Source organism: Dendrobates tinctorius, unplaced genomic scaffold (genome assembly GCF_039654945.1).
Source record: "Dendrobates tinctorius isolate UK_male_01 unplaced genomic scaffold, ASM3965494v1 ptg000156l, whole genome shotgun sequence".
NCBI classification, from domain to species: domain Eukaryota; kingdom Metazoa; phylum Chordata; class Amphibia; order Anura; family Dendrobatidae; genus Dendrobates; species Dendrobates tinctorius.
Genome location: NW_027361823.1, coordinates 5,073,494 through 5,217,672, shown reverse-complemented (window position 1 = coordinate 5,217,672; position 144,179 = coordinate 5,073,494). Strand labels below are relative to the sequence as shown.

General features: G+C 45.9%; 2 protein-coding genes across 2 annotated transcripts; both read left to right on the top strand.

Annotated features, from left to right (window-relative positions):
* The first annotated feature begins 31,607 nt into the window (after positions 1-31,607).
* Positions 31,608-98,138, top strand: VPS26A (VPS26 retromer complex component A). The gene is made up of 9 exons (XM_073548170.1): positions 31,608-31,780; positions 44,458-44,607; positions 45,904-45,979; positions 58,096-58,252; positions 58,412-58,576; positions 68,617-68,723; positions 77,885-77,953; positions 95,259-95,401; positions 97,556-98,138. The coding sequence occupies exons 1-9, from the start codon at positions 31,778-31,780 to the stop codon at positions 97,664-97,666; spliced, it is 981 nt and encodes a 326-aa protein (XP_073404271.1). The 5' UTR covers positions 31,608-31,777; the 3' UTR covers positions 97,667-98,138.
* Positions 98,139-111,251: 13,113 nt separating this feature from the next.
* Positions 111,252-143,572, top strand: SUPV3L1 (Suv3 like RNA helicase). The gene is made up of 15 exons (XM_073548169.1): positions 111,252-111,825; positions 113,702-113,779; positions 121,755-121,862; positions 122,713-122,827; positions 122,993-123,161; positions 123,317-123,428; positions 123,511-123,588; positions 123,727-123,818; positions 124,922-125,102; positions 132,789-132,882; positions 135,135-135,354; positions 140,032-140,112; positions 140,306-140,482; positions 140,952-141,100; positions 143,094-143,572. Exons 1-15 carry the CDS (start codon positions 111,567-111,569, stop codon positions 143,497-143,499), a joined length of 2,319 nt encoding a protein of 772 aa, XP_073404270.1. The 5' UTR covers positions 111,252-111,566; the 3' UTR covers positions 143,500-143,572.
* Positions 143,573-144,179: the final 607 nt, after the last annotated feature.

The following is a 144,179-nucleotide window of genomic DNA, read 5'->3' as shown; positions in this document are numbered from 1 at the left end:
CATTTCCATTATGCAGAATTATTGCAAAGTTTATCTTGCACAAATGTGAAAAATTATATATTACACAGTGCTGATATAGAATACTATGTGATTTTTTTTGCCTTAAAGGGAATCTTTGAGGATAGTAATAATGTATGGTGAGGCCTACTGATTCCAACTATGCCTCACTTGTTTAGTTGCAGTCTGATTCTCTGCTCAGCTTCAAAGTAGAAGTCCTGCCTTTGAGATACAGTGGTCTGCCATGTTCATAAGCAGAGTGGTAACCTTGTCCACCACCATGATTTGCAGGTATCCAGCCATTGTCAATCACAGCCAGACGACAAGGTTGCCACATCAGACCAGCAGCAATAGATGTCAATTTCAGTGTAGAATTTTCTGCTATAAATTAGCTGCAGATTGTCTGCTGCAACTACTTAGTGCATGTGAATGGACATTAAGGATTCATTAACATGTCTCCTAACCTCTGTGGCTTGTCCATGACTGTGGATCTACAGCTATTCTGGTGTAGATAATTCTACACCAAAATCTCTATTTAGCTCTATGGATTTAGGTGCAGGTTTTAGTGCAGGATTTTAGCCCCTTGCCTGAATGGCTGGAATCTTCTTTGCATATTGGCAGCATACATTCACATGCAGGGACATAAGTAGCTTGACCCTGGCCCCATAGCAAAGTTTTGAAGGGGCCTGGGCCTCCTTTCCTCCGTGATGCCCTGCCCCTTTAGCCACACCCCCTGCCAACAGCCTGAAATGAAGTTCTAATGCTGAATTAGTGCTGGGAAGAGGGTACACCATGCTCCGGTAGGTGCCTGTCACCTACCGGAGCATGGAAGGGGGTTAATTAATATTCACCACCTGCTGCCACACGCTGTGTTCCTCTGCTTTGATACAGGACCTGGAATAATCTATGCAATCATGTGATCGCTCACATCTCAGGATCTGCATCAAAGCAGAGTGAGGAACGCAGCGCAGCAGCAGGCGGTATCAATTTATCCTTGCCATGCTCCAGTAGGTGACAGGCACCTACCAGAGCATGGTAGATCCAGGGGGCTCGCTGTTCATGGGCGCATTACACCCCTTAGCGGCAGGCCCCCTGACTGCCCGGGGGCAGTGGTGTCCCCTGCCTATATGGTAGGTAAGCCACTGCTGCACTGCATGTCATTTTTTTTAACTGTGCATTTTTTCATCAGCATGTGGATGGGATTTAGACATTTAGGCCGGGGTCACACTGGCGAGGAATACGAGTGCGTGAGAGGCGCAAAAAGCACGCATTAGACACGGACCAATGATTCTCTATGGGGTCACTCGCACCAGGCGTATATTTCTCATCCGTATCCTACGCTCCGTGCCAATCGCAGCATGCTGCGATTGTCAGCGTACTACGCCCGTAGCACGCCAATGCAAATCTATGGGTGCGCAAAAAATACGGATTACACACTGAACACACGTGTGACCTGCGAGCAATACGCAGGTCTTTTGGCTGGTGAACAGGAAATGGGCCAATCCATCATCAGGAAGCGTAGACATGCAAATGAGCTCAAAAAGCGCTCCAGACATCCAGGAAGTACGCCTCCACGGAGTACAGCAGCAGCATGGCGTCCACATACACTCACTGGCCACTTTATTAGGTACACCTGTCCAACTGTGTGTTAAGACTTAATTTCTAATCAGCCAATCACATGGCGGCAACTCAGTGCATTTAGGCATGTAGACATGGTCAAGACAATCTCCTGCAGTTCAAACCGAGCATCAGTATGGGGAAGAAAGGTGATTTGAGTGCCTTTGAACGTGGCATGATTGTTGGTGCCAGAAGGGCTGGTCTGAGAATTTCAGAAACTGCTGATCTACTGGGATTTTCACGCACAACCATCTCTAGGGTTTACAGAGAATGGTCCGAAAAAGAAAAAAATCCAGTGAGCGGCAGTTCTGTGGCCGGAAATGCCATGTTGATGCCAGAGGTCAGAGGAGAATGGGCAGACTGGTTCGAGCTGATAGAAAGGCAACAGTGACTCAAATTGCCACCCGTTACAACCAAGGTAGGCAGAAGAGCATCTCTGAACGCACAGTGCATCGAACTTTGAGGCAGATGGGCTACAGCAGCAGAAGACCACACTGGGTACCACTCCTCTCAGCTAAGAACAGGAAACTGAGGCTACAATTTGCACAAGCTCATCGAAAATGGACAGTAGAAGATTGGAAAAACGTTGCCTGGTCTGATGAGTCTCGATTTCTGCTGCGACATTCGGATGGTAGGGTCAGAATTTGGCATAAACAACATGAAAGCATGGATCCATCCTGCCTTGTATCAACGGTTCAGGCTGGTGGTGGTGGTGTCATGGTGTGGGGAATTTTTTCTGGGCACTCTTTGGGCCCCTTGGTACCAATTGAGCATCGTTGCAACGCCACAGCCTACCTGAGTATTGTTGCTGACCATGTCCATCCCTTTATGACCACAATGTACCCAACATCTGATGGCTACTTTCAGCAGGATAATGCGCCATGTCATAAAGCTCGAATCATCTCAGATTGGTTTCTTGAACATGACAATGAGTTTACTGTACTCAAATGGCCTCCTCAGTCACCAGATCTCAATCCAATAGAGCATCTTTGGGATGTGGTGGAACGGGAGATTCGCATCAGGGATGTGCAGCCGACAAATCTGCGCCAACTGTGTGATGCCATCATGTCAATATGGTCCAAAATCTCTGAGGAATGCTTCCAGCACCTTGTTGAATCTCTGCCACGAAGAATTGAGGCAGTTCTGAAGGCAAAAGGGGGTCCAACCCCTTACTAGCATGGTGTACCTAATAAAGTGGCCAGTGAGTGTATATTAATGTAGAGATGCTAATTGTGCTGGTGCAGGAGTGTCCAGAAATATGGGACCCACGCGACACAAACTATGCGAACCGCACAAGAAAGGAGGCGTCATGGAGGCGCATCTGTCGCCAGATGTACCATGACTTTGGTGACAGACCACGTGATGAGCAGCAGAAAATTCGTAAGTGCAACCATAAAAATATAATTAACGTTAGCGCGCTTTATAAAATGAATCTACAATCAGCCCCCCCCCTTCCTGTGCATGTACTTATATTAGCCTCATGAGGCCATTACATTAGGATGTGACACGTGGCTTCACACAGCCATAATTAGGGGTTAGGCCACAAGCTCCTCATCCTCCTAGCCACTAAAATTAGTTTCAGGGGAGCTAATGAGACCCTGGGTATCGGCCCAATTACATATGCCACCATGGGTAGAAAGCACACCCCATAAGGCCCAATGCCTAGACTACTGTTTGAAAATGTGACCTCTCAAATATGTGATTTTGACAATCTTTCCTGTCACATTGCAGTGGAAGATGTGATGAAACGGTGGAGAAGCATCCGGGACCAGTACCGCCGTGAACGCCAGCAGCGGTCCAGGAGTGGGGATGCTGGCCATGTCAAGCGCAAATACATCTACTATGACCGGCTGAACTTCCTCGCCCCAATTCTGGCTCTGAGACCGTAAGTACATACCTCACACCACATGACACAAAAACATTACACAAATACTTTACAGGGACAAAAATATTGATGTATTTTTGCCTCTGTTCTATTTCATAACAGAACTCAATCCAACCTTACGGATCGAGGAACGGCCTCAGAGGCAGAGCCCATTATAGATCCTGTAGGGGATGAGGTGGCTGGCCCATCTTCTCCCCCTACAAGAAGGATGGCTGAAGAGGAGGCATCACAAGACCACACAATGGCTGCCCGACACAACACACCACCAGGACGGTCTGCTGCTGCAAACTCACCCATCCTGGAAGAGCCGGGCAACTTGAGCAGCAGTCCAACTGCCCAGATCAGGCCCTCCCCACAGGCTGCTCTTGCATCACGGCGAATAAGAAGAAGGCGCCAGGTCGCCATTCAAGAGAGCCGGACCCATGTGGACACTGGGGTGCTGAATTACTTGTCCAGAGTCACTACAGATGATGGTGAGGAGGCCTATGCACGTAGCCTCACCCTTTATCTCCGTGCCCTTACCCGTGAGGTCAGGCTCCGTATTAGGGGGTGTATTCAGATCCTGCTTGATGCAAGCACCCCCCCCCCCCAATACCCCATATGAGGTGTTTGAATTTCTGGAGAGGTGGCAGCTCTCACCAAGAAATTTAATGCGCATGAGACCATCCACACAGATGCTTGCTCAAGCAGGGTCTGAACAGCCCCTAATACGTGGGCCAACACCTCAACCCCTTCCTCCCCCTACCCATCCTTCTATTCCGCAGCCCCAAATGTCTTCCTCAAGCCAACCCCACCAATATGGCCACTTGTACCCACCCAGTGTTGGAGGCTGGTCCCAACCTGGTTGGGGACGATCTGGCTATCTTGGTGGGTATGAGCCACGGGCCTACCAGAGCCAACAAGAAGCCCCTCACCATCATCATTATTACTCTGGGCAGTATCACCAACAGGCCCAGGAGGCTGGACAACAACAGCATCATGGGCAACAGTATGGCCCCACACAGGGCGATGTTGGCCACAATGTCCAGCAGCACCCACAGGCTGTTCCTCCCTGTTCCCCTTCCCCTACATATGAGGATTTATGACTCAAAAATTTGGAGATGTCCAGTGACATGTAACTGGTGCTTCTAATCTAGACAAAAAAACAGGTGTTCTCCTTCACCAACATTTAGAACATAATTTAACACTCACATTTTTAAACAATGTTTTCCAAACATGAAACAATCCATCATAACAGGCAACGCTACCTCACGCCTTTCACACAGATATTACATGTGTGTATAAAAGAGAATATTTAAATGCGCTGTACTGTTACCTGAAAAGATGAAAATACACTAATCACTTGCTAATGCATAGGAAAGGCGTGCTTGCCTTTAGTTAAGTAGTCAACTTTGTTATTAGCATTCTCTATTAAACCAATTTGAGGCGACCAGCATTCACAATATCACGCTCTCTCAATGTCTTAACAAGTGAATTTTGTATTTTCATCCTTTCCAGTATAGCATGCTTAAATATTGTCTGTTCTACAGACAGGTAATATCTGTGTGAAAGATGTGAGGTAGCCTTGCCTGTCATGGTGGAATCTTTCTATGATTGGAAAACATTATGAGGAAATGTGAGTGTTATCTTATTCACTTTATTTAGGTGATGGAGCTCACCCTTTGTTGCCTAATCAAGGTTAATGTAGGCATGCAGCAATGTTGTTATTGCATAATGTTTGGTGCATTTTTTTTCGGTAATGTTAATGTTACACCAAGAAGGCCCAAAGGGTCATTTTGGCCATTGCCAAATTTGTGTTCTGGCAAAATTATGTTTGCCTTTAAGCAAAACAAAAAAAAAAAAGGCAAAACTAAAAATTTGTCTACTCTAGTTAACGTCTCTGTGTGATTTCTCACTATCCATCACAACATACTTACAGACACCAACCAATGCAAAGAAACACTCATAGAATCATAAAAAGGCTTGAGTAATATATATTTAGACACATTTTGAAAAAAACAAATTATAACATAGACACAGCATTCTCTTGCCAAGACGTTGCCCCCTCAGGTGAGATAAAGTAATTCGTGAATATATCACGCACTTTGAGGCCAGAGAGCGGTCTACGTTGAGGGATGATAGGTGGTCTCACCCTGCGCACATTGTCCGGCCTACGCACAACACCATCAGAGGAGGAACAATCATGGATCCTGGTGAAGTTATGCAGAACAACACAGGCTTTCACAACTTCATTCACATTTTGCTCACTCAACTGAATGGCAGACTGGAGTACCCGCCATTTGGCACAAAGAATCCCAAAGGAACACTCCACCAGTCGCCTAGCACGTGATAGGCGCAAGTTAAAAATTCTGCGCCTGTGGTCAAGGTTGCGCCGGGGATATGGCCTCATGACATTACGTGATAACTGAAAGGCCTCATCTGCCACAAGGACATAAGGGACTGATTGTTCGGGGGAGCCTGGTAGCTGGCGTGGTGGTGGTAGATCCAACTGGTTGGTGCGTAGCCGCCGACCCATTATGGAAGTATTGAAGACTCTAGAGTCTCCCGTCCTTCCATAGGCCCCAATGTCAACAATTATAAACTTGTATTGAGGGTCTACCAGAGCCAACAATACAACAGAAAAGTATTGCTTATAATTGAAGAATTGGGAGCCTGAGTTTGGCGGCTTACGCACCCTGATATGTTTGCCATCCAGGGCCCCAATACAATTTGGAAACTGGCAGTCCTCCTCAAAGTCCCTTGAAATCCTTAACCAGTCTTCCATCCTGGGCTCGGGTAGGACCACCTGATGGAGTCTTGTCCAGATTTGTGCACGTGTAGACCTCACTATGCCTGAAATGGTGGACTTTCCAATGAGAAACTCATGTTGGAGGGCGGCATAAGACAGGCCAGTGGACAGGAAGCTGTAGAACAACAGAAATAGTACAGGTTAGAATGGCTAAAGTAAAAAAAAATCAGTTACATGCCGACCAAACTTGGTAGGAAATGAGAGAGAACAACACACACATATTTGGTGGCACAATGACTAAGTGATATGCAGTACATATTACATGTAACATTCTGCTGTGTCAGGTGAAACATATTTTGAGTAAGATGAGGGTATTAAACTTTGTCCAAGAAGGCCAAAAAACATAAATTAACACACACATTATGAACATAGAGAATGTGGTTGTGGAGTACATACCGTATTGTGAGTAGAAGTCGCTCCTCTGCAGATATGGCTTTGCGCATCCTAGTGTCCTGAAAGGTGATCCCAGGGCGCACTGTCTCCAAGAGGCGATCAAATGTGGAAATGCTCATTCGACAGTACTGGTAAAATTTGTCCGGATGCTCCCGCAGAGACGAATAGAGGCGGTGAAAATGCCCTCTTGTGAGTCGTTGCCTCAAAAGGGGATGGACCCACATGCGTCTCCTCCTCCGCGGATCCACTATCACAGGATATGGTTGCCCAAAGCGCCGTGACAAAAGCCAGGTAAAGAGAACCTGCTCGGTTGTACTGAATGTCAGACCCTCTGCCATGCTGCACAAAGAACACCAACACACCTCGTGAAAGCAAGGTGAGAAATGTACAGAATGTAGGCAGCCACCTGTTTCTGAGTGTCTAAATAGGGTGCAGGCTAATGATTTAAATTGTTTGCAGGCCTCAAAACCGTTAAATGTCCATTTTGCAAGGCTGCGAGAAAATCTCGCCATACGGATTGCATACGGATTACATACGGAGACACACATGCGCAAAATACGCGACCTCACCTTGCTTACGGGTGACCTACGGACCACTATTTAGTGGTCATTGATCCGTATTACGCATGTAAAATACTGACCGTATTTTGCGCTGGTTAGTGTGACTCCAGCCTTACGCTGCATCTGACCCTGACCTAATGAACCATGGAGTTAGTATGCCTTTTTTTCACAAATACTTCTTACATGTTTGCTCGTTTTTCCTGATGTAAACTTTTTATTATCATGGAATTTTGCACTTTGTTAGTTTTTACTGCCGTGAATCCTTTCACGACTTTGAAAATGTGACATTTTTGAAGCTTGGAAGCATTTTTAAACAGGAATATATCATTTTCCATTGGGACAATACATGTCGTAGAAAAAACTATTGTTTAGCCCCTTCACAACAGATTTTGCTTCAATTTAACGTTTCTGTTATAAAATCAGAAAATCTGAAGCAAAATGTGAGTTTTTAATGTGAGATATGAACAACAGATGCTTCTGATTAGGAAAATTTATTGTGAATTCATCCCGAAATTCTCTGTCTGCTACTTGTTACTTTTTATTTTGACTCTCATTATTTCCTGTACTAATTCTTTCACTTTTAATTAAGAAGTGGACACAGCCATTGTTAGGGTTGTGGATTGCACTAAATATAAAATATAAGAACGTGCAATCACAACCCGGGGTCCACCGTGCAGAGATGGTAACCTGCTGCTCGGTAATGGTGGAGTACTATCTGAACACAGGCGGGTTAACCACTGACCCAATGTGTACAGGAGCAAACTCTGTGACTTCACAGCCGCTGGAACAGATGCCAGAGCCTGTTAACTTCACAGGACTCGGCAGGAGGAGCGCTATTAAACGGTCACAGGACCCTGCCCCAGAGACAAGGGATAGGGTCCCTCTAGACCATCAGTGCTCGGTGACGCTGCTGCGATGCCAGTAGAAAAGTAATATAAATGTACAAGTAGCGCACAAGTGTGCAAGTCGCCACTCTGGCATGCGCCACTAAGCGGCCAGGGTTGGGCTAACCAGCGCACAACTTGCGCGCGGCGCTGCACTGGCGGGTACTATGACTTGACGCAGTACGGTAGTGCCACATACAGGACGACACTACCAGACGCTAGTGTGTGCTGACACTTAGGAGCATAGCCACCCATTGGCACTGACTCTATCTCTAAACCCTATAACAAGCACAACCAAAGGGAGGGAGTCAAGGAGTCATTCACCAGATACATGCATCCATCATCACACATTCCACTGACAATATGAGTCTATATTAGCGCATGGCCGAGCGGCCATGTGAGTCTTTTATAGTGGCGACCTTCCGGGACCTTCCCGTGGTCCAATCGGAACAGGCACGGGACCTGAGCATGTGACCCCAGAACTCCAATGGGAGGTTGAGCCATGGGAATGCTCAGTGGAGCGAAAAAGGCACTTAGTCCCAGGAGCTGCTCGCCGCTGGCTAGTGCAGGCTGCTATAGCTGAACCAGGGATGGCAGCAGCAACCAACCCGACAGCACTAGCTTGAGCAAGGTGTCGGGAATGACGTCTTTGCTGAGCAGGCTCCTCTGTGGCTGGGACTGAATGGGAGACTGCAGAAGGCAAGGCTTGGGATTCCTCCTGTGCAGAGGGAGAAACCTGATGCCTAACAGCCGTATCTTGATATTTGGAACAAGAGACAATCTCTATCTACTGGCCCAAAATAAAGAGTGGTTTGCTGCTGGCATATTTTTCACTACACCATCCCTGTTTAAGCAACTTTATACAATCCATGTAGTCCACAACGGCCTTGTTGTTCCTGTAGTGTACGCCTTGCTGACAGACAAGAGCCGTTCAACATACCAGAGATGTTAGGCGTCGGATTCCTGCAGCGACATAACAGGAATCCAGAGCCTCACATGCTGCTCTGCAGCAAGCCATTCCTGAGGCTAAGTCCCTCTGCTGCTCCACTGAGCATGCTCATGAGATGATCTCCCATTGGAGGTCAGGAGTCACGTGCTCAGGTCCTTCTCCAGATCTGATTGGTCCATCTCAGAGATCTGGAAGGTCACGGCAGTGCACGGCTATAAAAGGCCCTCATGGCCGCTCGGCCATGCTCTAGTATAGACTTTACTTGCTAGATGTGTGAATGGTGATGGATGGATGATTCTGGTGACAGACTTATTAAGATTCCCCTCCCTCTGATATTATGCATGTGGATAGGGAACTAGAGAAAGAGTCAGCGCCAGTCAGTGGCAAGCCTTAGGCCACTGTGCACACCGCACCTCTACACTAGCGTCCGATTGTGCCACGCCTCACGGCACTATCATATAGTGGCTGTGTTTGCCGCTGCGCTGCAGTCAGCAGCACTTACCGACATCCGCGGTAGCAACGCCGCACGCACGGTAGGTCTAGATGGACACTGACCTCAGCCTTGGGCCCGTGTCCTGTGACTGTATACTGCGCGTGCAATTTAGCTGAGACCTGTGAGTCTAACAGGCTCGGCGTTTGTGTTTATGTTTATGTTACAGCGCCTCTGTGAGCTAACAGAGTCCGCTCAGCGCACATCGGGTGGCGTTTAACCCGTGCGCGTTATACAGCCATATAGCGCGTCTGCCATTACTCAGCAGCAGTGATAACACCTTCTGCACGGTGGACCCCGAGCGGCGAACGCACTTTATTATTTATTTATTTAGTGCATTCCGCCGTTCCTAACAAGAGATTTCTACAAGAGCTGAAGAACATGCAACCTGGACTGCAGCCACCCAACCTGATGTTGGATTTTGAACTAGCTGCAATCCAGGCATTTGAGAGTGAATTCCCCAACCTTGAGAAGACCGGTTGATTCTTCCACCTATATCACAGTCAGTTTGGCGTAAAGTTCAAAATGAAGGACTCAAGGTGCAATATCAAGGTGACCATGAATTTGCTCGTTGGATACACATGATACCTGCCCTTGCCTTTCTACCAACACAGAATGTTGTGCCTTCTTTGAAGAGTTAGTGGAAAATCCCGACTTTCCACAAGAAGCCATACCCATTGCCAACTATTTTGAAGATACCTATATTGGTCGAATGACTCTGTAGGGGGTGGACTGACCTATGGACCTGTCTGATAAAGATGGAAATGTAAAAGAGAAGATGTATACAATGCTTTATTCTGACATGTATGTATATGTGTGGAACAACAGCTAGAATTAGTGGAAGAAGGTGTAGTACCTGGTTTTGGCCACAAGATGAAGACATAGTAGTGAGAAAAGGACTCAACAGCAAGCCTTAGGCCAGGGAAACTGCATAGTCATGGTGGGCAGAGTTACGGGACTGGGAAGGGGATTTCCAGAAGGAGGAGATATAAGGAGGGAGAGTCCCAGGGGCAGGATAGACACCCAGGAGGAAGAGAGAAGCGGGAAGAGCTCAGGAGAGGACGGAGGAAGGAAAAGCTCAGGAAAGATAGAAGAGAAAGAGATGGTTACTCAAAGAGGGGGGTGGCCCTGAGAGGACAGCTGCAGGACAGGACAGCAGTGACTAACGGAGGTCTGGGGTACAGGACGGTTGGACACTGAAGAGTGAGTAAGCGTTACAGCGGGCAGACTCGGTCGGGGGAAGCACTGTGACCGTGGGCCTAACAGCAGCCACAGTGAAGGAACCTAGGGGTCTCCGCCAAACGGAAGCAGAAGGAAGGTGACAGGTACCCAGGCCAGGTAGCAGAAGCTGTTGTGTTTGCTGTGGATGTCAAGAGGACACCCAATAAAGTTTAGACGGATTTCTGCGTCTGTCTCCCGTCTGTTCCGCAGCCGATAGGGACCACCCCCAGTCGGCACACATACTACAACTCTCAGAGGACGTCAGGCACCTTTGTTTCCAGTTCCAGTATTGTGCAAGATTTCAACAATAGAAGTTTAATAGGTTATCTGAGAGGCATCGCCAACAGCTTTGAATTTTAGTTGATGGTCACATATTTAGCTGTAAAATAATTAAAACATTAACACCTACAATTTTTCTTTTCTTTCTTCTTTTTCTCTAACCCTTCCCCCTCATTACCCTTTATGTTTCATATAACAGTTTTAATTTATACAGTTAACCCCTTTCTGACATCTGATGTACTATCCCGTCGATGGGACCGGGCCCCTATGCCCATGGACGGGATAGTACGTCATAGCGATCAGCGGCGCACACGGGGAAAGCGCCGCTGATCACGGCCGGCTGTCAGCTGATTATCACAGCTAACACCCGGCGCTATGTGTCAGGGGAGATCACGGACCGCCCCAGACACGTTAGCCCCTGGCATACTGCAATCAAACACGATCGCAGTGTACCGGGGGTTTAGGGACGCATCGGCAGGGAGGGGGCTTCCCTGAGACCCTGGTAGCAGCGCGATGTGCAGCGCTGCGGGGTCCTCCTTCCCTGCAGGTCCCCGGATGCAATATGGCAGCGGGGACCTTCGGGGGCCTGCAGGGAGGCGGCCTCCTCACTGCCTGCAGAGCGCAGGCATGAGGAAGCCTTCTGTAGCGCCTGTGTCAGATCGCTGATCTGTCACAGCGATCTGTGATGTGTCAGATCAGCGATCTCACACATGACCAGGGCTGTGGAGTCAGTAAGCCAAACCTGCGACTCCGACTCCTCAGTTTCCCTTACACCGACTCCAACTACGACTCCACGACTCCGACTCCCACATATATTGCTTATATTTAAGTGAAAAATTTATTGTCGTACAATGTGAACATCAGACATTTAATCATTTTTATGATACAATAATCAAGATATTTAGATAGACCATAATATATTTATTGAAATACAACTTTAGAACACAAAAAACTGTAATAAATTGTAAATATGTAATACATTATGTAATATCGATTACATATATATGTATATTGTATATATACTGTATATAACACTATGTAATAAACTATATGTGGCAAAAAACAGTTTTCAACAAAAACATACTAAATAACATTTGTGCAGTCTATGAATTTGTTCTAAGAAATAGAATTGCCTCCATCAGATCCTCCTTCATACAGTAGATGACCTCAAATCTGACCTAATAATTTTAAGGCTAGAGAACAACCTCTCTACACTAACTTGGGTTGGAGGCAAAGCCATAACCACATGGGCAACATCTTTAACAATTTCCGGGTATAAAGAAATTGCCTCATGCACAGTCAGTTTTGATGAATGGTTGAATTTTTCTATTTCTTTGACAGCAAGTGAAACATTTTGCTGAAATATGGTCAATCTGCTTGCTATAGGAGTCGGAGTGAAATCTTTTTCCTTGCGGCAATGCTTTGACAAGTATTTGGATGACATGGAGCCGGCAAAGTCAAACTAATCATCTGATGAGGATGAAGATATGGCAGCAGTAGCACTGTCAGGACCCAAGTCCTCTTGCACCTGGCAGTTCTCCTGTAGGCCACTCTTCCTAACTGCTACCTCAGTCAGAGCTTCTTTTCCTTTAGTAAGCTGTTGATCATCCAGCAGTATACGATGACTTGGGTCCACATAAACAGCTGCCAGAAAAATTTTATTTTCCAATAGCTGTGTCTCTCTTCGTTTCATTGAAGCAGAAATGCCATCTGCTATTAAACCTCCTCTTTGGGACAGGCAAAATAGCAAGTTCTTCCACTCCCTTATGAAAATGCCAGGAGTTAAATCCTCAGCTTGTAATTTTTTAGTCACGGTAAATGGGTGATTAAGCAATTCCTTCAATTCAGCCACCTGTGTCCATTGACCTTCATTTAGGGTTACCTGACCTGAGGGTTCGCCATATCTATAAGAAAAGGTTTTAGTTCAAGCAATCGCTCAATCATTAAAAAAGTGCTGCCCCACCGAGTGGCTTGATCAACAATTGCCCCTTTCCCAGCACGTCTCTTCAAGATGGAATCAATTTTAGGGGTTCTGGCGGCAATAACCAATTTCCTCACTTTTCCAATCAGATTTCCAGCATGTCCCTCTAGCAGACTATCTCTTATTGCCAGCTGCAGCGTGTTCACAACTTTCTCACTTTCTCCAGCTCGGGGCCCAGGAATCGGATCCTGTGCAGGGCAGGCACCCCTCCCCCTCCTCTCTCTGGTGAAGACGGCAGAAGACAGGACAGAGGAGGGGAGATTGCCCCCTGCAGTCTGGAGCCGATGCAGGATGGGAGCACTGCAGCATACAAGTGAGTTTTGATAGGTGCATGCCCCTGCTTCTAGGGGGGGCAGCTGCCAGCTGCCATTTTACTGCAAAAAATGGATCCGCAAAAACGCTGTGTGTGAATCATGGCCGTAGCCAGTGAGGGGCAGGGGGGCCCCTCGCTGGCTACGGCCATGATTCACACACAGCGTTTTTGCGGATCCATTTTTTGCAGTAAAATGCAGTGACTCTGGGCATCCCAGCAAAGTCAAGTGGGTTTCAAGATATGACATTCAGACACATTGTTTTGTGAGGATCCGTTTTTGGGCTGAATGAGCATGTCAGTTTGTGTGGCGTTTTTCTAATCTGCTTTTGCTATTGAAAACATTATCTATGAGCTCGAAAACTTTTCAGGTGATGCGGTTTTTTAAAAAGCTGATCTGCTTTTGCAGCTGAAAAACGTATCCTCAAAAAATGCAGCAAAAACGCTGTGTGTGAATGTAGCCTTAGATCAGGAATAGAACAGCCATTTCTAGGACATTTCATAGCTTTCCTAAATTCCTACGAAAAAATATTCAGCACATACTGCATTGAACTACTGTACCCAATTTATTATATATTTTAGGAGTCGGAGTCGGTCCATTTTATACCGACTCCAACTCCACCAATATGAGCACCAACTCTGACTCCACGACTCCGACTCCACAGCCCTGCACATGACAGTGATGTCCCCCCTGGAACAGTGTAATAAAGTTAAAAAAAAGTGTAAAAATAATTTATAAAAAAATTGCCAAATAAATTTAAAAAAAAAAAAGAAAATATTCCCTAATAAATTCATTTTTTGGAAATAAAAAAAAGCAACAATAAAAGTACACATATTTAGTGTCAACGCATCCATAACGACCCGCCCTATAAAACTGTCCCATTAGTTAACCCCATTAGCGAACCCCTTAAAAAATAAAAATAAAAAACAAAGCAAAAAATAATGCTTTATTATCATACCGCCGAACAAAAAGTGCAATAACGCGCGATCAAAAAGACGGATATAAATAACTATGGTACCGTTGAAAACGTCATCTTGTCCCGCAAAAAACGAGCCACCATACAGCATCATCAGCAAAAAAATAAAAAAGTTATAGCTCACAGAATAAAGCTATGCAAAATAATTACTTTTTATATAAAATTGTTTTCATTACATAAAAGCGCCAAAACATAAAAAAATGATGTATCGCTGTAATCATACTGACCCGAAGAATAAAACTGCCTTATCAATTTTACCGCACGCGGAACGGTGTAAAAAATCCCCCCAAAAGAAATTCTTGAAATGATGGTTTTTGTTCATTCTGCGTCCCAAAAATCGGAATAAAAAGCGATCAAAAAATGTCATGTGCCCGAAAATGGTACCAATAAAAATATCAACTCGTCCCGCAGAAAACAAGACCTCACATGACTCAGTGGGACAAAATATGGAAAAATTATAGCTCTCAAAATGTGGTGATGCAAAAACTATTTTTACAATAAAAAGCGTCTTTTAGCGTGCGACAGCCGCCAAACATAAAAACCGCCATAAATAGTAAATCAAACCCCCCGTTATCACCCCCTTAGTTAGGGAAAAATAATAAAATTAAAAAAAGTATTTATTTCCATTTTCCCATTAGGGCTAGGGTTAGGGCTAGGGTTAGGGCTCAGATTAGGGTTAGGGGTGTGTTAGGGTTAGGGTTGGAGTTATAATTGGGGGGTTTCCACTGTTTGGGCACATCAGGTGCTCTCCAAACACAACATGGCTTCTAATCTCAATTCCAGCCAGTTCTGCGTTGAAAAAGTCAAATGGTGCTCTTTCCCTTCCAAGCTCTGCCATGCGCCCAAACAGTGTTTTACCCCCACATATAGGGTATCGGCCTACTCAGGAGAAATTGCAAAACAACTTTTGTGGTCCAATTTCTCCTGTTACCCTTAGGAAAATAAAAAATTGGGGGTAAAAATATCATTTTTGTGGAAAAAAAAGATTTTTTTAATTTCACGCCCGGGCGTTATAAACTTCTGTAAAGCACTTGGGGGTTCACCACACATCTAGATAAGTTCCGTGGGGGGTCTAGTTTCCAAAATGGGGTCACTTGTGAGGAGTTTCAATAGTTTAGGTACATCAGGGGCTCTCCAAACGCACATGACACCCGCAGACCATTCCATCAAAGTCTGCATTCCAAAACGTCACTACTTCCCTTCCGAGACCCGACGTGTGCCCATACAGTAGTTTTCTCCCACATATGGGGTATCAGCGTACTCAGGACAAATTGGACAACAACTTTTGGGGTCCAATTTCTCCTGTTACCCTTGGGAAAATAAAAAAATTGGGGACTAAAAGATCATGTTTGTGGAAAAAATATGATTTTTTATTTTCACGCGCGGGCATTATAAACTTCTGTGAAGCACTGGGGGGTTCACCGTGCTCACCACACATCTAGATAAGTTCCTTAGTGGGTCTAGTTTCCAAAATGGGGTCACTTGTGGGGGATTTCCACTGTGTAGGTACATCAGGGGCTCTCCAAAGGCAACAAGACACCCGCAGACCATTCCATCAAAGTCTGCATTCCAAAACATCACTACTTCCCTTCCGAGCCCCGACGTGTGCCCATACAGTAGTTTTCTCCCACAAATGGGGTATCAGCGTACTCAGGACAAATTGGACAACAACTTTTGGGGTCCAATTTCTCCTGTTACCCTTGGGAAAATAAAAAAATTGGGGACTAAAAGATCATGTTTGTGGAAAAAATATTATTTATTTTTACGCGTGGGCGTTATAAACTTCTGTGAAGCACTGGGGGGTTCAAAGTGCTCACCACACTAGATAAGTTCCTTGGGGGTCTAGTTTCCAAAATGGGGTCACTTATGGGGGGTTTCCACTGTGTAGATACATCAGGGGCTCTCCAAAGGCAACATGACACCTGCAGACCATTCCTTCAAAGTCTGCATTCCAAAACGTCACTACTTCCCTTCCGAGCCCCGACGTGTGCCCATACAGTAGTTTTCTCCCACATATGGGGTATCAGCGTACTCAGGACAAATTGGGCAACAACTTTTGGGGTCCAATTTCTTCTGTTACCCTTGATAAAATAAAAAAATTGGGGACTAAAAGATTATGTTTGTGGAAAAAATGTTTTTTTCCTTTCACACCCAGGCGTTATAAACTTCTGTGAAGCCCTTGGGGGTTCAAAGTGCTCATCACACATCTCGATAAGTTCCTTGGGGGGTCTAGTTTCCAAAATGGTGTCATTTGTGGGGGGTTTCCTCTGTTTAGGCACATCAGGGGCTTTCCAAACGCGGCATGGCGTCCAATCCCAATTTCAGCCAAAAAAGTCAAATGGTGCTGCTTCCCTTCCGAGCTCTGCCATGCGCCCAAATAGTGATTTTCCCCCACATATGGGGTATCAGCGTACTCAGGACAAATTTCACAATAACTTTTGGGGTCCTATTACCCTTGGAAAAATAAAAATTCAGGGTGAAAAGATCATTTTTGTGGAAAAAATATGTTTTTTTAATTGTACGGCTGTACGTTATAAACTTCTGTGAAGCCCTTGAGGGTTCAAAGTTATCACCACACATCTAGATAAGTTCCTTGGGGGGTCTAGTTTCCAAAATGGTGTCATTTTGGGGGGGTTTCCACTGTTTAGGAACATCAGGGGCTCTCCAAACTTGACATGGCGTCCGATCTGAATTCCAGCGAAGTTTACATTGAAAAAGTAAAACGGCGCTCCTTCCCTTCTGAGCTCTGCCATGCGCCGAAACAGTGGTTCCCCCATATATCAGGTATCAGCGTACTCAGGACAAATTGCACAATAACTTTTGCAGTCCAATTTCTCCTGTTACCCTTGGTAAAATGTAAAAAATTGGACCTGAAGTAATTTTTTGGTGAAAAAAAGTTAAATGTTCATTTTTTTTTAAAACATTCAAAAAATTCCTGTGAAGCACCTGAAGGGTTAATAAACTTCTTGAATGTGGTTTTGAGCACCTTGTGGGGTGCAGTTTTTAGAATGGTGTCACTTTTGGGTATTTTCTATCATATAAACCCCTCAAAGTGACTTCAAATGTGATGTGGTCCGTAAAAATAAAATGGTGTTGCAAAAATAAGAAATCGCTGGTCAACTTTTAATCCTTATAACTTCCTAACAAAAAAAATTTTGGTTCCAAAATTGTGCTGATGTAAAGTAAACATATGTGAAATGTTACTTATTAAGTTTTTTGTGTGCCATATCTCTGTGATTTAAGGGCATAAAAATTCAAAGTTGGAAAATTGCAAAATTTTCGCCAAATTTCCATTTTTTTCACATATAAACGCAAGTTATATGAATGAAATTTTACCACTAACATGAAGTACAATATGTCATGAGAAAACAATGTCAGAATCAGTGAAATCCAAACGTTTCAGAGTTATTACCTCATAAAGGGACAGTTGTCAGAATTGTAAAAATTGGCCCGGTCATGAACATGCAAACCACCCTTGGGGTAAAGGGGTTAAAGCGTAACTCTAAATGAAAAAAAACAAGTTTTCTATGTTATAGTACCTGTGGCACTGATCTTCTTTTCCAATGGAGACCCCCTTCCAGCAACTTCACTTCTGTGTGAAAAGTCCCATCCAAGTTCCAGCAACAGGCTCCAGGTGATGCAGGATTTCAGTGGCTACTAAGGAGGTCGTTTCACCTTAGTAGAAGAACTTGTGGACGGACTCTAGGGGGTGTGGCTACACGGGAAGAGCAACTGTCAGGCCTCTTTCAGACTAGCGGTTTTGATGGCGGTTCTCACAGCAGTTTAAAACCGCAGCGGTAATCGCCGGCAAAACCACTAGATAGCACTCGATTTGTACAATGCAAGTCAATGGGCTCAAATCGCGGGAAAAGTGTGCAGCAGAAAGCCGCGCGGTTTTCCATTTTAAAACATGTTCTATCTTCCTGGCGATTACCGCCACGGTTTTAAACTGCCGCGGTAATCGCCAGGAAAACAGCAAGTCTGAAAGAGGCATCAATGTGCCCCCTATGATGTATACAGGGCTACTGGTTCACAGCCCCCTGCAAAGCTCCCCAACTCCCCATGTGTTCAATCCTTTACTGGCTTTACACAGGGGGAAGCCCTCCTCTTGTCCAGGATGAAGCACGAGGGGAGGGGGAAGAGGAACTTTCAAGAGGGCTGTGAACGAGCAGCCCTGAATATATCACAGGAAGCCTGAATCTGTCCACAATTTCTGCTACCAAGGGGGCCCGACTTCACTGAAATCCTGCAGCTGTAACTTGGATGGGACTTTTCACACAAAACTAAAGAAAATTTAGAAAAAAATGATATTTAAAAAAAACTAAAGCTGCTGGAAGGGGGTCTCCATTAGAAAAGATCAGTGCACAGGTACTATAACATATCAAAAGTTTTTTGTTTTTTTTTAGAGTTACGCTTTAAATATATTGTTCTACAATGTTGGTTGGTTTGACCAATTGTTAATATTTTTCCTGTCTGTTTGTAAAGTTACTTATCTAGAAAACTAAAAGTTTTCGAATTTAAAAAAAAAAAAGTAACTTGATCACATTTATACATCTTAGACCCAAAATATGATTAGTGAGATGTGAACCTGCCAAAGTTCAGTTCGGGCAATTCCGTCCCAAACACACAAGAATATCCGGGTTCGGGTTCAGCACCCCCAAACTATCATCTCCTTTGAGCTCAATGGGTATGGAGACTCAGAGGAGTGGAGGATCTGTCCACCACATCCTCATCACTGACCAGATAGTAAAAAGAAAATATATATATTGCTACCTACCCCTTTGCTGAGGTACCAGCAGACGCGGAGGGTCCTCTTCAGTCCTCTTCCATGCACTTCCACATTGTGTGAATGTGTCATCGTACCCGAGGGAATCCCTTTCAGGATTCCTAGCTAGGGATTCCCTTGGTCAAGAAGACTCTCCACACAGGTCGGGACCTCAGCAAAGGGGAGAGAAGTAATTTTTATTTTCTGATAAGCAAACTCCAAACATTGCCTGTTTGGGGTCGGTGTGGTTGAATCCGAGCAGGCAATGTTCGATACGAAACCTGAACTTTCCAGATCTGGTTTGCTCATCACTAGATACAGTGTGATATGTAATGGATGACAAAAAGAAGCCATTAAGTGTAACACCACTAGTACATGACAGTAAAATGATGGTCACTTGTCTTAGATCAGGGGTGTCAAACTCATATTCACCAAGGGCCACACCAATTTAATGGTTGTCCCCAAAGGGCCGTTTGTTACTGAAAGGCCGGATGCACACAACCGAGTCCCGTCCAGAACATGCATTTCCCTGCACAGAGTAGTGCATGCCCCTGTATAAGGCATGTCATGGTGGATCAGCTCTTTATCAGGCGCTGTCACATCTTCCCTGGATCTCACTGAAATCATGGAGAGCTATGGCTGCAGCTTCCAGTCACTTGTCCTTGTCGTTGGTGCTGAAAGCTGCTGATAAACAGCTGGTTCAATGCAGAATACAACTGGACCCTATTCTTGGCCTAATCTGAGGAATGGGCATCAATAGAAAAAGGGATCCTGAAGTGAGAATACCAATTTTATCTGCTGCTCCATTCTTTGATATACAGGCAGAGTGTTCTGTGAGGGCTAATCCCAAAACCCCCCTTCTGAAGACCTGATAAAGAGGTTCTGTAGAAGCTGGTTAACCACCACTTTAGTTCAGCAAAGCCAATATCTCAGTTCTGCAGAGATGGTTGGTGGGATTAGCCCTGTAGTCAGTCAACAGTCCCGCTGCTTCCATACATAGCCTGCATTAAGGGGGTATTCTCATGCTGAACAGCAAAATAAGGCAGCATGCTTTCAGCAATCACGTTGTGGTAAGCATGCTGCCGATCTTCCCCTCCTGGTACTTACCTAGAGGTCTTCTGCTCATCTTTGTCTGATCTTCTCCTGGCTGTGTGGGCTGCCGATCGCCATGCTGGATCCGGAGGCCACCACGAGTCCTCTCCTTCTTCCGAGCATCCTCTTCTTCTGCCTGATCTCATCGCGGCACTGCGCATGCGCAGCAGTGTCTTGGTGACAGGAGAGGCATCCTGCCCCCTGAATTGACTGATGAATGGGGCAGCAGTGATGTCATGTCAGTAAGCGGCCAGGAGACATTCGGCCTCACTGCCACGGCATTCTTCATGCTTCATGGATCAGCGATCCAGGCAAGATGAAAAGACAGCTGGAAACAGGAGAAGACGTCACGCGGAACCGCTAGACTGCACTCCGGGACCCAAGATCTGCAGCTGTGAAAGGTATGTCAGGTTTTTTGTGTTCTAGGGTGATAATACTTCTCTAAGGTCAGCCACAAGAGACACTGGGTGAGCTGCTGAAAAGGCAGCCACAGGAATCCCCTGCAATTGGGGTTCTGTATATTTTACCCCCAGGTATGTTCAGCCCTAGATGTTTTGTTCCCTGCATGTTGACCCCATGTAGAGGGTGAAACACCTGAGGTCAAAATGCTAGGGGCGAAACATCAGATGGCGGCACATCCAGGAACAAAATGCTATAGGTGAAACATCCGGGGCGAAACATCCAGGGGTGAACTGCCGGGGGCAAAAAATCCGGGGGCAAAAAATCCGGGGGCGAACTGCTGGGGGATAAACATCCGGGGGCAAAACATCCAGGGGCGAACTGCTGGGGGTGAAACATCCGGGGGCGAACTGTCGGGGGCAAACTTCGGGGGGGCGAAACATCCGGGGGCAAACTGCTGGGGGCGAAACATCCGGGGGCAAACTGCTGGGGGCGAAACATCCGGGGGCAAACTGTGGGGGCGAAACATCCGGGGGCGAACTGCTGGGGGCGAAACATCCGGGGGCGAACTGTTGTGGGCAAAACATCCGGGGGCGAACTGCTGGGGGCGATATGTGCGGGAGTGAAATGTGCATTGGCGAAACATCCTGGGGGCCAAATGCTGAGGACGAAATGTGCGGGGGGCGAAATGTACCCGGGGCTTACTGTTGGGGGCGAAACATCCAAATCCCGAGCCCCAGTAACCAGCAGTAACTGTAGAGACATCAGACTGCAAGCGTTTACTTTTCCTGCAGCGCCACCTTGTGGGAAATCTAGAATTACACGGTTCTCACTGTAATTAACAGGCTGACATGTAACGTGCAGACGCGACCAGTCCTCCCAAGAGGCGATTTTACATTTATTCTCAGGATTATACAGAAGGGTGTGGATAGTGAAGTGTTGCAAAATTAATTTACCATAGCTCCGGCACGTGCAGCTTGGGTGTCAGCAGCCAGCAAGGTATATTGCAGGTAGTAATCGGATTCTTACTAGAAAGCACATTAAAGTGAGGATACAACCACAGAATGAGAGCCGCTTGGCCTCAGCCTCTGAGCTGCCAAGAAAATCAGTTTTTTCTAGCAATCCTATCACCGATAAAGTGAAAAGGTGACTCCGCTCAGATTACTCCATTTGCTGGTCCTTTGCCCTCAATTTCCCTTTTTTATTTTGGTCACGAATATTTAGATACCAAATCTGGGTGCAGGAGGCTGGAGGGAGGCAGAGGGGGTCACTGCGGCTCTGTACTAGAGCTACAGATGGTGACTAGTGATGAGCGAGTATACTCGTTGCTCGGGTGTCATCCGAGTACTTTGCCGTGCTCAGAGATTTAGTTTTCGTCTCTCAGCTGCATGATTTGCGACTGCTAGACAGCTTGAAAACATATGAGGAATGCCTGTTTGCTAGGGAATTCCCATATGTATTCAGCCTGACCACCAGCCGCAAATCATGCAGATGAGACGAGGAAAACTAAATCTCCGAGCACTCCAAAATACTCGGAGGACACCCGAGCAACGAGTATACTCACTCATCACTAATGGTGGCACTCCATGTGAGCATCCACCCAGATCTAGAATAGGTAAGATTGACAGATAACACAGCTCGGGGGACACCACTGCACAAAACAGTGTCATTCAAATCCTAACCTGACATTGCTCAGATTGTGCAATGTGCAATGATAAGCTATCTTAACCCCTTAATGACCGCCGATACGCCTTTTAACGGCGGTAGTTAAGGGTACTTAAACCACAGCGCTGTTAATTCACGGCACTGTGGAGAAAGTAAATAGCGCCCCCCAGAGTCTGATTTTCTTCGAGGTCTCGGCTGCCAGGGGTAGCTGACATCCCAGAGAACATTGCGATTGCCGTTATTAACTGTATAACGGCGACCACAAAAAAAAAAAAAAAGGAAAAGCCGCAATTGTACATTTACTTTCTCACTCCTCTGATGTGATCACACATCAGAGGAGAGCAAAATAGGGTCCCCAATCTCCGGGTACTTATCGGTGGTCCTCGGGCCCTCCTGCCTCCTCCGGTGGTTCAGGAAGAAAATGGCAGGCGCATGCGCAGTGCGCCCGCCGAATCTGCTGGCCGGCAGACATTCAATGTACAGTTTGATCACTGTAATAAAGTCTATCACAGTGATCAAAATAAAAAAATAGTAAATACCCCCCCCCCTTTATCACCACCTTAGTTAGGGAAATATAATGAAATAAAGAAAATATATTTATTTTAATTTTTTCCATTAGGGTTAGAATTAGGGTTAGGGTTGGAAATAGGGTTAGGGTTGGAATTAGGGTTAGGATTAGGGTTAGGGTTGGGATTAGGGGTGTATTGGGGGTTAGGGTTGGAGCTAGAATTGAGGAGTTTCCACTGTTTAGGCACATCAGGGGGTCTCCAAGTGCGACATGGCGCCACCATTGATTCCAGCCAATTTTGCGTTCAAAAAGTCAAATGGTGCTCCCTCCCTTCCAAGCCCAGATGTGTGGCCAAACTGGTTTACCCCAACATATGGGGCATGAGCGTACTCAGGACAAATTGCACACCAACTTTGGGGGTCTATTTTCTCCTGTTACCCTTGGGAAAATAAAAAAAATTGGGGGCTAAAGAATCACATTTGTGAAAAAAAAAATTTTATTTGCACGGCTCTGCGTTATAAACTTGTGAGGCACTTGGGGGTTCAAAGTGCTCACCACACATCTAGATAAGCTCCTTGGCGGGTCTAGTTTCCAAGATGAGGTCACTTGTGGGGGTTTCTACTGTTTAGGCACATCAGGGGCTCTCCAAAGGCAACATGACACCTGCAGACCATTCAATCAAAGTCTGCATTCTAAAATGGCGCTCCTTCCATTCCGAGCTCTCCCATGTGCATAAACAGTGGTTCCTCCCCACATGTAGGGTATCAGTGTACTCAGGACAAATTGCGCAACAACTTTTGTGGTCTAATTTCTCCTGTTACCCTTGTAAAAATAAAAATTTGGGGGCGAAAATATCATTTTTGTGAAAAAAAAATGATTTTTTATTTTCACGGCTCTATGTTATAAACTTCTGTGAAGCACTTGTAGGTTCAGAGTGCTCACCACACATCTAGATAAGTTCCTTAAGGGGTCTAGCTTCCAAAATGGTGTCACTTGTTGGGGTTTCCACTGTTTAGGCACGTCAGGGGCTCTGCAAACGCAACATGGTGTCCGATCTCAGTTCCAGCCAATTCTGCGTTGAAAAAGTCAAACGGCGCTCCTTCCCTTACGAGATCTACCGTGCGCCCAAAAAGTGGTTTACCCCCACATATAGGGTATCGGCGTATTCAAGAGAAATTGCACAACAAATTTTTAGGTTCATTTTCTTTTTTAACACTTGTGAAAATAAAAAAAAATTGGTTCAGAAGTAAATTTTTTGCAAAATAAAGTTAAATGTTAATTTTTTCCTTCCACATTGCGTCAATTCCTGTGAAGCACATAAAGGGTTAATAAACTTCTTGAAAGTGGTTTTGAGTAGCTTGAGGGGTCTAGTTTTTAGAATGGTGTCACTTTTGGGTATTTTCTGTCATGTACACCCCTCAAAATGACTTTAAATATGATGTGGTCCCTAAAAAAATGGTTTTGTAAATTTTGTTGTAAAAATGAGAAATCTCTGGTCAACTTTTAACCCCTTATAACTTCCTAACAAAAAAAATGTTGTTTCCAAAATTGTGCTGATGTAAAGTAGACATGTGGGAAATGTTATTTATTAAGTAATTTGTGTGACGTCTTTCTGATTTAACCCCTTCACTACCAAGGGTGGTTTGCACGTTAACTACCGGGCCAATTTTTACAATTCTGACCACTGTCCCTTTATGAGGTCATAACTCTGGAACGCTTCCATGGATCCCGGTGATTCTGTCATTGTTTTCTCATGACATATTGTACTTCATGTTAGTGGTAAAATTTCATTCATATAACTTGCGTTTATTTGTGAGAAAAACGGAAATTTGGCGAAAATTTTGAAAATTCCGCAATTTTCCAACTTTGAATTTTTATGCCCTTAAATCACAGAGATATGGCACACAAAAAAGTTAATAAGTAACATTTCCCACATGTTTACTTTACATCAGCACAATTTTGGAACCAAAATTTTTATTTGTTAGTAAGATATAAGGGTTAAAAGTTGACCAGCGATCTCTCATTTTTGCAACACCATTTTATTTTTACGGACCACATCACATTTGAAGACACTTTGAGGGGTCTGTATGATAGAAAATACCCAAAAGTGACACCATTCTAAAAACTGCACCCCTTAAGGTGCTTAAAACCGCATTCAAGGAGTTTATTAACCCTTCAGGTGCGTCACAGGAATTTTTTGAATATTTAAAAAAAATTAACATGTAACTTTTTTTCACAAAAAAAATTACTTCAGGTTCAATTTTTTTTATTTTACCAAGTGTAACAGGAGAAATTGGACTGCAAAAATTATTGTGCAATTTGTCCTGAGCACGCTGATACCTGATATGTGGGGGGGAACCACTGTTTCGGTGCATGGCAGAGCTCAGAAGGGAAGGAGCGCCGTTTGACTTTTTCAATGCAAAATTGGCTGGAATTCTGATCGGACGCCATGTCGCATTTGGAGAGCCCCGATGTACCTAAACAGTGGAAACCCCCCATAAGTGACCCCATTTTTGAAACTAGACCCCCTAAGGAACTTATCTAGATATGTGGTGAGAACTTTGAACCCACAAGGGCTTCACAGAAGTTTATAATGTACAGCGGTACAATTAAAAAAATCATATTTTTTCCACAAAATGATCTTTTCACCCCCAATTTTTATTTTCCCAAGGGTAACAGGACCCTAGAAGTTATTGTGCAATTTGTCCTGAGTACGCTGATACCCCATATGTGGGTGTAAATGACTATTTGGGCACATGGCAGAGCTCGGAAGGCAAGCAGCGCCATTTGACTTTTTTGGCTGGAATTGAGATCGGACACCATGTCGCGTTTGGAAAGCCCCTGATGTACCAAAACAGTGGAAACCCCCCACAATTGACACCATTTTGGAAACTAGACCCCCCAAGAAACTTATCTAGATGTGTGGTGAGAACTTTGAACCCCCAAGTGCTTCACAGAAGTTTATAACGCCCAGGCGTGAAAATAAAAAAAAATTTTTTTCCCACAAAAATGATATTTTTGCCCCAAAATTTTTATTTTCCTAAGGGCAACAGGAGAAATAGGACCCCAAAAGTTGTTTTGCAAATTGTCCTGAGTAGGCTGATACCCCATATGAGGGGGTAAAACACTGTTTGGGCGCATGGCAGAGCTTGGAAGGGAAGGAGCGCCATATGACTTTTTCAACGCAGAATTGGCTGGAATTGAGATCAGACGCCATGTTGCGTTTGGAGAGCACCTGATGTGCGCATATAGTGGAAACCCCCAATTCTAACCCTAACCCTAGCCCTAACCCTAGCCCTAACCCTAGTGGGAAAATTGAAATAAATACATTTTTTTAATTTTATTATTTTTCCCTAACTAAGGGGGTGATAACGGGGGTTTGATTTACTATTTATGGCGGTTTTTATGTTTGGCGGCTGTCAAACGCTAAAAGACGCGTTTTATTGTAAAAATAGTTTTTGCATCACCACATATTGAGAGCTATAATTTTTCCATATTTTAACCCACCGAGTCATGTGAGGTCTTATTTTTTGCAGGACGAGTTGATGCTTTTATTGGTATCATGTTCGGGCATGTGACATTTTTTGATCGCTTTTTATTTCGTTTTTTGGGATGCAGAATTTACAAAAACCAGCGTTTCATGAATTTCTTTTGGGTGGTGCGTTTACGCCGTTCTGGGTGCGGTAAAATTTATAAGGCGGTTTTATTCTTCGGGTCAGTACGGTTACAGCGATACCTCATTTAGGTCATTTTTTTATGTTTTGGCGCTTTTATGCAATGAAAACAATTTTATATAAAAAATGATTATTTTTGCATCGCTTTATTGTGCGAGCTATAACTTTTTAATTTTTTCGCTGATGATGCTGTATGGCAGCTTGTTTTTTGCGGGACAAGATGACGTTTTCAGCGGTACCATGGATATTTATATGCGTCTTTTTGATCGCGCGTTATTGCACTTTTTGTTCGGCGGTATGATAATAAATCATTTTTTGCTTCGTTTTTTATTTTTTAAGGGGTTCGTTTAAGGGGTTAACTATTGGGACAGTTTTATAGGGCGGGTCGTTACGGACGCGGCGATACCAAATATGTGTACTTTTATTGTTTGTTTTTTTTATTTCCAAAAAATGAATATATTGGGGAATATTTTTTTTTTTTTTAATTTATTTAGCGATTTTTTTAAAATTGTTTTTACACTTTTTTTTATTTTTTTTTTACTTTATTACAATGTCCCAGGGGGGACATAACTGTCCTGTGACAGATCGCTGATCTGTCACATCACAGATCACTGTGACAGATCAGCGATCTGTCACAGGCACTGCACAGGCTTCCTCATGCCTGCGCTTTGCAGGCACTGAGGAAGCCAGCTTCCTGCAGGCCCCCGGAGGTCCCCGTCGCCATATTGGATCCGGGGACCTGCAGGAAAGGAGACCCCCGCAGCAGCGCTGCACATTGCGCTGCCGTGGGGGGCTCAGGGAAGCAAGGAGGGAGCCCCCTCCCTGCCGATGCTTCCCTTTAACCCTCGGTACACCGCGATCGTGTTTGATCGCGGTGTGCAAGGGGTTAACGTGTCGGGGGCGGTCCGTGACCGCCCCTGACACATTGTGCCGGGTGTCAGCTATGATAATTAGCTGACACCCGGCCGCGATCAGCGGCTCTCACCACGTGGGTGCCGCTGATCGCGATGACGTAATATTCCGTCCATGGTAATTAGGTCCATGGTCACATGGACGGAATATTACGTCAATTGTAGGTAAGGGGTTAAGGGCATAAAAATTTAAAGTTTGAAAATTGCAAAATTTTCAAAATTTGCACCATATTTCTGTTGTTTTCATAAGTAAACACAAGTCATATCGAAGAAATTTTACGAGTAACATGAAGTACAATATGTCAAGAAAAAACAGTCTCAGAATCAGCAGGATCCGTTAAAGCGTTCCAGAGTTTTAACCTCATAAAGGGACAGTGGTCAGAATTGTAAAAATTGGTCCGGACTTTAAGCTGCAAAATGGCTGTCACTAAGGGGTTAAAGTATAGCAGTCAGGCTATGTGCACACGTCCGGAATTCCATGCCGCGGGAAATACGTGAAAAATCCACATTTTTAATTTCCGCGTTATTTCCCGCAAAAAAATAGCGTTTTACAAGCGATCTGTAGCATCACTTGGAAAGCTGATTAACAGGTTGGTGACCAACTGTTTACTATTGAGGCTGCCTATGCGGCATGAGTAGTAAAAAGATCTAATGTTAAAAATAATTTTAAAAAATCGTGTTATTTTCACCTTCCGGCTTCCCACGCAGCGTTCCTGATCCTCGCGATGCTCCCGGCAAGTCCCGTTCCCAGTGATGCCTTGCGACAATGATCTTTGATGACGTAGCATCACGTGAGACCGCTATGTCATCTCTGGTCATTGTCACAAGGCATCACTGGGACCAGAAGGTGCCGGGAGCATCGCTGAGGCTCGGGAACACTGCGTGGGGGACGCCAGAAGGTGAGAATATCACGATTTTTTATTTTAATTTTTTTTTCTTACACAGGGTTATAGTACCCAGGGCCCGGAGGACAGACTCTTCTCCTCCGGACCGTGGGTACCATCCGCACATTTTCTGCTTACTTTCCACATGTTGGGCACAGCCACATGCGGAAAGTAAGCGGAACAATGCAGTCCTATGTGGGCGGAAGTCCCATGGTTCCAGAAAAAGAAATCCACAGCATTAGCACAGCATTGCAGAATCCCATAGGATTGCATGGGATGCTTTTGTTTTTAGCGTTTTCGCAGCATTTTCGCACGTTGAAAACCCCAAAAAAAACGCTACGTGTGAACGCAGCTTCACTCTGTAAAAGATTTCCTATATTCTCAGTGCTGCCGAGTGTTTGTGATCAGTCAGCAGTCTGGGGTCCAGAGCAGCGTATCTACTGGTGGGCAGAGGGGCCGTCACCCCGGGCCCAGTCACATATGGGGGCCCGGTCACACAAGGAGGCCCGGCCACACATAGAGGCCACCTCCGTCAGGGGTCAGGGTGGGAGCAGCACATGCCGGCTCCCCTGTTTGGCAGGCTGCACAGTGGCAGGTGGCTGCACAGTGGGAGGGGACTGTGGCTGCACAGTGGGCAGGTGGCTGCACGCTGGGCAGGCGTCCGCACAGTGGGCAGGTGGCTGCATCGCGGGCAGGTCAGTGGCAGGTGTCCGCACAGTGGCAGGTGGCTGCACAGTGGACAGGTAACCGCACAGTGACAGGTCAGTGGCAGGTGGCTGCACAGTGGGCAGGTCAGTGGCAGGTGGCAGCACAATAGGTCAGTGGCAGAGGGCAGGTCAGTGGCAGGTGGCCGTACAGTGGGCAGGGGGCCGCGCAGAGGGCAGGTCAGTGGCAGGTGGCCGCACAGTGGGCAGGTCAGTGGCAGGTGGCCGCACAGTGGGCAGGTCTGTGGCAGGTGGCCGCACAGTGGGCAGGTCTGTGGCAGGTGGCCGCACAGTGGGCAGGTCTGTGGCAGGTGGCCGCACAGTGGGCAGGTCTGTGGCAGGTGGCCGCACAATAGGTCAGTGGCAGAGGGCAGGTCAGTGGCAGGTGGCCATACAGTGGGCAGGGGGCCGCGCAGAGGGCAGGTCAGTGGCAGGTGGCCGCGCAGTGGGCAGGTCTGTGGCAGGTGGCCGCGCAGTGGGCAGGTCTGTGGCAGGTGGCCGCGCAGTGGGCAGGTCTGTGGCAGGTGGCCGCGCAGTGGGCAGGTCTGTGGCAGGTGGCCGCGCAGTGGGCAGGTCAGTGGCAGGTGGCCGCGCAGTGGGCAGGTCAGTGGCAGGTGGCCGCGCAGTGGGCAGGTCAGTGGCAGGTGGCCGCGCAGTGGGCAGGTCAGTGGCAGGTGGCCGCGCAGTGGGCAGGTCAGTGGCAGGTGGCCGCGCAGTGGGCAGGTCAGTGGCAGGTGGCCGCGCAGTGGGCAGGTCAGTGGCAGGTGGCCGCGCAGTGGGCAGGTCAGTGGCAGGTGGCCGCGCAGTGGGCAGGTCAGTGGCAGGTGGCCGCGCAGTGGGCAGGTCAGTGGCAGGTGGCCGCGCAGTGGGCAGGTCAGTGGCAGGTGGCCGCGCAGTGGGCAGGTCAGTGGCAGGTGGCCGCGCAGTGGGCAGGTCAGTGGCAGGTGGCCGCGCAGTGGGCAGGTCAGTGGCAGGTGGCCGCACAGTGGGCAGGTCAGTGGCAGGTGGCTGCACAGTGGGCAGGTCAGTGGCAGGTGGCAGCACAATAGGTCAGTGGCAGAGGGCAGGTCAGTGGCAGCACAATAGGTCAGTGGCAGAGGGCAGGTGGCCGCGCAGTGGGGAGGTTAGTGGCAGGTGGCCGTACAGTGGGCAGGTCAGTGGCAGCACAATAGGTCAGTGGCAGAGGGCAGGTCAGTGGCAGCACAATAGGTCAGTGGCAGAGGGCAGGTGGCCGCGCAGTGGGCAGGTTAGTGGCAGGTGGCCGCGCAGTGGGCAGGTCAGTGGCAGGTGGCCGCGCAGTGGGCAGGTCAGTGGCAGGTGGCCGCGCAGTGGGCAGGTCAGTGGCAGGTGGCCGCGCAGTGGGCAGGTCAGTGGCAGGTGGCCGCGCAGTGGGCAGGTCAGTGGCAGGTGGCCGCGCAGTGGGCAGGTCAGTGGCAGGTGGCCGCGCAGTGGGCAGGTCAGTGGCAGGTGGCCGCGCAGTGGGCAGGTCAGTGGCAGGTGGCCGCGCAGTGGGCAGGTCAGTGGCAGGTGGCCGCGCAGTGGGCAGGTCAGTGGCAGGTGGCCGCGCAGTGGGCAGGTCAGTGGCAGGTGGCTGCACAGTGGGCAGGTCAGTGGCAGGTGGCTGCACAGTGGGCAGGTCAGTGGCAGGTGGCTGCACAGTGGGCAGGTCAGTGGCAGGTGGCTGCACAATAGGTCAGTGGCAGAGGGCAGGTGGCCGCGCAGTGGGCAGGTTAGTGGCAAGTGGCCGTACAGTGGGCAGGTTAGTGGCAGGTGGCTGCACAGTGGGCAGGTCAGAGGCAGCACAATAGGTCAGTGGCAGAGGGCAGGTCAGTGGCAGGTGGCAGCACAATAGGTCAGTGGCAGAGGGCAGGTGGCCGCGCAGTGGGCAGGTTAGTGGCAGGTGGCTGCACAGTGGGCAGGTCAGTGGCAGGTGGCCGTACAGTGGGCAGGTCAGTGGCAGGTGGCTGCGCAGTGGGCAGGTCAGTTGCAGGGGGCCGCGCAGTGGGCAGGTCAGTGGCAGGGGGCCGCGCAGTGGGCAGGTCAGTGGCAGGGGGCCGCGCAGTGGGCAGGTCAGTGGCAGGGGGCCGCGCAGTGGGCAGGTCAGTGGCAGGTGGCCGCGCAGTGGGCAGGTCAGTGGCAGGTGGCCGCGCAGTGGGCAGGTCAGTGGCAGGTGGCCGCGCAGTCGGCAGGTCAGTGGCAGGTGGCTGCGCAGTGGGCAGGCCAGTGGCAGGTGGCCGCACAGTGGGCCGGCCAGTGGCAGGGGGCCGCGCAGTGGGCAGGCCAGTGGCAGGGGGCCGCGCAGTGGGCAGGTCAGTGGCAGGGGGCCGCGCAGTGGGCAGGTCAGTGGCAGGGGGCCGCGCAGTGGGCAGGTTAGTGGCAGGTGGCCGTGCAGTGGGCAGGTTAGTGGCAGGTGGCCGCGCAGTGGGCAGGTGGCCGCGCAGTGGGCAGGTCAGTGGCAGGTAGCCGTGCAGTGGGCAGGTTAGTGGCAGGTGGCCGTGCAGTGGGCAGGTTAGTGGCAGGTGGCCGCGCAGTGGGCAGGTGGCCGCGCAGTGGGCAGGTCAGTGGCAGGTGGCCGGGCAGGGTGCTGCAGAGCCTGTCTGTCTGTGCGGTGTACGGAGCTCCTTCCTGGCCGGCAGCAGCTGCAGTCTCGCCGCTCTGATTGTCTCAGGCACGCTGGCCTGGCCGCCGCCCCCGCCGTGTACATCACACAGGGCTGCAGTCAGCTGACCGCTCACGAGGGAGTCGCGGCGTCAGGCGGTGTCCGCCCCCCGAAGTCAGGTGACGGCGGCAGCGGGTGGAGCTGTGCGGTCGGTGCAGAGGGTCCGGTCTGGTCGGCGGGAGAAGATGGTGAGTGCGTGGAGACACTGGGGAGACCGGCCTCCTCTGTAGACCGAGGACAGCTATGGCCGCAGCGACGTGCACCGGACGATAGGCCGGGGATGATGCCTGGGCCTAGTGCGGCCGGAGCTGTCACGTTACTCGGTGGAAGTACAGCACAACTTCCCATAGACATGTGACGAGTGCGTGTAATGCTGGGCTGGGACTGCTGCTCCCTCCGGCCCAGCTCCTGACTGCAGCCATGGACGGCCCTGGGGCCCCGCTCAGTGCGGCTCTGGAGCGGGAGCTGACTGCTGGTGGAGGAGTACAGAAATGTCAGTCGCTGCCCCGCTATCATCCTTTCCAGGCAGGGCTGGACAAAATAGCAGTTTTCTTGGGATCATGGGGTCCCAGCGACTACATAGGTCTCGGGATAGGGCATTACTTGGCATAATCCATTTAAATGGGTTTTCCAATATTTGCACCATATTTTTCAGACCTAGGTTTTAGAGGAGGAAATTAGGGGGAAAAAACCTGAAGCAAAAAAAGTGATAAATTCTGTACTAAAAGGGAATCTGTCACCTACCCTTTGGCTGGCGATGAAAACGAGGTCGGTCTGGTCCGATGGGCGGTGTTCCCGATGTGTGCCGCCTCCCCATCCTTGCCTGCCGTCCACAGGTTATTGCTGAATTGGAGTAGGTGTAAGCCATTTTTTGCGCGTGCGCTAAGCATTCATAGCTAGCACACGCGGAGTATGCTTTGCCCAACTGCGGGCAAAGCCAGACTGCGCATGCGCCAGCTAACTAAGCCCCGGAAGTATTTTGCTATGTTCAGGCGCTTCGTTAACCGGCGCATGCGCAGTCCAGCTTTTCGGGTTTGCCCGCAGTTGGGCAAAGCATACTGCGCGTGCGCTAGCTATGAATGCTTAGCGCACGCACAAAAAATGGCGTACACCTACTCCAATTCAGTAATAACCTGCAGGCAAGGATGGGGAGGCGGCACACATCGGGAACACCGCCCATCGGACCGGACCGACCTCGTTTTCATCGCCCACCAAAGGGTAGGTGACAGATTCCCTTTAATATTCCCTATCCCAGAAAATATGGTCCCCCTCATCCTGATACATATGGCTCCCCAATCTCGTCCTAGTATGCATGGCTCCTCATCCCTCCCCTGGTAGGAATGGTCCACCTCATCTTTATTCTGACAGGAATGACCGCCCCATCCCTATACTGGTATGCAGGGCTCCATCCTTTACCTGTTATGATTGGCCCCCATCCCAGCCCGGGTGTGCATGGTCCCATCCTTTCCTTATCCTGGTATGCATGGCCCCATCAGAAAAGATTACAAAAACAAACCATTAGGCTACGTTCACACGTAGCGGAAATTACCGCGAGAATTCCGGTTTCCATTCCGTGGGAAAATCGCATTTTAAATTCCTGTGATTTTCCCGTGGAAAAACTAGCGATTTGCAAGCGTAATTAGTTTGCAAAATGCTAGCGTATTCCAAGCGATCTGTAGCATCGCTTGGAGAACTGATTAACAGGTTGGTCACACTCGTCAAACACAGTGTTTGACAAGTGTGACCAACTTTTTACTGCTGATGCTGCCTATGCAGCATCAGTAGTAAAAGATAGGAGGTAAAAAATAATAAAAGAGAAAAAAAAAAGTTATTCTTACCTTCTGGCGTCCCGCGCAACTTTCCCGCCTCTCTCCACGCTTCCGGTCCCAGTAATCCTTTGCGAGAATGAGTGCGATGGCGCACTTTTTCGCGGGATCGCGACGTCTTGCGGTCATTCGCGATGACGTCGCGATCCCGCGAGAACGGACGCCATCGCGGTCATTCTCGCAAAAGATTACTGGGACCGGGAGCATGGAGAGAGGCGGGAAGGCTGCGCGGGACGCCGGAAGGTAAGAATAACAATATTTTTTATTTTAAATTCTATTTTTTACAGGGATATGGTACCCAGAGCCCGGAGGACAGTCTCCTCTCCTCCGGACCGTGGGTACCATCCGCAAATGTTCTGCTTACTTTTCGCATGGTGGGCACAGCCACATGCGGAAAGTAAGCAGAACAATGCATTCCTATGGGTGCGGGATTGCCACGATTCCGCTAAATTAATGAGCATGCTGCGTTTTTTACCGCGAAGCGATTCTGCCGCGGAAAAAAACGCAGCATTAGCACATCATTGCGGAATCCCATAGGAACGCATGGGATGCTTATTTTTCGCGGCAAAATCGCGCATTTAAAACCGCCATGGAAACGCGAAAAAAACGCTACGTGTGAACTCAGCCTTAAACTTACCTTCCCGGTTCTCCCTCGCAGCATCTTCTTGTTCCAACGCCAGCAGTTGCTTTATGCTTGTAAGCAGCACATGGCAGTGATGTCATGTCCTGCTTGCAAGACTAAAGGCAGCTGCTGGAATACTCAGTGCTCTCTGCATGCCAGGACTGCTCATCAAGAGAGCAGTGAGTATTCATAGTCTCCCGTCCCCTCCCCCACTTCATCATGTGTAGTCCCCTTTACTTCCTTCCCCTGTCATCATGTGCAGACCCCCTTTAACACCACTCCGCATATCATGTGCAGTCCCTCTTTAACCCCCCAAATCATCAAGTGCAGTCTCCTTTTAACCCCCCCAAATCATCATGTGCAGTCTGCCTTTTAACCCCCCTCCCCATATCATCATATGCAGTCCCCCTTTATCCCCCCTCCCCACATCATCATATGCAGTCCCCCTTACTCCTCCCCTGTCATCATGTACAATTCCTCCTCCTCCCTCACACATCAATTTGTACAGAAAAAAAAAAAGCTTTGTACACTTACGTCACAGTCGCTCCCCAGCAGCGTAGCTCTGCCTCCAGCATCCGGTTCCGGGACCTGTCAGGCGTCCTGTGCTCGCGGCGGGCTTTTCAAACTTCTTCACAGGCCCTGGTGCGCACTCTCCTGCTTGCCGCACAGACGAGGGTCATGCTTACAAGTTGACGCGGGACGCTGCAGCCAGGGCCGGTTTTAGGCAAAGTGGGGCCCTAGGCAAAGTTTAAAATGGGGCCACAAATGCTAACATATTGCACATCACACAGAAGCATTTTGATTGTTTTTACATGCGCTGAGTTCAGGCTGCTAAATGAGTGTGATCGACAATATTTGTCATTCAACACTTGTTTCCCGGTCTCTTTCCACCATCTGAGAAAGAATGATGGTGACAGAACAATCACTATTCAGTCTGTCCCCATACAGTATAATGTTATCAGCAGCACATCTACAGTTTACACCCTATAGTCCTCCATATAGTATAATACACTCCTCAAAGCCCTCCATATATTAAAATACACCGCCAGTCATCCATGTAGTACAATTCATTTCCCATAATATAATGCACCACATAGTTCTTCACATAGTATAATGTATTCCCCATAGTCCTCGATAGTATAATGCAGCCCCACCATACAATATAATGAACCCCCCATTGAATTTAATGCAGCCCCCCTCTTATACTATAATGCAGCTACCCAACAGAATATAATGCAGTCTCCTCATATAGTATAATGTAGCCCCCGCATAGAGTATGATGCAGTCACCCCCCCATAGAATATAATAAATATAATACAGCCCCCCATATTATATAACACAGCCTCCCCAATAGAATATAATGTATAATATGCCCCCCCCCCCATGGTATATAGCACAGCCCCGCATGGTATACAGCCCTGCATGGTAAACAGCACAGCCCGCCCCCGGAGAATGGCCCCAGTCCAGTACTCACTTTTGCATTAAAAAAACACACTATCCTCACCTCTCTTCATGCCCACTCTGCTCCTGTCTCCTGCTCTGCCTGGTACACAGTGAGTGCGCGATGATGTCATCGCGCACCCGCTGTGTCAGAGGCAGAGCGGGGAATGATGGGAGAGGGACCGTCAGCTGACGCTCTCTCCTCCATCATTGCTTTGAACTGTACCAGTGTCTGTGACCCCATTTTGGAAACTAGACCTCCCAAGGAACTTATCTAGATATGTGGTGAGAGCTCTGAACCCTCAAGGGCTTCACAGAAGTTTATAACATAGAGCCGTAAAATTAAAAAATCATATTTTTTCCAAAAAAATGATCTTTTCATCCCCAATTTTTATTCTCCCATGGGTAAAAAGACCCCAAAAGTTGTTGTCCAATTTGTCCTGAGTACTCTAATACACCATATGTGGGGGTAAACCACTGTGTGGTTGCATGGCAGAGCTTGGAAGGGAAGGAGCATCGTTTGACTTTCAACGCAGAATTGGCTGGAATTGAGATCGGACGCCATGTCACGTTTGGAGAGCACCTGATGTGCCTAAACAGTGGAAACCCCCCCACAAGTGACACCCTTTTGGAAACGACCCCCCAAGGAGCTTATCTAGATATGTGGTGAGCACTTTGAACCCCCAAGTGCTTCACAGAAGTTTCTAACTTAGAGCCGTGAAAATAAAAGAATCATGTTTTTTCCCACAAAAATGATCTTTTTGCCTCCAAATCTTTTTTTTTTTTTCACAAGGGTAACAGGAGAAATAGGACCCCAAAAGTTGTTGTGCAACTTGTCCTGAGTATGCTGATACCCCATATGTGGGGGTAAACCACTGTGATCGCCTTACTGCGATCCTTGGGAGGCAGAATGCACAAATCCACAAAAGGTGAAGAATTGGTTTTATTTTTTACGCCGTTCCTCGTGCGGTATTAGTGATTAGGTGACACTATACCTCTGATTGGTGCGATTTCAGCGATAGATTTATACCCTTTTTTCATGTTTAGCTTCTGTCACACACTGAAAGATGTTTTTTTTTTGGAAGAATTTTTTGTAAGAAATGTTTGCATCGCCGTATTTTGAGAGCTATAATTTTTCCATATTCCGGCCGAGTCATGTGCAGGCTTGCTTTTTGCGGGACAAGTCGACGTTTTTATTGGAACCATGTTCGGGCACATAACGTTTTTTGATTGCTTTCTATTCCGATTTTTGTGGAGGCAGAATGAACAAAACTAGCAATTCAGGAATTATTTTTTTTTTTTTTCATCGCTCCGCGTATGGTAAAATTAGTATGGCAGCTTTATTCTTCGGGTCACTACGATTACAGCGATACCGCGTTTATTTCTTTTTTTATGTTTTGGTGTTTTTTACACAATAAAAACTTTTATAGAAAAATAATTATTTTTGCATCACTTTATTCTGCGAGCTATAACTTTTTTATTTTTCCGCTGATGGAGCTGTATGGCAGCTCGTTTTTGCGGGACAAGATGTTTTCAGCGGTACCATGTTTATTTATATCCGTCTTTTTGATCGCGCGTCATTGCACTTTTTCCAAGCCGTATGATGATACCGCTTGGAAAAAGTATAATTTGCTACTTTTGTGGGGGGGGGGTTACGGCGTTCACTGAAGGGTTAACTAGGGTGACGCTTTTATAGATGGGATTTTTACAGACGCGGCGATACGAAACGTGTGTTTTTTTTTTTTTTCTTACATAAAAATGTGTATTTTTAGGGGGTTTTTTTTTTTGGCATATTTTTTTAACCCCTTACTGCCATGCGACGTAGTATCTTGTCCATGTGCCCTGGGACTTAATTCCCAGGGACGGGATAGTACGTTGCAGCGATCAGCGGCTCCCACGTCGTGAGCGCCGCTGATCGCGGCAGGGTGTCAGCTGATTATCACAGCTGACACCCGGCACAATGTGTCAGGGGCGGTCACGGACCGCCCCCGACACGTTAACCCTTTGCACACCGCGATCAAACACGATCGCGGTGTACCGGGGGTTAGAGGGAAGCATCGGCAGGGAGGGGGCTCCCGCCGTGCTTCCCTGAGCCCCCCACGGCAGCGCAATGTGCAGCGCTGCGGCGGGGGGGCTCCATCCCTGCAGGTCCCCGAATCCAAGATGGCGACAGGGACCTTCGGGGGACTGCACGGAGCTGGCTTCCTCTGTGCCTGCAAAGCACAGGCACGAGGAAGCCAAGTGCAGTGCCTGTGACAGATCGCTGATCTGTCACAGTGATCTGTGATGTGACAGATCAGCGATCTGTCACATGACAGCTATGTCCCCCCTAGGACAATGTAATAAAGTTAAAAAAAAAAGTAAAAATAATTTTTTAAAAATCGCTAAATTAAAAAAAAAAAATATTCCCCAATAAATTCATTTTTTGGAAATAAAAAAAACAAACAATAAAAGTACACATTTGGTATCGCCGCGTCCATAACGACCTGCCCTATAAAACTGTCCCATTAGTTAACTCCTTAAGCGAACCCCTTAAAAAATAAAAATCATTTTTTGCTTCTTTTTTTATCATACCGCCGAACAAAAAGTGCAATAACGCGTGATCAAAAAGACGCATACAAATATCCATGGTACCGCTGAAAACGTCATCTTGTCCCGCAAAAAAACGAGCCGCCATACAGCATCATCAGCAAAAAAATAAAAAAGTTATAGTTCGCCATAATAAAGCGATGCAAAAATAATTTTTTTATATAAAATTGTTTTCATTGCATAAAAGCACCAAAACATAAAAAAAGACATAAATGAGGTATCGCTGTAACCGTACCGACCCGAAGAATAAAAGGGCTTTATCAATTTTACCGCACGCGGAACGGTGTAAGCGCACCCCCAAAAGAAATTCAGGAAACGCTGGTTTTTGTTCATTCTGCGTCCCAAAAATCAGAATAAAAAGCGATCAAAAGATGTCACGTTCCCGAACATGATACCAATAAAAGCGTTAACTCGTCCCGTAAAAAATAAGACCTCACATGACTCGGTGGTCAAAATATGGAAAAATTATAGCTCTCAAAATGTGGTGATGCAAAAACTATTTTTACAATAAAAAGCGTCTTTTAGCGTGTCACAGCTGCCAAACATAAAAACCCGCCACAAATAGTAACTCAAACCCCCCGTTATCACCCCCTTCGTTAGGGAAAAATAATAAAATTAAAAGAAAATGTATTTATTTCCATTTTCCCGTTAGAGTTAGGGCTGAGATTAGGGTTAGGGGTTTGTTGGGGTTAGGGTTAGAGTTAGAATTGGGGGGTTTCCACTGTTTGGGCACATCAGGTGCTCTCCAAATGCAACATGGAGTCTGATCTCAATTCCAGCCAATTCTGCGTTGAAAAAGTCAAATGGTGCTCCTTCCCTTCCAAGCTCTGCCATGCGCCCAAACAGTGGTTTACTCCCACATATAGGGTATCAGCCTACTCAGGATAAATTGCAAAACAACTTTTGGGGTCCAATTTCTCTTGTTACCCTTAGGAAAATAAAAATTGGGGGCAAAATTATCATTTTTGTGGAAAAAAATTATTTTTATATTTTCACGCCCGGGCGTTATAAACTTCTGTGAAGCACTTGGGGGTTCAAAGTGCTTACCACACATCTAGATAAGTTCCTTGGGGGGTCTAGTTTCCAAAATGGGGTCATTTGTGGGGAGTTTCAATAGTTTAGGTACATCAGGGGCTCTCCAAATGCACATGACACCCGCAGACCATTCCATCAAAGTCTGCATTCCAAAACGTCACTACTTCCCTTCCGAGCCCCGACGTGTGCCCATACAGTAGTTTTCTCCCACATATGGAGTATCAGCGTACTCAGGACAAATTGGACAACAACTTTTAGTGTCCAATTTCTCCTGTTACCCTTGGGAAAATAAAAAAATGGGGACTAAAAGATCATGTTTGTGGAAAAAATACGATTTTTTTATTTTCACGCCCAGTCGTTATAAACTTCTGTGAAGCACTGGGGTGTTCAAAGTGCTCACCACACATCTAGATAAGTTTCTTGGGGGTCTAGTTTCCAAAATGGTGTCATTTGTTGGGGGTTTTCACTGTTTTGGTACATCAGGGGTTTTCCAATCACGACATGGTGTCCGATCTCAATTCCAGCCAAAAAAGTCAAATGGCGCTGCTTCCCTTCCGAGCTCTGCCATGCGCCCAAATAGTCGTTTACACCCATATATGGGGTATCAGCATACTCAGGACAAATTGCACAATAACTTTGAGGGTCCTGTTACCCTTGGGGAAAAAAAAAATTGGGGATGAAAAGATCATTTTTGTGGAAAAAATACGATTTTTTAATTGTACCGCTGTACGTTATAAACTTCTGTGAAGCCCTTGTGGGTTCAAAGTTCTCACCACATATCTGTCTAGTTTCCAAAATGGGGTCACTTGTGGGGGGTTTCCACTGTTTAGGTACATCAGGGGCTCTCCAAACGTGACATGGCGTCCGATCTGAATTCCAGCCAATTTTGCATTGAAAAAGTCAAACGGCGCTCCTTCCCTTCTGAGCTCTGCCATGCGCCGAAACAGTGGTACCCCCCCACATATCAGGTATCGGCGTACTCAGGACAAACTGCACAATAACTTTTGCAGTCCAATTTCTCCTGTTACCCTTGGTAAAATAAAAAAAATTGAACCTGAAGTATTTTTTTGTGAAAAAAAGTTAAATGTTCATTTTTTTTTTTTAAATATTCAAAAAATTCCTGTGACGCACCTGAAGAGTTAATAAACTTCTTGAATGTGGTTTTGAGCACCTTAAGGGGTGCAGTTTTTAGAATGGTGTCACTTTTGGGTATTTTCTATCATATAGACGCCTCAAAGTGACTTCAAATGTGACGTGGTCCGTGAAAATAAAATGGTGTTGTAAAAATGAGAAATCGCTGGTCAACTTTTAACCCTTTTAACTTCATAACAAAAAAAAACTTTGGTTCCAAAATTGTGCTGATGTAAAGTAAACATGTGGGAAATGTTACTTAAGTTTTTTGTGTGCCGTATCTCTGTGATTTAAGGGCATAAAAATGCAAAGTTGGAAAATTGCGAAATTTTCACCAAATTTCCGTTTTGTTTTTTTTTTCAGAAATAAGCGCAGGTTATTTGAATGAAATTTTACCACTAACATGAAGTACAATATGTCATGAGAAAACAATGTCAGAATCACTGGGATCCATGGAAGCGTTCCAGAGTTATTACCTCATAAAGGGACAGTGGTCAGAATTGTAAAAATTGGCCCGGCCATGAACATGCAATCCACCCTTGGGGGTTAAGGGGTTAAAGAATGTTCTTACAGAACTGTGCTGGCTTTTTTAGATTTTTTTTTAGCAAAGTCCAGTCTAGCCTTTTTATTCTTGATGCTTATCAGTGACTTGCACCGTGCAGTGAACCCTCTGTATTTGCTTTCATGCAGTTTTCTCTTTATGGTAGATTTGGATATTGATATGCCTACCTCCTGGAGAGTATTATTCACTTGGTTGGCTGTTGTGAAGGGGTTTCTCTTCACCACGGAGATTATTCTGCGATCATCCACCACTGTTGGTCTTCCGTGGGCGCTCAGGTCTTTTTGCCTTGATGAGTTAACCAGTGCTTGCTTTCTTTCTCAGGATGTACCAAACTAGATTTTGCAGCTTAAGGGTGTGTGCACACGCTGCGGATTCTGCTGTGGATCCGCAGCGGTTTTGGCCCTGCCGATCCGCAGCAGTTTCTGCTGTGATGTACAGTACCATAATATCCTATGGGAAATGGAAACCGCAGTGCAGAAGGTCCAGATTTTTCCGCGGTTTCTAATCCGCAGAAAGAATTGACATGTCAGTTCACACAGAGAGCATCATGAAGACCAAGGAACACAACAGGCAGATCCGTGATACTGTTGTGGAGAAGCTTAAAGCCGGATTTGGGTACAAAATGATTTCCAAAACGTTAAACATCCCAAGGAGCACTGTGCAAGCGATCATATTGAAATGGAAGGAGTATCATACCACTGCAAATCTACCAAGACCGGGCCGTCCCTCTAAACTTTCATCTCAAACAAGGAAAAGACTGATCAGAGATGCAGCCAAGAGGCCTATGATCACTCTGGATGAACTACAGAGATCTACAGCTGAGGTGGGACAGTCTGTCCATAGGACAACAATCAGTCCTAGGCTAGATTCACACTAGCGTTACCGGGTGCAGGGCCGCCGCTAAGCTCCGCCCCCAACTGTGCCTCCTTCGGTCAGCTCCTGATCGCATGACGCTGCGTGCAATCAGTGTACCCTATATTTAGCATTGGGTACACTGGTCGTGCGCTGGCATGATTTTGCCGGCGCTTGTGCCCTTTTGGCGCAGCGCTGACGTGCGCCAAACGCACTGCTGCATTTTTGTGCGCGCAGCGCCAAGCCAAAAGGGCGCCAGCAGAATCATGCCAGCGCACGACCAGCATACCCAACGCTAAATATAGGGTACACTGATCGCATGCAGCTTCATGCGATCAGAGGAGGAGCTGGCCGGGGGCGGAGCTTAGTGTGAAACTAGCCTTACACTGCACAAATCTGGCCTTTATGGAAGAGTGCCAAGAAGAAAGCAATTTCTCAAAGATATCTATAAAAAGTGTCGTTTAAAGTTTGCAACAAGCCACCTGGGAAACACACCAAACATGTGGAAGAAGGTGCTCTGGTCAGATGAAACCAAAATCGAACTTTTTGGCAACAATGACAAACGATATGTTTGGCATAAAGGCAACACAGCTCATCGCCCTGAACACACCATCCCCACTGACAAACATGGTGGTGGCAGCATCATGGTATGGGCCTGCTTTTCTTCAGCAGGGACAGGGAAGATGGTTAAAAATGATGGGAAGTTGGATGGAGCCAAATACAGGACCATTCTTGAAAGAAACCTGTTGGAGTCTGCAAAAGACCTGAGACTGGGACAGAGATTTGTCTTCCAACAATACAATGATCCCAAACATAAAGCAAAATTTACAATGGAATGGTTCACAAATAAATGTATCCAGGTGTTAGAATGGCCAAGTCAAAGTCCAGACCTGAATCCAATCGAGAATCTGTGGAAAGAGCTGAAAACTGCTGTTCACAAATGATCTCCATCAAACCTCACTGAGCTCGAGCTGTTTGCCAAGGAAGAATGGGCAAGAATTTCAGTCTCTCGATGTACAAAACTGACAGAGACATACCCCAAGCGACTTGCAGCTGTAATCGCAGCAAAAGGTGGCGCAACAAAGTATTAAGTTACAGGGGCCGAATAATATTGCACGCCCCACTTTTCAGTTTTTGAATTTCCACAAAAATTTAAAATAACCAATAAATTTCATTCAACTTCACAATTGTGTTCCACTTGTTGATTCTTCACCAAAAATTTACATTTGGTATCTTTGTTTGAAGCATGATATGTGGGAAAAGGTTGAAAAGGTCAAGGGGGCCGAATACTTTTGCAAGGCACTGTAGTTAGTGGGATCTAGTCTGACTCTTGGTTCTCCCCTAATGATCAACTGAAGGGGCTGTGGCACTCCGGAGGGGGCTGTCTCCTCATTATTTACTAGGTACAGCGCCACTCTTTAAGTAGTGGCTGTAATTGGTATTACCGCTTAGTTCCACGTTCTATCTTTTTGGTGCTTTTTTTATCATTTTTGTTCATGTTTTCTAATCATCTTATTGGTGATGAACCTGGTTGGGTGTTGAAACAAAATTGCTAGTTTGTTATTTGGTTTGCTGTCATTTTAGGCTTATTGCAGATCCATAAAAGTAATTTTAAGTGTGAGAATGGGATTAGAACAACCAGGAAACCCCACTACACAGTGAAGGGAGCTGTTCTCATCTGGCCACCACTGGAGCTGATAATGGCTGATCGGCGGGAGTACCGGGTGTCAGCTGCCACCCTTCTGATTTTGATGCCCTATCCTAGGGAAAGGTGTTTGATATGGAAAACTCCTTTAGGGTGTGTGCACACGCTGCGGATTGTCCTGTGGATTTTTCCGTGCGGATTTGTCAAAAACCGCAGGTAAATCCGCATGTCAAAAGACCTGCGGTTTTTCTGCGGTTTTCCCCTGCGATTTGCCACCTGCCATGGAGCAGGTGCCAAACCGCAGAGGAATCTGCACAAAGAATTGACACCGCAGCAAATCCACACGGAAAAATCTGCACTGTCTGCACAGTGGGTTTTAATTTCCATTGATTTTAATGGTACTGTACACCGCAGCAGAAACTGCTGTGGAGCCACAGGACCAAAACCGCTGCGGATACGCTGCAGAATCCGCAGCGTGTGCACATACCCTTAGGAAACCACGATTTGCAATGCCTCATGATCATTACGCTGCTGAAGATTTTTACTGCTTTCATCCTTTACGTTCAGCAAAATTGCTCTGGATTTACCATGGATTCACTATAAAGTCTGCAGCTGAAATGATTCCCCCGTTTTTAGGGCTCGCTGTACCATTGTAGATTCTCTCAGACAAGAGAATCTGGCTGATTATGCTAATAACACTGGGCTCAAACTCTGTCAGAGTCTGATGCAAGTGTCCTCTTACTGTGATCCGATGCTCTTGGAGAGAATCGCAGCACAAGTGCGGTGAAGACGGAGAACTTAATTTCTCCATTCTCTGTGCGCGTGCAGTTTGATTCACACGCACCTGTAGACTTTTATCAGTGCATGTGATGTGATTTTCGGTGCCACTCGCAGCATGCAGCAATTGTGCTTTAATACCAAATCGGAATGAGAAAATGGTTGAGGACCTGCATTGCCCCACAGTAAAACATTGGGCCGAGTGCTATCCTACAACCATCACTAGTGTTAGTGAGCCCGAACACTGAGGGCACACAGTACTTGGCACATAATCAGCAGTCCAGCAGATTAGATTTGTTGCCGAGGTTTACGTTGGTTGCATACATCACTGGTTTGTTGATCCTTTTGGTCATAAAATTCTGCCATTTAACTTTTTTTCTTTGCAGAGTTTTCTGAGTGGTTTGTTCGGTCCGATTTGTGAGATTGAAGTTGTGCTCAACGATGCAGAAACCAGGAAGCTTTCCGAGATTAAAACTGAAGAAGGCAAAATTGAAAAACATTTCTTGTTCTACGATGGGGAGTCTGTAGCTGGAAAGGTAAACTCCTTTTTCCGTTACCCAGATATGAAGTAGTGGGTCACTCTCCTGGCTCTTCACGTGTTCTTGATGGGTAAACAGTGATTCAAAATTACTTGATATTTGCAATGTGATGGGGAATGTGACAGTGAAGTGGCCAATGAAGGTGTCTGGTATATTTCTAGAGGTCATTAGTGTCTGACTCCTCTCGCGCTGCGTCACCAGTATTCATGAAGTTGGACCTATGCAGTTCATTCTTTGAATCAATAATGTAACATGTACGTGTCTTTCTACACAGATCTATAAAAATAAATTGTGCATATTCTTAGCCTACATTTTTTTATTTATCTTACTCATTTATATTGCGCCATTATTTCCACAGCGCTTTACAAACATTGGCACTGTCCCCGATGGGGCTCAATATCTAGAGGTACATGTGTGGTTAATTTAGGTTCCGGAAAAAACCTTATCTTTTTCACATTGTGAAAATTCCATCCAACACTCACATGAGCCTTCATAATAATTTTGCATCCAAGTGTAAGTTTTTGTAGCCATATATCGTTACATTTGATTAAGGGTGCATATCATCTGTGATTGGTAAGAGGGGTGAGAATAGTTCCTGTCTCATCTCCTGGGGAGTCTACAGGGAGAGACATGACAGTAAGAGGATTTGATCTTTCTTCCAGATTTTACTTGCAGCTTCTACTATAATACAGAATTGGAAAATGAATAAATTTTTTTTTTTATATATATCACAACTTAGGGTACATGTAGAAATAATAAGACATTACAGAGTAACGTATTCAGTTCAAACGAGGATAGTGTCCTGCTCACAAGAGCTTACAGTCTATAAGGAAATGGGGGAGACACGAAAGATAGTGTTTGTCATGTATAGTTTAGCCATGTTTGTCATAGGCATTTTTATTTTGCTTATGGCTTTGGTGTCTAAATCAGTCCTGATGTCTTATCTTGCCAGAGAGTCCTTTATATTTCTCTATTCCATGTATATGTTCTCCAAGGCTGTAATAATAACTACAGTTTTGAATATGTACGGTAACCACTTGTTTGAATATCATGTTCTAGCTCATTGCATTTTCTGTTTTGCAACATGTTAAATGAAACAAATTTAAGAATTTTTATAAGGGAAACCAGTCACCAGCCTGTAAGCCTTGTCCAGATACAGTGACATCAACTGAATACTGCACCTTCAATACTGCGTCTCATTCTGATATTTCAAAGCTAAGATTAAGCTGAATTTCTTTTACATTCAAGAAAAAAGGGAACTGCAGTTTTAATTATTTTTTCTCCTTCATGTAGGTCAACATAGTCTTCAAGCAACCCGGTAAAAGACTAGAGCACCAAGGAATACGAATAGAGTTTGTTGGACAAATTGGTGAGCTTGTATACTATTTATTCTATATAATCAGGTAATAAAAGAGAATATGGACAGAAAGTAGGCAAGTACGAAATGAGCTATATGGAATGTGTCCAAAACTGGGGGGAAAAAAATATAGAGATAGTTATGAAGCAAATATTCAAAAGCCACATCATAATCTTAGTAAGGCCGGGAACTAACTCATATTCAGCAAAGTTCCCCCATAATAGAGTAACACAATTGACTGTGTACATGGAGTACACTCAATAATATAGAAACAGAAGACAAACCAGAGTAGCCATAAACCACGAAAAAGGTATTAAAATAACCACAAACTAATTTTATTTATACAATAAAATATCATACATAGTCATATGTAAAAGTTTGGGCACCCCTATTAATCTTAACCTTTTTTCTTTATAACAATTTTGGTTTTTGCAACAGCTATTTCAGTTTCATATATCTAATAACTGATGGACTCAGTTATATTTCTGGATTCAAATGAGGTTTATTGTACTAACAGAAAATGTGTAATCTGCATTTAAACAAAATTTGACCGGTGCAAAAGTATGGGCACCCTTATCACTTTCTTGAGTTGAACACTCCTAACTACTTTTTACTGACTTCCTGAAGCACTAAATTGGTTTTGTAACCTCATTGAGCTTTGAACTTCATAACCAGGTGTATCAAATCATGAGAAAAGGTATTTAAGGTGGCCACTTGCAAGTAGTTCTCCTATTTGATTCTCCTATGAAGAGTGGCATCATGGGCTCCTCAAAACAACTCTCAAATGATCTGAAAACAAAGATTATTCAACATAGCTTTTCAGGGGAAGGATACAAAAAGTTGTCTCAGAGATTTAACCTGTCAGTTTCCACTGTGAGGAACATGGTAAGGAAATGGAAGAACACAGGTACAGTTCTTGTTAAGCCCAGAAGTGGCAGGCCAAGAAAAATATCAGAAAGGCAGAGAAGAAGAATGGTGAGAACAGTCAAGGACAATCCACAGACCACCTCCAAAGACCTGCAGCATCATCTTGCTGCAGATGGTGTCACTGTGCATCGGTCAACAATACAGCGCACTTTGCACAAGGAGAAGCTGTATGGGAGAGTGATGCGAAAGAAGCCGTTTCTGCAAGCACGCCACAAACAGAGTCACCTGAGGTATGCAAAAGCACATTTGGACAAGCCAGTTACATTTTGGAAGAAGGTCCTGTGGACTGATGAAACAAAGATTGAGTTGTTTGGTCATACAAAAAGGCGTTATGCATGGAGGCTAAAAAACACAGCATTCCAAGAAAAACACTTGCTACCCACAGTAAAATTTGGTGGAGGTTCCATCATGCTTTGGGGCTGTGTGGCCAATGCCGGCACCGGGAATCTTGTTAAAGTTGAGGGTCGCATGGATTCAACTCAGTATCAGCAGATTCTTGACAATAATTGTGCAAGAATCAGTGACGAAGTTGAAGTTACGCAGGGGATGGATATTTCAGCAAGACAATGATCCAAAACACCTCTCCAAATCTACTCAGGCATTCATGCAGAGGAACAATTACAATGTTCTGGAATGGCCATCCCAGTCCCCAGACCTGAATATCATTGAACATCTGTGGGATGATTTGAAGCGGGCTGTCCATGCTCGGCGACCATCAAACTTAACTGGAATTGTTTTGTAAACAGGAATGGTCACAAATACCTTCATCCAGGATCCAGGAACTTATTAATAGCTACAGCAAGCAACTAGAGGCTGTTATTTTTGCAAAAGGAGGATCTACAAAATATTAATGTCACTTTTATGTTGAGGTGCCCATACTTTTGCACCGGTCAAATTTTGTTTAAATGCAGATTGCACATTTTCTGTTAGTACAATAAACCTCATTTGAATCCAGAAATATAACTGAGTCCATCAGTTATTAGATATATGAAACTGAAATAGCTGTTGCAAAAACCAAAATTGTTATAAAGAAAAAAGGTTAACATTAATAGGGGTGCCCAAACTTTAACATATGACTGTATATACTGCCAAAATCAAATGGGTAGCAAGGAGGAACATCCAAAGACAAACAGTAGGGCAACCCATAGATAATGGACTGAAAAGGCAGCCAAAAACATATGAAGAACCCAGTGACTAAATCTGCCTGAATACTGAATACAAAGTGCATGTGCCAGATAAGTTTAAGGTGCCACAAAAAGCAGATGCATATCTGAGTCTTAAATCATGCATCAATCTGCAACAGTAAGGGTACCGTTACACCTAGCGACTCACCAGCGATCCCGACCAGCGATATGACGCGGTCAGGATCGCTGGTGAATCGCTGGGTGGTTGCTAGTGAGCTGCCACTCAGGCAGATCTCACCAGCGACATCGCAGGAGACTGGTATCGCTACTTACCTGTCAGACGCGGCGATCCTGCGTCCTCCCGCCCGACTCCACGCGTCGCTCATCGTCACAGCAGGAAGCGGACGACGAGGAATGGTCCAGCAGCTTCTCGCGCGATCAGCGATAACCAGCAGGGGAGCCGATCGGAGGTAAGTATCACATGCAGCGATATCGCTAGCAATATCGCTGCTGCGTCACAAAATCGGTGACTTTACAGCGATATTGCTAGCAATATCGCAGTGTTTAACGGGGGCTTAATACTACATGACCACTAATGGGTCATTAAAGATGCAAATTGCCACTTACCCATGTCAAGTATAAGAAGGGGTGCCCCACTGATCCCACGGCTTTCTCAAGGGGAGGTGCATGTGTTGTGTATGTCATGGGGTTTTTACGTGCGGTGTGTCAGGTGAAGCCATTAAAACGGCGCACGCGCAGTGTGTCCGCGCCGGCACTGCACATCTGACCGTCGCCATCACAGAGTCGCCCATAGACGTCAGTAAAATGCGTGCGTCATTAGATGGCCAGAACTGGGTGTAACGGCACACTGGGCATGCGCACAAAGCGGTGGCCATGTTTCCGAAACTCCGCTGGAGGTGGCCATGTTTGGTGGTGGTGGGTCAGATAAAAATCAAAATAAATAATTGGAGGGGGAAAATAAAGAGAAAATAAAATGTAAGAAACGGGAACACGCCCCACTAATAACATATGAGTAAAGAAAAGCCAACAAAATAAATAGCAAAAGAGATAAGAAAAAACTGGAAAATACATATTACATGTGAAAGTGACAACCAACATAAGTGTGGAGTATATCACAAAACATGTTTGTGTGTGTATATATATATATATATATATAATGCGCAGCATGATGTGTATATACAGTATCCCAATAAATACATAATCTCTGGGCATTGCAAATGGTAGTGAAAATTGTAATATGAAAAAAAGATTGCATATACTAAAAATGCAAAATATAGTGCAAAGATGACAAATTGAAACCACAAACACAAGAAAAACTTTTTTATAAATGCAAAATCATGATAAAGGGGGAATAAGGATAAACAAGGAATATACAAAAAATGGCAGGTGTGTCACAAAAAGAGGGAGCTAAATTGATTTTTTTCGTTAAGGCCGAGAGGTAAGTGTACCCAATGTCACAATTCATTTGCTTTCATGTTGTGCTAAAATTTGTTTATAATTCCCACCTCGAATGCCACAATCAATTTTATCAATCCCTCGCAACATTAAACCCCTAGGATTATCATTACGAAACAATTTAAAGTGTTCTGGAAGAGTTTTTAGTGCTGAGAGATCATTAATATCTTTGGCTGCAATGATGTCCCTGACGTGTTCACTTATACAGTTGTGGCCAAAAGTATTGACACCCCTGCAATTCTGTCAGCTAATACTCAGTTTCTTCCTGAAAATGATTGCAAACACAAATTCTTTGGTATTATTATCTTCATTTAATTTGTCTTAAATGAAAAAACACAAAAGAGAATGAAGCAAAAAGCAAAACATTGATCATTTCACACAACTCCAAAAATGGGCCACAGAAAAGTATTGGCACCCTCAGCCTAATACTTGGTTGCACAACCTTTAGCCAAAATAACTGCGACCAACCGCTTCCGGTAACCATCAATGAGTTTCTTACAATGCTCTGCTGGAATTTTAGACCATTCTTCTTTGGCAAACTGCTCCAGGTCCCTGATATTTGAAGGGTGCCTTCTCCAAACTGCCATTTTTAGATCTCTCCACAGGTATTCTATGGGATTCAGGTCTGGACTCATTGCTGGCCACCTTAGAAGTCTCCAGTGCTTTCTCTCAAACCATTTTCTAGTGCTTTTTGAAGTGTGTTTTGGGTCATTGTCCTGCTGGAAGACCCATGACCTCTGAGGGAGACCCAGCTTTCTCACACTGGGCCCTACATTATGCTGCAAAATTTGTTGGTAGTCTGCAGACTTCATAATGCCATGCACACGGTCAAGCTGTCCAGTGCCAGAGGCAGCAAAGCAACCCCAAAACATCTGGGAATCTCTGCCATGTTTGACTGTAGGGACTGTGTTCTTTTCTTTGAATGCCTCTTTTTTTTTTTTTTTTCTCTCTCCTGTAAACTCTATGTTGATGCCTTTGCCCAAAAAGCTCTACTTTTGTGCCATCTGACCAGAGAACATTCTTCCAAAACGTTTTAGGCTTTTTCAGATAAGTTTGTGCAAACTCCAGCCTGGCTTTTTTATGTCTCGGGGTAAGAAGTGGGGTCTTCCTGGGTCTCATACCATACAGTCCCTTTTCATTCAGACGCCGACGGATAGTGCGGGTTGACACTGTTGTACCCTCGGACTGCAGGGCAGCATGAACTTGTTTGGATGTTAGCTGAGGTTTTTTATCCAACATCCGCACAATCTTGCGTTGAAATCTCTTGTCAATTTTTCTTTTCCGTCCACATCTAGAGAGGTTAGCCACAGTGCCATGGGCTTTAAACTTCTTGATGACACTGCGCACGGTAGACACAGGAACATTCAGGTCTTTGGAGATGGACTTGTAGCCTTGAGATTGCTCATGCTTCTTCACAATTTGGTTTCTCAAGTCCTCAGACAGTTCTTTGGTCTTCTTTCTTTTCTCCATGCTCAATGTGGTACACACAAGGACACAGGACAGAGGTTGAGTCAACTTTAATCCATGTCAACTGTCTGCAAGTGTGATTTAGTTATTGCCAACACCTGTTAGGTGCCACAGGTAAGTTACCGGTGCTATTAATTACACAAATTAGAGAAGCATCACATGATTTTTCGAACAGTGCCAATACTTTTGTCGACCCTCTTTTTTATGTTTGGTGTGGAATTATATCCAATTTGGCTTTAGGACAATTCTTTTTGTTTTTTTTAATTTAAGACAAATGAAGATAATAACAAAGAATTTGTGTTTGCAATAATTTTCAGGAAGAAACTGAGTATTATATGACAAAATTGCAGGGGTGTCAATACTTTTGGCCACAACTGTACGAATTTTCAGCTCATGTGATGTAAGTCCAATGTACATTTTGCCACATGGGCATGTGGCATAATACACTACTTTGGATGTGTTACATGAGATGTAATCTCTAATCTGAAAAGTCTTAGTCCCATTAGAAGAGGAAAAAGTTGTAGATCTGCAGATATTCGGACATGCCACACATCTACCGCAGGGATAATATCCCACTGTGCGGGTGGTATTTGTCAGTGGCATTATAGGTCTCAATGTATAATGGCTTTTTACCAAATGATCTTTTATGTTCATACTTCGTCCGGGTACAATCCTGGGCCACTGGGGCAAATGTGTTGCAAGGATAGTATCGGTATGTAGGATCGGCCAATATTTCAATACAATGTCCCAGACACAATCCCATTGACAATTCGAGGTTGAAACAAAAATGGAATGCTCGTCTTTCTTACAGCTTGTAGTCGTCGATTTGGTCAGGAGTGCATCCCGTGAGGTGGCTTTTGCTCTATGGTACCCGTGTTTAATGCACCTATTACTATATCCCCTAAATTTAAATCGTTGCTTAAGATCAGTAGATTGCTCCTCAAACCGGTCATTGGTGGAGCAAAGAACTGACCAACCGTAATGGCTCAAATAACTGATGGTACATGTGCTGAGGTCGCGTGAAGCAAAGAATTTACAGCCGTCTCTTTATGAGAAAGGTCTGTCTGTATAGACCCATCTGTGTCAACTTTAAGAACATCAAGGAATTCAATCTTTGATTTGTGCCACTTATAAGTAAACTTCCGATTCAATGTGTTAGTATTCAGATATAGCATGAAGTCTTTTAGATCAGGGATAGAACCTTGCCAAATAACAAAAACATCGTCTGTGTAAAGATGCCAGCACTGCACATGTTCAGCGGCACGAGCCCCGTCCCCATGGAAAATCTGCCTCTCACAGTAACCGAGAAACAGTTTTGCATAGGACAGAGAACATGTCGCGCCCATGACAATGCCGCGTTTCTGTAAAAAGAATCTGTCTTTGAAAACAAAATAATTATTGCACAAAACAAATGCAAGTAGTTCCAGAAGGAACTCATACCAGTGTCCATCCCGGTTGGTCATCTCAAGAAAAAAGCGAATTGCAGCAAGACCATCATCATGTCCTATAGATGTACAGTATATAGAGACTCAATATCAATGGCTACAAGGACCAAGTGATCCTCCAGAGTAATCCCATTAATTTTAAGTAAATCTGTAGTGTCCCTGACATAGGAGGGCAGGGTTTCAACATTTGGTTTTGGATAAAAATCAATAAACTTACATGTCATATCCCACAACCCTCCTATGCCAGAGACAGTGGGGTGACCTGGAGGATTGACAGGGTCCGTGTGAACCATTGGCAATAAATAAAATATTGGTACCCTGGGGTTGCTTGGTAACAACCCATCAAGAATTTTTTTGGGGGGATAAGACCTGATTCGAATGCATTCTAAAGAATCTTATCCAAAGATTGTGCAAACACCTAGGTGGGATTACTAGAAAGTTGTTGATATATTTCGAGAGAATATATATTATGTACTCGAGTATAAGCCGACCCCCCCCCCCCCCCCCCAATTTTGCCACAAAAAACTGGGAGAACTTTTTGACTCGAGTATAAACCTAGGGTGGGAAATGCTCCATAGATTGTTCCCTCATATGCTGACCCCATAAGAAGCTCCATAGATTATTCCCCCATACGCTGCCCCCATGCTGCTGCTGCATGTAAAAATAAAAAAAATGACATTCACCTGGGTGTCAGGTGCTGGTGTCACTGCTGGCACCTGAGATACTCATGTGTCCTGCGTCCATGGCTGCTCACCGCTATCTGCCACGTCATCAGTCAGTGACGTTCAGACTGCTGGGGGGCGGCGCGCACTAACCACGTCACCGCACCCTCTGCTGTCTGAAGTCACTGACCGATGACAGACAGCAGCAAGCAGCCATGGATGCAGGACAGGTGAGTATCGCTATACTTGCCCGTCCTGACGCTGTGTCTTGAGCCCCCAGCTTCTCTGCGCTCTCTCTTCCTGCCTTCAGCGGTCATGTGGTACTGCTCATCAAACTCATGAATATGCATATTCATGCGTTTTAATGAGCGGCACCACGTGACCGCTGAAGGCAGGAAGAGGGAGCACGGGGAGAAGCTGGGGGCTCCAGACACAGCGTCAGGATGGGTAAGTATGACCTGACAGCCCCCCCCTCCTCCGCCGACCCCCTTTGTATATGACTCGAATATAAGATGAGAGGGGGACTTTCAGCCCAATTTTTTGGGGCTGAAAATCTCGGCTTATATTCGAGTATATACGGTATGTGTGTGTATGTGTATGTGTGTGTATATATATATATATATATATATATATATATATATATATATATATATATATATATATATATATACATACATACATACATACATACATACATACATACATACATACATACATACATACATACATACATACCCTTGCAAAAATTATGGAATCACCGGCCTTGGAGGATGTTCATTCAGTTGTTTAGTTTAGTAGCAAAAAAGCAGATCACAGACATGGCACAAAACTAAAGGTATTTGAAATGGCAACTTTCTGACTTTAAGAAACACTAAAAGAAATCAGGAACAAAAAATGTGTTAGTCAGTAATGGTTACTTTTTTAAACCAAGCATAGGGAAAAAATTATGGAATCACCCTGTAAATTTTCATTCGCAAAACGAACACCTGCATCAAATTAGATCTGTTCGTTAGTCTGCATCTAAAAAGGAGTAAGCACACCTTGGAGGGCTGTTGCACCAAGTGGACTGACATGAATCATGGCTCCAACACGAGATATGTCAATTGAAACAAAGGAGAAGATTATCAAACTCTTAAAAGAGGGTAAATCATCACGCAATGTTGCAAAAGATGTTGCTTGTTCACAGTCAGCTGTGTCTAAAGGCCCTTTTACATTTAGCGATGCACCAGTGATCCGACCAGCGATATGACCCGGTCAGGATCGCTGGTGCATCGCTAAATGATTGCTAGTGAGCTTCCACACAGGAAGATCTCACAGCGATGCAGCAGCGACGCAGCGGACGATACTCACCTTTCTCACACAGCGATCCTGACGTCCTCCCGCCCGCCTCCACGCGTCGCTCGTCTGCGCCAGCAGGAAGCGCCCGACAAGAAATGGAGCCGGACATTCTCGTGCGATCAGCGATGGACAGCGGGTGAGCCGGTCGGAGGTAAGTATCACACATAGCGATATCGCTATAACGTCACCGATTTTGTGGCGTTATAGCGATATCGCTATAACGTCACAAAATCGGTGACGTTATAGCGATATCGCTAGCGATTATCGCTATGTGTAAACCCCCCTTAAAATCTGGACCAAATACAAATAACATGGGAAAGTTGTTAAAGGCAAACATACTGGTAGACCAAGGAAGATATCAAAGCGTCAAGACCGGAAACTTCAAGCAATATGTCTCCAAAACAGGAAATGCACAACAAAACAAATGAGGATGAATGGGAGGAAACTGGAGTCAACGTCTGTGACCAAACTGTAAGAAACCGCCTAAAGGAAATGGGATTTACATACAGAAAAGCTAAACGAAAGCCATCATTAACACCTAAACAGGAAAAAAAACAAGGTTACAATGGGCTAAGGAAAAGCAATCGTGGACTGTGGATGACTGGATGAAAGTCATATTCAGTGATGAATCGCGAATCTGCATTGGGCAAGGTGTTGATGCTGGAACTTTTTGTTTGGTGCCGTTCCAACAAGATAAAGATGACTGCCTGAAGAGAACATGCAAATTTCCACAGTCATTGATGATATGGGGCTGCATGTCAGGTGAAGGCACTGGGGAGATGGCTGTCATTACATCTTCAATAAATGCACAAGTTTATGTTGATATTTTGGACACTTTTGTTATCCCATAAATTGAAAGGATGTTTGGGGATGATGAAATCATTTTTCAAGATGATAATGCATCCTGCCATAGAGCGAAAACATTCCTTGAAAAAAGACACAAAAGGTCAATGTCATGGCCTGCAAATAGTCCGGATCTCAAGCCAATTGAAAATCTTTGGTGGAAGTTGAAGAAAATGGTCCATGACAAGGCTCCAACCTGCAAAGCTGATCTGGCAACAGAAATCAGAGAAAGTTGGAGCCAGATTGATGAAGAGTACTGTTTGACACTCATTAAGTCCATGCCTCAGAGACTGCAAGCTGTTATAAAAGCCAGAGGTGGTGCAACAAAACACTAGTGATGTGTTGGAGTGGTTTTTTGTTTGTTTGTTTTTCATGATTCCATAATTTTTTTCCTCAGAATTGAGTGGTTCCATAATTTATCCCCTATGCTTGGTGTAAAAAAAGTAACCATTACTGACTACCACATTTTTTGTTCTTGATTTCTTTTAGTGCTTCTTAGGCCATGTGCACACGCTGCGGTTTTGCTGCGGTTCTGCTGCGGTTTTGGCCCTGAAGAACTGCAGCAGTTCCGCAGACATGGTACTTCACCATGTTAGCCTATGGGTTTTCAAAACCGCAGTGCTCACGCTGCGTTTTTTTACCTGCGGAAAAGCTGCGTGTTTTTTTTCCGCAGCATGTCAATTGTTTCTGCCGATTCTGCTGCAGTTTCACACCTTTAACATAGTAGAGGTGTGAAACTGCAGGGCAAAACCGCAGGCCAAACCGCAGGTCACTTTACCCGCGGTTTTACCTGCGTTTCCGCGGGAAAAAACCCGCAGGTGAATCCGCAGCGTGTGCACTTACCCTAAAAGTCAGAAAGTTGCCATTTCAAATACCTTTAGTTTTGTGCCATATCTGTGATCTGCTTTTTTTCTACGAAATTAAACAACTGAATGAACATCCTCCAAGGCCAGTGATTCCATAATTTTTGCCAGGGGCTGTATATGTTTTTGTAATAAATTAGAGTGCAATAGTGACTTGGCAGTAAAAAAAAAAAGAAAGAAAAGGTCTATTACATAGTTCACATCATTTTGCATTTTAGTTTTCTGTAAATTTTAAAAATTAAAAAAAAATAAGGCGTAAGGATATTTTGTGGCACCTGCATGCAAAGTCTCATGTAAGCAGGAAGTGTAGTATTTGCCCATAGCAATTCATTAGGTTCCAGTTTTAGTTCGGTGCTGTTTGAGACCTAGTTTTAGTGCCCTCAGCTAATATTATCTGGATTTTAACCAGTCACTGTTCACATGAGATGCAGATTTCCAAATGCTGACACAGTGTTGACATATAAGAGGCAGTAAGAAGTGGAGCCAGTTTACAGTGAAACACACTGATGGGGAAAGTCTTGATAAATTTGCCATACTTTACAACATTTTTCTCTTTTTGCACCAAAAAGTTGACACTTGCTCTTAATCTGCCAACCCATGTCCCCATTTGTAAACTCTTTATATAAAAGTATTTAATGAGGCACAAAATCTGTCTAAAATCACTGTGGCATGTACACCAGAATTCTGCTGCATTAGTAATATCTCCCCTTAGTACCTTATTTGCTTGGGCCTTGTCAATGCATAGATTCCCCGTGGCAGCCTTGTAGAGTAAATTTGAGTGTCTGAAAGAGATGAGTGACATTTGGGAGGTCAACACATCGTGCAAGTCGGGTTACTCTGAATTCACTCACCAAATATAGTGGTGTTGGACCTCCGCTGATCACGAGAACCAGGTCCCGTTTCCCCCTTGTGAATGGAGCAGTAGTGTGGGTATGTGAGCTACCTCCAATCAGTTCACTATAGTAATTCTTAATTGTAGTATTTGGCTTTACACTTGATAAAGGCGCTGGTGCGGCGTTGAAACACGTTTTTGATTAATTGATTTACTCCAGCATCCCACCTGTGTGTTCATCCAACTGGATCCAAACTCTTGAAAATGGCACACATTTCATACATTTTGCTCAAAATCAAAAATCCTTTTTTTTTTTTCCCCCTTTTGGGGAACCTTTCACATCAGATAACAGTATTAACCAGCTTATATAGGGTTATTCTGAAGATTAGAAGGGTACCGAACCACATTACTGAAAGCAAGGCTACCATGAGAGAGCAATCTGGTTCTCCCAGGATCCGCCGGCTATCAGCAATAAAGGTGAGCTGGCGCAGATAAAGTCACCGATCACAACACTGAGCAGTGGCATTTGGGCATGTCTTGGCAATTTGACTTGGTTTGTCAAAGTGTGGCAGCTTGGTTGTGGCCGCTGGTCACACTGCTGTGTGCAGTGACTGTAGTCGTGCTGGCACACCTGTGTGACTGAAAGCCGGCGGCTCCTGGGAGCAATACATTTCATTTTCTCCCAGGTGCTGTTATTTCAGTACTGAGGCTGGACACCTTCATAATGCTGTTACCCAACAGATTAACCTTGTATCTGCAGGATTATGGCGTTATCTGACCTGACATGGTCCCCTCGTGCATCAAAAAGAGGTGAAATTGTCATCTGGGTCACACTTTCTGCAAAAAAAAAAAAAAATTCAGACATAATTAAAATCACTCCAGGGTAGACTGGAATACATTCTCACAAAAAATGTTGTCACTTTTAAATATTGTGATTTGATGAATTGATTGAAAACATCTGGAATCTCCGAACCCCATCCACTTCTGTGCACATGAAACGATAAAACAGATATACATAAAATAGACTTTTTACCTTCCTTTTTTTGCCCATTTTTAAAAAAGCGCAAATGCAATAATTGTGTCTTGTATTTTTGTTATCTGTAGTGAAATCTGTTTTATTGAAAATTTTTTATTTTTTTTTATTTTTATAGAGCTGTTCAATGATAAAAGCAATACACATGAGTTTGTAAACCTTGTTAAAGAACTAGCCCTGCCTGGGGAGCTGACACAAAGCAGAAGTTATGATTTTGAGTTCATGCAAGTGGAGAAGCCTTATGAGTCTTACATAGGTTCAAATGTAAGATTAAGGTGCGTGTTGTAACTTACAATGTCATTAGGTGACCACAACGCTTGTGCATGTATGTATGTACTAGATTATTTCCCTGGAAACCCTTCTTTTTCAGGGAAAAGTCTCCCCTCTGGAGGGTATGATATCTCTACTGATCCTTCATATTGAATGTGTTACAGGTATTTCTTAAAGGTGACCATAGTGAGACGTCTGTCCGATCTGATAAAGGAATATGACCTCATTGTTCACCAGCTTGCCACATATCCAGATGTCAATAACTCTATCAAAATGGAAGTTGGGATAGAAGACTGCTTACACATAGAGTTTGAATATAACAAATCTAAGTGAGTGATTTACTTTAATGTCTTGTATATCAAGAATCTACTGTAACTTTTGTTTATTTAGTCACCTATTTAGTGGTGACTAAGCCCCCCAAAACTTTACATTCTGTGTAGAATTTTCAGTTTCTGCATCATGCTCGACAAAAGTTAAAAAACTGGGTGAGTGTACACTAAGAGTGTGCCCATCAACTGTTGGGGCTGTCCACTACTTTTACATTAATGAACCATCTTGGAGATAGGTCATATTATGAGATTGGTGGGAGTATGACACCCCAACAATTGGGTGTTCCCAGTGCCAGCCGGATGTGATCGGTTGCGGAGCTGTGGCCGGGTATTGCACATTCGTCCATATTTAAATGAATGGGAGTGGATCAGCATCATCCAGCTGCGGCCCTATGTAGCACAATGCTGTGCAACTCCGCAAGTGATCACACCCGGCTGGAACAGCTGATAGGTGGGGTTGTTGGATGGCCTGATATTATGACCTTAAGGCAGTCTAAATCTGAGCCAAATTTAAGTGGGGTATGCTTTGTAATAAATTTGGCACAATTTGCCCCAATGATCTCTAAATTTTTTTGTGTTCTAAAAGTCATGTAATGAATGTTAAAATTTTAAATGATTGATTTAAAAGGGTTTGTTTTTTTTTCCTCTCCCTTCTCATAAACTGTGCCAATTGTGACCATCGGTTTTGTTTCATATTGCAATGTGGACCCATTGAAATGAATGCAGCTGAGGTACACAACCCATGGTCAGAGGTGGCATGGTTTCTGAAAGCCAAACGGCCACGTTTTTCTCATTTTGGATAAACAACTTCGAGTTTTTATTTTATTTTTCATGTGTGTGAATATTCAGTAAATCTATATGTGAAGGAAAAAAGCCATGGATCCAGATTTACTACTTTATCTACTGAGGCGCTCTTAGATCTTGGTTTGCTTTGGCATTGAACGCTGTATATAGTCAGAAGCGGCGAAGCTTTGGCTAAGGAAAGGCCGGCTGTAGTGTTGTTTTGATACTGATAACTATTCCACAAATATACCTGCTCCTATCACCACTTCATTTCTCCAGAAATGTTTCCATACATATGTTTGTCTCTCAATAGCTGTTGATATGTTCATCAAGTTTTCTAGAGCTGCACTTAATATACTGCTTGTGGTGACGACTCCTGTATTGGAACCTTACTGTAATTTAGTGTGGGATTAATAAGCCTCAATGGCTCTCATCATATTAATATGGCTTAGAAATTTCATTGTGGACATCTGGACAGGGCTATTCCAGCAGATGACCACATACTGGCTAGGATATGCCTTCCATTGTTGATCATGAGGGTAGAACTACAGGGAGCCACACTAATAAAGAATACCTGAGCACTCAGTGGTTAGCATTGCAGCGCTGGGGTCCTGGGTTCAAATTCCACCAAGGACAACATCTGCAAGGAGTTTGTATAGAACCCCCGTGTTGGCTTGGGTTTCCTCCGGGTTCTCCGGTTTCCTCCCATATTCCAAAGACATACTGATAGGGAATTTAGATTGTGAGGCCCAATGGGGACAGTAATGATAATGTATGTAAAGGGCTACGGAATAAGATGGCGCTATATAAGCAAAGTATTCTGTCCTCGGGGCCTGTGGCTGCAAATATGGCTCTGAGATGCTGGATCCCTTCAACTTACTTACAAATGGCGACGATCGCAGATAGCTCAACTCAGCTGCCGGCACACATGTTATGAAGAATCCAGAAGAGACTTTGATTTCTTTAAGAATTCTTGTTGAATGCATACAAACAGCAGAAGGTAAAGACTTTCTTCAGACAGGCTCAAAACACATGTGCTTCTAATGAAGCCAAGATGGAGAATGAGACACAGGGGGAAGAAGGAAGTGACATCACACCCAGAAGAGGGAGACAGAAGGGACAAACTTGATGGAAAGGGAGGATTTCAGCTATGCAAAACACAGGAAAACATAGCAATAATAAACAATATGAGAGACTGCAATACAGCATGTAAAATGCACAGGACAGTCTGTAAAATGTCTTTCATGGGACATAACACTCCCCGGCTGAAATCTATAGATTTCATAATTTTTATGATGTCCTCTGGATTTGTCACTGTAGACCTGAAAAACAAATGGAAAACAAGCATGCAAGTAATAACAGTTGTAGTCCAATTGGCATGGTCCAATCTTCAGTTGGAGGCATGAAGTCCTCAACAGCGGAATAGACTGAGTCCAAACAAAAACCCATTTTCAGATTGGGAAGCCGCAACATGCAAACACTTCCACCAACCCAATAATCCACTGGAGGAAGTTCAATTGTTCGAATGTTCCAACACAGCTGGAGGAATACGTGGAGGTAGGCTCCTCGCCGTGAGCTGTGTCCACAAACATGACTTTCATGTGATGTCCTCCTTTGGAAAAAGTAACACAATCTCAATGACTGGACGGAAGAAAATACGAGTTGAACCGCCTTTCGTAACCTTGACTTCTACCTTACGGATCTTCCCGTCATCGCTTGGTGTAACATTAGTAATAAGACCCATTGGCCAGATGTTGCGATGAGCTTCTTTATCTTTAAGGAGGACGAGGTCTCCCTCTTAGAGATTATGTTTTGCAGTCTGCCATTTGTGATGGCTTTGAAGCAAGTGCAAGAATTTGGTTTTCCAGCAATGCCAAAAGGCATTGGACAAGTGTTGTACCAGTTTCCACTGATGTCTGTAAAGGTCTCCCGTCCACAAACTTCCCTGGAGGGATTACGGCAGCTCCAACCTTCTGAGTAGGAAGTGTAGCAGGAGTAAGGATCATTGGTGCATCAGGGTCTGATGTTACTGGTACTGCTTTGCTGTCTGTGTAGAAGGTAAATTAATCAATAGCAATGTCCATTTCGTCCTTTATAGCTTCAGCTAACTCCACTGCCAGAACGGCGGCACAAAGTTCGAGTCTTGGAACAGAGTGAGTAGGTTTCGGGGTTAGTTTTGCCTTACCGAGGATGAATCCACAATGCACCTTGTCACCTTCTTCCAAAGCCTTCAGGTAGGCTACGGCAGCTATAGCCTCTGTAGAAGCGTCGGAGAAAATGTGAACTTCTCTTCTGATGGTGGCTGAAAGGGTGCCTGGGGAATAACAACGTGGGACTTGGAATTGATCTAAGACCTTCAGATACTTCTTCCACGCATCCCACCTTTGTTGTTTCTGGGACGGTAGCGGAGTGTCCCAATCCGTACTCTCGGCGGTCATGTGTCTCAACAGTATCTTGCCTTGAATGGTGATGGGTGCAATAAACCCAAGAGGATCATAGATGCTGTTCACAACAGATAGGACTCCTCGTTTAGTGAAAGGTTTATCGCAAGCTGACACCTGGAAACTGAACGTGTCCTGCTTAATATCCCAAAGCAGACCGAGGCTGTGTTGCGTGGGAGGAACATCAGAACCCAGAACAAGATCCCTTACACCAGCATTGTGATCCTCAGATGGAAATGCTTTCATTACCTTTTCACTGTTGGAGATGATTTTGTGGACTCTAAGGTTTGCTGTTGACAGCATTTCCTGAGTCCTAGAGAGCAGATCGATAGTCTCTTCACTTGTGGGAAGAGACTTAAGCCCATCATCTACGTAGAAGTTTCTTTCCACAAATAGACGAGCATCAGACCCATACTCTCGATCACCTTCCCGTGCTGTCCATCTTAGTCCACTGCAGACGAGATGGCCACTGCAGGCGAGGGGCTGTTGCCGAAGACGTGCACCTTGATCCTGTAGTCTGTGACCTTGTTGCGGACGTCGTTGTCTTTGTGCCATAGGAATCTGAGGTAGTTTCTGCTCTCTTCTCTCACGTTAAAGCAATGAAACATTTGTTGAATGTCGGCCATTACTGCGACAGATTCTTGTCTGAAGCCAATCAGTACTCCTATAAGGCTGTTTAGATTAAGCCGAATGAGGAGCAGGCTATTTAGGGAGATACCTTCTTACTGAGCACTGGAGTCGAACACCACTCTAATTTGGTCATGTTTGCGAGGATGGTAGACACCAAAGGATGGAAGATACCAGCATTCTTCACCTTCTTTTAGCGGGGGTGCGGGTTCCGCGTGACCTCTATCGAAGATATTCTGCTTGAAGTCGACAATGTTTCTCCATCTCTGGCCTTCTCTTTAAGGTGCGTTGTAGGGATGAAAACCTTGCCGTTGCTTGTTGCAGATTATCAGGTAGCCTTGTTCTTGGAGAACGAAAAGGTAAAGGTGCTACCCAGCTATTTGAATCGTCTTTGGCGAATTCCTTTTCCATAATCTTTATAAAGTCTTTGTCCTCCCTTGCAGGTGCTAGCTAGCTGGTTGTCTTCTCTTGTAGAGTTGAACACTGTTGACCCGAGGTCATCATGACGGGACAGGAATATGTTTGCGTCATCAGAGGTTTCTTTCTTCCACTTGTTGTCGCTTATCTTTCACCCAGTAATGATGTGGGCATGGTTGAAAGTACTTGCTGCGACCATTTGGTAGGACGTGAGTCTTAAATGAGGAAATCCTCGTGGGTCTCTTCATCTTTTCTATACAGACATTTCCTATGATAACCCAGCCTAGGTCTAAGCGTTGAGCAAAGGGAGCGTCGTGTGGCCCGTTGATTTGCTGACGTACCTTGTGTAGTCACAGAATGTCTCTGCCAAGCAGGATCAGGATGTTTGTGCTGTTGTCGAGAGCTGGTATCTTGCCTGCCAAAGTCTTTAGATGAGGGTGATGGAGTGCAGCCTCTGGAGTTGGAATTTCCTCTGTTGGACGGTATCTGGTTGCACTCGACCAGAGTGGGTAAGGGTATCTCCACATTGTTCTCAAGAGAAGACACCATGAGTCCTTTGGCTCTTCTCCCAGAGACCACCATAACACCGCTGCAGGTACCTAGGGTGTAGGGGTGGGAGTTTTCCCTTTAAGTCAAACATGTCAAAGAGTTCTGACCTTGCAAGTGATCGGTTGCTCTGATCGTCCAGGATAACATACTCTTGCGGTTTTCTCTGGTCGACTCTTGAGATACACGTTCACCAGGCATATCTTCGCACATGACTTGTCCCAGAGGCCTTCTCCGCAGACTTCTGTGCATGAAGAAGATATTGAGATAGAACTCACTGTTTGAACAGCATCCTCCCTACCTTGCCATGTGGTGGGGGAAGGTGTAAGCTGTGTAGTGTTAGGTTGGGATGGATGGAGCGCTTGCACATGCTCCTCACTGTCACACTCCAAAGACTTAATAGATATTTTGCAGTCCTTAGCAAAGTGTTCAGTAGAAGCGCAGCACCTGTAACATATCCCAAAGTTTTTCAGAAGCTCTTTGCGTTCCTGGAGTGGTTTCTTTCTGAAGCCGATGCATTTCTTTAAGGGATGAGGTTTCTTGTGAATGGGACACATACGATTAGGATTCTCAATCTTCTCACCTTTGTTACTCTTATCTTGTGATACTGTAGGTGTGGGAAGAACATCCGTCTTGTTGACTGACATTGGAGCTCAGCGGTTCCTGTAGTTAAAGGGGTTGTCCAGGCTTTTCACATAATCTCAATACATATCTGGGCTGCAGAATTTTGACAATAAGTAATTTACTTTCTGTCACTAGTTTGCACGGTTTTCTAGATATTCTGAACAGAACGTCCAAGGGGGGGGTGTTATGGCATTGAAATGAGAACTAGTCGTAACCACCTACTCTACTCCAAACATGCCCTCTATAGCAACAACCCCACCCTCCATAGCTACAGGCCCTCCCGGTCCACATGAAGCAGCCCTCATCACACAGTAATGAATTCTTCCCCTCCAGCAGCCTCAGAGCAGAGAGCTGCTCCTCCCCCAGACACACACTGAACAGTTATCTATGGAAAGTGAATCTAGTGAGGAGGAGGGAAAAATGTCCTGTATTCTAATCTGCACAGGGGATGGCAGTCACTGATGTAATCTGTTGTGTGACAAAGCCTCTGCTGAGTGAATGAGACAGCTCTGTGTCACTGATGTCTTCACACAGCAGCAGATTTGGTGCAGTGTATGTGTGAAGCTCCAGTGACCAGCACAAACTGCACCAGCACTCATCTTTATCATCATTCCAGCATTGGAAAGAACACAGCAGTGATCCTGTATTTGTGAAAGCAGCACAATACATACATACACCCCCCAACACTTCACACTGTTACAGCTGCTGATTGGACAGGCTGCTCCCATCAGTATTTGTGGCATTAGAGACACAGTGCTCACACATACACTGCACCAAATCTGCTGCTGTGTGAAGACATCAGTGACACAGAGCTGTCTCATTCACACAGCAGAGGCTTTGTCACACAATGGATTACATCAGTGACTGCCATCCCCTGTGCAGATTAGAATACAGGACGATCTTCCCTCCTCCTCACTGGTTTCACTTTCCATAGATATAGATAACTGTGCGTGTCTGGGGGAGGAGCAGCTCTCTGCACTGAGGCTGCTAGAGGGGGAGGATTTGTTACACTGTGAGGAGGGCTGCTTCATGTGGACAGGGAGGGCCTGTAGCTATGGAGGGTGGGGTTGTTGCTATAGAGGGCATGTTTGGAGTAGAGTAGGAGGTTGCGACTAGTTCTCATTTCAATGCCATAACACCCCCCCCCCCCCCACCCTTGGACGTTCTGTTCAGAATATCTAGAAAACCGTGCAAACTAGTGACAGAAAGTAAATTGCTTATTGTCATAATTCTGCAGCCCAGATATGTACTGAGATTATGTGAAAAGCCCGGACAACCCCTTTAAGACGTGGATTCTCGTGTTTAGGAGATGAAGCAGGGTCGCTGTGTTCTCCATAGGAAAAACTTGGATCAGTCTTGCACTCTGCAATATTTTCTATGAACTCGCAGAAGTAGGCTAATGGAGGGAAGGAGATTCGGTTTTTCCCTTTTGTATTTTGAGCCAAGCATGGCCCACTTATTTTGGATATTGGACGGCAGCTTGGAAACTATTAGGTTTACCCCGTGAGCAGTGTCCTGGTAGCTGAGGCCAGACAGGTACGGGTCTCCTTTGGCCAGCTGAAGCTCTAACAGGAGGTTGCTGAGCTCTTGGAACCTTGTACTGTCCTTATTAGATACCTTTGGAAAATCCTCTAGTCGCTTGAACAGGGCCTTTTCTGTGGCCTCAGGACTGCCATAGCTTCTTTCTAGCCTCTTCCATGTAGCGGTGAGACCCGCAAAGGGATTACTGGTGTGGACATATTTAAGTCTCTTGACCCGATCCGTGGATTGTAGCCCAAGCCACTTAATTAGCAGGTCTAGCTCTTCAGCGGTGATGCCGAGGTCACTGATTGTGGTTTTAAAGGTGCACTTCCAACCCCTGTAGTTCTCAGGTTTATCGTCAAACTTTGTAAGACCGGTCTTAGTTAGATCACACCGAATCATGTACCTTGCAAGGCTGGTCATATCAGCATTCTCCGATTTTGGAAGGACCGTTGCTGGCTGGATAGCATTGTTCCTACAGTCTGTGCTTTGACCTGGGAATGCAGGTACATATGGGGCATCGTAGGCATTCAGTCCATTAATTGGCTTAATGAGCTTAGTTTCTGCCACACATGGGACTGGAATTGTGTGACTGACTGGAGTGTGGTGACTTGCCTGCATATTGGCCTGCACGTATGTTTCTGTGTATAAGATTTGGTGAGGTGCAGGATTCCGGTACATTTCGGTGCACAGAGGAGGATCAGGATGCAAGGTTGGCAGCGTATTGTACTGACCTCGGGTGCAGGTTCGGGTAAACACTCTGTGTCCTGTTGTCTCAGGGGAGCATCTATGCGGTCAGGAAGGATTGCAGGAGCAGGGGTAGCGCTGTATTGGCTTCGTACATAGTCTCTAGTACGCTTAAGAGGGTCTTCAGTATCAAGATCACTTAAACTGATGCTGTCTCTTTGGCTCCCACTGATGGCTTGTTCCAGGACCTTTAACCTCGCCATGGCTATGACGTGTTCACGTTCCTTCTCTAGGGCCTGTATTCTGTGCACTGCTTCGGATGCCTCTATTTTCATCTCAGTTTCCTTTTAAGTGAAGGCAGCTTGTATTTTAGTGGCCTCGGCTTCTGCACGTGCTTTTACGAGCTGTTCGCTGAGGGTTGAAGATTTTGAGGAGCTTGACTTAGATGATCGCTTTGCCTGTCTGGCTGAGCCAGAAATGCAAGATGACATCTCGGCTATTAGCGCGATTCTTTCCTCTGTCTTGGCTTTTATGTCGCGCACCATGCTTTCTCTCTGAGTTAAGTTGTTGGAAAGCTTGTAGCTCTTTGCAGGGAACTGACAGATTTAAGGCCCCGTCACACTAAGCGACTCACCAGCGATCCCGACACCGATATGAAGGTGTCAGGATCGCTGGTAAATCGCTATGTGATCGCTGGTGAGCTGTCACACAGACAGCTTCACCAGCGATCAGCACAGCGATGCCGAGTGCCCGGCATCGCTGGCTATCGCTGTAGAAAATAGTATCAAAATAAAAAATATAGTTATTCTCACCTTCCGACGTCCCGTTTAGCCATCCCGCCTCTCTCCACGCTCCGGTCCCAGTGATCCTTTGCAAGAATGACCGCGAGATGTCACGGTCACGCGGGATAACAAAGTCTTGCGGTCATTCATGCAAAGGATCACTGGGACCGGAGCGTGGAGAGAGGCCGGATGGCTGAACGGGACATCGGAAGGTGAGAATAACTATATTTTTTATTTAATTTTTTTACACCTGATCGCTGGTCTCCCGCCTGTCACACACAGCGATGTGTGCTGGCCAGCGGGAGACCAGCGACTAAAGAAATGTCCAGAGGTTTCTTCCAGCGATCAGCGATACCGGCAGGGGGGCCGCTCACTGATCGCTGTCACACACAGCGATCTCGCTGGTGAGATCGCTGTTACGTCACAAAAGTTGTGACTCAGCAGCGATCTCGCTACCGAGATTGCTTAGTGAGACGGGGCCTTAAGTCTCTTTAACACTGAGATATACTGATCTGCTATTTTTGCATAAAGTTGATAATCTGAACACAGTTGTGCAAAGGTTCCCTCTGGAGGTCGGAGAGAAGCAGGCTGAGACAGGCAGTCTGTGACTCATCAGTTTTTGCCATAGCTCTGCTGTAGCACGGAGAAGATCATGTTTACTGGATTGTAGATTCTCCCTTACTTTCCATGTGGGCTTTGTGGGACATCTAGCCTTCTCACTAAATGGAGGATCAAGTTCTTTGCACTCTTCCTCTGACAATAGGTCTGGCAGAGACCGTGTAGTCATTCCTTCAGCCATCCTGATTCACAGGGAGAAGGGGAGCTGTATAGTCTTTTATGCTGAGAGCGGGTGCTCTGCAGGAAGTTCTGTAGCTTTATAGAAGCTGTGGGCTTTACAGATGAATCTGGAAAGTCTTTTTTACTATTCTGTCCCCGGGGCCTGTGGCTACAAATATGGCTCTGTGAGATGCTGATTCTCTTCGCCTTACTTACAATTGGTGACGATCGCAGATAGCTCAACTCAGCTGCCGGCACACATGTTATGAAGAATCCAGAAGAGACTTGGATTTCTTTAAGAATTCTTGTTGAATGCATACAAACAGCAGCAGCAGGTAAAAAAGACTTTCTTCAGACAGGCTGAAAGCGCATGTGCTTCTAATGAAGCCAAGATGGAGAATGAGACCCGGGGAAGAAGGAAGTGACATCACACCCACAAGAGGGAGACAGAAGGGACAAACTTGATGGAAAGGGAGGATTTCGGCTATGCAAACACAGGAACACATAGCAACAATAAAACAACATGAGAGACTGCAATACAGCATGTAAAATGCACAGGACTGGATTGTGTAAAATGTCTCATTCATGGGACATAACACAAAGCATAATAAATACCTAAATGGCAAGTATTCATGTCATTGTTGAGATTCCCAGCTATCAGACCCCCAGAAATCTGCATAGCCTAGTGATAAATCATGACTTGTTACACTCAAGCGCATTTTAATCTGTTTTTCTTTTGATTCTTGAAAAAAAGACCTATTTGGCACATTGTCATAAAAAATTCTGGTTTATAAAAGTATTTCTTTTTTCCTTTCTTTTTTTTTATTATTTCTAGGTACCACTTAAAAGACGTAATTGTTGGAAAAATTTACTTCCTACTGGTCAGAATAAAAATTCAGCACATGGAATTGCAGCTGATTAAAAAGGAAATAACTGGAATAGGTAAAATGTATTTCCTCTTGTTATACGATCTCCCAAGTGAACCCATTGTAAGCAGACCGCTGTTTTTTCTCTTTTCTGCTGACTGACAGGCTAAATATCGATTTTTTTTTTTTCCCTTCACCCATGACAGCACCACCTGAGAGAGGGATCCGCCCCGCCAGGACAGGAACCTACTGAGACATAAGGGGCGGCACCTCTCCCCCGCTTCAGTTGGGTTCCTGTCCTGGAAGGAATCCCACTGTGGCGGTGCCTGTCATGGGCGAAGAGAAAGATAAAGACCCAGGCCCGTCCCGGCGCGGGAAGAACAGGTAGCTTACCTGTAGCGCCGGCCGTCGGGTCCTGGAAGCGCAGTCCCCGGGGTCCCTGGGGCTCCGGGTTCGTGCGGGCGTGGATGGGATCCCGGTGGCTCCGGGAAGCCCCCACCGCGCCGCCCTCCCCTCGCGCACGCCGCATCTCGATCCCCGTGGTAGGGGAGAGACGCTGGCGTCTTCCGGCCGCTGACGTCAGCGGCGCTTGGAATGCTGGGTGCGCCGGCTGACGTCAGCAGAAGGCGACGGTGTAATGGCGCCGGGTGCGACGCCGGCCGGCTTTCTGAAGCGCTGGGCCGGCGGTCGCAGGGGGGAGGGGAGGAAGACGCTCACCAGGCGGAGGCATGCAATTTAAAAGGGGAAAGACAGCTGTAGATCGGCGGTGCAAGATGGAGTCCGAGCAGGAACGTTCAGCGTCCCTGCCTCCCTCACAGCCCTCTGGCAGAAAGCATGGAAGCCATTCAAGCAGCAGTCGCCCCAGCCGCAGGTCGGGGCACTCCTCAAGGTCCAAAGAGCGCGGGTCAGGTGCTCCGACGCAGCCTCCAAATCCGGTACCCTTGATTACGGGTGGTGAGTGATCTTCGTGAATGTCAGCAGTATATTAATAGGGGGTTTTTCTATTGTATGCTTCACCCTGTAGGAAAGGCCCAGAAAAGCAGGAAGCAAGAAGAACAATAGGGATTGTGCTATATGTAAATCTCCCCTAGCAAGAGACTGGCAAAAAGACCTCTGTGCTTCGTGCATTCAGCGGACTATGGCGGAGGAAGCGCCTAGTTTCGCAGCCAATCTAATATCTGCCCTCAGGTCAGAAATGGAAGGCTCAATTAAGTCCTTATTGAAAAAAGGGAAAAAAAGCAGGAAGGATTTCCCTAGTTCCCCCTCAGATTCCGCATCAGTATCATCTCAGGCGGAAAAATCATCCTCCTCAGACTCCTCAGATAGTGACACAGCGGGTAAGCCATGTTTCCCTGTAGAAGATACAGATGCCCTCCTAAAGGCCATTAGAACCACAATGGGCCTACAGGAAGAAAGGGCGGCTAAAACCCTAGAGGACGTCATGTTTGGGGGGCTTCAGGAGAGGAAAAAACGAACCTTTCCAGTAAACGTGAAAATCCAGGCGCTTATTGAGAAGGAGTGGAAAAAGCCTGAAAAATCGGGGGCCCTTCCATCCGCCTCTAAGAGACGATACCCCTTTGAATACAAGGATACGGAAATATGGGACAAAGTCCCAAAAATAGATGCAGCGGTGTCCAGGTCTTCCAAAAGGTCGGCCCTGCCCTTGGAAGACGCAGGGGTTCTTAGAGACCCGCTAGACAAAAAAGCGGACTCATATTTGAGGCACGCATGGGAAGCGACAGCAGGAGGTCTTAAGCCGGCGATAGCGGGCACCTGCACGGCACGCTCCCTCATGATCTGGCTGCAGCAGTTAGAAGAGAAGCTGGCGTCAAGGGTCCCAAGAGAGAAGATCTTATCAGACATGTATCTCTTGCACGGGGCAGCGGCTTTTCTGGCAGATACCTCGGCGGACTCTATGCGATTGACAGTCAGAGCAGCGTCACTATCAAATGCTGCTAGACGCGCGTTATGGCTTAAGGGCTGTCCGGGTGACCTTCAGTCCAAGGCCAAATTGTGCTCTCTCCCCTGCGATGGCCGATTCCTGTTCGGCAAGAACTTGGACGATATTCTGGAGAAAGCAGGCGATAAGAAAAAAGGCTTCCCCAGATTCCCTATGGATCAGAGGAGACAGCCCTTTCGGAGGGGGAGATTCAATAGAGGGCGTCCTCCCGCTGACAGAAGAAGATGGGAGGATAAAAAGAAGAAAGAATCAGGGTTTATGTTTGGTGGAGGCACCTCCACCTCCAAAAAGTCACCACAGTGACGCCAGTATTCCAGTAGGAGCGAGATTGGCACTCTTTTTCCAGGCCTGGGAAAAGATCTCCTCCAACACCTGGATTCTGAGCATCCTAAAAGAAGGCCTGAAAATCCCCTTTATTCGTCAGCCAAAATCCGTGGTCGTCATCACACCTATCAGGAAGATGACCGAAGAACAACTGGCCTTAGAAACAGAAATCCTGAGCCTGATAGACAAGCGGGTACTGTCCGAGGTGCCACGCTTACAGGAAGGAAAGGGGTTTTATTCACCCCTTTTCCTAATAAAAAAACCGGATCAGTCGTTCAGGACAATCATAAATCTCAGACGCCTCAATCTATGGATAAAGAACCCGACCTTCAAGATGGAATCAGTAACTACGGCAGTGAAGCTGCTACATCAAGATTGCTTCATGGCCGTAGTCGATTTAAAGGATGCGTATTACCACATCCCTATCCATCCAGATTACCAGAAATACCTGAGGGTAGCGCTTTATATTCAGGGCACACTAAGGCACTTTCAGTTCAGGGCTCTTCCGTTTGGCATATCCATAGCCCCGAGGGTCTTCACCAAGGTCATAGCGGAAGTGACAGCCTTTCTCCGGATTCACGATACGGTCATAATACCATACCTGGACGATTTTCTTATAGTGGGCAGTTCAGAGGACCACTGTACAGCACAGCTGACTCAGGTGATCAACACCTTGCAAGAGTTAGGGTGGATAGTCAATTTCAAAAAATCAAAATTACAACCCCTAAAGAAACAGACCTTCCTAGGATTTATACTGGACTCAGAAAGGCAAGAGTGTCTGCTCCCAGAGTCCAAGATAGAGAAGGTGCAAAATCTGTCCTTGGCGGGCCGAAACCAACCATGTATGACATTAAGAAAAGCAATGTCCCTGCTAGGTACCCTAACATCCTGTATTCCGGCGGTCAGGTGGGCTCAGTTTCACACCCGGCAACTCCAGGGGGAGATACTAAGAGCACAAAGATCGCTAAGAGGGCGTTTGGAAGGAAAGCTGGAGCTTTCCTTAAAAACCAGAGACTCTCTCAACTGGTGGTTGAACGAGACAAATCTGACCTTAGGAATACCATGGGACAGACAGGCGACAGATATAATTTTAACAGATGCAAGCTCCTCGGGGTGGGGGGCACACTAAGGGGCCTCATAGGTCAGGGTTCCTGGACACCTCAAGAAAGGAAGGCATCCTCCAACCTGAGAGAACTGTGGGAAGTGGGCAAGGCCCTAAACCACTTCATTCCGCTACTCCAGGGTCGAGATGTACGCATCATGTCAGACAACAAGGTAGCAGTGGCATACATCAACCACCAAGGAGGGACAAGATCACACTCCTTAATGGAAGCAGCAACAGACATTCTGAGCAGTGCAGAGGATCACCTACACTCCGTGACAGCCCTACACATAAAAGGGGCAGAAAACATAGAGGCAGATTTCCTGAGTCGCAATACCCTGAGGCAAGGAGAATGGGCGCTAAACCGATCCATTTTTCAAAAGTTAATTCAGCTTTGGGGGGAACCGGTGATAGACCTCTTTGCAAACAAGCACAACAGGCAAACAGAAAGGTTCTGCTCTCTAAACCCAAGGGAAAACCCATGGGCAGTGGACTCATTGCACATCCAGTGGAACTTCAGACTGGCTTACGCGTTCCCCCCAGTAGCTCTGATCCCGACTGTGGTAAGAAAAATCAGAAACGATCAAGCCAGGGTGATTCTAATAGCTCCATTTTGGCCAAAAAGGCCCTGGTTCGCTCTGCTACGGAAGATGTCCCTCTCCGATCCTTGGGTTCTGCCAGAAATCCCGGACCTACTAGTTCAGGGTCCAATATTGCACGCTCAGGTCAAAGGATTCCATCTGACGGCGTGGAATTTGAAAGGTCGCTTTTAATAGATAGGGGGTTCTCCCCTGGGCTGGTGGCCACTCTGCTAAAAAGCAGGAAACCGGTGACTACTAACATCTACGGCAGAACATGGGATAAGTTCCTACAGTTCTTGGGTAAGCCGTTAGGGAAAGAACCCCCGATTAGTGACATCCTAGAGTTCTTACAATCTGGGTTGCAGATGGGGTTAGCAGTAAACACACTTAAGGTTCAGGTGTCGGCACTAGGGGCGCTCTACAATTGCAAACTGGCATCAGATAGGTGGATAGCCAGATTTATTAAATCCTGCCATAGAGCTAGGCCTATTCCAATACCTAGAATAGCCCCCTGGGATTTAAACCTGGTGTTAGAAGCCCTTACAAAAGAACCGTATGAGCCATTACATCAGCTACCCCTAAAGTTTTTGACCCTAAAAACGATCCTGTTAGTAGCCCTCATATCAGCCCGCAGGATAAGCGACTTACAGGCTCTCTCAGTAAATCCTCCTTATACGCAAGTCTTTCAGGATAGGGTAGTGTTAAGAACAGACCCCAGTTATTTGCCCAAGGTAGTGTCAGATTTCCATCGGGGTCAGGAAATTGTTCTTCCATCCTTTTGCGAAAATCCAAAAAATCTGGGGGAGGAAAAATTCCATAGTCTGGATGTTAAAAGAGCTCTTGTAGAATATATATCTGCCACTAGCCAGTGGAGGAGGTCACAGTCCCTATTCGTAGCTTTTCAGGGTGCCAGGAAAGGCTATGGGGTTTCAAAAGGGACTATTGCTAGATGGATCAGGGAAGCCATTAGTGTAGCCTATTCAGCTAGTGGTATCCCGATTCCTGACGGCATCAAGGCTCATTCCACCAGAGCCGTGGCGACCTCCTGGGCTGAAAAGGCAGAGGTATCAATCGAACAAATTTGTAAGGCCGCTACCTGGGCCTCACCTTCAACCTTCTTTAAGCACTATAGATTAAATCTATCCTCCTCTGCTGACTTAACCTTTGGTAGAAGGGTGCTGCAAGCGGTGGTCCCTCCCTAAGGTGTTTCGAAGTCTCCAAAAATCTCTCAGGTGGTGCTGTCATGGGTGAAGGGAAAACCACCATGGTTACTTACCGGTAGCCGGTTTTTCCGGAACCCATGACAGCACCCGTACATTCCCCCCCTTTTTTCACTGTATGGTGTGCACAATTAGTAGGGTGTTTTGAGTGTTGTGGTGTTGGATTAAACATGTAACTAAGTCCTCTCAATGCTCTGTAACCCAACTGAAGCGGGGGAGAGGTGCCGCCCCTTATGTCTCAGTAGGTTCCTGTCCTGGCGGGGCGGATCCCTCTCTCAGGTGGTGCTGTCATGGGTTCCGGAAAAACCGGCTACCGGTAAGTAACCATGGTGGTATGTACATCGTCATCATTGGGGGGAAAAGGTTTTAGGAGTCCCATGGGAGAAAACAAAATTAACCCCTTCACCCCCAAGGATGGTTTGTACGTTCATGACTGGGCCAATTTTTACAATTCTGACCACTGTCCCTTTATGAGGTCATAACTCTGGAACGCTTCCATGGATCCCGGTGATTCTGACATTTTCTCGTGACATATTGTACTTCATGTTAGTAGTAAAATTTAATTCAAATAACTTGCGTTTATTTGTGAAAAAAAAACGGAAATTTGGCGAAAATTTTGAACATTTCGCAATTTTCCAAATTTGAATTTTTATGCCCTTAAATCACAGAGATACGGCACACAAAAAACTTAAGAAATAACATTTCCCACATGTTTACTTTACATCAGCACAATTTTGGAACCAACATTTTTTTTTGTTAGGAAGTTATAAGAGTTAAAAATTGACCAGCAATTTCTCATTTTTGCAACACCATTTTATTTTTACGGACCACATCACATTTGAAGCCACTTTGAGGGGTCTATATGATAGAAAATACCCAAAAGGGACACCATTCTAAAAACTCCACCCCTTAAGGTGCTCAAAACCACATTCAAGAAGTTTATTAACCCTTTAGGTGCGTCACAGGAATTTTTTGAATATTTATAAAAAAAATTGAACATCTAACTTTTTTCCACAAAAAAATACTTCAGGTTCAATTTTTTTTATTTTACCAAGGGTAACAGGAGAAATTGGACTGCAAAAGTTATTGTGCAATTTGTCCTGAGTACGCTGATACCTGATATGTGGAGGGGAACCACTGTTTCGGCGCATGGCAGAGCTCAGAAGGGAAGGAGCGCCGTTTGACTTTTTCAATGCAAAATTGGCTGGAATTCAGATCGGACGCCATGTCGCGTTTGGCGAGCCCCTGATGTACCTAAACAGTGGAAACCTCCCACAAATGACACCATTTTGGAAACTAGACCCCCTAAGGAACTTATCTAGATATGTGGTGAGAACTTTGAACCCACAAGGGCTCCACAAAAATGATCTTTTCACCCCCAATTTTTATTTTCCCAAGGGTAACAGGACCCTAAAAGTTATTGTGCAATTTGTCCTGAGTACGCTGATACCCCACATGTGGGGGTAAACCACTATTTGGGCACATGGCAGAGCTCGGAAGGGAAGCAGCGCCATTTGACGTTTTTGGCTGGAATTGAGATCGGACACCATGTCGCGATTGGAAAACCCCTGATGTACCAAAACAGTTGATACCCCCCACAAATGACCCTATTTTGGAAACTAGACCCCCAAGGAACTTATCTAGATGTGTGGTGAGCACTTTGAACCCCCAAGGGCTTCACAGAAGTTTATAATGCCCGGGCATGAAAATAAAAAAATCGTATTTTTTGCCACAAACATGATCAATTAGTCCCCAATTTTTTTATTTTCCCAAGGGTAACAGGAGAAATTGGACCCCAAAAGTTGTTTTGCAATTTGTCCTGAATAGGCTGTGATACCCTACATGTGGGGGTAAAACACTGTTTGGGCGCATGGCAGAGCTTGGAAGGGAAGGAGCACCATTTGACTTTTTCAACTCAGAATTGGCTGGAATTGAGATCAGACGCCATGTTGCATTTGGAGAGCACCTGATGTGCCCAAACGGTGGAAACCCCCAATTCTAACTCCAACCCTAACCCCAACACACCCCTAACCTTAATCTCAGCCCTAATCCTAGCCCTGGCCCTAACCCTAATGGGAAAATAAAAATTAAATGCATTTTCTTTTAATTTTATTTTCCCTAACTAAGGGGGTGATAACGGGGGGTTTGATTTACTATTTATGGCGGTTTTTATGTTTGGCAGCTGTCAAACGCTAAGACGCTTTTTATTGTAAAAATAGTTTTTGCATCACCACATATTGAGAGCTATAATTTTTCCGTATTTTGACCCACCGAGTCACGTGTGGTCTTATTTTTTGCGGGACGAGTTGACGTTTTTATTGGTACCATTTTCGGGCACGTGACTTTTTTTATCGCTTTTTATTCCAATTTTTGGGACACTGAACAAAAACCAGCGTTTCATGAATTTCTTTTGGGGGGGGCGTTTACACCGTTCCGCGTGCGGTAAAATTGATAAAGCAGTTTTATTCTTCGGGTCAGTACGGTTACAGCAATACCTCATTTAGGTCATTTTTTTTGTTTTGTCGGTTTTATGCAATGAAAACTATTTTTTATATAAAAAATAATTATTTTTGCATCGCCTTATTCTGCGAGCTATAACTTTTTTATTTTTTTGCTGATGATGCTGTATGGCAGCTCGTTTTTTGCGGGACAAGATGACGTTTTCAGCGGTACCATGGTTATTTATATGCGTCTTTTTGATCGCGCGTTATTGCACTTTGTTTGGCGGTATGATAATTCATTATTTTTTGCTTCGTTTTTTATTTAAGGGGTTAACTAATGGGACAGTTTTATAGGTCAAAAAATGGATTTATTGGGGGAATTTTTTTTTTTTTTTCTAATTTATTTGGCTTTTTTTTTTTTTCTTAAATTATTTTAATTCTTTTTTTTTTTATTAACTTTATTACATAGTCCCAGGTGGGACATCACTGTCACATCACAGATCGCTGTGACAGATCAGCGATCTGTCACAGGCACTGCTGCAGACTTCCTCATGCCTGCGCTTTGCAGGCACTGAGGAAGTCAGCTCCCTGCAGGCCCCCGAAGGCCCCTGTCGCCATCTTGGATTCGGGGGCCTGCGGGGAAGGAGCCCCCCGCAGCAGCGCTGCACATTGCGCTGCTGTGGGGGGCTCAGGGAAGCACGGAGGGTGCCCCCTCCCTGCCGATGCTTCCCTTTAACCCCCGGTACACCGCGATCATGTTTGATCGCGGTGTGCAAGGGGTTAACGTGTCGGGGGCGGTCCGTGACCGCCCCTGACACATTGTGCCGGGTGTCAGCTGTGATAATCAGCTGACACCCGGCCGCGATCAGCGGCGCTCACCATGTGGGTGCCGCTGATCGCGCTAAACGTACTATCCCGTCCATGGGCATAGGGGCCCGGGTCCCATGGACGGGATAGTACATCTGATGTCAGAAAGGGGTTAAGCTCTGATGCTTGATACTGTCTTAAAGGGAATTTCTCATGAGCTTTATAGTCACCACTCATTACATTGCTGGCTAGGCTAATAAAAGACGAGTACAATCACATCATATCCTGGCTGCAAATGGATTTTTCCATTGCTGGGAAAATCTCTGTGGGTGTTGTGATACCAGCCAAATGTACTGAACCTCTGCCAGCAACACCAGTATGGCTGAATGGTGTCTACATTGCTACTGCTATCAAGGACACTGGCGTGAAGTTGCTAGGCAGGGAATAGTTTGGGAGATTGGGGCACTCACCTGGAATAGGCCAGTACGCCATGCTCTTGCAGACTCATTAATAATCTTTTTTTTTTTTTTTTTTTTTTTTCCAGTGATTGGGTATCTATTTGCAGCCAGGGAGCTATGTGTCTTCCACCACTCTATCGAGCAATGTCATTGGTTTGGTGATTTAAAAGCCTGTGATGCAATCCTTTTTAATTAAACTATTGAAGTGCATTAGTAAAATGTTTAAATTTGCTCATGATGCCATAAGTAGGTTATTATGTGATGTTAATAGTAAAGGGATCGCTGACAAATATCTACCTGTTATGCACCATTCCTTCAAAAATAAATACATTCTTGTTTCCCAGGACCCAGTACCACAACTGAAACCGAGACTGTTGCAAAATATGAAATTATGGATGGAGCTCCAGTAAAAGGTAATATATTTTAGAAATACTCTGGCACCTATCACCAGTCTGTAGCTGCCTGTTTTATTTAGAGGTTCTTCGGAATAGAAAAAAAAAGGATAACTAAAAGGAAATATCATTATATATTCCTATATACATTTAATTAGAAAATCACAATTGTTTTGTATAGACAGGTATTTGCTATGAAATGAAATTGTTCACCGCCTTGGTTCACTGAGAGAAACCTGTCCTACATTGTTAGTACAGAAGCCTGTGCAGTAGGAACTCTGCCCTCCTATATGTATAGGACAATGCGCTCCACAAATGGCACTAGAGATACCAGTTGTACTGAGGGAAGTGGCTGCTCACACTGCTGTCCACCCTGTCTATCTGATCTAATGCTAGAGATACCAGGGGTGCTGAGGTAAGAGGCAGCTGATGACACTGCTTTCTAGCATGTCTACCTGTTATAATACTGGATATACCAAGGATACTGATCGAAGTGACTGCACACACTGCTTTTCCAGCATGTCTACCTGATTCTAATACTGGACATACCAGGGGTACTGAGCGAAGTGACTGCTCACACTGCTGTGTCCACCATGTCTATCTGAATAACAATAAGTGTCGGTGGCAGCAATTTTTATTCTATAGTAAACACCTCTCCAGATTTGCTAATTACATGTATTTAAGAAAAGCGTGGGCAGCCTCAAATTTTTTTTTTTTTTTTTTTTTTTTTTTTAAATGAATTACACTGATCAGCAAAATTCAGGACTGATCTTCCGGGGTATGGGGATCCTGGTATACAGAGCTGGATCCCATAATCCTCCTTGGCCTTCCTTTGATGTGAGAGCTCTAGATTATTTCTTTTTAAAGCCCCACCGATTCCATGGTACTGTACGAGAAGGGGTTACATATAAAATATATACCGTATTACAGTCAAAAAACTACAATGACAGACTGGTGCAGAGTTGAGATGACCCTGTCCTTGCGGGCTTACATTCTACAGGATGGTGGGGGGGATTGCAGCCAGGGCTGTGGAGTCGGAGCCGATGCTCATTTTGGTGGAGTCGGTATAAAATGGACCGACTCCTAAAATATATAATAAATTGGGTACAGTAGTTCAATGCAGAATGTGCTGTTTTTCATAGGAATTTGGGAAAGTTATGAAATGTCCTATAAATGGCTGTTCTATTCCTGATCTAAAGCTACATTCACACACAGCGTTTTTTGAGGATACGGTTTTCAGCTGCAAAAGCAGATCAGCTTTTAAAAAACTGCATCACCTGAAAGGTTTTTGAGCTCATAGCTAATGTTTTCAATAGCAAAAGCAGATTAGAAATCTGCTCCATCTATCCATTTATCCATATCTTATCTGCACCAATAAGAATTTTTAAGTCGGGTAGCACACAGACTAACACTCCTTCCTTTTTTTTTTTTTTTTAAGCACCAGTCAGGTACACCTCATAGCTTCCCAAAAGGACGCCCGAGACAGGCATTGCTCGTCTTCAGTAACACATCAACATCAATTGATAGTTGGAATAAATAGACTGCATTCATCACCACATCATCTTAAGGTGCAGGCTTTATTTTCAAGTGTAGGGGTGTGCAGTATGAGGTTCTGCAGCAGCTGAGGTGTGCAGTATGAGGTTCTGCAGAACAGTATGAGGTTCTGCTCCCCCCCCCCCCCTAGGATTGATCCTGGCAACGCCCATGGTGTGAATCTAGCCTGAGGATCTAGGCTTGGTCTTAGCTGAGATAAGTCAGTGCTGCACTCCAGCACCAGTGAAGCTCCTCCTCTACAGACAAGGGAACAAAGTAAACATACTCAGAAAGAAGGAGGCCTGCACTCATCTCAGAAGAATTGCTAGAGTGAACAGGATAACAAGATTAAGGTAATTACTTCTTAAAGCATATTTAAACTTTCAATAAACTGTGCATAAATCAATAGTCCAGTATACTGTATGTTCTCTCTGTATGCTTGATGCTTGTTTATTTTTTCTTTGAGCTCATATACTTTTGGGAAGCTAGCTTTTATACAATATACATGCAATATACAGAGAAAATACAGTTAACAGGATTGATGAGGACTTATATGATGACTTGTATAGGTATAGAAGCCAAAACATCAAGTTATTTGTCAACTGTACTATTGATTTATGCAAAGTTTGTTTTATTTCTATCTAAAATTATAGACTGGGGAAAGTATGTATTTGATACACTGTCAATTCCCACCTACTAAGAATAGAGAGGTCTGAAATTTTTAATCATAGGTACACTTCAACTGAGAGAAACAGAATCTACAGGAAATGTCTGACCTCTGTAATTGCAAACAAAGGTTTCTGTACCAAATATTAAGTTGTTTTTCTATTGTATCAAATACGTATTTCATGCAATAAAATGCATATTATTTAAATCATACAATGTGATTTTCTGGATTTTTTTTAGTCTCTCTCTCACAGGTGAAGTGTACAATTGCAGACCTCTCCATTCTTTTTTAGGTGGGAAAACTTTTAAAATTGTCAGTGTATCAAATTCGTTTCTTTATCGCCTTATTGGGGGACACAGAATACCATGGGTGTATGCTGCTGCTGCTGCTAGGAGGCTGACACTATGCAAAACAAGAAAATTAGCTCCTCCCCGGCAGTATACACCCACCGACAGGCACTAGGCACCTCACTTTCACTTTCGCCGCTCTCAGCGCGCTCCCTCCTCCTTCTGAGCGCGCTCTCTGTCGCGCTTTTTCTAGCCCATCACAGGGCTCCTTTCTCTTTGGCCTGGCCAGCCCTCCGACTCGCCGTCCCCCCCCCCCCCCCCCCCCGCTGCTCTTATCCAATCGCGGCTCAGCCGCTAAGCTCCGCCCCCAACTTCCATCATCAAGCATTTCCTGGGTTTTCACTCCTCTTCCTGCGCTGCTTGGGGGATACTTCGGCGTTTCTGCTGCTCGCCTGAATCTCGGTAGGCTCTGCTCTGAGGCTGGAATTAGCTCTCCTCGGCAGTTCTTCCCTAATTCCTTCGGCCATTCAGCGCAGTTTACTTATGCCCAACCCTTCAGGGGATCTCTGCTTCAGGCCCACCGCTACCCATTACACCAGTCCGCGCGGTAAAAAGAAGTGGGCATCGGGTCAGTCGTCTCCCTTCTGCCCATCCTGCAGTCCTTCAACTATGTCTGCATCTCAGGAGCACACGAGTCCCTGCCTGTGGACACTCCACCCCTCCCCGGAGTGGGCCGTTGTAATGTCTCAGTCAGTATCTGACTTGACAAAAGTTTCTCAGTCGCTGGTCCAGGTCTTAGAACGATTACCTTAGCTATCTACAGCCACCTGTGCTCCGACCGCCTCTCAGAGTGAGTCGTCCGCACCTGATCGCGACCTTCAGAGAGACAGACAGGGCAGGAGTTCTAGGAAGCGAGCTTTATCTACTTCATCCCTTCCTCGGATGACGACCTTAAGTCTGGTGATGACTCTCAATTGGGATCTAGTTCAGAAGCAGACAGCGTTTCTAAAACACGGGACATGGTTGATAGTCTCATTTCGGCTATCTTCCAAACCTTTAAAATTAAGTAAGATAAGGCTCCCCCTCAGGAATGCTCTGTTCTCTTTAAACGAGCAAGGACTCCATCTCGAACCTTTCCCAATCACAAAGAGTTCGATACTACCTTGCCCAAACACTGGGAGCTCCCGGAGCAACGTTTCTCAGTCCGCAAGTACTTAGACGTGCTGTAACCCTTTGATGCAGACCTGCTCACAAAGTGGACTAAGGCTCCCGAGGTGGATCCCCCAGTTTCCCGGATAGCCTCAAAAACGGTTCTATCCCTTCTAGATGGGGCATCGCTCAAAGATCCTACTGACAGGCATATTGAATCTCTGGCTAAGTCTATCTTTGAGGCATCCGGCGCCTCCCTCTGCCTTATTTTCGCATCCGCCTGGGTGGCGAAAGTAATTTCCGCTTGGGCAAAAATTCTTCGCGGGGGCGTCTTAGCGACAGCTCCTCAAGACGAGTTGGCAGATCTAGCATATCAGATTAACCATGCGGTAAAATATCTTTTAGCCGCCTCCTTGGACGCGGCCGACTGCGTAGCAATTGCTAACAGCATCATAGTAGCTATACGCCGAGTCCTTTGGCTAAAGTCGTGGAATGCGGATACTACTTCAAAAAAGTCGCTTACTAATCTTCCATTCCAGGGCTCTAGGCTCTTCGGAGCCAAGCGGGATCAGATAATCTCCGATGCCACGGGTGGTAAAAGCACCTCTCGCCCCCAGTCTCGACCATAACGTTTTTTTCAACAAAAAGGGTTTTCGGCCATTCCAGGCCCTTTCATCCCTTCTCTTCCACGGAAAGATCTGCCCAGCAAGATTGTCAGTCCACCACCAGGGAGCGGGAGCAGAAAAAACCTTCTTACAAACCTGCTCCTTGCTGGAGATCTAGAGGACAATACTCCAGATCTTCAGGCGCCAGTTCCGGCAGGTTTTCCTCTAAGTGACGGGTCACCCCCACCTGGAATTTCTTCCAGGGTGGGAGGCAGACTTTCCTTTTTCATGGTTGCTTGGCTCTCTTGTCGACGACGCTTGGATCAGGGAAATCGTCGCCTCCGGATACAAGATCGAATTCGCTTCCCTCCCGAACAGACGTTTTTTCCTGTCTCGACCACCAAAACAGCGGTCCCACATTTCAGGGTTCTTTCAGGCCGTTTCCTCCCTACTTTCCGCTGGAGTGATTGTTCCCGTTCCCCCAAACGAACGGTTTTCAGGGTTCTACTCAAATCTCTTCATAGTCCCGAAGAAAGACTGGTCCCTTCGTCCGATCTTGGACCTCAAGTTGCTCAATCGCCACGTGAAGATTCTTCACGGAGTCCCTTCGGTCGGTCGGTCGGTATAGCCTCAATGGAACCCGGGGTATTCCTATGCTCTGTGGACATACGGGATGCCTATCTGCACATTCCTGTTTGTGTGCAACATCAGATATATCTTCGATTTGCGATTCAGAAAGATCACTACCAGTTCATGGCGCTTCCCTTCGGCCTAGCCTCCGCTCCCCGTGCTTTCACGAAGGTAATGGTGACTGTCATGGCCATCCTTCGCTCCAGGGGGATCCTCATCCTCCCTTACCTGCATGATCTCTTGATCAAGGGCTCGTCCCGTCAAGACTGCCTTCAGAGTCTTCAGATAACCCTGGATACTCTCCGCCGCCTGGGATGGATAGTCAACAAAGAGAAGTCCATTCTTTTTTTTAATCAGATAGTTTTTATTAAAAGTTTTAGAAATGACAGGCATGTACAACTTACAACGTATTGTCAAACATTCCCTTCCCCCATAACACCCCCCTCCCCTTGTCCGATGGCACATGGACTGGTACATAGCGAATAAACCCAATTCCATCACACAACCATATCATATGAGAAATGACGATTAACAACCGACAGGAGACCACCTCCAGGGCTCACTCATTAATCTAGGAGATTTGAGACAGCCAGGCCGGGAACCTTCAACCATCCCTCCCATATTTTCCCAAAAATATACGGCACACCCCTCCTGAGGTACTCAAACTTTTCCCTATATAATATTAGGTTCAACCTATTGATGTATTCTTTTCTTGAGGGGATTTTGGCAGAAATCCAGTGATAAGCTATCAACTTTCGGGCCACAAACAGCATTCTGGCCACAGCAATTTTAAGGTATTTATCCCCTCCCACCTCATCAACATAACCCAAAACACAAATCGTGGGGTCCCTGGGAATATCCTGTCCCGTGACCAAGTGTATAAGGCTAAGGACCACGATCCAGAATATCTGCAGGCAAGAGCATGTCCACATCATATGTAAAATGTCCGCATTATCTATCGTGCACTTGGGGCACCTCGAATCCAACCGTAACCCTCTACTGAACAACCATTCGGGAGACCTGTATGCCCTATAGAGGATATATAGCTGAGACAGGCGGCCAGGCTCACTAAGGGACAATCTGGGAATCATCTGTAGAATCGAGTCCCACTGTTCCGCTGATATCGTACCCAGCTGTTGTTCCCACTTTGTCAGTGCACCAATAGGATGCCTTGACAGGACCCGTCCAAGTAAGCCACCATACACCATCGAAATCAGCCCCCTGGTGGACCCCTGCATATCAAGCCTATGGACAATGATGTTGTGGTGTATGGTTAGGTCAACTTTTTTGCTCTGCACCATATACGCGTGACGCAGCTGCAAATATTGATGAAACATGGAGCGTTGGAGGGGAAATTCCCGTCCCAATTGCTCAAAAGTTTTAAAAACCCCTCCCTCCACCAGCTGCGACACCCACCATACGCCAATCCGCCTCCAGTGAGCAAAGCCTCTGAGCGTTTTCATGCATGGCAAATGCTGATTGTCCCATATGGGGGAGTACTTTGTAAGACCGCGTATTCCTCTCAGCTGCCTCAGCTTATCCCATACCCTAACCATTAGAAGCACCGTAGGGAACCTGAGTGCAAGGGATCGAAATCTACCCGACTCCAGACTCGACACCAGTGATCCCCGCCCCACTAGGAATTGAAGGATCTTCTGACCTCCCACCAAATCCACCAACTCGCCCTCCATTCCTCCTGCTACATGCTGGCATTGGGAAGACAGAAAATAAAGCCATGGGTTGGGCAACGCAAGTCCCCCCTCTTCTTTAGGTTTTTGCAAGTGTTCAAGTTTAATTCTCGTGCCATGTTTTAGCCAGATGAGCTTTCTAAAAATCATATTAATTTTATGGAACCTGTTCTGGGGAAGCCAGACAGGGGAGTTATGGAGGACATATAAGAGTTGCGGCATAACTACCATCTTCAACAGATTCACTCTTCCCACAACAGAAAGGTGTAGCTTTGCCCAGGCCTTAACCTTCTGTTTGATCCTGTCCAACAGCGGAACAAGATTTAGGCTCTCATAGTCTGTCAGCTTATTAGATATTCTTATGCCCAAATATTGGAGGGACGTTGCAACCGGCACACCTACCATACTGCAGGAGCCTGAGTCCAGTGGGAGGAGCGCAGACTTCTCCCAGTTAATAACCAAACCCGAGATCTCCCCAAACGCCCCAAGAAGTGTCATCGTATTTTGTAAGGATCTGTCCGCGTCCGCTAAAAATAACAACAGGTCATCCGCATATAGTGCTATCTTCTCCTCATGCTTCCCATACCGGAATCCCTCTATACCAGCATCCGATCTTACCCTCGAGGCCAATGGCTCCACCGCGAGAGCAAACAGCAGCGGGGATAAAGGGCATCCCTGCCTTGTTCCTCTATGAAGTGAAAAAGGATCAGACAACTGACCATTAGCCCTCAGCCGGGCACTTGGCTCCGAGTACAAGAGCCTGACCCAGCCAATAAAGCCCGGGCCAAAGCCCATACAGTGAAGCGTCGCCCATAAATAGTCCCACTCCACACTATCAAATGCCTTAGCAGCGTCTAGGGACAGAACCACCCTCCTCCCAGCATTATCAGCCCCAACCTGCATATTCAGGTATAATCTCCTAATATTCATAGCCGTCGATTTGTTGGGCATAAATCCCGTCTGATCGGGGTGTATTAACACAGCTATTACTTTGGAGAGTCGAATGGCCAGGACCTTCGCTAAAAGTTTAATGTCTAACGTCAACAGGGAGATGGGTCTATACGACGCGGGCAGAGTTGGGTCCCTATCCTTTTTCAACAGCACGGCAATGACAGCTTCTCGCATAGACGGTGGGAGAACACCCCGTTCCAAGCTATCATTAAACACTGTCAATAGAGCAGGGAGCAACACCGTCCTATACCGTTTGTACACCTCAGCTGGCAACCCATCCACCCCAGGTGCCTTACCATTGGACATGGTTCCCAGAGCCTCCTCCAACTCGTCCAAACTTAGAGGTCTATCTAGAGAGTGTCTATCCTCAGGAGTCAGCCGTGGGAGATTGGCAGCCTCCAAAAAGTCAACAACGTCCTCAGTCGGGGCCCTAGCATGTGAGGAATATAAGTCAGCATAGAAAGTCTCCAGAATTTTTAAAATCCCCGGTGCGTCAGTGAGTAATCGCCCATTCACATCCTGAAGACCCGCTATAGTCGCAGACCCTCTCTGTGCCGATGTTACGACAGAAAGCAAATGCCCCACACTTTCCACACTCTCAAAATATTGAGTAGATTGAAACAGCCGTTTTTGCGCCGCCGCCTCTGTCTGTTTGGTCACCTTTGACTGCGCCTCCCCCAGCCGCTTCCGAGTGGCAGGTGTGCTCTGTGTTGCAAGGGCCCTTTCCGCATCCTCCAGTTCCCTGAATACAAGTCGTGATTTTGCCCTGGAGGCGGTCTTTATTTTAGAAATCTCCCGTATGTACATTCCCCTTAAGTACGCCTTCAAGGCCTCCCAGGCGATCGCACTGGAAGCCGAGCCTCTATTAAAACTAAGATATTCCTGCAACTCAGGGATAAAGCCATTATTCTTATCGATTAGCTGCAGCCAAAACGGGTTGAGGCGCCAGAGAGGTCTATCACTCCTCCTGTTCCCACCCCCCCCCCAAGCATGACTGAAACAGGCGAATGATCAGATACCGTTCGCGCCAGATATTTAACCTCTAAAGTTTTTCCCAGCATAAGATCATCACCCAGGGCCAGATCGATGCGAGACAGGGAGGAGTGAGTAGAGGAGAAGCACGAGAATTGACGGACACCAGGGTTACGGCATCTCCACAAGTCGGTCAAAGCTATCTCCCGCACGAGCACCCCAAATGGCGTAAGATTACCTCCCAGCCTCAGAGGCTCATGACCTCCCCTGTCCCAGTGTGAATCCAGAATATTATTAAAATCACCCACCACCATATGCGGAACCCCCGGAAAATCTCTCAGAATGGTAAGAACTTTATAGATAACTCTACTGCTATATGGCGGAGGTATATATATAGATATCAACACCAGTGGGGTAGAAAAGATTATACAAGATAAAAGGACAAATTGCCCCTCTGTGTCCACCACCACCCGCTGACACTTAAATTGAGTCCTGGAGTGAATCAATATACTAACCCCCCTAGAGTATTGGGAATGAGTAGAGTGGAAGCCCGCCTGTACCCATCTCTTATCCAGGATTCCCAGCGTCTCCTGTGTGAGATGTGTCTCCTGCAAACAAACAACCGCCGGCTTCTGGTCTGTTATGAAAGAGAATATGGCCTGTCGTTTTACCGGCGACTTCAACCCCCTGATATTCCAACTAAGTATCTTAAAATCAGCCATTATCGTACCATAGCATATTGCCTACCATCTCCCCCCCCCAGCCGCACCATAGCCAATATTGAAATGTACAAGTATGCCAAGGGACATTTTGAACCTAATCTCCCCCCCCCCCCCCCTCCACCAAAAAAACACCCTTCAACAGTTCCTTGGGCTGAACCAAGGGTGCAATAGGCAAGGGTACTGTCAAACCCTTCCACCCCATTTAGCAGGCGCTTCAGTTCATTTTCACTACCCGCATTTGACAGGATATAACCCCACAGCACTTTACATTTTCCCTTATCCGTATTCAAACCAAGGCCCCATAAGGACCGCAAATTCTTAAAAAACAGCATATAACAGAGTAATATAAGAATAAACAAAAAACTTCTTAGGCAGTCCATTGCCTCAGGGCCGCAGACTTCAACCGCATGGCTCCATAATAACTGAGCGAGCCAAGATACCATCAGCCACGTTCCTGCTCCTTCCCCTCCTTCCTCAACTGTCGCTCGTTAAGGTCCAACCAGTCCACGGCTTCCCTGGGGTCCAGAAAAAAGTGGATTTTATTCCAGGCCTCAATACGCAGTTTAGCCGGGAAAAACATGGAGTACTTGACGCCACAGGCTCTCAGACGCTTCTTGATGTCTGTGAACTTCGCATCTTCTGAACCTCCGGCGAAAAGTCCGGGTAAAAGGAGACTCTGGATCCTTCTATTGTAAGGTCAGGGTGTTCTCTTGAGTATCTAAGGATAACGTCTCTATCCCTGTAATGGAGGATTTTAGCAAGCACAGGTCTTGGTGGATGACCGGGGATGGGGGGCCGAGTTGGGACCCTGTGTGCTCTTTCCACTGCGTATAGGTGTGTTAGATTGTCCTCACCTACTTTTTCCTTAAGCCATGTTTCAATGAAGGCAGTAGGGTTCTTTCCCTCACAGCGCTCTGGCATGCCCACAATACGAACATTATTCCTTCTGGATCTATTTTCAAGGTCGTCAGTTTTAGCCCAGACAGCTGCCATGTCCTTCTTGAGCTCTGTACAATGCTGTCCTGAGTCAGAGGCAGAATTCTCCACAGCACCCATACGTTTTTCCAGCTGACTTGTTCTGTCTCTAACACTGTGCAGTTCATGTCGCACAGTCTGCATGGACTCCTGCAGAAAGCCCAGTTGTGTCAGGACATGTGAGATTGCAGTCCCACAGTGCACCACTGCCAGCATTACATCTTTGTTGGTGGGCTCGTCTGGAACTTGTAGTTGCAAGGCTGTGAGGTGCTGTTTATTTCTTTCCACCAGATCACTCCAGCTAGGCTCAGCTCCCTTCCCCCCCTGCTCTCTGGCATGGGCAGCCTCCTCCTCCTCCCCCATTCCCGGGCTCATGTCCTCTGCCACAGTCTCCTGGTCCATATCAGAGTCCTGAAGAGACTCCCGCTCTGCCTCGGCCACGCGGGCAAAGCGCCGCAGCCTGGCCGCCACTGCCCTGTTCCTAGCCGCGCTGTCTTCTGCGGCCTCCTCTAAGGCGCACGCTGTGGCGGCGGCGCCATCTTGGCTCCCCGCTTCGGCCTCTCCTGCCACCCTTCTCTGACCTTTTTTCCCCATATCCTGGGGTGAAGCAGCGATCTCCGGTGCCCCGCGGTGTCTACCGACTCCGGTGTAGCCTTCAGGGGTTATATTAGCCGTGCTGTGGGGACGGAACGGCTGAATTAAGCAGGTATATGCGGGAACTCAGCGGGCACACGTCTTCCTCACATGCCGCTCAGGCCACGCCCCCGAGAAGTCCATTCTAATTCCCACTCAGCGTCTGACCTTTCTAGGCATGGAATTCGACACGAACCTAGCCCGGGTGTTTCTTCCTAGGGACAAATTTGCGGCTCTTTCCAAAGGCATCAGAATCCTAAAACAGCCAACTCCCATTCCCCTTCGGTTCTGCATGAAGGTTCTGGGGAAGATGGTAGCTTCCATGGAAGCAGTGCCCTTTGCACAATTTCATCTTCGCCCCCTCCAGCTTGTCCCTTGTTTCAGCCTGGGTCAAGACCACGCGGTCTTTGGACCGTCCCATTCTCCTCCCTCTCAGAGTGAGGCAATCCCCGACTTGGTGGGCAATGCCAGCGTCAGTTCTACAAGGGAGGTCTTTTCTCCCTTTCCAGTGGCAAGTCATCACCACCGATGCCAGCCTTCTCGGATGGGGAGCGGTGTTCCATCAGAGAATGGCCCAAGGACGCTGGAGTCCACAGGAGGCTCATCTTCCTATCAATCTTCTGAAGATCAGAGCAATCTCCCTGGCCCTTCTTCAATGGCAGCCTCCCCTCGTCGGCAAACCGTTACGCATTCAGTCGTACAACGCCACGGCTGTGGCGTACATAAACCACCAGGGGGGCATTCGCAGCTAGCAAGTTATGTCAGAAGTGGCCAAGATTCTGTGCTGGGCAGAACGTTACGTTCCGGCAATCTCCGCCGTTCACATTCCAGGGGTGGAAAACTGGGCAGCCGACTTTGAGTCGTCAAGGCCTAGCATCACGCGAATGGGCTCTTCATCCCACAGTCTTCGATCAGATATGCCAGCGCTGGGGCTCTCCGGATGTCGATCTCATGGCATCTCGGATGAACCACAAAGTTCCGCGCTTCGTGGCCAGGTCCAGGGACCCGCTAGCCGTAGCTTGCGACGCCCTAGTGACTCCGTGGTCCCAGTTCCAACTTCCTTATCTGTTTCCGCCTCTTGCCTTGATCCCACGAGTGGTCAAAAAGATAAAATTGGTAGGCGTACCAGTGATTCTTGTGGCGCCAGACTGGCCAAGACGTCCTTAGTACGCGGAGCTGTTGAACATGCTCGCAGACGTTCCCTGGAGGCTTCCAGACCTTCTCTCGCAAGGCCCCCTTTACCACGAGAATTCTCAGTCTCTGAGTGTAACGGCATGGCCGTTGAGGCCGCGATCTTGAAAGGATCAGGTCTGTCCAGCCAGGTTATTCAGACTATGATCAGAGCCAGAAAGCCAGCCTCTTCCTGCATCTACCACAGGTACTGGAAGGCTTTTTTCCGTTGGTGCGACGATAAAGTCTTTCCAATGTCCTTTTCCATTCCGTCCATACTGGGTTTTCTCCAGTCTGGCTTAGATTCGGGTCTCTCTCTCAGTACCCTCAAGGGCGGGGTTTCCGCTTTGTTTGTCCTCTTCTAAAGAGAGCTCGCTTCCTTGTCGCAGGTTAGGACCTTTCTCCAAGGGGTCGCCCACGTGGTTCCTCCTCATCATTCACCGATACCCGTGGGATCTCAATCTCGTCCTTAGCGCTCTTCAAAAGGCGCCGTTCGAGCCTATCCAGGACATTCCGTTGTCCCTTCTCTCATGGAAGGTAACCTTCTTGATTGCCTTACGTCCATCAGAAGAGTTTCTAAGCTGGCGGCATTGTCATGTCGTTCCCCTTACCTGGCCCTCCATCAAGATAAGGTCGTCCTCAGGCCCGTTCCTGCCTTTCTTCCGAAGGTGGTGTCCTCTTTCCACATCAACGAGGATATCGTTCTTCCATCTTTTTGTCCTCCTCCTTCTCACCCTCTTGAGAAGTCTCCACAAACTGGACGTAGTTAGAGCCTTGCGTGTCTATCTCGCCAGGACCTCTTCATTTCGTCAGTCCGATTCTTTGCTGGTCATCTATGAAGGTCGCCGGAAAGGACTTCCGGCATCCAAATCCACGATCGCTCGCTGGATTCGTTCTACCATTCTGGAAGCGTACCGGCTACAGGAAAAACGGCCCCCTCCGGGAGTGAGAGCTCACACCACCGGAGCCGTGGCGGCGTCGTGGGCCATTTGTCACCAGGCCTCGGCCTTACACTTTTGCAGGGCCGCTACCTGGTCGTCCTTACACACCTTTGCAAGGTTCTACAGGGTTCATACCCAGGCCTCGTCTGATGCAGTTGTTGGTAGGAAGGTTCTGCAGGCGGCGGTGGCGCACCGGCCGACCTAAGCTCTTCCTGTTCTTTCGTTCCTTATTGCTGTTCCCGCCCTTGGGACTGCTTTGGAACATCCCATGGTATTCTGTGTCCCCCAATAAGGCGATAAAGAAAGATGGGTTTTTGGTTCTTACCGTAAAATCTTTCTTGGAGCCTTCATTGGGGGGCACAGCACCCTCCCTGTTTAAATTGTACCGTGTTGGGTCTTTGAGTCCCTTGTTGGGTTGGTACATATGTTTAGAGTGGTTTCGTTGCTTCTCCTACTGCTTTTTCACCAACTGAGGTGCCTAGTGCCTGTCGATGGGTGTATACTGCCGGGAAGGAGCTAATTTTCTTGTTTTGCATAGTGTCAGCCTCCTAGCAGCAGCAGCATACACCCATGGTATTCTGTGTCCCCCAATGAAGGCTCCAAGAAAGAGATTTTGCGGTAAGAACCAAAAATCCATCTATTTTCCCCACTGTACATGGTTCCCTGTTCTTGCTGGAATTATAATATACATTATTTTATTTTATAGGACAAAATTATTTTGAGTGAATTTTTATGATTACAAAATGTCTAAGAAGCTCCCCATGAAGTCAGCTATATTTGAGCATTTCACAGTGACTGAAGATGAAAAATATTTTGTGTGTCAATGTATGACAAGTGACCCAGAGGAAAACAAATGCTGTGATGCCAAAATCAGTGCATACTCAGGTAGTGATAAAAATGCTCCTACAAGAGATTCCAATCTAAAAAGACATTTACAATGCTTCCACCCAGAAGTTTTCAAAGCTGTGACTGATAAAGATAACAGCAGCACCAAGAAACCTGCACCCAGCACTTCCTGCCAGGCAAAGGATGAGGAAAGAGCGTCTCAAACATCATTAACAAGATATTTTGTAAGTCACAAAGTTACTGTAACAATGACAGCAGATATGTTTAAAAGACAGCTCATACAGCTTGTTGTGAAGAACGGTGTACTATTATCATTATTTGCACGACCAGCTTTTACAGCTCTTAATGGAGAAATGACCTGCAAACTTGGTGTTTCTCTGGAAAGAGAAAGTATTAGAAAACTAGTGATTGAAGAAGCCCTTAAACAAAAGGAAGATCTTAAAAAGACTCAAAAGACGCTTCACGTTTCTTAAAATGGATGCCTGCACACGTCACAGAGTGAACTGTTTTGCCATCAATGTTCAATATGTTTGTGACAACAAAGAAATTGTTATCAAGACACTGGCAGTAAAAGACACTAAAGCTCATCACAGCAGCCAGTTTCTCCAGGCCTTGGTGGAAAAAGTTCTGCAAGATTACAAACTCAAAAAAGAACAGGTTCTTGCTATTGTAATGGACAATGCTTCAAACATAAGTACAATTAAACTGATGAATGAGAGTAATGAACAACAGCTAGAAGAAAATTTAGGATTCAGTATGTTTGAGATGGAAGGCCACAGTGCTGTTCATGTAACTGAGGAACAAACCGATATTACAACAGAAGAACAGCAAAATTATACTGTAGAAATAGATGATCTTGTTGAAGCTGCTTCAAAACACTTTCATATTCATCACATGCGCTGTGTTGGGCACACGCTGCAGCTGGCAATAAGAGATAGTCTGCAAGAGGGACATGCTGGAAATCTGATAGGAAAAGTGAGGAAATTGGTTATTGCCGCCAGGACCCCTAAAATGAATTCCATCTTGAAGAGACGTGCTGGGAAAGGGGCAATTGTTGATCAAGCCACTCGGTGGGGCAGCACTTATTTAATTTAGATTGAGCGATTGCTTGAACTAAAACCGTTTCTTATAGATATGGCGAACCCTCAGGTAACCCTAAATACAGGTCAATGGACACAGGTGGCTGAATTGAAGGAATTGCTTAATCACCCATTTACCGTGACTAAAAAATTACAAGCTGAGGATTTAACTCCTGGCATTTTCATAAGGGAATGGAAGAACTTGCTACTTTGCCTGTCCCAAAGAGGAGGTTTAATCGCAGATGGCATTGCTGCTTCAATGAAACGGAGAGAGACACAGCTATTGGAAATAAAATTTTTCTGGCAGCTGTTTATGTGGACCCAAGTCATCGTATACTGCTGGATGATCAACAGCTTACTAAAGGAAAAAAAGCTCTGACTGAGGTAGCAGTTAGGATGAGTGGCCTACAGGAAGACTGCCAGGTGCAAGAGGACTTGGGTCCTGACAGTGCTACTGCTGCCATATCTTCATCTTCAACCTCATCAGATGAGGAGTTTGACTTTGACAAGTATTTGGATGACATGGAGCAGGCAAAGCGTTGCGGCAAGGAAAAAGATTTCGCTCCCGTCTCCTATAGCAAGCAGATTGACCATATTTCAGCAAAATGTTTCACTTGCTCTGAAAGAAATAGAAAAATTCAACCGTTCATCAAAACTGACTGTGCATGAGGCAATTCCTTTATACCCGGAAATTGTTAGAGATGTTGCCCATGTAGTTACGGCTTTGCCTCCAACCCACGTTAGTGTAGAGAGGTTGTTCTCTGGCCTTAAAATTATTAGGTCAGATTTTAGGTCCACTATGAAGGAGGATCTGATGGAGGCAATTCTATTTCTTAGAACAAATTCATAGACTGCACAAATGTTATTTAGTATGTTTGTGTTGAAAACTTTTTTGCCACTTACATAGTTTATTACATAGTGTATGTATGTATGTGTGTGTGTGTGTGTGTGTGTGTGTGTGTGTAATCGATATTACATATTTACAATTTATTAGTTTTTTGTGTTCTAAAGTTGTATTCCAATAAATATATATTATGTTCTATCTAAATATCTTATTGTATCATAAAAATGATTAAATGTCTGATGTTCACATTGTACTAAAATAAATTTTTCACTTAAATATAAGCAATATATGTGGGAGTTGGAGTCGGTGTAAGGGAAATTTGAGGAGTCTGAGTCGCAGTTTTGGCTTACCGACTCCACAGCCCTGATTGCAGCAGCTCTGGTGATGAGGTGGCAGCGGGGAGTCATAAGTTGAGACCTGACTTTTGCTAGAAATTCGGGTCCTTTGAAGGAGGCATTAGGGACTCTTCTGACCATTTTTGCTAATGAGTAGTCTGAGACAACTGACACTTTTCTTGGATAAAAAGGTTTGTTTTTTGTGTGTGTGCCTTTTATGATTATAAAGAAGCACTCCTCCTCCCGTCCATGGTTTTATCCATCTAATATATTGCAATCATAATATTATATAGCACTGTGTACGTACAATTGCTCATTTTGCTGTTCTTCCCAGATAATTATTTTCTCTGCTCTATGTGGAAACAGGAAATTTCTTGTCCTTTCAGAAATCATTACTCTCTACACCTGACCCAACTGCTCAGCTCTTCCCCTTGCCAGGGACTTTTACAGTGACTTATGACTCGACGCTCTGTTTCTACATACAGTAGAGCTTAGAAGGATCCATCTAGTCAGTTATAATCACATGTTGTCATAGACGTAATAGAAAAGAGAAGAATTAACTGTGTAGAAGGCAAACTGAGCAATTGTAAGTACACAGTGCCATATAACATGGTGACTGCAGTGTATTAAGTGGATAGAAATTTTAATGCGAGGAGGAGGGAGGGCTTCTTTAATAACTTTGTAGTGCGACATGGAGCATGCAGAGTAGTATAGTTGCCAATGACCATGTACAATGCTTCCTCTCATGCACAGTTCATTTTAAAGCATCCCCATTTACTAGTTGCATTACAATTCTAAGGCTAGTTTCACACTATCATTTCCTGGAGCTGCAGATGGATGCGCACGGCCGCCGTGAAGCTCCTCCCACGGCCGCGCCTCCGGTCAGCTCCTCCTATGGGCGCATGGCGCTGCATGCGACCTGCGTACCCTTTCTTTAGCATTGGGTACGCAGGCCGTGCGCAGGTGTGCATTTGCCTGCACATGCGTCCTTTTGACGGTGTGCCGACCTGCACCAAACGCACTCTGTTGCATTTTGGTGCGATCGGTGCACCGTCAAAAGGAAGCATGCGCCGTCAAACGCACACCTGCGCACGGCCTGCGTACCCAATGCTAAAGATAGGGTACGCAGGTCGCATGCAGCGTCATGCGCCCATAGGAGGAGCTGACCGGAGGAGGTGCGGCCGTGGGCGGAGCTTCACGGCGTCTGTGCGCATCCCTCCTCAGCTCCAGGAAATGCTAGTGTGAAAGTAGCCTAAGATTGGGATTTTTGACTAAGTTTTGTTTTTTGTAACTTTGCAGGAGAGTCTATTCCCATCCGGCTGTTCCTTGCTGGTTATGACCCCACTCCCACCATGAGAGATGTAAACAAAAAGTTTTCTGTGAGATATTTCTTGAACTTAGTCCTTGTGGATGAGGAAGACAGAAGATATTTCAAACAACAGGTAGCTTTTGGCATTCTCAATCTCTCTCCTTATTCTCCAGTGCAGTTGCGAATTATGCACGTAGAAGTGAATTAGTCTGTTGCTGTTCTCACTTCTGCTTCCTAATGAAGTGCACCTATCACATTCAGTACATTGTTTTTCCTGCATTAATACTGTGGTGGTGAAATATTTAACATTTTAAATGGCAATGTGAACATGCATTATTTGCAATGAATAATGGTAACCTTCAAGAGTCTAAAGGTAGGATGCATGTGGGTCCTGGCTACTAAGGGGCTTTTGCAGACCCCTTTTCAGTATTTTTGTAAACTGGGATAATGGTTACTAAGGGTAGGGTAATTTGAATTATCAGAGTACATGTAGTTGAGTACAACACAAATGGTTCATGTGTCTTCATGCTGCATAAGCATATTTAGGATACAGTGCCATGTTGGCGTTGCTGCATGCAGACAATACAGCGCCCCAAATGTGGTGGCCTGATTTTTAGTCCATGTGAGGGAGATTTTAGTGGAAGTGTGCACCTATTCCTCTGTCTACTACTGACCAATCTTGTAAGCAAGCAACAACATAGTGTGAATGGAACATGTCCCACACTAGCACTAAGCACAGCAGACCTGAGTGTGATTAGCTGCCTTAAAGGGGTATTCCTGTCTTCAAGATCCTCTCCCGATAAGTGGTTAGTGGTATGGCCCATTCCTCATGTGCAGGCATTGCAGGACCTTAGGTTTCATGGTTTTGACCACTAGCAACTAATTAATTGACCCAATCAGTGGTCATAACTTTGGATACGAAGGGTCCTGCATATGAGGCAAAAGACTATACTATATTCCTAATTGGAGGCATTTGCTAATTTTATTACACCGCAACATATTGTGATAGGATTTTGGAGCTAGGAATACCCCTTTTAAAGCAGTGAAAGGGACCCTTGTCAGCAGGATTGTGCACAGTAACCTACGCAGAGTGTCAGGCCAGCGCCATTACACTGAATAAAATGATACCTTGGTTGATGTTTCTTAATCTTTATTTTCAGTTTTGTGTTAGTGAGATTCTCGTGCCCTAACGCTTCTGCAGGCAGGTGTCGGCTGTGGCACCTGCGCTGCAGCATAATCGTATGGTTTCTATTGGATCCCTACACAAAGCGATAGCTGCTACTGCGCGGACGACAATTTTAAAATGATTTTTTTTTCTCGCGCAAGTAAATATGCAAAAGGAATTAAGTGCACAGTAACCATGCGATTATGCTGCAGCGCAGGGGCCACGGCCGACACCTGCCTGCAGAAGCGTTTTATTTTTGTTTTTTTTAAATTCAGTATGTGATGGTATTCATTATGTAAACTAGAGGGCAGGTCAGTGGGGGATCAGTGACCTGTCAGCAGGCTGCATTATGAATATCTAATCAGAACACCACATACCCCAGCCCCGCCTTAGGGCACGAGAATCTCACTAACACAAAACTGAAAATAAAGATTAAGAAACAATCACAAGACGGATTTCATCAACCAACATATCAGTGTAATCAGTATAACGGCGCCGACCTGACACTGTGTGGTTACTGTGCACAATCCTGCTGACAGGTTCTCTTTAAAGAAGTACACACCCCAAGCAAAATCTCTTTGGAGATGCCCGTCTGGACTTGGCAATCAAAGTATTTGGCACTTAAACGGTTAATTTCCGTTAATAGTTCTAAAATAGAGGTAAAATTTAAGAAAAAATAAAGATTCTGTTCTGCAGCCACTGATAAATTGTGTGCTCCTGTACCACTGACCATGCAGTTAGCATCCAGTACATCTGGAGGGGCACTTGAGAATTTTGCAAATTCTTAATCAGACTTGTATTTTTTTGCTTGTTTTGTTTTTTTTTTAATTGAATTTGTCAGCATAAAATTACTATTCAAACCACTCACAGCACTTGGTGCAATTTCCCACCTATTTGTTTTTGAATTATCTCAGCCTTTCTCTTTCTTGATGGATAGCTCTGGCTTTACAGGAGCCTTAGGAAGGTGGAGATCTGTTTGGCTGCGCCAAGGGTACAATGAGCGCCTGTGCTTGGTTTGAACAGTGATTTTGTGCAGATAGGCTCGCTCTAGGGGGTCAACATATGGACTTCACATCTGAAAACTTCAATGTTTATATTTTGTTTTGCTGAACATTTTAACAGGAGATCATTTTGTGGCGAAAAGCCCCTGAGAAGATAAGGAAAAGAACTAATTTTCATCAACGATACGAAGGCCCTGATCCTCAAGCTTCAGCTGAGGAACCTGAGATTTAGACGTGTGTACCCCTCAACAGATGAAGGACAGAACCAGATAGGCCAAACCTCCACCGGATCGTCTTCCTTCATCTGACACTGCTGTTCATTGTACCACACTAAACATTCTGCGGGTCTGTACGTAATTCCACTTGTACATATATAAATACCAAGTGCTTTTGCCGAAACACTGGACCTTTCTCAGACTAGCATTTTATATAACTCATTTAATTTTTAATTTTGGGATTCTGCATTTGGAACATGCATCAAGCTAAATCCAACGTCTCACTGTATTCTCATGCATGTAGGCTGGTGTCCATTGAAACCAGGGCTGTATTCTGTGTGCATCTTCATAAACACTTACTGCATTGTTCATCTTGCTGCAAATCCATCTGTTTGTTTTGAAAAGGCAGGTCTCAGATTACTGTGAATCATCCCAAAATTCGTAGGATTCACTCTAGAAATGAAGGCTTTATTAAACATTTTGAAGACATTACTGTGTATGCGTCAATTTCATTTTTTTTTATTTTTTTTTTTTTTGCCCCTGTCCCTTTTGCCATCTATTGTCTTTCATCTGTGGCCACTTATTATTTTTTTTTATATATATTGACTTGTGTAACATAGGAATAAGACTAGGAGTCATTAGGCAAAATAATATAATTTGCTGTTCATATTATCCATAGGCTTTTAGTTGTACACATTCTTATTTTTTGTTTCTTCCTATGTGCACATCCAACCACACCTTCAGTAAGCAAGTGGGTAGGAGATAAGCCATCACTTTGGACTTCCGAAAGGCAAAGCATGAGATAAATATAGGGTTCCCCAATTCCTGTTGGATCATTCCTGAGTAATTGTGTATTGGGGGCTGACAGACTCGATTTCAGGTAATAAGGTTACCATCAAGTCTTACAGTTTACAAAAAGGTAAAATCTCTCTTGAACCAAGCTGTTTAAATTGACTCTGAAACCATCCTTTACAAGGGGGTGACTAAATACTCCAGATCTTCTGCACTACTGGAGAAACATTTAGAAAAGCAACAATTGTGTGGTTTTAAATGGGCTTTTCCACTATACACATTATTTTTTTTTCATAGAGGAGTTTCCTTATTCAGCTGATCACAGCACATGATTTCATCCAGTACCTTTCCGCACTGGAAGGAGAGAGGCGCTGCCGGCGTTGCTTTGATTGCTTCTTCCCAGGTCCGTACACAGCCAGCAAGTATTGCGCACATGTCCTATTTTAATTGGTTGAGTGAACAAGACTTGCTGATCGCTTGCAGGCAGATGTCTACACAATATCAGTAGTGCCTCCTTGCCTCCTGTTGCACAAGTGACACTTTCGAAAACTCCATTAACGTACAAAGAAAAGTAAATGGTGGGATAAGCCATCAGCTAGTGCTCGATTGCCATGTAGGACACCACAAGGGAAAATATAGCAGCACTACACAGTCAGTATGCTGTCCATGTAGTGCATGCAAGCTACAGGTCCTCCAGTGCAAGACGCTTTGTAGAAGCTATTTATTCTGGACGGGAATTCCCTCTCTCCTTAATGCTAAGGATATGTGCACATGCGGATTTGGCTGAATCCGCTCATAAAATGACCTGCGTTTTAACTGCGGATTTAGGGTGGTTTCACATTAGCGTTTCAGGGCGCAGCGATGGCCGCTAAGCCCCGCCCCCTGCCACGCCTCCGCCAGTTGCTACGCCTACGGACGCAAGACGCTGCATGCGTCCTGCGTCCCCTATCTTTAGCACTGGGGACGCAGGCTGTGCGCAGGTATGCGTTTGGCGGCGCATGCGTCCTTTTGACGCTGTGCCGAGCGCACCAAATTGCAACCTGTTGCGTTTGGCGCTGGTTGGCGCAGCGTCAAAAGGACGCATGCGCCGCCAAGCGCATACCTGCGCACGGCCTGCGTCCCCAGTGCTAAAGATGGGGGACGCATGCAGCGTCATGTGTCCGTAGGCGGAGCTACCGGCGGAGGCGCGGCAGGGGGCGGGGCTTAGCGGCGGCCGTAAACGCTAATGTGAAACTAGCCTTAGTGCGGATTCCACCTGCGTTTTTACACCTGCGGATTCCAATAATTGAAGAGGTGTAAAAACGCAGCGGATTCCACACAAAGAATTGACATGCTCTGGAAAATCACAGCACATCTGCGCGGAATTTTCTGCAGCATGTGCACAGCGCATTTGGTTTTCCATAGGTTTACATGGTACTGTGCACCGCATGGAAAACTGCTGCTGATCCGCACCCAAATCCGCAACATGTGCACATAACCCTAAAAGAGTATGTTAGAAATATGTTTTCTAAACTGGAAACCCTTTTAGCCCAAAACAGGTTTGAGCACAACTCTGCTCCGGGCTGGATGTTTGTGAATGTTGTTTGGAACAGATACAGTTCTTTCCATGACTAGTCACATTTTTGTTTTGCCTCTATTCTTGACACTCTGATCCTGTTGGTCATTAGGAAATTTGTTGCTTATTTTACAAAGCATTGCTTGTGTGGTAGGTCTGTAAGAACAAGTTTGGATAAACCAGCCACCTGGTGCAAGGGTCCCTCAATCATGAATACAGATTCTTTGATCTGGGTATGACGAGCTGAAAAATGATTTCACACCACGACCAAACGTTTTGCTCGTTCGCCTGGTGATTAACACCCTGGTGACACTGGATATAGCTGATAGGGACAGGTCCTGTGTCTGAGACCCTTTTATAGCTCTGGTCTGATAAATTAACGGAGATGGGAAATGCATTTGTAATCAGGACTGATAATACACAAAGTACTTTCCACAGGGACCAGTACTTGCTGTCCTCCTAGTCTTTGGTTTCACGTGGCCAATACACACTGCCTCAGCAGTCACATGCTGCCCAGTAGTCATCACTGCTCCGATCACTGATCGTCAGCAGCAGAAACATGCTGATCACATGTAAGCAAAGATGGAAGGACCACAGTAGTTAATACTGGATCGGCAATTTTGTTTTTATAAGATTTTTTTTTTTTTTTTTTTTGTTAGCTTCTATTTTTGTACTCCAAAACAGAATTTAGTTAATGCCTAAAGTTAGTCTTTACTGTTCAACTAGTCTTTTAGTATGGTTTAATTCTCAACAAAGTGGCAATTCACTGGTTGCCTTGTGTCCTGCTTCTGACATGCCCGGCAAACTGCTGATTTGCCATGAAAGCCCCCCAATCAGCTGATCTTCATAGGGTCCTAAATGGGCAATCTCCATCTATGAGTTGCATAACAGGGCACCTGGATATGAGTTGTAATCATGAGACATCCTCTAAAGATCTAAAAACAATAAATGTTATAGGTGGAATTGTAATTTTACGCTTAAGATTATTCCTCATCTGCTGCTGAAATTGAACTTGTCTTCTCATTACCATGTGTTCCTGGTTTGGCTTTGCTCTTTGATTTTGCTGTTTTATAGCTGAAAATAAAGCATCACAAATTATAATCCAGTATATAGGGGTACCCGATGTATAATTACTGTTACAGCTATACAGGGAATAGATCCAGTGTACAGATTACTGCAGCAAGTGTGCGATGAGCAAAAATCGCTTTGTCTAGTACAAAATTGTTACGGGTTATGGCATCTTCTGTGCAGTTATCTCTGCACCTTCAACATAGCATGTAACTCTGCTTACATCTATATGTTCTCTGTAAGATATCCTTATTTAAAACATTTGTAGATTGCAAGAATCATATTTTTTTTTTTTAGTTATAAGGCATAATGTCACTATATATGTAGCTCTGTCTTTTCTATTAATTGGTTAAAAAATTCAGTATACTTTAAACATTCACAGTGTATATAAACTGCTTTATTATATTGTTAAAGTATTTTATATCTACATGTTTTGGGAGGAAAATACTCCTTAAATAAAATATATTACAAACGCCAAGTGGTCTTTTTACTGTACTAAAAAAAAATCACATTGGGTGTGATCAGTGTGTGTGCTAATGTAAAGCGGTTTCACATGTCGCGCCAGTTTTGTAACTTTTTTTTCAAGTTTTATAGCCAGTCAGGTCCACTCTGCTAAAGTGGACAAAGCAGGAAAGGGACAAGGTGGGGTGAGAACCATCTGGCAAATCAGTCAAAACTACTTCAGTCTCTGCCTGGAGTAACACTTTGGACAGTGGCACACAAGAGTTGTAAGATACACCTCAATGAATTGGAGGCATCTTATTCCAGCGGTGCCTTCATTCAGGCTACCGTACAAAATGCCAGTCTTAAGGAATTGACTTCATAATGTTTAACGGAACACAATGAGGGAGTTTTGAAGAAGATATGAGTTCAGGAATTGACAAACTGGAACACGTCCACAAGGGTCTTTCTCAAAGCCTTTTTTCAGGTGGTTGATCTCGCCAAGTTATTATTAATCCAGAAAATGCTCAAGGAAACGGACTCACTTCATAATTTTATTTTTTTTTGTCCTTTCCTGAGGTTGTATTTTTTAATATATATTTTTTGTGTGCTCTTTGCTGCAGGTGTTTTTTTTTTTTTTAACTGGTGCTTTCTTGGCAAGATGCTTCAAAAAACTTAGTCATCCTTTAAAGGGTACCTGTCACCCCCCCCCCCCCCCCCGGCGTTTTTAAGTAAAAGAGCCACCTTATGCAGCAGTAATGCTGCATTCTGTCAAGGTGGCTCTTTTACTTGGCGTCCCTTCCACCGCAGAAATAATCGTTTTTAAAGTTGTTCAAAAATACCTGAATTTTGACAGGGGCGCAGGTCTTTCCCCCTCTGACAGACGCCTCGCATCCATCAGTCATTTCTTTCTTCAGTATTTAGCGCCGCCTCCTCAGTGTTCTTTTGAAATGCTGGCGCCTGTGCTGTACTATAGTTTTGGGCATGCGCAGTTAGCGCTGCCCGATGTGCCCGTGCTCTCAGATCACATCCTGGCCTTCATATCGCGCGGCCAGAGATCCCGCCCTGCAGTCGCTTATGATTTATTCACACTGCGGGGCTGGGAATCGTGGGCAGTAGTTCTCTGCGTCTCATGCCCAAGATTTCCAAATACTGAAGAAAGAAATGACTGATAGACGCCTCACATCCGTCAGAGGGGGAAAGACCTGCCCCCTGTCAAAATTCAGGTATTTTTGAACAATTTTATAAACGATTATTTCTGCGCTGGAACGGAAGCTAAGTAACAGAGCCACCTTGACAGAATGCAGCATTAGTGCTGCACAAGGTGGCTCTTTTTTACTTAAAAACACCTGGGGGGGGGTGACAGGTACCTTTTAAAGACTTCACATTGACTTGTATGTGTAAAAGATAGTGTATAATCAGAACTGAAATCACCTGAAGGATGGTCAATCACTTTTAACCAATTGGGCAGCTTTGGAAACCTGAAGCGGGTAAAAGACTGAACATTATGAAAAGCAAGTTGTTTTTAAATAGCTCAATAGCTTAAACATATGCATTGCTATTTCTGGGTACTCTTTCAGGTGAGTTTCAAAACTGATATGCCTGAAAAACATACCCAAGAGCAATCGGGTGCTCTGCCCAATGCTCTTTCTGAAGCTTAATTTTTTGACTGGCTTCACACCTGCAAGTATAAAGTCTGTGTACATGTGATCTGTACACAGACATTGAAACCTGTCCCTTATTCTTTATAGAGGCGTGGGACAGACCCCCACCCTCTTACACTAAATTTACTTTTATGCCGCTTTCATTGTGACAATGCCATTTAAAAGGTTGGAAGTGGTGGAGGCGATCCATTCTGCTGTCTATTCAGCCCCTTCACAAGATTGCAGGGTGCTGATGGTACTGTCATTGCAGCAAGAATGAAGGCTATTTAAAGGGTACCTGTCACCAGAAAAAAATGCTATTAACAGCGGATATGGTGTTAGAATTACTAACCTGCCCAGTGGCCCCACGTACCTGAACTCTGCGCAGAGAAAATTACATTTATTTCCTCCCCCACAGCATTCCAGTTTGTCACCGCTGTGAGAATAGAGTGCGGCTGCTGATGCTAACGCTGCATTGGGGTCGGGGGTGCAGTTAGCCGCTGCTTTGTGTACTCGGTAACTGAACAGATAATGGCGTCACCCCCATGACTGAAACAGGGGGGGTAATAAAATTAATTTTCTCCCCGCAGTGTTCTGCTAAGTACGGGCGCCATGCAGGTTAGGGTGGTTTCACATTAGCGCTATTGTGTGCAATAGTAACGCATGAAAACGCATCATGCGTTTTTGCATGCGTTTGCGTTTTTTAAGCGCATTCGTTCTTTATGGGTTAAACCCAGTGTCTACACATTTTTACGACAAAAACGCATGTTCATCATAATGCAGGCATGCGCATTGCCATGCGCACGCCTGCGTTCCCATAGACTAATGCGTTTTTTTGTCGCATTCCGTGCGCAAGCGGTTTTTGACGTTTCAGTGCACCCAAAAATGCAACATGTTGCTTCTGGAGTGCAAAGGCGCACACGACTAAAAAACGCATGCACACTAAAACGCATACGGACGTGTGCAAACGCAAGATCATGCGTCCCCCATGTTAAAGATAGGGACACATGCGCATGGATGCGCCGCAAATGCTGCGCACAAGAACGCTAATGTGAAACCAGCCTTAGTAATGCCATTAACATGCAAATTAAACCCATTTCTACAAGTTTAGTGATTTTTTTTTTTTTTTTTTCTTGTGACCAGTTCCCTTTAAGGGTATGTGCACACGTTGCGGATTCCGCTGCGTTTCCGCAGCATTTTTGGCCGCTGTGGACCCGCAGCAGTTTTAGCTGCGGTGTACAGTACCATTCAAATGAATGGTAAAAAAAAAACGCTGTGTGGAAGTTGCGGAAAAATCCGCGCGGATTTGCTGCAGTTTTGAAACCGCAGAAAGAGGTGACATGTCAATTCTTTCTGCGGAATCCTATCTCCACCATTGTGGAGATGGTGAATCCGCAGGACCAAACCGCAGTCAAAACCACAGATAATCCGCAGGTCTTATCTGTGGTTTTTGCAAAATCCGTGCGGATTAATCCGCAGCGTCTGCACACACCCGAAGGACCCTATGCCTGCCATGTTATACACCTGTCTTGTAGGAGATAGTTAATTTTACAACACACTGCAATATTAAAGTATAGTATAAGCGATTGCAATTTCACAATCCATAGGGGGACATTATGCAAACTTTTATATTTAAATATGTATTTAATTTCTTCCCTTTAACTGTAATGGAAAGAAAAATCTAAAATGTGTTATTGCTGTACATGTAAATGTCTGTTAAAATATAAATACCATATGGAGAATGCTAAAAATGAAAAAAAAAAATGGCAGGATTGGGTTCTCTCAAAAAATAGAATAAAAAGTTTCTCCTTCGTCTCATTGGGGGACACAGGTACTGTGGGTGTATGCTACTGCCATCTGGAGGCTGACACTAGGCAATACAACACAAGGTTAGCTCCTCCCCCGCCGCATACACCCTCGCCCCGATTGCGGGCGGAAACCAGTTTTTTGCTTAGTGTCTTATGGAGGCACACGCAGTCTGGATCTCTCCAGACTATTTTTTTCTAGTTTACTATGAAGATGAGACAGGGGCGACGGATCCTATAGAAAGGGTCCGATCTCCCCAAACCAACAACGGGCGAGCACGCGTTGAGTATCGTCTCCACGTATCCTTTCCCGCACCGAGGGACATCTCTGGGACTTTTCCCCAGACATCTATTTTTTCCTTGTTTTTTACTTTATAAAGATAAGACAGGGGCAACGCATCCTATTGAAAGGATCCGATTTCCCCAAACCATCAACGGGCGACCACGTGCGAGTGTCCCTCCACGTTTCCTCTCCCGCGACGTGGGACATTATGCCAGACTTAGCCCTGTCCACCCCTAGGTAGGAAACCATGGGCTTGCACAGAGGCACAAGACTAGTCTGTGCGGCCCCCACTGCTCCACCAACGCAAGACGGAGGTGCTGCAAGGCGGCGGACGGTCCCTCTCCTCGGCCGAAGCTGGATGGAGTTAGGGTGCCTGCACCGTCCTGGATCCCCCACCATCCCTCTCCTCCCCAGTATACCTGGTGGAGTCGTCCGAGATCGCGAATCACCGGCCGTGTGTGTGGGGCTCCTGGGCAGAGAGATGGGGACACAGCAGCGGGGTGCTGGGAGCGTGCAGCAAATCCTTCCCGGTGCTTCCTCCTGCAGGTAAGCCAGGCGTCCGCACGGAGTCTTTGGCACTCACCCAGAGTTTGAAGGAGTCAGGGACTATGGAGGCAAGATATCCATTTGCCCCTGAACTCTGTGTAAAAAAAAAAAGAAGAGATCGACGGAATCACCAGGGTGGATCCACCAGTATCTCGTCTGGCCTCGAGGTCCGTTAAGAATCCCTCTGATAGGCTCATTGAGAGCTTGGCTCGATTAGTGTGTTTGAAGCGTCGGCCTCAGCGCTCGCCCCCTCCTTTGCGGTGCCACCCGCCATTCTAGGCCGAGCGTGACTGCATTCGTCAGGTGGCGGCCGCTAAGTAACTTGAGCCTTGGCCGGAACCCGAATGGGAGACCAGCCCGCGCTAGCAGGTCTGGGGTCATGCGTTACAACAGGGTGAACCAAGGCCATGATGGGTGAATAAGGCTTTGCAAGATAGAGATCTGCCTGCGGAGGTGTTAGAGGTCACAATTTAGATTCCTATGGCCAGAGACTACTTGATCAATGCCTCCTTGGATGCAGCCAATTGTGCATCATCGGCAGCCGCTAACGCGGTAGCCATTAGGAGACCCCCTTTTTTTTTTTTTTTTTAAGGGCTTGGCAAGAGGATTCTATTTCCAAGAGGTCTCTGACTTCCGTACCCTATTAAGGGCCTGTTCGGGGAAAGATTTGGATCAGCGCTTTTCTGACGCGGCAGGAGGAAAGAGCAGCTTCCTTCCACAGCAGAAGATCAGGCAACCTTTTTTCCTAGTTTCCGACATAGTTTCGGGTCTTTCGCAACTCCGGGGGGACGGCAGCAGCCAGTTCGGCCGGTCCAAGTCGCCCCAGCCAGAACAGGGAGCAACAGGTCTCAGGTAGACCCAATCCAGTGGAGGGTTCCGCTCCCGCCAGGTCGAGAGGTGCCAGGAACCCCCAGCCAAATGACTCGGAGAGCATTATGGGCGACATCAACAGGGCAGGCGGGCGCCTGCTCTTATTTCGTCATTCTGGGTCGAGTTAGCACACGACTTATAGGGGACGAAACTAGTGTCTACGGGTACGACTTACAGTCTGAGGAACCCCCAAGACGGTTTTTTGTCTGCCCAACTTCCCAAGGTACAGTCCAGGGCAGGGACGTTGCGGGGGGCCGTCAGGTCACTCCAGGACGACAGGTCATTATTCCATACCAGAGCTCGAGAGGGCTCAGGTTTTATTCCAATCTCTTCACATTCCCCGAAAGGGACGGGACAGTCAGGACGATTTTGAACCTGAGGCTCCTGAACAAGTTCATCAGGGTCACACATTTCAGGATGGAATAGCTTTGTTCGGTTATATCGGGCATGGTGCAGAGAGAATACATAGCCTAAGTCGGTTTTTAGGATGCCTACCTGCATAGGCATGAGGGCCGTCTTACACTCTCGGGGCATAGTCGTCTTGCACACTTAGATGACCTCTTGGTGAAGGGTCCCTCTTTTTGAGCAGGCAAGGAGAATGTCAGCATTACGCTAAGATACGCTATTCCGCTTAGGATGGTTGGTCAACAGGGAAAGGTCATCCCTTGTCCCAACCCACAGGATTTTCTTCCTAGGAATGATCTTCGATACCTCCCGAGAGTTGGTGAGTCTCCCTCAAGACAGAGCCGTACCACTCCAGCAGGGAGTCCGGGAGCTCCAGCAGCCAGTTCCTCGCTCCATTCGTTTCAGGATGAGGATGCTGGGGAAGATGGTGGCAGCAAGGAGAGCGATTCCGTTTGCCCAGTTTCCTTCCTTCACACGCTACAGCAGGCTCTCTTGTTAGATTGGGATAAGAATCCATTTGCCCTCGATCAGCGGTGCCAGCTATCCTCTCAGCTCAGATAGTCACTGGAGTGGTGGACGGTCAGATCTTCGCTTCTTCAGGGTAAACCTTTTCCCCCAGAGCACTGGCTAGTGGTCACAACAGATGCCAGCCTCCTGGGCCTGGGGAGCAATGTTTCATTACCACAGGACTCAGGGCCAATGGTCGAGACAGGAGGCACGCCTCCAGGTCAGCTTGTTGGAGATACGTATATTCCGGCGGACGCTGCAGTATTTTCGGCACTTCCTAGCTGAACCACCCGTTTGGAGTCAGTCAGTCAATGCCACGGTAGTGGCTTACGTAAATCATCAAAGGGGCACGCGCAGCAGGACAACCATGCGTGAGACGGGACACGTCCGGCAGTGAGCCGAGAACATCCAGCGGTATTTTCGGCGGGCCACATCCCAGGGGTAGAGAATTGGGCAGTCTACTTCCTCAGCCGACAGGAGGTCGTGGCTGGGGAGGGGCCCAGCACCCCGAGGTTGTTCAGCATATTTGCAACGATGGGGGACACCAGATGTAGATCTGATGGCGTCCAAAATGATCACCAAGGTGCCCGTGTTCGTTGCTCGGGCACGGGTCCCACGAGTGTTCGGGGTGGAGGCGTTGGTTCTACCAGGGGACCAGTTTCGCCTTTCCATACCTGTTTCCTCCGTTACCATCGCTTCCAGAAGTTATCAGAAAAATCAAGGTAGAAGGGGTACCAGTAGAGCTGCTGGCACCAGATGGGCCCTGACGGGCATGCTATGAAGATCCGATAGAGCGGCTCACCGACATCCAGTGGCGATTGCCGCAGTGTGCGGATCGGCTGTCCCAAGGACCGATCTGCCACCCGATCTCGGGGGGCCCTGGGTTACATGGCATGGCCGTTGAATCTTGGATTCTAGCTCAAGCGGGGTTTTCACCACGAGGTGGGCGCTACAATGGTTAGCGCCAGGAAGCATACCTCGGCGAGAGTCTATCGTTACTCCTGAAAGTTGTTCTTTGCTTAGGGTCGAGAGCATGGTCTTTCGTACCGGACATTCTCTATTCCCGGCATCTTGGCCTCTCTCCAGTTGGGCCTAGATACAGGATTAGCGCGAGCTCTTTTAGAAGTCGGATATCGGCATTGTCATTCCTATCCGAGTGCAGAATAGCTACTAATATGCAGGTAAAGGCTTTCATCCAGGGAGTCTCTCATCTAGTACCTCCCTATAAGGCGCCAATGGGCACCGGGGACCTTATCCTAGTCCTGAGTGTTCTGCAGGAAGCTCCCTTTGAGCCGCTACAGGTCTTTCCTTTACCATTTCGTTGTGGAAGGGGGTATTTTTTGTAGCCGTCACCCCAGTTAGGCGATTGTTGGAGTTGGTGGCGCTGTCGTGCAGAGCACCATTCCTCGCTTTCCGCAAGATAAGGTGGTGCTTAAGTCAGCTCCCCCCTTTTTTCTTCCAAAGAGGTGTCCTCATTCCATATCAAGGAGGATATTGGCTTGCGCTCGTCCTGTCCGGTATCAGTGCAGCGCGTGAAAGAAGCGCTGCACACGTTTGGCCTGGTAAGAGCTCTCCGGAGGTACGTGTTAAGGACAGCACCCTTACGCCAGACGGATGCGCCGTTCGTGCTCCCTGAAGGGCCCAGGAAGGGACTCGCTGCCTCAAAAATCGACCATAGCCAGAGGGATCCATTTAACTATTCAAGAGGCCTATCGCATCAGAGGGGCGCTGGTTCCATCAGGGATCAAAGCGCATTTTACTCAGGCAGTGGGCGCCTCCTGGGCGCTTCGGCGGCGGAGCAGGTATGCAAAGCAGCAACCTGGTCCAGCCTGTACACGTTTACTAGATGTTACATTGTCCATACTCAGGCTTCGGTGGATGCGAGCCTGGGTAGAAGGATTCTCCAAGCAGCGGTAACGCACCTTTAAACAAGGGATGCATGGAGCTTGGATAGGTGAGTCAATCTCCCACCCAGGGACTGCTTTAGGACGTCCCACAGTACCTGTGTCCCCCAATGAGACGAAGGAGAAACATGGATTTTTGTGAGTACTCACCGTAAAATCCTTTTCTCCGAGACGCCCATTGGGGGACACAGCACCCACCCTGTTAGCCTGTTGGCTCTTGTTTATTTAATTAATGTGTATGTTGTGGTGAAGGTCAGGGTGGTCCTTTGCCAGACATATTGTTTACTGCATTAAGGCTAATGGTTATTGCTCTCCTACTGCTTTTGCACTAAACTGGTTTCCACCCGCAATCGGGGCGAGGGTGTATGCGGCAGGGGAGGAGCTAACCTTGTGGTGTATTGCCTAGTGTCAGCCTCCAGATGGCAGTAGCATACACCCACAGTACCTGTGTCCCCCAATGAGCATCTCGGAGGAAAGGATTTTACGGTGAGTACTCACAAAAATCCATGTATCAACAAATCTTATGTACCCAAAATAGTATTGTTAATAACTAGAGTTTGCCAAGAATATACAAGCTGTGATACAGCCCTATGGAACGGAGCAATAAAAGTTATAGCTCTTGGAAGGTGAAGGGGAAAAAAATCGAAAGCAAAGCGTGGCGCACATAAACCTGGAGCCGGCCTAGTTCCCGTAAGCTACATTTACTAACTTATACTAGATGTGGATCTCTTCATTGCAACCTCCTTTATCTTGAGAAGAGGATCCCGCTGCGGTAAGGAAGGAGGTGCAATGTATGTGTGTGTCGCTCATGCTTTTTATGGGAGCACGGAAATCTGCCATGGTCATGTGGTTTTAATATGCAATGAAGGTATGAAGCGGGACAACTTATTTAAAGGGGTTGTGGATCCCACAAAAAGAATCATGCAAAGTTCAATAGTAAATTTTATTAATGCAAAACGAAAAGTGGTTCAGAATGTACAGATACAGTATTAGACATAAGTGAAGATGCGTGAGACTAAATGGCATGGTCTGCACACTCAGTATAGAGGAGCCGTCACAGGAAGCCACATGTGTGTGTACATATTCAGAGGTAAGGAAACAATTTTTTTTTAATAACAAGTATACACATGAACACTGAATATATTACTCTAGCAGAAGTACTACCGTAGTGATTCACCCATTACTCCCTGTGTCCGAACCAGGAACCTTCAGCCCCCGACGCGCGTTTAAAGGGGCTGCCTGGTGAAAACAAGTCCTCCCCTATAGGTGATAGCTCGTTGATTGGTGGGGATCCGACCGTTCAGACCTGCCCAGATAGAATGGAACGGCGGTGCAGATGCTCAACCCCCGATCTCATCATTTCCTTGGGGGCTGCTCAGCTTTTTCTGATAGCCCCATAGAGGAATGGAATATGTGCCCTGCCGCTCCATTCCATCTGAGCAGGTCTCGGCGGCCAGACCCCACCGATCTGGAAGTTATCTATGCTGGGTATGTTTCCCTGGACAACCCCTAAAACTTATAATGGAAGACAGAACTGGTTACTATGGAAACTCCAGTAGGGGACGTTTTAACAGGACAGAAAAATTCTGGAAGATCTACTATGCTGGCAGTCAGAAACGTGACGGTAAATAACAGGTGTGAACTGTTGAAATCAGGCAGATTAGAAAACGAGCCGTGACTGGTTGCTATAGACACCGGCGCCATTTTGTTTTTCTGTTACACTCTTCATCTATATCTCCTGTTCTGACCCCCCGCTTGTTTCCCCAGCAGTAATCTACAGGCGGCTGAGGCTCTCCGAGCCGTCAATGTCATGCAGGCGTTATCCGAGCCACCTAGTGTTGGGGCCTTCCAGCTGACGTCATCATCCCGCAGCGCTCCCTGAAGGTTCCCTCTTCCGGGTGCTGGAGCTTGTCTGGTGACGTCATCAGGCCGCGCCTCGGTGTCTTGCCCATTCTCTGCTTGCAATGCTGGATCACATACGTCATTCTCCTGCGCCTAGGCAGTCATGCTGCTGATACCGGGGACTTGCGGCCAGGAATGTCAGCCTCCATGTAATGCCCGGCGGGAGTTGTAGTGCTGTGTATGTGGCCTCCCCGCGATGTACACGAGGAGAGCGTCTTCCTGGGCTCGGTGCTGCCTGCAGCTGTCTAGACGGAGCCTGCAGCCGCCTGTTCAACGCGGGAATGTTGTCCCCAGCTCGGTGACCGGATGGCCGAGGACGCGGCCCCTGTACAGGACGTTCTCCACTGATAACGGCAAGCGGCTGGATACGTCACTGTTCATCCCCGTGGAGCTGAAGAACACAGACAGCCCGGAGGGGGACATTGGGGCTGAGCTGACCCAGCCTCTAAATAAGAGTGAGTGTGGGGGCACTGATGTGCAGCACAGGACTGCAGGACACCCAGGGGGACTGTGGTTTATGCTGTGTGTGCTCACTTCTTCCCAAAAAGATGAAAGTGGTGAAAATGTCCCCCCCTGCCATCTGCATTCAGGTGACAATGGCCGCAGCAACATAATGCAACTGAGTGGGGCCACGTTGTAACTTGTGAGGGACTGCGACGGCACAAACCACTCACAAAACCAGAGTAGCACTTTTAGTGACTGGTCGCAGTGCATTCCCGCTTGCGCTTTGCTGTGATGTAGCAGAGATCTTTAGCAGCACAAGCCGTGTCCCTGCCAAAGTCACCGTGTTACTCCAGTCTGAATAGATTCCAAAAGAGCCTGCTCTTCTCTATCTTCAGAACACTCCCCTGCCTGTCCATGGCCGTCCCTGCTATTGCACCTCAGTCCAATTGGGGAAAAGCTGCAATATCAGCCTCAGCCTATAGGCCAGACCTTGTATCTAATCTAGGACCATTCCATTAATGGGGTTTTCCAGTTTAAGAAGCAAAGGTAACTGCAGGCTGCTATATCGTGACAGTGTGTGACATTCACGCTGTCACAATTACCTGTGATTATCAGTGCGAGTGGTCAGTGATGTGATCCAATGTATATGATTTTTATATATGCTGCCCTGTGTGAACTAGTCTCCTCCAGCATCTTTCATTTCTCTTCTAGTCTAAACATTACCACAAGTTTGTAGATCACATACAGGCGGTCACAGGGCATTCAGGGGAATCATATCACGATTCTGCAGTCAGTAGTAGCGTGACCACAGACTTTGCAATTTTGGACAGGACAACCCTTTTAGTGGTGGATATCTTTTGTGTCTGCATTGTGTTTCCATTTTTTTAACTTTGTCAGAGCTGGGTGAAAGTGCAGTGAAAACGCCAACATTAAAGGTTTATCACTCCAGTTTTCTAGGGTAAATGCTTTGAATCTTGGCCATAATTTGGCACAAAGCCTAAAATAGTCCTTAATCCTAAAGTAAGCCACAGGTTTGCTGCATGTAGCAAAGCAGCCCCAGTCTATTACTTTTTCCCATACAATGGGTTTTTCTTCCAAATTATCTCATTTGGATCTAATTGGGAGTTTTAGGCAAAAGTCTCCTGACTTGGCGTCTAAAGATTGCATTCAAAGGCTGGTGGCCTATATACCAATGTCTGAGGCTGCCCGACATTGTACATGAAGAGAGAGTCTTATTTCTGGGCAGCACGGTGGCTCAGTGGTTAGCATTGCAGCGCTGGGGTCCTGGGTTCAAATCCCATCAAGGACAACATCTGCAAGGAGTTTGTATGTTCTCCCCGTGTTTGTGTGGGTTTCCTCCGGGTTCTCCCACATTCCAAAGACATACTAATAGGCAATATAGATTGTGAGCCCCATCGGGGATGTCTGTAAAGCGCTGTGGAATTAATGGCGCTATATTAAGTGAGTAAAATAAAAATACATTTCTCTTCTGTTGCTTCCAGGCACACTCTGCACCAAAAACTGTACAATTGTTTGTGGATTTCATTTGTCTCAGCTAAATTGGGTTACTTAAAAGTTTAATCCAAAGACATTTGTGTTATGCTGTTCTACTTGCGTGCATTGGTGTTTTCCTAGTGTTCTCATCTCAAGAATTAGTCCCTGTGCAATGATATTTACAGCTGAAAGTACACCGTTTGCAAGTAACTGTTTATATACATTTACAGATCTGGCATTTGACTATGAATGTGGGACATAGTCATAGACACTATGGGAATTCTTTATTTTTTTTTTCCAAGAGGACTACTGTACATTTTTTTTCTTCTTTACCCAAGGTTGTTGAACTGTTACATATCCCTTATAATCCTTATGTGACTTCTTTCTTTTTAGGCGAAGTTTTGAACATTTTAAACAAGTTTTACAGAAGAAAAGAAATACAAAAACTGGCTGCAGAGAATGGTTTGGATGGTGAGAAATTCTATCTGTTGACTGAGGACTAATTATTGAGCAGTAGTGTGATTGCGCTATTACTAGACTGGTGAGGACTAACCCCAGTAGCCATGTAGCTAGTGCCCCTTGAACTTCCCCTCTGGAACATTAGTTGTTATCTAGTGATATTTATGATCATTTGTATTTACTGGCTACCAGAATTATTTAACAGACCAGTAGAATAGCTTTGCTGGCTCTTACAGTCTCTAGTAATTCCTCCCTCTTTTACATAAGGCAGAACCAGTTCCTCAATATTAACTGACTGTTGCTCTACTATTCAGCCTATATTTAATGTTGGTCAGTTGTGTTTAGAGAGAATCTGTCACCCCCAAAAAGCTACTTAAAAAAAAAAGTTAGGGGACTTCTCCACTTTGAAAATCATAGTTGTAGTATAGGTTTTAATGGTTTTGTTGCAAGAATGTTGCAAATGAGGGGCCTTTAGTGCTTCCTTGGCATGATCAAGGGCTCAATCTCAATGAACTTATTCCCCTTAATTTGCATACTAAGTACTATTATATCTAGATTGACAGCGATTATGCAAGGACTGCCTGAACTCAATCAGTGGCTCTGCACCTCAGCACTGAGACTGCAAGATCCCAGCCATGCCCACACAGTGTCATTGTGAATTCTCATTGCTGGCTGCTGTCTGCAGCCACTGCTCGGTACTGCACTTCTCAGACAGTGTCATTGCAGGCTGTCGTCGCTGGCTGACCACAAATCTGACCTAATAATTTTAAGGCTGGAGAACAACCTCTCTACACTAACTTGGGTTGGAGGCAAAGCCGTAACCACATGGGCAACATCTCTAACAATTTCCGGGTACAAAGGAATTGCCTCATGCACAGTCAGTTTTGATGATCGGTTGAATTTTTCTATTTCTTTGAGAGCAAGTGAAACATTTTGCTGAAACATGGTCAATCTGCTTGCTATAGGAAACGGAGTGAAATCTTTTCTCTATCGCTTCATTGGGGGACACAGGAACCATGGGTGTATGCTGCTGCCACTAGGAGGCTGACACTATGCAAATAAAAAAGTTAGCTCCTCCCCCGGAGTATACACCCCACCGACTGGCGCTCGATTAATCAGTTTAGCTTAGTGTCAGTAGGAGGTGGACACGGGTCTTTCATTAGACCCTTATCTACCTCAGTGTGCGTCGTTCCTTTACAGGTTCCGGAGGGATACAGAGTGAATAGTCACATCTGTATTCCCACAATGAGGCTATGAGTAAGGCGTGTACTGCCACCCCGTATCCTCATATGTCTACCGGGCAGGAACACGGATGCGTGTTCGGGCTTCCCATCTGTCTCTCACCCACTCGCTAACCAGAGCCTGTCGGTCGATGGAGACACGGTCTGCTTAATTTGCCACTGGATAATGAGGTAAGTCATGACTGCAGAAGGAAAGTATCGGCAGTCTGAGCCCCTCTCCCTTCCTCCTGGCAGTAGCATTCTTCCCCTGGGCGGTGGGGAACGGGCATCAGTACCTCACCAATAGGAAGTTACCTGACTTCACCAAATATCAGGCTGCTAGCGCCGCAGATCTGAGTTCCTTGAAAGGGCTCCGCGCCCTCCGGCGGCCACAGTTTCTAATCCAGGCCCCGGCTTCTGTTCGGGCCTAGTTTCTGAGGCAAGGCCACGCCCCCTTTTTTCGGGCAGGCTTTTCTTCCAAGGGACATTCCCGCCCGTCTTGCGCCGCCCACCGCTTCATTAAGGGCTATAGGCAACGTATAGCCCCGCCCACTCCTCCCAGTCGTCCTATAGGCGGGGAGTAGCGCCATCTTTGTGCTCCTGAGAGAGCGGTTAGCTCCACCTCCCTCTCTTGTGAGCTAATTACCGCCCACTGTTTTCAGGAGCACGCGCTTTTCTCTCACAGACCATTTCCCTCAGCCTGTCAGCTGCTCGTCTTCTCTTCAGTATGCAGTCCCTTATTAGAAGTCGCTTCAGGACACTGGTTCCGTGAGTAGCTCTGCACTGCAGACTGACACCCTCCTCAGCTCTCCGTCCCCTAACCGTCTGGCACTGTTAGTGGGTTAGCTCACCATGTCAAATTTTAAACCACTTCGCTCTGCTTCTTCCTCCGTGGTAGTCAGTCATTTTGCATGTTCTTCTTGCAAATGCAAATTTCCATCATGTCAGTCCTCTCCCCTCTGTCAGGACTGCAGCAAGCCCATTGAACCCACCGCCCAGGAGCCCCCGGCTGTCCCGAGTGAGGTTAAGGTCCTCATTCCAGGGTGGGCTTCCTCTCTGTCACAATCTGTGGCGGACCTCACCAAGGTGTCTCAGACCTTGGCGTTGCCTGAGGTATCCAAGATACTTCATTGGGCAGAAATGTCAGTCCCAGCGATATCCGCCGTACACATTCCTGGCGTGGAAAACGAGGCCACCGATTTTCTCAGCCACAAGGGCCTCGCGGCAGGGGAATGGTCTCTGCATCAGGAAGTCTTCCATCAGATTTGCCTTCGATGGGGTACTCCGGACGTGGATCTGATGGCGTCCCGTCTGAACAGGAAAGTTCTACGGTTCGTATCCAGGGCCCGCGACCCCCTCACGGTGGATGCCGATGCTCTGACTATTCCTTAGTCACAGTTCGCGCTCCCCTATCTGTTCCCTCCCCTTCCTCTTCTCCCCAAGCTGTTGTAGAAGATCAAGGCAGAAGGGGTACCAGTGATCCTCATCACGCCGGATTGGCCCAGAAGGTCTTGGTTCGCGGACATAGTCAACCTTCTCGCGGATGCTCCTTGGACACTTCCAGACGGACCAGATCTCAGGGTCCAATTTACCACCCCAATTCTCGGTCGCTCAATTTGACGGCGTGGCCATTGAGACCGCGGTGCTGAAAAAGTCAGGTTTTTCAGATCGGGTAATTCACACAATGATCTGGTCTAGGAAGCCTTCGTCTTCCAGAATTTACTATCGAACATGTAAGGCCTATTTTCGTTGGAGCGAGTCCAATCGCATTCCGCCCATGTCTTTCTCGCTCCCTTCACTCCTAGCATTCCTCCAGGTAGGTCTGGACGCTGGTCTGGCCCTTAGTTCTCTAAAGGGTCACGTTTCGGTGCTTTCAATTCTTTTCCAGAAGACGCTGTCCTCTCGGCCGCAGGTCAAAACCTTTTCGCAAGGGGCTGCCCATGCAGTTCCGCCATATCGGGCTCCACTGAATCCCTGAGATCTCAATCTAGTCCTAGAGGCTCGCAAGGTTCCCCCTTTGAGCCTCTCAAGGATGTTTCTCTATCCTTTCTCTCTTAGAAAGTGGCCTTTCTTGTGGCCATTACTCCCATCCGGGGTGTCTCAGAGTTGGCGGATCTTTCTTGTCGACCTCCTTTTTTGGTGATTCACCAAGATAAGGTGGTTCTACGGCCTCCACCGTCCTTCCTCCCCAAGGTGGTATCTGCTTTCCACCTGAATGAAGACATCGTTCTACCTTCTTTCTGCCCAGCTCCAGTTCATCCCCGGGAATGCTCCTTGAACAGACTAGAACTGGTCAGGGTGACGACAGTCTATTTGGCTAGAACTGATGCGTTCTGGAAGACAGACTCCCTTTTCGTCATCCCAGATGGTGCACGAAAAGGCTTGCCAGCCTCCAAGGCGACTATGCCGATCTAATCCAGCGAGCAAATCTTAGAAGCTTACCGGATCAAGAACAGAGTGCCCCCTTCTAGGATTAAGGCTCACTCCACCGAGGCAGTGGGCGCGTCCTGGGCGGTGCACCACAGGGCTTCTGCGCTGCAGCTTTGTAAGGCTGCAACATGATCCTCCGTTCACATGTTTGCAAAATTTTACAAGGTCCACACCTACGCTTCGGCGGATGCCAGCCTAGGAAGAAGGATCTTGCAGGCGGCGGTAGTGAGTCCGCTGACCTAATGGAAGTTTGTTTCCCACCCCAGGGACTGCTTTAGGACGTCCCATGGTTCCTGTGTCCCCCAATGAAGCGATAGGGAAAACAGGATTTTTGGTTGCTTACTGTAAAATCTGTTTCTTGGAGCCTTCGTTGGGGGACACAGCACCCTCCCATGTTTTCAACTTCCTACTTTGTTCTGTGTAATATAGTTCTAGTTGAGTTGCCTGTTTGTTCTCTATTCTATTGCTTCTCCTACTGCTTTCTCACTAACTGATTAATCGAGCGCCAGTCGGTGGGGTGTATACTGCGGGGGAGGAGCTAACCTTATTTGCATAGTGGCAGCCTCCTAGTGGCAGCAGCATACACCCATGGTTCCTGTGTCCCCCAATGAAGGCTCCGAGAAACAGATTTTACGGTAAGCAACCAAAAATCCTGTTTTTCCTTGTGGCAATGCTTTGCCTGCTCCATGTCATCCAAATACTTGTCAAACTCCTCATCTGATGAGGATGAAGATATGGCAGCAGTAGCACTGTCAGGACCCAAGTCCTCTTGCGCCTGGCAGTCCTTCTGTAGGCCACTCATCCTAACTGCTACCTCAGTCAGAGCTTCTTTTTCTTTAGTAAGCTGTTGATCATCAAGCAGTATACGATGACTTGGGTCCACATAAACAGCTGCCAGAAAAATTTTATTTTCCAATAGCTGTGTCTCTCTCCATTTCATTGAAGCAGAAATGCCATCTGTGATTAAACCTCCTCTTTGGGACAGGCAAAATAGCAAGTTCTTCCACTTTCTTATGAAAATGCCAGGAGTCAAATCCTCAGCTTGTAATTTTTTAGTCACAGTACATGGGTGATTAAGCAATTCCTTCAATTCAGCCACCTGTGTCCATTGACCTTCATTTAGGGTTACCTGAGGGTTCGCCATATCTATAAGAAACGGTTTTAGTTCAAGCAATCGCTCAATCATTGAATAAAGGTTGCCCCACCGAGTGGCTTGATTGAGAATTGCCCCTTTCCCAGCACGTCTCTTCAAGATGGAATCAATTTTAGGAGTTCTGGCAGCAATAACCAATTTCCTCACTTTTCCAATCAGATTTCCAGCATGTCCCGTTTGCAGACTTTATCTTATTGCCAGCTGCAGCGTGTGCACAACACAGCGCATGTGATGAATAGGAAAGTGTTTTGAAGCAGCTTTAACAAGATCATCTATTTCTACAGTATAATTTTGCTGTTCTTCTGTAGTAATATCTGTTTGTTCCTCAGTTACATGAACAGCACTGTGGCCTTCCATCTCAAACATACCGAATCCTATATTTTCTTCTAGCTGTTGTTCATTACTCTCATTCATCAGTTTAATTGTACTTATGTTTGAAGCATTATCCGTTACAATAGCAAGAACCTGTTCTTTTTTTGAGTTCGTAATCTTGCAGAACTTTTTCCACTAAGGCCTGGAGAAACTGGCTGCTGTGATGAACTTTAGTGTCTTTTACTGCCAGTGTCTTGATAACAATTTCTTTGTTGTCACAAACATATCGAACATTGATGGCAAAATAGTTCACTCTGTGAAGTGTGCATGCATCCATTTTAAGAAACATGAAGCGTCTTTTTAAGATCTTCCTTTTGTTTAAGGGCTTCTTCAATCACTAATTTTCTAATACTTTCTCTTTCCAGAGAAACCAAGTTTGCGGGCCATTTCTCCATTAAGAGCTGTAAAAGCTGGTCGTGCAAATAATGATAATGGTACACAGTCCTTCACAACAAGCTGTATGAGCTGTCTTTTAAACAATATCTTCTGTTATTGTTAAAGTAACTTTGTCACTTCCTAAATATCTTGTTAATGATGTTTGAGATGCTCTTTCCTCATCCTTTGCCTGGCAGGAAGTGCTCGGCGCGGGTTTCTTGGTGCTGCTGTTATCTTTCTCAGTCACAGCTTTGAAAACTTCTGGGTAGAAGCGATGTAAATGTCTTTTTAGATTGGAAGCTTTTGTAGGAGCATTTTTATCACTACCTGAGTATGCACTGATTTTGGCATCACAGCATTTGTTTTCCTCTGGGTCACTTGTCATACATTGACACACAATATTTTTCATCTTGAGTCACTGTGAAATGCTCAAATACAGCTGACTTCATGGGGAGCTTCTTAGACATTTTGTAATCATATAAATTCACTCTCAAAATAATTTTGTCCTATAAAATAAAATAAAATAATGTATATTATAATTCCAGCAAGAGCAGGGAACCATGTACAGTGGGGGAAAATACGAATTTGATACACTGACAATTTTGCAAGTTTTCCCTCCTACAAAGAATGGAGAGGTCTGCAATTGTACACTTCACCTGTGAGAGACAGACTAAAAAAAATCCAGAAAATCATATTGTATGACTTAAATAATATGCATTTTATTGCATGAAATATGTATTTTATACAATAGAAAAACAGAACTTATTATTTGGTACAGAAACCTTTGTTTGCAGTTACAGAGGTCAGACATTTCCTGTAGATTCTGTTTCTCTCAGTTGAATTGTACCTATGATTAAACATTTCAGACCTCTCCATTCTTTGTAGGTGGGAATCGACAGTGTATCAAATACATACTTTCCCCAGTCTATAATTTTAGATAGAAACAAAACAAACTTTGCATAAATCAATAGTACAGTTGACAAATATAAAGTTTGTAAAATGTTATTAGATAGCTTTACTTTGAATTTCCAAACTCACGCTTTTCTTAGGGTACAGCTCACTAAATGCTTCACAGTCTATTAAGAGGGGAGGAGGGAGGGAGCAAGTTTGTTGTGTATCATACTCCAGGAACAAAGAAACTGATAACAGAGCTAATAACTTGATGTTTTGGCTTCTATACCTATACAAGTCCTCATATAAGTCCTCATTAATCCTGTTACTGTATTTTCTCTGTATATTGTATGTATATTATATAAAAAGCTAGCTTCCCAAAAGTATATGAGCTCAAAGAAAAAACAAACAAGCATACAGAGAGAACATACAGTATACTGGACTATTGATTTATGCACAGTTTATAGAAAGTTTAAATATGCTTTAAGAAGTAATTACCTTAATCTTATTATCCTGTTCACTCTAGCAATTCTTCTGAGATGAGTGCAGGCCTCCATCTTTCTGTGTGTGTTTACTTTGTTCCCTTGTCTGTAGAGGAGGAGCTTCACTGGTGCTGGAGTGCAGCACTGACTTATCTCAGCTAAGACCAAGCCTAGACCCTCGGGCTACATTCACACCATGGGCGTAGCCAGGATCAAACCTAGGGGGGAGCAGAACCTCATACTGCACAGCTCAGCTGCTGCAGAACATCATACTGCACACCCCTACACTTGAAAATAAAGCCTGCACCTTAAGAAGATGTGGTGATGAATTCAGTCTATTTATTCCAACTATCAATTGATGTTGATGTGTTACTGAAGACGAGCAATGCCTGTCCTGGGCGTCCTTTTGGGCAGCTATGAGGTGTACCTGACTGGTGCTAAAAAAAAATTGTTAGTCTGTGTGCTACCCGGCTTTCATTCTTTTTGGTACAGATAAGATATGGATAGACAGATATGGATAAATGGATAGATAGAGCAGATTTCTAATCTGCTTTTCCTATTGAAAACATTAGCTATGAGCTCAAAAACCTTTCAGGTGATGCGTTTTTTTAAAAAGCTGATCTGCTTTTGCGGCTAAAAAACGTATCCTCAAAAAACGCAGCAAAAACGTTGTGTGTGAATGTAGCCTTAGATCAGGAACAGAACAGCCATTTATAGGACATTTCATAACTTTCCCAAATTCCTCTGAAAAAATATTCAGCACATTCTGCATTGAACTACTGTACCCAATTTATTATATATTTTAGGAGTCGGACCATTTTATACCGACTCCACCAAAATGAGCTCAGACTCCACAGCCCTGGATCTGATCTCACATCTCTGGATAACACGTTTTCTTTCACTTTCTATAAGGAGCATTTTGCACTTCTATTTCCTAGGACTGACAGATTTCAAGCAGAACACAATGCGTTGTGCTGAATGTAAATGAAGTGAAGACGTTATGTAACTTACGAGACACAAACAGGAGTTCACACAAATTGATTTGAAGTCTTATTTTCTTGCAGCTCGTCTTTTTCATCAAGCTTTTATCAGCTTCAGGAGATATGTTATGGAAAGTGACCCTCTGCAAGTGGATCTGCACATTGTCTTGAATGATATTTGCTGTGGAGTTGGTATGTGTACCACAAACCATAAGGAACGGCTCATTGTATTATATACACATATTCAATACTTTATTGCTCCCCATCACATTTGTCATCTGGAGGGCTGTGAACAGAGACTAATGTAGTGCCATTGAAGAAGTACATACTTCTGGCTTTTATCTGAGTGATCTCCAAAGTAAATGTTGCTGGACTTTTTAAAGACATAAATGGAGTGTTGTAAAAATGTAGTGGCCTGAATCGCTAAAGCAAAAATCCATTGGGACCTCTCCTTTCTAATGATTGGTAGAGATCCAAACTCGCGGACCTCTGTAAATGAAGTGTTTCCGGAAAGTTAGAGGTTGTCCACTACTATTAGCATTGATGACCTATCCTTAGGATGGGTGATCAATGTCTGATCGGTCGTGGTCTGACACCCTGCACCCCCGCCAATCTGCTGCTGTAGGCAACTGTCGGGCTAAAATGCTCACTTGCAGAGATGGCCATATTCTTATAGTGGCCATGGCTGGGTACTTCACAGCCGCCTCCTATTCAAATCAATAGGAGTCGGATGTTTAGTACCCGGTCGCAGCTGCAATCAGAAGACTGCTAACTCTGCATGTGAGCATTTCCGGCCACCGGCACATATAATGGCTGATCGCCAGGTGTCGGATCCCGATCGAGCATGCATTGGTGACCTATCCAAAGGATAGGGCATCAGTGATAAAGTAGTGAACAACCTATTTAAACTATTTTGATCATTAACAAATATTTGGACAATAAATTAGTGTGCCACTGCTGACTTCATTGCTAAGTTGCTTGCATTGAAGCTGCCCTTCTTGAAACATGGTGTCCTTTTGTAATGACTTTATGCTTTATTTAGGTCACATGGATGATATTTTCCCATTCTTCATGAGACATGCGAGGCAGGTCTTCCCAATGCTGGATTGTATGGACGATCTCCGGAAAATAAGCGATTTGAGATTACCTCCTAATTGGTATGTGAACCCCCCCCCATTTGGGTGTCATTGCTATAAATGCTTCTGACACTCTTGACCACATAGTATTCTGTGTATGAACAGACACTTGTGTATGGTTTAGTTTGCTAATATGCTGTTTTCAAAGCTCTCAGTGTGAACCATCTTTCTGTGATTTTGATATAGGTATCCTGAAGCGAGAGCAATTCAGCGCAAGATTATTTTTCACGCTGGACCCACAAACAGTGGCAAAACATATCATGCGATCCAGAGATACATGGGGGCCAAATCTGGGATATATTGTGGCCCATTAAAACTTCTTGCGCATGAAATTTACAAGAAGAGTAATGATGCGGTAAGAATTTTCTCTTTAATATTATATTTTGTTATCTATTCTGCTAGAATTGACGTATTGCTTCTAGCAGAGCTTTCATCTTCCTGTGTTTTCTCAGTGTGAGATGTTGGAAACAATTCAGATAGTGTCTATTCTATATTTTCTTCTTTCTGTAGGGTGTGCCATGTGATTTAATCACAGGAGAGGAGCTGATATATGTAGATCCAGAAGGAAAGGCTTCGGCACACGCTGCGTGCACAGTGGAGATGTGCAGTGTGAACACACCTTGTAAGCAACCTCCAGTGCAACTAAAATGCCACATCCTTACTGGCGTATTATGATACCAATGATGTTTGTTTATTTTTTTAAGATGAGGTAGCTGTGATAGATGAGATTCAGATGATAAGAGATCCTGGTAGAGGTTGGGCTTGGACAAGAGCACTTTTAGGTACTCGCTCTACATTTTTTTCCCCATTTCTAATCCTCGTTTTGTTCCCTGTTCTCTCTCTCTCTCTCTGTGCTCCCCTTTCCTTTTCTGATCTCTTTCTCATCTTTTTAATTGAAGCTGTTGAATTTTCCGTTTTAGGCCTCTGTGCTCAAGAAATCCATGTATGTGGGGAGATGGCTGCTATTAATTTAGTAACCGAGCTGATGTACACAACTGGTGAAGAAGTAGAGGTAACATTATTACGTTAGGTTTCTTTTCTAGTTGATTTCTACTATAGAGGTCAGGAGTAAGAATAGCTACTGATATCAACAGTGTAAAGACTGTAGTTGTTTTTGCTATAGTCCTGCAAAATATATGAAAGCAGTACTTGTAAGGTACCTGGTGGATTATAGAAGTTATCCAGATCTGAGAGCTGCACTAGGCATCTTGCCTAGATTTGCTTTTCAAAGGATGGGAGGTTTCAATCAACCACTTTTCTTTATCGCTTCATTGGGGGACACAGGTAACCATGGGTGTATGCTGCCATGGTTACCTGTGTCCCCCAATCAAGGCTCCAAGAAATAGATTTTACGGTGAGTACCAAAAATCCCTCTTTTGCCCCATACAAAAAAGCAGAATTTCATAATATAAAAATTGTAAAAAAAAAACAACAATTTTAGCTCAAGCTGCAAATTCTTTCTAAATGTTTACACATGCAATCAATTTTTCTTTAATAATGAATGGCTACTTGTTGGACATGCAAGGGAGTCTCAGTACATCATAATTGTGTAAACCACACACAGGTGCTCAGTACACGTATGGTGTGGCCACGTTGTTCAGCGCTTCTTCCCAACTTTTTATTTTCCATTTATTTTCACCCCCCCTCTCCATTGATTTTACAGGTTTTGCTTTTGGAAGCAGAGAAGGGAGGTGATGGATAGCATACAATTAGGTAGAACTGTTTGGCCGTGCCAAGCACCTCCGCTTAGTTTGGACAGTCATTTTGTACTTACAGATTTGCTTTAGTCTCATGCACAAATGATAGAGCTTCAACTTCCGCCATTTGATTCCTCTGACACAGCGCCTCTGTAACTTTGCATACAATGTTGTATGCCAGAATGTTGTCTTTTTTGCAAAACCCCTTTGAGTAAGACAAAAAACTATGTAGAGTCTGAGGCACGCAGAGATATAGTATTTCTCAACGGCAGATTCCTGTGGCCGTCGTGATTAGATTACATGTGACGATCATATATAATATGGCCTTATGTTGGTAACAGGGTAAATTAGAGACCCCCTAACTGGTTGCTCTGCAAGAATTAGTATTGTATGTAGTATCCTTATTTTTTCTTTTGAGGTACGGAATTATGAAAGACTGACATCTCTTAAGATTTTGGATCATGCTCTCCAGTCATTGAATAATCTAAGGCCTGGCGACTGTATAGTTTGTTTCAATAAGAACGACATCTTCTCTGTTAGCCGGCAGATCGAGGCACGGGGTTTAGAATGTGCTGTAATCTATGGCAGCCTACCTCCAGGTGAGTCCTTCTGTTCTCAGCTTGAAAACGATATTTCTCGTTCGCCTTATTGGGGGACACAGAGACCTTGGGTGTATGCTGCTGCCACTAGGAGGCTGACACTATGCACAAAAAAAGGTTAGCTCCTCCTCCGCAGTGTACACCCCACCGACCGGCAGAGAATTCCTCAGTTTAGCTTAGTGTCAGTAGGAGGTGGACACGGGTCTTTTATTAGACCCATATCTACCTCGTCGTGCGTCGTTCCTTTTCAGGTTCTACGGAGGGATACAGAGTGAAAAGTCACATCTGTACTCCCACATGGAGTCTGCAAGTACGGCGTGTACTGCCACCCCGTATCCTTGCAGTTCTCCGCGGCAGGACCAGCCAGACGGACGCCGACACCAAGACGTGCCAGCGACTCCAGGGGTCCTTGTCGCCAGTCTCCCTCCCACTCGCCTACCAGAGCCTGTCGGTTGGATGAGACGCAAGACTTCTTCAGACAGGTAACGGATCGTGGATGGGTGAGTATTTTTTTTTTTTTTATTTATTTACCTAGCTGCCCATTCCCGACGGTCGCCTCTTCAATGGTCACAGGGGAACCCCGGTTGTAGGCGCTGCGGTCGCTCGCAGTCGCCACAAGGCTATAGGCAGCTCAATCTTGCTGGACATCCCCCCTTCCCTCCCCCCCCCCCTTCTGGGGACAGGGAGCACAGGGTTTTTTCCCATTGGGAGCGGCTTGCGACTGCGGCGTCCCACTTTTTCGGACCTCCGCGCCGACCCCTTGCTGACAGGCGGCCGCCGCAACTAATTTAGGCCCCGGCTTCAGTTCGGGCCTACCGCTGCGTCGCGGCCACGCCCCCCGCCCCTTTCTTCTAAGCGGGCTTCTCTCCCGCTCTTCCCAGGTCCTCCCACCGCCTGTCCTTCACCTGCCCAGCCTGTTATTGGCTAGAGGGCGGTGAATTGTTAACCCTGCGTGGTGCTCCGCCCTCCCTCATCTCCTGAACGCGAGCTTTTTCTCAGGAAGGCGCCATTTTCCCAGCCTGTTAGCCGGGCACCAGCTCCTCACTGGATAGCATCTTCTCCAGCTGGTTTTTTTTTCAGGAGGTCTGTCGGCCGGATTTCGCTCTGACCTGCATCCACTGACAGGTCGCAGAGCGTCGCTTCTGGGGACACCGGACCGTGAGTAGCTCTGCACTGCAGACTGACCCTTCTCCGCCCTCTGTCCCCCAACCTTCCGGCATTACCTCAGCTTTTCACTATGTCTAACTCTAAGTCTGATCGTACCCGCTCTACCGCCCCCCCCTGCACTTTAGTCAAGTACTTTGCATGTTCTTCGTGCAATCGCAAACTTCCCTCAGGCCAGTCCACTCCCCTCTGCCTGGATTGTAGCAATCCAATCCAGCCTGACGCCGCTCAGGAGCCATCCATAGCCCCAGTGGTGAGTGAGCCCCCCCATGCCGGGCTGGGCCTCCTCGCTATCTCAATCAGTGGCAGACCTCACCAAGGTGTCTCAGTCCCTGGTGGCCGTTCTTGATAAGTTGCCCCTGGACTCTTCAGCAGGGCCAAGCAGGTCCCAAATTGTTCCATCTGAATCAGCCAGCGGTAGTCGCAAAAGACCCAGGCAAGATTCCCAGCCGGAATCCTCTCCTAGTCCCATCTCACCGCATAGCCCTTCTCACCAGCCTCCCTCTCGGGCCTCCTCTCCCGAGTCAGGGGAAGCGCTTTCGGACAGGTCATATGAGGGGATTTTAGAGCTGGATTCAGACCAGGATGCAAGCATGAAGGTCACAGTGCAGGACCTCATTGCTGCGATCCATCATACCTTCGATATTGCTGACTCCCCTGCGAAATCCTCAGATCAGGAGGTTTCGTTCAGACGGGCAGAAACTCCTTCCAGGGTTTTTCCTTTCCATTCCGAGTTTGGGAAAATTTTTACCAAGGAAAGAGAGGATCCGACCAGACGCTTTCAAAGAGGAAAACGTCTCGGCATACTCTACCCATTTGCTAAGGAGCTCACGGACAACTGGTCGGCCTCTCCCTCGGTCGATCCGCCCGTGTCCAGGCTATCCAATAACACGGTTCTCCCGCTTTCAGGCGTGGCGTCCCTAAAGGATTCTAATGACAGGATTATAGAATCCCTGGCGAAGTCTGCCTTTGAAGCGGCTTCAGCGGCGGTGTGTCCAATCTTTGCTTCATCCTGGGCAGCAAAGGCCATAGCCACGTGGGCAGACGACCTTCGTCAAGGCATCTTAGATAAGGCGCAACCGGAGCATTTGGCCGATCTCGCCAATCAGATCTCCCATGCTGGGGACTATCTTCTCTCCGCTTCCTTGGATGCTGCATCCTGTGCAGTTCAGGCGTCAAGCAACGTTGTTGCAATTCGACGTACAATTTGGCTAAAGGCATGGCAAGCGGACTTGTCTTCTAAAAAGTCCCTCACTAACCTGCCTTTTCAGGGGGTGCGCCTCTTTGGGTCCCAATTGGACCAGATTATTAAGGACGCCACCGGAGGCACGAGTTCACTCCTCCCTCAGTCCAAGCCTCGCAGACCCCCTCTAAGGCGTCAGTTTCGACCCTTTCGGACTTTCCGCCGTTTCAATACGGCGGACAACTCCTCCAGCCAACAGAGACCACAGGCTCGCCAGGAGAGAAAGAAAGTTTCCTTCAGACCCACTCCTTCCTGGCGACCCCACTCCTCCCAGGGCAGACCGTCTAGATCTGGACGGTCTACTTCAGCATGACTATCATCGGGCACGCGAGGGGCCTTTCCAATTGGGAGGTCGACTTCTTTCCTTCAGGGACGTTTGGCTGGCCGCCGTGGAGGACGCCTGGGTCAGGGAGGTCGTATCCTCAGGATACAAGATAGAGTTCGTCTCTCTCCCACGGGATCGTTTCTTCGAATCCCGGCCTCCAAAGGATCCAGCCTTGATCCCGGGGTTCTCTACGGCTATCGCCGCTCTACTCAGTTCCGGGGTGATTGTGCCCGTTCCCGAATCGGAGCGCTTCACGGGGTTCTACTCGAACCTGTTTGTAGTGCCGAAAAAAGACGGCGCAGTTCGACCCATCTTGGATCTCAAGCTGCTCAACAAGAAAGTCCGCCTTCGCCACTTCCGCATGGAGTCGCTTCGCTCGGTCATCGCCTCCATGGAGGAGCAGGAATTCATGTGCTCAATAGACATCCAAGATGCCTATTTACATGTTCCAATTTTCTCCGGACATCAGAAGTTCCTGCGCTTTGCGATTCGACAGCACCACTACCAGTTTGTCGCACTGCCCTTCGGTCTTGCCACCGCTCCCAGAGTCTTCACGAAGATCATGGCTGCGTTGATGGCTTTGTTGAGAGTCAGAGGCCTCATTCTTTTCCCGTACCTAGACGATATTCTGATCAAGGCTCCCTCATTCCAACAGGCTCACCAAAGTTTGTCAATCGTCCTGGACACTCTTTCCAATTTCGGGTGGATCGTCAACCGGAAAAAGTCCTGTCTGGTTCCTACCCAACGCCTGGTCTTTCTAGGTCTTCTGTTCGACACTCGTCGGTCAAGGGTCTTTCTTCCACAAGAAAAGATTCTCTCTCTGCAGCAGGAAGTACGATCGCTGCAGACCTCGCGATTCCCATCCCTCCGTACAGCCATGAGGGTCCTGGGAAAGATGGTGGCGGCGATAGAGGCAGTTCCCTTTGCCCAATTTCACGCCAGGCCTCTCCAGCAGGCCATTCTATCGAAGTGGAACAGGTCGCCTCGGTCCCTGGATCGCCCTGTCCATCTTTCTTACCGGATCAAGCGGTCTCTCAACTGGTGGTTGTCGTCACCTCTCATTCTATCGGGTCGATCCTTCCTTCCCATTCACTGGCAAATAGTAACCACAGATGCCAGTCTCCTCGGTTGGGGTGCTGTGTTCCGCAACCACACTGTTCAGGGTCGATGGTCGGATCGGGAATCAGCGCTGCCGATCAACGTTCTGGAGATTCGAGCGATCCATCTTGCTCTGGTCCACTGGGAAAGGCTCCTCAAGGGACTGCCGGTACGGATTCAGATAGACAACGCCACAGCGGTGGCATATGTCAACCGCCAAGGGGGAACACGGAGTGTCTCAGCCCTGGCGGAGGTGTCCAAGATTCTTCGTTGGGCGGAGATTTCCGTTCCGACAATTTCCGCGGTTCACATTCCCGGCGTAGACAACTGGGCCGCCGATTTTCTCAGCCGCGAGGGTCTCGCGGCGGGAGAATGGTCCCTACATCCGGAAGTGTTTCATCTGCTCTACCTTCGGTGGGGAACCCCGGATGTAGACCTCATGGCGTCTCGCCTCAACAGGAAAGTCCCACAATTCGTGTCCAGGTCTCGGGACCCTCTGGCAGTTGGCGCCGACGCCCTGGCCGTTCCTTGGTCCCAGTTCGAACTTCCCTACCTGTTCCCTCCTCTGCCTCTTCTTCCCAAGCTGTTGAAGAAGATCAAGGCAGAAGGACTTCCGGTCATTCTCATCGCCCCGAATTGGCCCAGAAGGTCTTGGTTCGCGGACATTGTCAACCTTCTCGCGGACGCCCCCTGGAAGCTTCCAGACAGAACAGATCTGCTGTCTCAGGGTCCGATTTGCCACCCCAATTCTCGGCCGCTCAATTTAACGGCGTGGCTGTTGAGACCGAGGTTCTGAAACGAGCAGGATTTTCCGACCACGTAATTCAGACCATGATCCGAGCCAGAAAGCCATCATCTTCCAAGATTTACTACCGTACTTGGAAGGCCTATTTCACTTGGTGTGAGACCAATGACGTCGCGCCAATGTCCTTTTCGCTCCCTTCAGTCCTAGCGTTTCTTCAGGCAGGATTGGATGCGGGGCTTGCCCTCAGTTCCCTGAAGGGTCAAGTTTCGGCGCTGTCCATTCTGTTTCAGAAAACGTTGGCTTCCCGTCCTCAGGTTAAGACCTTTCTTCAGGGCGTGGCTCACACGGTCCTGCCGTACCGGGCGCCCATGGATCCATGGGATCTTAATCTGGTTCTTGAGGTTCTGCAAGGTCCGCCCTTTGAACCCCTCAGGGATATTTCCCTTTCTCTCCTTTCTTGGAAGGTAGCCTTTCTGGTGGCCATCACCTCCGTCCGGCGCATGTCGGAACTGGCAACTCTTTCGTCCCGCTCTCCCTTTCTGGTTCTCCACCAGGATAAGGTAGTTCTGCGGCCTCCGCCCTCGTTCCTTCCGAAGGTGGTGTCCTCGTTTCACCTCAACAAGGATATCGTGCTACCGTCCTTTTGTCCGAATCCAGCTCATCCCCGAGAGCGGTCCTTGAACAAGCTGGACCTGGTTAGGGCGGTAAGAGTCTATCTGTCTAGGACGACTTCCTTGCGAAAGACAGAGTCTCTTTTCATTATCCCTGATGGAGCGCGGAAAGGTCACCCGGCGTCAAAGGCCACCATTGCTCGCTGGATCAGATCGGCTATCCTGGAAGCCTATCGTGTTAAGCGTCGCGGAGCCCCTCCGGGTATCAGGGCCCACTCTACTCGGGCAGTGGGTGCCTCCTGGGCGGTGCGCCACAGAGCTTCCGCACTGCAGCTTTGCAAAGCTGCAACATGGTCATCAGTTCACACGTTTGTGAAATTCTACAGAGTCCACACCTACGCTTCGGCGGACGCCAGCCTAGGTAGACGGATTCTGCAGGCCGCGGTGGTGAGTCCGCTGGCCTGATGGAAGTTTGTTTCCCACCCCAGGGACTGCTTTGGGACGTCCCAAGGTCTCTGTGTCCCCCAATAAGGCGAACGAGAAAACAGGATTTTTGCGTTGCTTACCGTAAAATCTGTTTCTCGAAGCCTTCATTGGGGGACACAGCACCCTCCCATGTTTTACAGCTCCTGTTCTTACTTTGGTTGAATGGTTACAGTTGAGTTGTTTATGTTGTCAACCTATTCTGTTACTTCTCCTACTACTTTCTCACTAACTGAGGAATTCTCTGCCGGTCGGTGGGGTGTACACTGCGGAGGAGGAGCTAACCTTTTTTTGTGCATAGTGTCAGCCTCCTAGTGGCAGCAGCATACACCCAAGGTCTCTGTGTCCCCCAATGAAGGCTTCGAGAAACAGATTTTACGGTAAGCAACGCAAAAATCCTGTTATCTTCCCCCATAACACAAGACAGTGACACTTAACAAGCATTTATAAGGGCACAGTCATATGGCCGTATGAATCGGAGTGAGATGAGAACGCCGTGCATGGGACTGGCCAGCTGCTCTCCCAACCCGAGCGAAATGCAGCTGTCCTGCTCAGGAGAGCCGCCAGCCACTGCATTCTGATCTCGCTCCTGTTTATATGGCTGTCTGGCTGCGCCCTAAGGCTATGTGCACACGCGGATTCTGCTGCGTTTCCGGCCCTGCGGAAACGCAGCAGTTCCGCAGACATGGTACAGTACCATGTTAGCCTATGGCATTTCAAATCTGCTGTGCTCACGATGCGTTTTTTTCCGCGCGGTTTTGCTGCGGTTCACAAATCGCAGCATGTCAATTCTTTGTGCGGATTCCGCAGCGGTTTCACACTTTTAACATAGTAGAGGTGTGAAACCGCAGGCTAATCCGCAGGAAAACTGCAGGTCACGTTACCTGCGGTTTTACCTGCGGATCCGCGTGGAAAAACCCGCAGGTGAATGCGCAGCGTGCGCACATAGCCTAAAATGTACAAAGTCCAGAAATAGAAGGCGAGCACCATCACAATAGTCCACACATCCGAACCATCATACGTGTATAAAAGAGACGCAGCCGGCAATACAACTGTTTTACCCTTAGGTGCACATTCATGGAAAATAAGCTAATCCACATAGCAAAAGATAGTAGAAAAGAGCGGCTCTCACCGGGTAGTGTAGTCAAGGCTTTATTGTAAAAGCATATCAGCGGGAGAACGGGTGCAAAAAGGAGATGGCAACGACATCTTAACCTGTGGAAGCGCCTTTGCAGCGCGAAACGATCGTCGTTGCTATCTCTTTTTTGCACCCGTTCTCCCGCTGATATGCTTTTACAATAAAGCCTTAACTACACTACCCGGTGAGTGCTGCTCTTTTCTACTATTTTTTTATTTTTCATGCTATTTTTGATCAAAAACATTATTACTAAAAACTCTGTATTATTTAGATGCACTTTTGCTTTTACTTATTTAGTTACAGCAGGGTTTTTGCTCACTTTGTCTTTTGCAGGTTTTATATTTTTTGCTATAGCCTAAGATGTGTTGGTGTATTTAGACTCGCCCCTTCTAATTGGAGCTGCTTGCTGAATCATCTCAAAAAGACTTGTAGAATGTGTTTTTTCCAGCAGAGACCTATCAGCGGCCTTTATTTTTAGAACACTATATTTTAAAGGACTGTCTCCCACAATTCAAACCTTCTGAAAACTCCTCTCTTCAGGAGAGCCTACAACCGGCAATAACCCCACAGCCACCTCCGTCCCCTGACCTACTGTCTCCCTCTCCAATAACCTATACATTATAAGCCATAAGGGCAGGATCCCCTACCCCTCTGTACCAGTGTATATATATGTGTATAAATATACAGTATATACTCTTCACATGTACACCGCCCTGCAATTAATAGTGCTTTAAGAACAAATCACAATAATTGCTATATTCACCCAATATTCTAACAACAAGCTTTCAGTATTCTGTAGATGCCTGAATCTAAATCTCCTCTGTGTCAGGATATTGGTCCTTTTGGTTTTACATTATTATCGTTCACTTTTTCTTTTAGGTACAAAAATAGCACAGGCCAATAAATTTAATGACCCAGATGATCCCTGCAAAATCCTGGTGGCCACAGATGCTATTGGGATGGGGCTGAACTTGTAAGTTCAAATTTTGGCAGCTTTATACACAACTATGTAATTAGCAAGCAAATGTTTATTATTTATCTGTAAATGGTATATTTGCCTGAAGATAAATGTTTTCAACAAAAGCAGTATGAAATTGCACAAACACCTTTTCCCTTCATGATTAAAGGGGAGTATCTCCGAGAACTGCATATTTGCTCCTTTACTCTTTCCCTCACTATATACACTTTCACTCACGCTAATGGTACTTATTCCCTCATGGCTGTTTTTGAAACTTTGATCGGGAATAAGGTTGTAGCGTCCCCCAGAGTCGGAAAATCTCTGGGGTATCGGCTACAGGGGGTAAGATCCCGAAGAACATGATCAGGGCTGGATTTTCCGGTGGCCGATCACTTGGTCACCGTTATTCAGTGAATAATAGTGATCACAAAAAAAAATAACTTGCCCGCTGTATCAATGATTTCTCTTCTGACCATGCTATACATGTCAGAGGCGAGAGAAATGATGCCTCCCGAGACTCCCAATATCTCTGCCATCCCTAGCCCTTTTGATCTATCCATCTGCCCGGCGTCATCTTCCTGGGGAAAAAAATGGTGTGTGCATGTGCAGTGTGCCCAACAACATCTGCCAATCGGAACCCGGCAACAGTAGGAAATTTATCTTATTGGTTCCTTTTGATCACTTAGATAGGGTCTATCTCATTGATCACAATAAAAAAAATTGTAAATCAAATCCACCATTGTCATGTTTTTTTGTGGGGTGTCTAACACCCACAAAACATGCGGGGCAGGGACTCGAGTGTGTCACTCGAGCACCCGTGATATTCAGTGCATACCCGAGCACCCAATGCATGCTGGAGTAGCGAGCACTCGCGCTCAACACTAATGATGACGTATTCAATATGACGACCTAATGTTATCAAATTTTGTGCTGTACCTGTGGGTTCACAATGCTCACTATACCCCTGGATAAAATCCTTGAGGGGTGTGGTTTCCAAAATGGGTCACCTGTGGGGGGGTTTCCACTGTTTAGACATATCAGGCGCTCTCCAAATGCGACAAGGCGTCCGCTAATTATTCCAGCAAACTTTATATTCAAAAAGTCAAATATTGCTCCTTCCCTTCCGAGCTCTACTGTGTAGGTTTCCCCCACAAATAAGGTATCTGCTTATTCAGGAGAAATTGCACAACAAATTTTATGGTCCATTTTCTCCTGTTACCCTTGTGAAAATAAGAAAGTTTGGGTCTAAAGTAAAAAAATTTTGTGAAAAAAATGAAATGTTCATTTTTTTCCTTCCACATTGCTACAGTTCCTGTGAAGTACCTGAAGAGTTAAACTTTAGTGAGGTTTTTAGCTCTTTGAGGGGTGCAGATTTTGGAATGGTGTCAATTTTGGGTATTTTCTGCTATGTACACCCTCAAAGTAAATTCAAATGTGAGGTGGTCCCTAAAAAATAGTTTTGTAAATTTTGTTAAAAAAAAAAAAAAGAGAAATCGCTGGTCAACTTTTAACCCTTATACCTTACTGACAAAAAAAAAAAAGTTTAAAAAATTGTGCTGATGTAAAGTAGACACGTGGGAAATGTCACCACTCTGATTTAAGGGCAAGAAAATTCAGAGTTTGAAAATTGTGAAATTTTCACCATATTTCAGGGTTTTTTTCACATCTAAATGTCATATCAAAGAAATTTTACCACTATCATGAAGTACAATATGTCACGAAAAAATAATCTTGGAATCAGCCGGATACGTTGAAGCGTTCCAGAGCTATAACCTCATAAAGGGACAGTGGTCAGAATTGTAAAATTGGCTTGGTCATTAAGGGGTTAAACACCTGCCGATCTGTGAGTGTCTACCAGTCGGCGGTTGTTTAGTGCTGTAACCTACAGACATTACACTGCTTCTCTCTAGCAAAGAAAATAACAAAGCGTGGAATTTTATAAAACCAGGAAGAGATGATTGTGCAGAGAAAATCTGTTGCAAAAGGTCACTTTTTTATGTGTGTTATTTTTTTCTGTCTAATAATCTAAGATATCCTATTAGGAAGCCATTCTTTACAGTTAAAGGAGTTTTACTATACTGTAATCAGAATAGTTTTCCACGCAGGCTGAAGCGCTCTGTTATAATAGTTTTGTGTTATCTTGCACTTGGTCTCTACGCTTGTGCCAGCCAGAATGTCACAGTACGGGTTACTAAAGCGTCATCTCGTTCTATGCCTTTTGCCTATCTCTCCAGATTTACAATTATTTTTCCTATTTCTACTGTTAGGAGCATAAGGAGAATTATTTTTAATTCCTTGGTAAAGCCGACAGTGAATGAGAAAGGGGAGAAAGAGATTGATACGATCACCACTTCCCAGGCTCTGCAAATAGCAGGCCGAGCCGGCAGATTCAGCTCTCTGTTCAAGGAAGGTGAGGTTACCACCATGGTCCAGGAAGATCTGCCCCTGCTGAAGGAAATTCTGGACAGACCAGTCCAAGATATACAGGTGAAGTACAATAGAGGCTGTAATAGAAAAGTGAGGCTTTATTAGCAAACACCAGGTTATCTCAGCAATTACAGAATGTGTTAAGCCCCCGTTACACACAGCGAGATCGCAAGCGATATTGCTAAAGTGTCACCGATTTTGTGACGCAGCAGCGATATTGCTAGCGATATCGCTATGTGTGATACTTACCTCCAACCAGCTCCCCCGCTGGTTATCGCTGATCGCGCGAGAACGTCCTGGACCGACGCGTGGACGCGATCGGGAGGACGTCAGGATCGCCTCGTCTGACAGGTAAGTAACGACCGCTGCTATGTCGCTGGTGAGATCTGCCTGTGTGGCAGCTCACTTGCAACCACTTAGCGATGCACCAGCGATCCTGACCGCGTCATATCGTGGTCGGAATCGCTGGTGCATCGCTAAATGTAACAGTACCCTTAGTTGTCCTGGAGATTTGCTTTAAAAAGTGCGTATCTTAAGACGGCACCTTTACAAAAGGAAACCTCTTCATCGTTAGTTACTGCCAGGCTGTCTGCTGATAATCCCCAGTAATAAGTTGGTGTTGCGGGGGAACTGGCGGCCGGCCATAAATTTCTCTTCCTTGGTGTCTATTCAACTGAAGAGCCAACAATGTAATATATGGCCAAGTACGTGAACACTGGAGCTGTGTTAGTGGCTTTTCAATCTGGCAAACCAGGGCTGCGGAGTTGGTAGGCCAAACCTCTGACTCCTCAATTTCCATGACACCGAATCCAACTCCACCAAAATGGGCTCCAACTCCACAGCCCTGTGGCAAACAATAGTAAATCGCAAGCAAATGATCATTTCTTTTGATGGCCGTATTCCCTGATAGGGCATAATGATGGGCTGTGTTGCTCAGACAGCTGCTTTTAACCTCCTCACGACATTTGACGTAATTGTCAGATAGGTATTTCCGACCGATGATGTATAGGTACGTCATAACGATCGTGCAAGGCACAGGAGATATACCAGATCAATCGCCGACGGGAGCTCGGCTTAGTTGATCACTGAAACTCAGCTGTTGCTGCTGGAATCGAAAACCACTCCGCTTCCTGCTGTTTAATTCCTTACATGCCATGAGTGATATTGATTGCAACATTTATGAGGGGGAGGTTCCATTCAGATCGACATTATCGCAAGAGCCCGATGGTCGACACGACAAGCAGAGGTCATCTTCACAGGCCTTCTGGTCTGCCAATGACCGTGGCCTGCTGGGAGCATGATGGGTAAAGTTTTCAAAATGGGGATAATTGTGGGGGGTTTCCACTGTTTAGGCACTTCAGGCGCTCTTTAAACGCAACATGGCGTCTATCTATTCCAGCCAGTTTTGTACTCCCAAAAGTCAAATGGCTCCTTCCCTTCTGAGCCCTGCTGTGCCCCCAAACAGTAGTTTTCCACCACATATGAGGTATTTGCATACTCAGGAGACATTAGACAACAAATTGTATTGTCCTTTTACTCCTGTCACTCTAAATTTAGGGCTAAAGCAACATGTTTGTGAGAAAAAGTAAAATTAATCTTTTTTACTTCCTCATTGCTTTAGTTTCTGTGAAGCTCCTCAAGGGTTAATGGACTTCTTGAATGATGTTTTGAGCACCTTGAGGGGTGCAGTTTTTAGAATGTTGTCACTTTTGGGTATTTTCTGTCATATTGACTCTTCAGTCACTTCAATGCGATGTGTTCCCTAAAAAAATTGGTTTTGTAAATTTTGTTGGAAAAATAAGAAATCGCTGGTCAACTTTTAACCCTTGTAACTTCCTAACAAAAAAAATTGTTTAAAAAATGATGCTGATGTAAAGTAGACATGTGGGAAATGTTTATTAATGTGTGCTGTAACGATCTGGTTTAAGGGCATAAAAAAAATTGAAAATTTTTAAAAATTGTGAAATTTTTGCCAAAATTTCAATATTTTCATGAAGGTAAAAAAAAAATTCAATCTAAATTTACCACTAACATTAAAAGTACAGGGTGTTACGAGAAAACATTCTCAGTTAGTGGGATCGCTAGGAAGGTTCAAGGAAGGTGAGGTTACCACCATGGTCCAGGAAGATCTGCCCCTGCTGAAGGAAATTCTGGACAGACCAGTCCAAGATATACAGGTGAAGTACAATAGAGGCTGTAATAGAAAAGTGAGGCTTTATTAGCAAACACCAGGTTATCTCAGCAATTACAGAATGTGTTAAGCCCCCGTTACACACAGCGAGATCGCAAGCGATATTGCTAAAGTGTCACCGATTTTGTGACGCAGCAGCGATATTGCTAGCGATATCGCTATGTGTGATACTTACCTCCAACCAGCTCCCCCGCTGGTTATCGCTGATCGCGCGAGAACGTCCTGGACCGACGCGTGGACGCGATCGGGAGGACGTCAGGATCGCCTCGTCTGACAGGTAAGTAACGACCGCTGCTATGTCGCTGGTGAGATCTGCCTGTGTGGCAGCTCACTTGCAACCACTTAGCGATGCACCAGCGATCCTGACCGCGTCATATCGTGGTCGGAATCGCTGGTGCATCGCTAAATGTAACAGTACCCTTAGTTGTCCTGGAGATTTGCTTTAAAAAGTGCGTATCTTAAGACGGCACCTTTACAAAAGGAAACCTCTTCATCGTTAGTTACTGCCAGGCTGTCTGCTGATAATCCCCAGTAATAAGTTGGTGTTGCGGGGGAACTGGCGGCCGGCCATAAATTTCTCTTCCTTGGTGTCTATTCAACTGAAGAGCCAACAATGTAATATATGGCCAAGTACGTGAACACTGGAGCTGTGTTAGTGGCTTTTCAATCTGGCAAACCAGGGCTGCGGAGTTGGTAGGCCAAACCTCTGACTCCTCAATTTCCATGACACCGAATCCAACTCCACCAAAATGGGCTCCAACTCCACAGCCCTGTGGCAAACAATAGTAAATCGCAAGCAAATGATCATTTCTTTTGATGGCCGTATTCCCTGATAGGGCATAATGATGGGCTGTGTTGCTCAGACAGCTGCTTTTAACCTCCTCACGACATTTGACGTAATTGTCAGATAGGTATTTCCGACCGATGATGTATAGGTACGTCATAACGATCGTGCAAGGCACAGGAGATATACCAGATCAATCGCCGACGGGAGCTCGGCTTAGTTGATCACTGAAACTCAGCTGTTGCTGCTGGAATCGAAAACCACTCCGCTTCCTGCTGTTTAATTCCTTACATGCCATGAGTGATATTGATTGCAACATTTATGAGGGGGAGGTTCCATTCAGATCGACATTATCGCGAGAGCCCGATGGTCGACACGACAAGCAGAGGTCATCTTCACAGGCCTTCTGGTCTGCCAATGACCGTGGCCTGCTGGGAGCATGATGGGTAAAGTTTTCAAAATGGGGATAATTGTGGGGGGTTTCCACTGTTTAGGCACTTCAGGCGCTCTTTAAACGCAACATGGCGTCTATCTATTCCAGCCAGTTTTGTACTCCCAAAAGTCAAATGGCTCCTTCCCTTCTGAGCCCTGCTGTGCCCCCAAACAGTAGTTTTCCACCACATATGAGGTATTTGCATACTCAGGAGACATTAGACAACAAATTGTATTGTCCTTTTATTCCTGTCACTCTAAATTTAGGGCTAAAGCAACATGTTTGTGAGAAAAAGTAAAATTAATCTTTTTTACTTCCTCATTGCTTTAGTTTCTGTGAAGCTCCTCAAGGGTTAATGGACTTCTTGAATGATGTTTTGAGCACCTTGAGGGGTGCAGTTTTTAGAATGTTGTCACTTTTGGGTATTTTCTGTCATATTGACTCTTCAGTCACTTCAATGCGATGTGTTCCCTAAAAAAATTGGTTTTGTAAATTTTGTTGGAAAAATAAGAAATCGCTGGTCAACTTTTAACCCTTGTAACTTCCTAACAAAAAAAATTGTTTAAAAAATGATGCTGATGTAAAGTAGACATGTGGGAAATGTTTATTAATGTGTGCTGTAACGATCTGGTTTAAGGGCATAAAAAAAATTGAAAATTTTTAAAAATTGTGAAATTTTTGCCAAAATTTCAATATTTTCATGAAGGTAAAAAAAAAATTCAATCTAAATTTACCACTAACATTAAAAGTACAGGGTGTTACGAGAAACCATTCTCAGTTAGTGGGATCCTTTTGAATTTTTTCCAGACTTATAACCTCATAATGTGACACTGGTCAGAATTGTAAAAATTGGCCTGGTCACGAAGGTGAAATTAGGCTTGGGGTGAAGGGGTATTGCCTTGCCGAACACTGCCCTCCACTGTCTCCGGCACTTCTATTAGAGAATGAATGGGGCACTAGCGCATGCACATTGCTGCTTTATTCTGGTGATCCCGAGGTGTCTCTTTAGAAGTTATCTATCCTGTGGATAGGTCATAATCTTTTATTACCAGAATGCCCCTAAAGTAAAATAATCTGTTGTAATACATTTCTGCCAATTGGCTGACCAGGCAGACATGTTTGCTTTGTGTATATAACTCCCACATGCCTGCCCAATCCCAAAATCGCAGGCTTGATACCAAAGTGGCTTCTTGGTCAGGCTCAGCCAGATGTCCGTATTGCCAGCTTCCCATAATGTAATTTAACACTTCGATATTGAAAGTCATTATTTCATTGTGTAGGACTTGTGAAGCAGCTGCTTCATTTTGTGACTGTTTTCCTCTTTATCAGGCTGCCGGACTGCATCCTACAGCGGAGCAGATAGAAATGTTTGCTTACCACTTGCCTGATGCTACTCTCGCTAACCTCATCGTAAGTATCCTGCTGGGTCATACTCAGTTTTCCTGGTACCATTAGTTATACTATTGTACCCCTTTCACTATGTTTGTACTGAGAATTAGAGTGAGGCACTGTATCCTCAATAACCAGATATTTTCAGGGGGCATTTATCCTTTTTCAGTAATTTATCACTTACCATTTTTATTTACCTTTCTTCACATTTTAGGACATATTTGTCAGTCTCTCTCAAGTAGATGGGCTTTACTTTGTGTGCAATATTGACGATTTTAAATTTGTTGCCGACATGATCCAGCATATACCATTAAACTTGAGAGTACGCTATGTGTTCTGTACGGCTCCCATAAATCGCAATTTGCCATTTGTATGCACTTCACTATTAAAGGTGAGTTACCTTCTTATCTGAAATTATTAGCTCCCATAGCTTAAATTGTATTTTCTTTTGGTGAAAGGGGCTGTCTATTCCCAATTTCCCAATCGATCTGACGTCGGGTTTGGAGAATTGCTGCTGCCGGCTGGTGGGACAGTGGCTGACACAAGTGTTTTGCCTGGACATGTGCAGGACACTTGGGGTTTGGGATTTTGCAAGTCTCCCTCCTGGAGTGCAGCAGTGTCTCTACTGTCGCCAAGCACAGTAGAAATGGGATGGACAACCTCTTTAAGGCTATGTGCTCACAGCATGGAGTAGAAGAAGCTAACGGTGAAGCTGCTCCAGGAAAGCAACTGCTGGCATTTTCCTGAATCAGCTCCGCCTGAGAAACCTATATGGGTGTGCTGGTGTCTAAAAGATGCCATGTGCACAGAGCCTAAATCTTGTTTGCCATTCTAATAAACTTCTGTCTTTGCTATTTTAGTTTGCTCGTCAGTTTAGCAGGAATGAGCCACTTACCTTCCAGTGGGTCTGTAAGCACGCCAACTGGCCCGTTTCTCCTCCGAAAACTATCAAAGATCTGATGCATCTGGAAGCTGTGCATGACATCCTTGATCTTTATCTGTGGTTAAGGTGAGATTAAACTACCTTCATATTCCCATCAGTACCAGATATTTGGGTAGATAGACTGCTTTCTTTTGCTTGAACGGTGAGCTGTGGCTGTAGGCACTTTGTCTGCCAGATAGCTCTATCTAATACCCCCTACATATACATGTATGCTTTAACAAAGTGTGCATGGTTATTTTACTGCGATTCAGTCTGCTGACATTGAATGGATTGTCTGGTGATAAACCACAAGCCTGCAGTCACTCTGTGTGACTGCGGACTTGTGAATCCTCACAGCACTTCATATACTTGCGGTCACATGGCTGCTATTCCCGGCACTGACGCCAGAGAATCCTCTCAGCACGCGGCGAATGCACTGTAAGGATTCACAAGTTTGCAGTCACATAAAGTGACTGCAGACTTGTCGTTTTACACCGCAGACCCATTTAAAGAGGTTATCCCCTTTCAGAAAAAAATTTACGATATGTTTAGTTCATTATAAAAGAAAACAAATTTTTATTTACTTGCCCTCGCTAGGTCCAGTGTGGGATCTCCTCTGCTACTCGAGTCTCTCTTGGTTGGCTGCAGGGATGGTGTGATTTGACAGTACTGTTACCTAGTCACTGAGCTCAGCGGCTCTACTGATGTACACAGCATGAACCATTGAGCTAAATGATTGGCTGCAGCGCTGACAACAGGACGTCACCATTGGAGCCAAACATAGTGGGGCCGTGGCAGAGATGCAATGCTGGACCTGTGAAAGGTAAAGAAGGCTCAGTCTGGGTTTTCTTTTTTTTTTTTAATGAACTGAGCATTTGGTAAATAGTTTTCTGAAAGAATACAGCCCTTTAATCTAATCATTAATTTAAAAAAAGACTTGCATGGCCAAAGTATGCATGTTTATTTCAGAAGAAACAAGGTAAGCAAAAGCTGCTCTCACTGTTTTATCTGATGAGGAGCAAAGGATCGGGCAGATTAGAATACAATTTGATTATCTTATTCCTGATGGCAAGAAATGTGTTGATGGGACCATGATACAAGCCCCTAAAGTCCCCATACACATTAGGTATTTACCTAAAGATTGTTCGATCTTTAATCTTTAGCTACCTCTTCTGACTCCCCTCATACACAGGAACAATCTCAACCTAGTGCTTCTGTGGTTTTTGAAACTCCCTCATGGCGGTGTCTTATCTCCCCCATCATCATCTGTGAGGGGGAGGCCCCCATGCACATTGAACTGTCTTTGCATCCAGCTGATGTAGGCACATTAGTTTGACCTTGGCCTTAAGACATGAGATTTATATATATTTACAGCACCATTAAATTGGAATAGTAGAAAAACTTTAGAGGAACAAAAGTGCACAAGACCTTCGGGTGATACCCTTTTTGGGTGCGAAGGAAAGTAAAAGCAGGTTGTGTGCAGGCACAACTCCCATGAGCACCTGAGGATATCAGCTGCTGCCCTGTGGCTGGGGGAGGATCTCCTCCAGGATAGTTACCGAATTTGGAAGATAACTTGATATCAGACTGAGCTGCTGTAATTAAGAATCCTTAGGACCAAGATTAGTTGAACGGTTTTTATTCCCGTTTAATGGACCATCCAACCCTTCAATACCTCTTGGTCATAAGGATTCTTTACAGCAGCCCAGCCCGATATCGTGTTATAATCCAAATTACGGGGCAGGGTGGAAAACTTGGTAACTAAGACTTTCTGGTGACCCAAAAAATGTCTATCCCAGTTTAATGACCAATTTGGACGATTTCACAACATCAGGCTGGGCTGCTGTAAAGAATCCTTAGGACCAAGATGAGCTTCCACTAAGTGGAAATAAAAACTGTTCAATCTTTTAGGAATGAAGAGGCGAGGGAGATACAGCATTATTAGGGGGTGAGACCTGCTCTGTTTCTTTGTAGGAGGTGTTCATATGTTGTGATGACTAGTAAAGAGGACAAAGGGGGTGGAAAAGCAAGCTGATGTACAGCATACTCTAAAGTCTCTTTCTTTCTGTTTCTCTATCAGTTACCGCTTCATGGACATGTTTCCAGATGCTGGTCTTGTCCGGGCTATTCAGAGAGAGCTGGACATCATCATTCAGACAGGCGTTCATAGCATCACCAAACTCATTAGAGCCTCAGAAAACAGGGCGGCACTACAAATTGTCGATGACATTTCTAAAAACTCAGAAACTGTTCTGGAAGACACTCAGAAACCCGGAACCAGAAGAGTTCGAGGAACCAAACCAGTGTCGGTAAATCCTGAATCACAGAGAGCATCTCTCACCTCTAGACTGGTTCAGGATGGACTCCTTACACCAGATATGTTAAAACAGCTGGAGAAAGAATGGATGTCTCGTCAGCACAATCGCGGAAGCCAGATCCGATTAAATGAACTGGATATTTTAAAAAAGAACAGAAAGAAGAAATAGAACAGTAGATTATGTCCACTTTTATATTTTAGTTTTATAAAAAGAAAACACTGTATAAACAAAATGGTAATGATTTTGTAAGGGGTGAAATGTACTGAACACTACATAGGACACAACAATTTAGAATAGAATCATGCAATGAAGGCCGGATACAAAGCCGGTGGAGGGTGATACAATTCTTAATCTGTAGAGAGGAACACATTCTTCATGTGCCCATAAAGTGTTTGTGTAAATTTGAAGCTTTATTGGCAGGATCAAATAACTTAGTTTTGCTAAAGCATGTGTGTGTATATATCTATAAAATTGTATTCTATTAAAAAGGAGGAAAAAATATACATACTTTCCAAAAATGTTGAAGTGACTATCCTCCATTAAAGGGAATCGGTCACCTATTTTTTCGCATATAAGATGCGGCCATCTGGTTTATCTACAGCATTCTGTAATGCTGTAGATAAGCCCCCGATGTAACCTGAAAGATAAGAAAAACAAGTTATATTACACTCTCACCAGGGGGCGGTTGGGTCCGATGGGTGTCGCGGTCCGGCGCCTCCCATCTTCTAGCGATGACTTCCTCTTTTTTTCTTCCGTCACAGCTCCTGCACAGGCGTACTGCTCTGTCCTGTTGAGGGCACAGCAAAGTACTGCAGTGCGCAGGCCCCGGGAAAGGTCAGAGAGGTTCG

Coding starts and splice junctions, on each gene's coding strand:
- VPS26A (XM_073548170.1), top strand. Junction 44,608..45,903: donor GGGAGTCTGTAGCTGGAAAG/GTAAACTCCTTT, acceptor TCCTTCATGTAG/GTCAACATAGTCTTCAAGCA. Junction 58,253..58,411: donor GGTTCAAATGTAAGATTAAG/GTGCGTGTTGTA, acceptor AATGTGTTACAG/GTATTTCTTAAAGGTGACCA.
- SUPV3L1 (XM_073548169.1), top strand. CDS start 111,567: ATGTACACGAGGAGAGCGTCTTCCTGGGCTCGGTGCTGCCTGCAGCTG. Junction 121,863..122,712: donor TGATATTTGCTGTGGAGTTG/GTATGTGTACCA, acceptor TGCTTTATTTAG/GTCACATGGATGATATTTTC. Junction 123,819..124,921: donor CAACTGGTGAAGAAGTAGAG/GTAACATTATTA, acceptor TTTTCTTTTGAG/GTACGGAATTATGAAAGACT.